Source organism: Salmo trutta, chromosome 12 (genome assembly GCF_901001165.1).
Source record: "Salmo trutta chromosome 12, fSalTru1.1, whole genome shotgun sequence".
NCBI classification, from domain to species: Eukaryota; Metazoa; Chordata; class Actinopteri; order Salmoniformes; family Salmonidae; genus Salmo; species Salmo trutta.
The window spans coordinates 9181195-9324939 of record NC_042968.1 but is presented as its reverse complement, the minus strand read 5'-3'; the positions used below and the strand labels follow the sequence as shown (position 1 = coordinate 9324939).

General features: G+C 41.5%; 9 protein-coding genes across 24 annotated transcripts; 5 read left to right on the top strand and 4 right to left on the bottom strand.

Moving 5' to 3' along the window:
- Window positions 1–5342: 5342 nt before the first annotated feature.
- LOC115202887 (CD59 glycoprotein) lies at window positions 5343–8917 on the bottom strand. The gene is made up of 4 exons (XM_029767044.1): window positions 8832–8917; window positions 6968–7045; window positions 6371–6472; window positions 5343–6282 (listed from the first exon to the last, which is right to left on the bottom strand). Exons 2-4 carry the CDS (start codon window positions 7020–7022, stop codon window positions 6083–6085), a joined length of 357 nt encoding a protein of 118 aa, XP_029622904.1. The 5' UTR covers window positions 7023–7045; window positions 8832–8917; the 3' UTR covers window positions 5343–6082.
- Window positions 8918–25225: 16308 nt separating this feature from the next.
- Window positions 25226–44025, top strand: LOC115202886 (synaptotagmin-13). Of its 2 annotated transcripts, XM_029767043.1 has the most exons (7): window positions 25226–25371; window positions 25568–25988; window positions 28333–28555; window positions 31121–31258; window positions 34501–34802; window positions 41779–41899; window positions 42082–44025. In XM_029767043.1, the coding sequence occupies exons 2-7, from the start codon at window positions 25815–25817 to the stop codon at window positions 42387–42389; spliced, it is 1266 nt and encodes a 421-aa protein (XP_029622903.1). In that variant the 5' UTR covers window positions 25226–25371; window positions 25568–25814; the 3' UTR covers window positions 42390–44025. The 2 variants fall into 2 exon arrangements, with proteins under 2 accessions (XP_029622903.1, XP_029622902.1); XM_029767042.1 differs by lacking the exon at window positions 25226–25371 and having other exon boundaries at window positions 25412–25988.
- Window positions 44026–47976: 3951 nt separating this feature from the next.
- LOC115204715 (uncharacterized) lies at window positions 47977–53133 on the bottom strand (the record flags this gene model as incomplete). Its single annotated transcript, XM_029770442.1, has 7 exons — window positions 47977–48741; window positions 48873–49532; window positions 49972–50227; window positions 50381–50640; window positions 50942–51048; window positions 52241–52250; window positions 53109–53133. Coding segments are annotated over 7 exons (2073 nt in total), but the record flags the coding sequence as incomplete, so codon positions are not given.
- LOC115202881 (zinc finger protein 408) lies at window positions 52595–56977 on the top strand. The gene is made up of 4 exons (XM_029767028.1): window positions 52595–53797; window positions 53895–53962; window positions 54098–54366; window positions 54501–56977. The coding sequence occupies exons 1-4, from the start codon at window positions 53585–53587 to the stop codon at window positions 56426–56428; spliced, it is 2478 nt and encodes an 825-aa protein (XP_029622888.1). The 5' UTR covers window positions 52595–53584; the 3' UTR covers window positions 56429–56977.
- A 547-nt stretch (window positions 56978–57524) lies between these two features.
- On the top strand, window positions 57525–64159 carry LOC115202882 (prothrombin). Its single transcript, XM_029767029.1, has 14 exons — window positions 57525–57693; window positions 57870–58030; window positions 58214–58238; window positions 58558–58629; window positions 60360–60465; window positions 60557–60690; window positions 60869–61177; window positions 61311–61421; window positions 61745–61871; window positions 62774–62941; window positions 63111–63284; window positions 63399–63577; window positions 63756–63826; window positions 63928–64159. The coding sequence occupies exons 1-14, from the start codon at window positions 57618–57620 to the stop codon at window positions 64081–64083; spliced, it is 1869 nt and encodes a 622-aa protein (XP_029622889.1). The 5' UTR covers window positions 57525–57617; the 3' UTR covers window positions 64084–64159.
- A 118-nt stretch (window positions 64160–64277) lies between these two features.
- LOC115202884 (rho GTPase-activating protein 1) lies at window positions 64278–71519 on the top strand. The gene is made up of 13 exons (XM_029767040.1): window positions 64278–64595; window positions 65752–65949; window positions 66759–66854; window positions 66955–67042; window positions 67213–67344; window positions 67608–67694; window positions 67782–67880; window positions 68022–68129; window positions 68271–68347; window positions 68571–68648; window positions 68794–68922; window positions 69113–69216; window positions 69616–71519. The coding sequence occupies exons 2-13, from the start codon at window positions 65811–65813 to the stop codon at window positions 69784–69786; spliced, it is 1308 nt and encodes a 435-aa protein (XP_029622900.1). The 5' UTR covers window positions 64278–64595; window positions 65752–65810; the 3' UTR covers window positions 69787–71519.
- On the bottom strand, window positions 71508–81724 carry LOC115202883 (autophagy-related protein 13). 9 transcript variants are annotated; one of them, XM_029767031.1, is made up of 18 exons: window positions 81594–81724; window positions 81097–81176; window positions 80897–80977; window positions 80668–80787; window positions 80486–80532; window positions 80225–80365; window positions 80072–80112; window positions 78294–78390; window positions 78033–78131; window positions 77798–77888; window positions 77276–77374; window positions 75739–75819; window positions 74938–75071; window positions 74689–74809; window positions 74465–74542; window positions 74236–74349; window positions 72912–73040; window positions 71508–72650 (listed from the first exon to the last, which is right to left on the bottom strand). In XM_029767031.1, the coding sequence occupies exons 2-18, from the start codon at window positions 81166–81168 to the stop codon at window positions 72573–72575; spliced, it is 1623 nt and encodes a 540-aa protein (XP_029622891.1). In that variant the 5' UTR covers window positions 81169–81176; window positions 81594–81724; the 3' UTR covers window positions 71508–72572. The 9 variants fall into 9 exon arrangements, with proteins under 9 accessions (XP_029622891.1, XP_029622899.1, XP_029622890.1 ...); XM_029767039.1 differs by having other exon boundaries at window positions 75751–75846; window positions 81514–81720; XM_029767030.1 differs by having other exon boundaries at window positions 81514–81720.
- Window positions 81725–81863: 139 nt separating this feature from the next.
- On the top strand, window positions 81864–84204 carry LOC115202885 (putative nuclease HARBI1). Its single transcript, XM_029767041.1, has 3 exons — window positions 81864–81981; window positions 82350–83034; window positions 83154–84204. The coding sequence occupies exons 2-3, from the start codon at window positions 82365–82367 to the stop codon at window positions 83528–83530; spliced, it is 1047 nt and encodes a 348-aa protein (XP_029622901.1). The 5' UTR covers window positions 81864–81981; window positions 82350–82364; the 3' UTR covers window positions 83531–84204.
- Window positions 84205–89470: 5266 nt separating this feature from the next.
- Window positions 89471–135886, bottom strand: LOC115202879 (PHD finger protein 21A). 7 transcript variants are annotated; one of them, XM_029767020.1, is made up of 18 exons: window positions 135597–135886; window positions 129215–129270; window positions 124556–124654; window positions 123326–123358; window positions 122818–122883; window positions 101872–102045; window positions 101521–101775; window positions 101083–101166; window positions 100114–100434; window positions 99463–99585; window positions 99002–99053; window positions 98758–98837; window positions 98434–98494; window positions 97099–97265; window positions 96390–96545; window positions 94330–94405; window positions 94128–94231; window positions 89471–94014 (listed from the first exon to the last, which is right to left on the bottom strand). In XM_029767020.1, exons 2-18 carry the CDS (start codon window positions 129254–129256, stop codon window positions 93616–93618), a joined length of 2292 nt encoding a protein of 763 aa, XP_029622880.1. In that variant the 5' UTR covers window positions 129257–129270; window positions 135597–135886; the 3' UTR covers window positions 89471–93615. The 7 variants fall into 7 exon arrangements, with proteins under 7 accessions (XP_029622880.1, XP_029622881.1, XP_029622882.1 ...); XM_029767021.1 differs by having other exon boundaries at window positions 135614–135886; XM_029767022.1 differs by lacking the exon at window positions 135597–135886 and adding an exon at window positions 133610–135578.
- Between the last annotated feature and the right edge of the window lie 7859 nt (window positions 135887–143745).

Here is a 143745-nt window from a genome sequence, read left to right as displayed (position 1 = left end):
AATATCAGGCTCTATCAGTGGTGTGCCCACCTATGTTATATTTCAGACTGGATCACAAATGATGACTCCTCTATTTGGTTAGACATTGAGACTTCTCTTTCAAAATACCCCTTACAGGATCTTTTATTTTTCACAAGTTTCAAGTCTGTAAAAGATCACTGCAATAATCCCATTACGCTTAACACACTCAAAGTATGGAGGTCAGTTCAACGTTTTTTGGGAAGGTCCAAAGTAACCTCTGCTCTTACTCCAATTCTTAACAACCCAGATTTTGGTCCAGGGTTGCTGGATGCTCGCTTTAACTTTTGGCTTAATAAGGGCATACGCAGACTAAATTATTTGTTTGCTGACAAGATTTTATTGTCATTTGAGCAGATGGTTGAGAATTACCGACTCACAAAGCAGGACTTTTTCCGCTTCCTACAAGTAAGACATTATATTTTGAAGAGCACCACCTTAATTGGCAACCCTGATGTGTCTGTCATTGAAATAATGCTTTTTTTCCCACAAAGGAAAATGTCTGTAAGTCTGTTTTATGATGCTGTAAAGTCATTTTCTGCTGTCGACACACAGAGGGTGAAACAAGTGTGGGGGAGAGAATTATCTGTTACTATTGACGAAGAGATGTGGGAGGACATTTGGAGATATGCAAAAACAATATCTATATGTAATCATACTAGAGCAATCCAGTTTGCATATAACCCCGAATCGCAGACATGCTTTTAGCCCCTCTTCCTCTTCTCCTCAGTCTCAAATGTAAAACTGATACAGGCACCCTAACACATTGTTTATGGTCATGTACCAAAATACAAAGATACTGGTCTGGTGTTCTGCAAGAAATTGAAAAGATCCTAGGGGTTGATCTAGAATTGGACCCAGTTTCTTTACTGTAAGGTCTCCCTAGTAGGCATGTTACTTCTGTGGGTAAGGGGAGGCTTTACAAAATCCTTACCTTCGCAGTGAGAAAAAACATCCTCTTACAGTGGATTAGTGATAAGGTTCCTTCTATTAAAGATTGGCATAAGATACTATTTGAATGGGTGCCGCTGGAATATCTGACATGTACATTGCATTCTAAAATAGATCAGTTCTACAAAATATGGGAACCTTATCTAAATGATCTAGAACCTGAGGTATCAGCTATTATATGCTGCAAGGATTCTCTTAGAATGGTGGTGATCTATGTATTTCAGAATTACACTACGTTCCATGGTTTAAACTGGTTCAAACTGAGCTTTTTTGTTTAATTTCTGTTTGTATGTTTGTTTAAAATGTATGTATTGAGAGACGCAATGATGGGGATGGGATGAAAAAAGCGCCTGTTGTCTATTCCATTTGCAAAACAGCATGTGAAATGTATTGTCAATCAGTGTTGCTTCCTAAGTGGACAGTTTGATTTCACAGAAGTGTGATTGACTTGGAGTTACATTGTGTTGTTTAAGTGTTCCCTTTATTTTTTTCTAGGACTATTTCTCTCTATACGATTTGTATTTCATATACCTTTGACTATTGGATGTTCTTATAGGCACTTTAGTATTACCAGTGTAGCAGTATAGCTTCCGTCCCTCTCCTCGCTCCTACCTGGCCTCGAACCAGGAACACATCGACAACAGCCACCCTGGAAGCAGCGTTACCCATGTAGAGCAAGGGGAACAACTACTCCAAGTCTCAGAGCGAGTGACGTTCGAAACGCTATTAGCGTGCACCCGGCTAACTAGCTAGCCATTTCACATCGGTTACACCAGCCGAATCTTGGGAGTTGATAGGCTTGAAGTCATAAACAGCGCAATGCATTGCGAAGGGCTGCTAGCAAACGCACAAAAGTGCTGTTTGAATGAACGCTTACGAGCCTGCTCTGCCTACCACCGCTCAGTCAGACTGCTATATCAAATCATAGACTTAATTATAACATAATAACACATAGAAATACGAGCCTTGGGTCATTAATATGGTAGAATCCGGAAACTATCATCTCGAAAACAAAACTTTTTTCCTGTCAGTGCAATACGGAACCGTTCCGTATTTTATCTAACTGGTGGCATCCCTAAGTCTAAATATTCCTGTTTACATTGAACAACCTTCAATGTTATGTCATAATTACGTAAAATTCTGGCAAATTAGTTCACAACGAGCCAGGCGGCCCAAACTGTTGCATATACCCTGACTGCGTGCAATGAACGCAAAATGACACAATTACCACCTGGTTAATATTGCCTGCTAACCTGGATTTCTTTTAGCTAAATATGCAGGTTTAAAAATATATACTTATGTGTATTGATTTTAAGAAAGGCATTGATGTTTATGGTTGGAGCAACGTGTACCTAAGCGATTATATGCAACGCAGGACAGGCTAGATAAACTAGTAATATCATCAATCATGTGTAGTTAACTAGTGATTATGATTGATTGTTTTTTATAAGATAAGTTTAATGCTAGCTAGCAACTCACCTTGGCTTCTTACTGCATTCGCATAACAGGCAGGCTCCTCGTGGAGTGCAATGTAAAGCAGGTGGTTAGAGCGTTGGACTAGTTAACCGTAAGGTTGCAAGATTGAATCCCCGAGCTGACAAGGTAAAAATCTGTCATTTTGACCCTGAACAAGGTAGTTAACCCACCGTTCCTAGGTCGTCATTGAAAGTAAGAATGTGTTCTTAACTAACTTGCCTAGTTAAATAAAGGTCTAAAAAAAAAAAAGAATCGTCCAAATCGGCATCCAAAAATACCGATTTACGATTGTTATGAAACCTTGAAATCGGCCCTAATTAATTGGCCGTTCCGATTAATCGGTCAACCTCTAGTGTGGCTCAGTTGGTAGAGCATGGTGTTTGCAACGCCAGGGTTGTGGGTTCGATTCCCACGGGGAAGCAGTACGGAGAAAAAAAAATGAATGAAATGTATGCGTTCACTACTGTAAGTCGCTCTGAATAAGAGCGTCTGCTAAATGACTAAAATGTCAAATGTAAATGTATGTATGTGTGTATATATATAGTGAGGGGGGGAAAAGTATTTGATCCCCTGCTGATTTTGTACGTTTGCTAACTGACAAAGAAATGATCAGTCTATAATTTTAATGGTAGGTTTATTTGTACAGTGAGAGACAGAATAACAACAAAAGATGTTATAAATTGATTTGTATTTTAATGAGGGAAATAAGTATTTGACCCCCTCTCAATCAGAAAGATTTCTAGCTCCCAGGTGTTTTTTATACAGGTAACGAGCTGAGATTAGGAGCACACTCTTAAAGGGAGTGCTCCTAATCTCAGCTTGTTACCTGTATAAAAGACAGCTGTCCACAGAAGCAATCAATCAATCAGATTCCAAACTCTCCACCATGGCCAAGACCAAAGAGCTTTCCAAGGATGTCAGGGACAAGATTGTAGACCTACACAAGGCTGGAATGGGCTATAAGACCATCACCAAGCAGCTTGGTGAGAAGGTGACAACAGTTGGTGCGATTATTCGCAAATGGAAGAAACACAAAAGAACTGACAATCTCCCTCGGCCTGGGGCTCCATGCAAGATCTCACCTCGTGGAGTTGCAATGATCATGAGAACGGTGAGGAATCAGCCCAGAACTACACGGGAGGATCTTGTCAATGATCTCAAGGCAGCTGGGACCATAGTCACCCAGAAAACAATTGGTAACACACTATGCCGTGAAGGACTGAAATCCTGCAGCGCCCGCAAGGTCTCCCTGCTCAAGAAAGCACATATACATGCCCGTCTGAAGTTTGCGTATGAACATCTGAATGATTCAGAGGACAACTGGGTGAAAGTGTTGCGGTCAGATGAGACCAAAATGAAGCTCTTTGGCATCAACTCAACTCGCCGTGTTTGGAGGAGGAATGCTGCCTATGACCCCAAGAGCACCATCCCCACCGTCAAACATGGAGGTGGAAACATTATGCTTTGGGGGTGGTTTTTTTGCTAAGGGGACAGGACAACTTCACCGCATCAAAGGGACGATGGACAGGGCCATGTACCGTCAAATCTTGGGTGAGAACCTCCCTCCCTCAGCCAGGGCATTGAAAATGGGTCGTGGATGGGTATTCCAGCATGACAATGACCCAAAACACACGGCCAAGGCAACAAAGGAGTGGCTCAAGAAGAAGCACATGAAGGTCCTGGAGTGGCCTAGCCAGTCTCCAGACCTTAATCCCATAGAAAATCTGTGGAGGGAGCTGAAGGTTCAAGTTGCCAAACGTCAGCATCGAAATCCTAATGACTTGGAGAAGATCTGCAAAGAGGAGTGGGACAAAATCCCTCCTGGTGGCCAACTACAAGAAACATCTGACCTCTGTGATTGCCAACAAGGGTTTTGCCACCAAGTCATGTTTTGCAGAGGGGTCAAATACTTATTTCCCTCATTAAAATGCAAATCATTTTATAACATTTTTGACATTAGTTTTTCTGGATTTTTTTGTTATTCTGTCTCTCACTGTTCAAATAAACCTACCATTAAAGTTATAGACCGATCATTTCTTTGTCAGTGGGCAAACGTACAAAATGAGCAGGGGATCAAATACTTTTTTCCCTCAGTGTGTGTGTGTGTGTGTGTGTATATATATATATAAAATGCAGGTATGAGTAAGTGAGTGTTTTTTTGCTTTGTCTTTGTCTCTCTTAATATGGCAGACATTTTAGGAGATCAGATAACAAATCACTCTGCAAATGTTCTGTATGATGCTTTTCTCAATGTTTGCTCAGAGTTTAACTCTTAACATACTAAAAGTAATGGAGAGTATTCAAAACATGTTGATCCTGCCTTGTTCATAAAATTCTATAATCAACAATTTTACTGACATATTGGCATACATTTGGAAACACATTTCCAATCACAATCAAGAACAGCTGGGGTGGCAGGTAGCCTAGTGGTTAGAGCGTTGTACTAGTAACCGGACGGTTGTAAGATTGAATCCCCGAGCTGACAAGTCTGTAAAAGATCACTGCAATAAAAAAATCTGTCGTTCTGTCCCTGAACAAGGCAGTTAACCCACTGTTCCTAGGCCGTCATTGAAAATATGAATTTGTTCTTAACTGACTTGCCTAGTTAATTAAAGGAAAAATAACATGCCATTGTCACTTATAAAATACACTTAGTTCACCACTAGAGGGATTCCTTCGGTCACACCCTAGACTGGAGGTAAATGAATAATGGTAATTATGCCAGTCTGCACTACTCTTCTTGCTCCTCTTTCTAACCAAAGATGCTGAGGACTTTTATAAAACAAACTCCATTCATCAATATTAAAGTTAGTGTAGTCCACGGTCAAACAATGCTATGAATTCCTGGATCAAAACATGTAGGTAAACAGAAAACACAAACAGCCTTCTGACAAATATGGCTTTTTGGTAATATTTTATTTATTGTCCAGAGAATAAAAACTGAAATATTGAATCCTAATAGGTCTATACTGTGCCCTTTAAAAAGGACAGCTTGGTTTAACATACCTATAAAACAGGGAAAGCAATGTTATGTGCCAGGGTAAGCCACTAAGCAGTATAGGCATTGTTTGTGAACAAATGTCTCCCAAAATGATCAACATTTAGTTCCAAATTCCACATGAATTCTACAGTGTTTGCATTTTTAATGATACAATACTTTGTCCACTCAATCAGAAAAAAACATTTCTCAAATTATCCCTTACATTTAAACACATTATAGTAACTTTGGTCAGCAAACTATAGACAACCCATTGGAGCAATACTTGGTCATAATTCTGAGCAAACCCCCTTAGATGGAAATTGTTAGTCTATTTTACAAGCCTCAAAATAGGATTGTTTGAATGATATACCTTTTCCAAACTCATCATCTGTGAGCACGTTTCCTATTTTCAGCCCTTGGGCTGAAGCACAAAGCATTGGTAATCAACAAATAGGTTATCATAGAAAGCTTTAAAAATCCAATTAAGTGCAAAGAGTCAAATTCAATATTGCAAATGTGCAGCAGTAAGTCAGGCAAATACAGCAGAATTTCAGCATGAGCCATTAGCCCATATCTTCCTGCTTGCCATTCCATCAGTGGCTTCTGTTGAGTCGAATGGCAGCATTAGAGCTTCTAAGACTTAAGTGTGAGGAGAGGTTACTGCATACACCACCACATCACTGCCAATGAGGCAAGAAGGCCCAGCAAGGGCTTGCCAGTGCCAATGGATGTGGCTCCGTTGCATAGGTCCCTGGTGCAACAATCGAAGGTGAACTTTGGTACAGATGGGAACATCTGAGCCAATCGATTAAAGTCGCAGTCAGAGTACTTGATGCACTGCCGAGTCGTCTGTCCCCCTGTGCCAAATAACATACGAGTTACAGGGTAATGCAGAGAAATGGGAGGATTTTCATAATTTGATTCAGATTACACATTTTACGGCACCTGTCTCAGTCAGCTTCAGGCAGGCATCATCATTACTGCAGTCCTGTGTATTTGTGCAGCTCCCTGTGTAATCATTGCATTTGAAACAGCGGATGGCAGAACCTGAGAAAACAAGGTGAGACACTTAGCCCTTCACATGACTCAAGTCATTCTACTTCCCTTTTGATTAGCTACTGTGATTTGGTTAAATGTGAAATGCTCCATCCTTGATTGCGATACAGTTTCGGAAAACTTGAACTCAACTTGAATATCATCCAAAAATAACTTCATACACTTACTGCTTTACCACAAATGTCCACTTATGTTTTGGAAGCTTTTGTTTCCTCCTGAGTTTGCATTGCACTTCCTGAGCTAAACACTTCTGAGGGAATATGTTAAAACGGCGCACAGTAAATGCATCTTTTGTCAAATAATTTTTGGGTGCTATGAACGTAGAGTGAGGTTTCCAAAACCGTATTATATGCAGTGATTATTAACAGTTAGACAGAGCATTGTAAATGTGAACCCTATGGCTATAGGACCTTCAATTCTCGAGAGCTAGACCAGACTCAACAGTATCAAAGAACCAACTTAAATGGCAGAAAAATTATTACTTACCCAATCCAAATATTGCAAAGCAGAACACTAAGCACATCCCAGGATAATTAGTCATGATATTGATTTCTGCTGTCACGTCTGGATAAAAAAAAAAAAAGACAATCATTTAAAGCTATAATCTTTAGTTGCTAAATCCATTTTTGGACTTGTAAATTAATGATATATACCCATTAATTTTTGAAGAATAACTTAAATGCCTCATAAGCTTATTTCAAATGTTGTATCCCATCAAAGCCCAAAATGTAAACTTGTTTTAATCTAATGTATAGCCTCAAAACATGGTTAAAACTATCATTTTGATAGCAGTTTATGAATTAGTTACATTTCTCCAGGCCCATCCCTCAGCGTTTTACCAAAACAGGGACATGGTGACTTTGTTTCAATTAAGGACTGGCTTTAACTAGTGATGGGGGTAAAAACCTATACAGTTACATATCGGGATATTCAGATCGTCTGAATGTGCCAGAGCGCAGAATAACTGATGAATTTACAAATGCTCAACAACCGTTGAATATGACCAGTGTCGGTAAACGTCGGCAAAAATAAGCGTCATTAAATTGTTGCCGGCAGTAAAGTTGCAGTCACCAACGCTCTCGATAACATGAAAACAGCCTAACCACCTCTGCAAGGGCGAGTAAAATGGTCATAGTGAGGTGTTCTCTCATTTGTGTCTGGAAGTAGCTAGCCAACGTTAGCCAATTAGCTCGGGTGCTTGACTGCCGTTGTGAGGTCAGAACGGTCGTAGAACCCTACTCCTCGGCCAGAGCGTCCAGTGTGCGTTCTGAGCGCTCCTAGGGCGAAACTCTAAATCGACGAATGGACAATGTGACAACGCTCTGAATTTACGAACGCCCAGCTCTGGCACTTCAGATTGAATTTACGAACACACCCAAGCGTGAGAGCACTTGCAAGTCACATGACTAGGTCAATTCCAATGACACACTTTCCAGATTACGTCCAAACGCATTCCCTAATGAAAGACATGACACATTTTTAACAATGGTTTTTTTTCCCTGATAAAAATGAGTTCATTGCATCCGCCGTGGAGCCCAGTTTCATAATATTACCATATGTCCAAGCTACTTGCCATAGTTTTGAAATAATCACGGAAAAAAAACATACCTTATTTTAAGGCCTTTTTCACGCTGCCATCTCGTATTAGTTCTATTGAACACCGTGGCCCACGTTGTTTGTAGTTAAAATGTAAAACAAATTATTTATGTAACTCAGATCATCCGATTGTTTCATATAGGGAAATCTACGTCTGTCTTTTTTTAAATTTGACATTTTAATCATGAGAATCTCCTCTAATTAAGGCTGGGCAGTGTATTCCGCTGTCAAACGCTAGACCAGGAATAGTCAGAAGTCGCCATTTGTTAACTACTTACCGTTATGCAGACATAAGCACACTTGGCACCATTGAGGTGCGGATGTTTACTTTCTACACAAGTTTGGTATTGTTTAGTTTCGTCCTAAGAACAGATTGTAGTGGTAAAATAAAAAGGGATACATGTTTTGGTGCCATTTAGGTGAAATGAAATTCTAAGTATCACTCCAGTCAAAACAGGCTCTGCGAACGTTCCATTCGTTTGCTATGGGCTCGCACTAGTGTTCCACCTTAGCCAACGTTATTTTGCCATTTTTCAGCTTTCTCCCTCCATATGCATATGCCATGGCTTTGGTTTACAGTAACCTGACCAAGACAGTAGCTAGTGATGGCCCAGACTTGATCAACTGGCAGGACTAAGGTTACGTTAGCTACAGTAGCTAAAGCTATGCTAGATAGCCAACCACACCACATTAACTGAAATAGTTACGTTAGTTCATACATTTAACATTTTTAACGAAATAGGTCTTTACTTACCCTGCTTGCTCGAACAACGAAAGCAAAATGGCAAACAAGTGCTTCAGGACTCGAAATATCAACCATGGCCCCTCCCCTTCAGAGCGTGGTTTGGTGGTGACACCAACCTATTAGTACATTCAGTATTATAAGGTGTGATGTTATTATTATTCAGGGTACAACAATTTACATTTCATAATATTGTATGACGAAGCATTAGTAATTTTAATGACTGATTAATTCCCGATACAGCCTGGTTCGAATCCAGGCTATATCACAACTGGCCGTGATTAGGAGTCCCATAATGCGGCGCACAATTGGCCCAGCGTCTTCCGGGTTTGGCTGGTGTAGGTCATCATTGTAAATAAGAATATGTTCTTAACGAACTTGCTAGTTAAATAAAGGTTCGATTAAAAAAAATACAAATAATAATAATTAATTGACACATGACATACCAAGTTGGAGGTTGAAGTGCATTTCAAAATGGCCAACTATTTGAACCTATACTCTTATCTTCAGGTAGACTGATTGCCCCACAACTGCCTACACCGGTTTGTCTCAGAAAATGAATGTCAGGGACAAATTTAACAGCTGGGTTTTACAATGCATCCTTGGAATGGGCTATATTCATTGACATTGAGAACTGTAATACAGTTTTCATAGACTGAATGCTAGTCATAAGAAAGACCAACTTACTGCACTCTACTTTAATTAGTTATCATGACATGAATGGGTGAAATGAGACTATTGGTTTACACCAGTAGGCCAACAACTCAACAACTGAACAAAGGAACATTGGTCAGGCTACAACAGAGGCCACTTGAGGAATATCTGGCAACATCAAGACAAATTCCAAAACAAACAATAGACAATTGTGAGCTCGTCTCAGTATGCCATTTGTGTGTGATCAGCATTGTTTTAATCAAACAATTTGATTAATTTCTTTGTCAATTGTGCTTTTAACCTGACAATCTCTGCAGAAGTGAAAGTTGAACTAAGATCGGCCTATTAATTAACATTTTGTACAATGTTCTTCAATAGGCATCTTGGTTTTCAACGTTGACTTCTAGAGATTGTGTAATGTACTATGCACACTTTCTCTTTCAAAAATAGTCTTTAAAACATTGATCGCATCCAATTTCTAACTGATCTTTTTATTCTTATGAATCTATTTCTCAGTTACCGCAGGTAATTGAACTTAAAAAATAAATGATATCAATGAAATAAATCCATCACAACAATTCATGAACAAAAAAATCAATGTGCTTACAAATTCAGCATTTAGTGTTTATTTACCCCAAACATAGAAAAACAAAAACACAGATGAAGTAAAAAAAACTGTTATACTGAACAAATACCTACATGCAAATCAAATGAGGTTTGAAATTATAATAGAAAACAGCCAGACATTATTGCAGTTTAGTTTAGTACAAGATTAAAACAATCAGTTATTACCCACAAAATGTCTTGCCATTCATAGGCAAGAAGAACAGAAAGCAAACGCCTTCATTCCATATTTAGAGAAAATTATTTTAAAATCATACATAACAGCACACATTTTCCTGGCAACATTGTCAAAGATAAAACATCTCCCTGAAAAAACTGTATTTGCTCTGCTAAGCCAGGGTATTTTCATGTCCAGTAACGTACAGTTGAAGTCGGAAGTTTACATACACCTTAGCCAAATACATTTAAACTCAGTTTTTCACAATTCCTGACATTTAATCATAGTAAAAATTCTCTGTCTTAGGTCAGTTAGGATCACCACTTTATTTTAAGAACGTGAAATGTCAGAATAATAGTAAAGAGTGATACATTTCAGCTTTTATTACTTTCATCACATTCCCAGTGGGTCAGAAGTTTACATACACTGAATACGTATTTGGTAGCATTGCCTTGAAATTGTTTAACTTAGGTCAAACGTTTCAGGTAGCCTTCCACAAGCTTCCCACAATAAGTTGGGTGAATTTTGGCCCATTCCTCCTGACAGAGCTGGTGTAACTGAGTCAGGTTTGTAGGACTCCTTGCTCGCACACACTTTTTCAGTTCTGCCCATAAACTTTCAATAGGATTGAGGTCAGGGCTTTGTGATGGCCACTCAAATACATTGACTTTGTTGTCCTTAAGCCATTTTGCCACAACTTTGGAAGTATGTTTGGGGTCATTGTCCATTTGGAAGATCCATTTGCGGCCAAGCATTAACTTCCTGACTGTCTTGAGACGTTGCTTCAATACATCCACATAATTTGCCCTCCTCATGATGCTATCTATTTTGTGAAGTGCACCAGTCCCTCCTGCAGCAAAGCACCCCAATGCTTGACGGTTGGGATGTTCTTTGGCTTGCCAGCCTCTCCCTTTTTCCTCCAAACATAACGATGTTCATTATGGCCAAACAGTTCTATTTTTGTTTCATCAGACCAGAGGACATTTCTCCAAAAAGTAAGATCTTTGTCCCCATGTGCAGTTGCAAACCGTTGGACTGACTTTTTTTATGGTGGTTGTGGAGCAGTGGCTTCTTCCTTGCTGAGCGGCCTTTCAGGTTATGTCAATATAGGACTCGTTTTACTGTGGATATAGACACTTTTGTACCTGTTTTCTCCAGCATCTTCACAAGGTCCTTTGCTGCTGTTCTGGGATTGATTTGCACTTTTCGCACCAAAGTACGTTTATCTCTAGGAGACAGAACACGTCTCCTTCCTGAGCGGTATGACAGCTGCGTGGTCCCATGGTGTTTAAACTTGCGTACTATTGTTTGTACAGATGAACGTGATACCTTCAGGAAATTGCTCCCAAGGATGAACCAGACTTGTGGAGGTCTACAATTTTTTTTTCCTGAGTTCTTGGCTGATTTCTTTTGATTTTCCCATGATGTCAAGCAAAGAGTGTAGGGGGTGAACTTAGTCAACTTAGTGTATGTAAACTTCTGACCCACTGGAATTGTGATACAGTGAATTATAAGTGAAATAATCTGTCTGTAAACAATTGTTGGAAAAATTACTTGTGTCATGCACAAAGTAGATGTCCTAACCGACTTGCCAAAACTATAGTTTGTTAACAAGAAATGTGTGGAGTGGTTGAAAAATTTGTTTTAATGACTCCAACCTAAGTGTATGTAAACTTCTGACTTCAACTGTATGATGAAAATTACATTAGTAATCTGTTAGCTGTAAATCATTCTTAGATCGTAACAGGTTTTTGTCCACTGCTACCAAATGGAGACAACGGAGAATGAAGCATTACGCTAAGTCCCCAGAATCCTCTCTAGTCTAGTCACCTACCGACAACGCCTGACCACACGGACCTCCTCCAAATTTCCATTAGCATTGGTGATCTTCCAATAACGACAAGCATTCTCAGGGATGGCATCATTTGCCATTTCAATCCTGAGGGTGGAATTTAATCTATAAGGTTAGGGAAGTTATGACAGCTGTATTATGATCCATTTACCCATATCTTTTTAATCATTATCAGGAGCTGAAATCAGAAGAGGAAATAGTGGTACCTGATCCGGTAGGTGAAGAAGAAATGTGGCGGATGCACTAAGCTGAGCTCCGGTAAGAATGAGGTAGACACTGAAAAAGTAATATCCCCGTGGCGGAAACGCACTGCTTATCATGGACGTACCTGTGAATAGGGACAAAGCTTCAAAATCCTTTGGAAGCCTTGATTTGAATGCATGTTGTTAACTACATATTAGGGGTGTCCCCACCAAAAACTCTAAATAAAATCTTGGTCGACCAAGAGTTGTCTGTTCTTTAAAAAAAAATGTAAACATGTATTTTTCCATACATCCTATGTGTTTTAATCAAATCAACTACAGTGCATTCGGAAAGTATTCAGACCCCTTGACTTTTTCTACATTTTGTTACGTTACAGACTTCTAAAAATGATCAAATAAGAATTTTTCCTCAATCTACACACAATACCCCATGACAAAGCAAAAAAAACAGGTTAAGACATTTTAGTAACTGTATTAAAAATAAAACAGAAATACCTTATTTACATAAGTATTCAGACCTTTTGATATGAGACTCGAAATTGAGCTCAAGAGCATCCTGTTTCCATTGATCATTCTTGAGATGTTTCTACAACTTGATTGGAGTCCACCTGTGGTAAATTAAATTGATTGGACATGATTTGGAAAAGGCACACATCTGTCTATATAAAGGTCCCACAGTTGACAGTGCATGTCAGAGCAAAAACCAAGCCATGAGGTCGAAGGAATTGCCCGTAGAGCTCCGACAGGATTGTGTCGAGGCACAGATCTGGGGAAGTGTACCAAAAACTTTCTGCAGCATTGAAGGTCCCCAAGAACACAGTGGCTTCCATCATTCTTAAACGGAATAAGTTTGGAACAACCAAGACTCTTCCTACAGCTGGCTGCCTGGCCAAAATGAGCAATTGGGGGAGAAGGGAGGTGACTCCAGCAGGTATATCTCACTGGTCACCGCCAAAGCCAATTTATCCTTTAGCCGCCTTTCCTTCCAGTTCTCTGCTGCCAATGACTGGAATGAACTGCAAAAAATAAAATCACTGAAGCTGGAGACTCATAACTAGCTTTAAGCACCAGCTGTCAGAGCAACTCACAGATCACGGCACATAGCCAATCTGTAAACAGCCCATCCAACTACCTTATCTCCATACTGTATTTATTTATTTATCTTGCTCCTTTGCACCCCAGTATCTCTACTTGCACATTCATCTTCTGCACATCTACCATTCCAGTGTTTAATTGCTATATTGTAATTACTTCGCCACCATGACCTATTTATTGCCTTAACTCCCTTATCTTACCTCTCACTGTTTATATACTTTTTGTTCTACTGTATTATTGACTATGTTTTGTTTATTCCATGTGTAACTCTGTGTTGTATGTGTCGAACTGCTATGCTTAATTTTGGTCAGGTCACAGTTGCAAATGAGAACTTGTTATCAACTAGCCTACCTGGTTAAATAAAGGTGAAATAAAAAATAACAATCATAATAACAACAATAAGAAGGACATCAAGAAAATGTAATGTTATTTGGAGCACTGTAGACACTAAATCGATTATAAATAATACAGGAGAGGATGTTCTAACAAAAAGCAAAGGTTTAAAAAAGCTGAATTTGTGAAATTGTTTACTTGACATGTCGTTGCATGACGCTTGGTGCTCATGGAATCAGTAGGCTATTAAACAAACACTCAAACAGGCAACAGAAGCAAGATCTGTCTTATTTCTGTAGATATAGAGTACCAGCCAAAGGTTTGGACACACCTACTCATTCATTTTATTATGTTCTACTTTGTAGAATAATTGTTTACACATCAAAACTATGAAATAACACATTTGGAATCATGTAGTAATGAAAAAAAAAGTTAAACAAATCAAAAAATATTTTATATTTGAGAATCTTTAAAGTAGCCAGCATTTGCCTTGAAAGCTTTGTACACTAGGCATTCTCTCAACCAGCTTCGAGGTAGTCACCTGGAATGCATTTCAATTAACAGGTGTATCTTAATTTGTGTAATTTATTTCCTTCTTAATGCATTTGAGCCAATCAGTTGTGTTGTGACAAGGAAGGGTTGGTATACAGAAGACCAAGTCCATATTATGGCAAGAACAGCTCAAATTAGCAAATAGAAATGACAGTCCATCATTACTTTAACACATGAAAGTCAGTCAATGCGGAAAATTAAGAACTTTGAAAGTTTCTTCAAGTGCAGTCGCAAAAACCATCAAGCGGTATAATGAAACTGGCTCTCATGAGGACCGCCACAGGAAAGGAAGACACAGTTACCTCTGCTGCAGAAGAAAAGTTGAATTACTGCAAAGAAACCACTACTAAAGGAAACCAATAATAAGAAGAGACTTACTTGGGACAAGAAACACGAGCAATTGACAGACCGGTGGAAATCTGTCCTTTTGTCTGATGAGTCCAAAATTTAAATTTTTGGTTCCAACCGCTGTCTTTGTGAGACGCAGAGTAGGTGAACAGATGTCTGCATGTGTGGTTCCCACCGTGAAGCATGGTGGAGGTGGTGTAATGGTGTGGGGGTGCTTTGCTGGGGACACTGATTTATTTAGAATTCAAGGCACACTTAACCAGCATGGCTACCACAGCATTCTGCAGTGATATGCCATCCCATCTGGTTTGGGCTTACTGTGACTATCATTTGTTTTTCAACAGGATAATGACCCAACACACCTCCAGACTGTGTAAGGGCTATTTGACCAAGAAGGAGAGTGAGTGATGCATCAGATGACCTGGCCTCTACAATCACCCAACCTCAACCCAATTGAGATGGTTAGGGATGAGTTGGACCACAGAGTGAGGGAAAAGCAGCCAACAAGTGCTCAGCATATGTGGGAACGCCTTCAAGACTGTTGGAAAAGCATTCCAAGTGAAGCTTGTTGCGAGAAAGCCAAGAGTGTGCAAAGCTGTCATCAAGGCAAATGATGGCTACTTTAAGATTCTCAAATATAAAATATATATTTTGATTTAATACTATTTTGGTTACTACAAGATTACATATGTGTTATTTCATAGTTTTGATGCCTTCACTATTATTCTACAATGTAGAGAAAAAAAATAAACACTTTTTTTTTTTTTTTACTTGAAAGAGTAGGTGTGTCCTAATTTTGGACTGGTACTGTGTTTTTTAGATAGATGGATAGATGGATAGATGGATAGATAGATAGATAGATAGATACTGTGCTCGACTAAAGAAATCTCGGTCAACCAACAGCCTATCAACCAGTCGACTAAATGGGGTCAGCCCTACTACATATTGTTGAGTATTGCCATCATGACACAGAAACTACGACCTCCCTGCATGTGTCAGTTAGGTATTTCAGAAAGGGAAAGTTAATGGAGGTTACCTGAAGATCTGATCCCGGATGATGGGGTATTCTCCTGTTACCCCATTATGGACGTACGAGGTAAACCACTCAGTAAAGCTGGACCCTAAGGTGAGAAATTAGAGTGAGAGGAAGCAAAATAATGAGTAAGTGTGAGACACTGCATAAGTTCAAACCCATTTATGTTGAGGAACTAACACATTGAATATCAAAAAATATTATTTTAGCAAATGAACCACAGACTTCCATTTTTTTTATTACATTAATGGAGTGCTATGTTGCAATACAGCAGTTTATATTTCACATCTCCCATCATGCAGTTAGTCCACAATCTCAAGAATGGGAGCAATGCCAGCATCCTCTGTAGCTTGAAGATTTCCTGGACTTACATAATAACCTAGTTGTTAAGCATCCAAATAAAAGTTTGCAATTGCTTAACTTGCAGTGAGATGTCGCCATGAAACATTTTCACACAACCTAACTGAAATATTGTTATAATATATGTAAAACTAATAGCTCATCATACCTGTGATGAACATGTAAATTGCAGATGGATCTTGTGCCATTTGATCCTATAATAGAAACATTTAGAACAATCCTATTAGTCATCCATTAGTGTAAAGTACTTAAGTAAAATAATTTAAAGTTATTTTATGGGTCATTTGTACCATCTATTTTTTTATAACTTTTACTCAAGTACATTCCTAAAGAAAATGTACTTTTTACTCCATACATTTTCCCTGACACCCAAAAGTTACATTTCGAATGCTTAACAGGATAGGAAAATTGTCAAATTCACCCACTTATCAAGAGAACATCCCTGGTCATGTCTACTGCCTCTGATCTGGCGGACTCACTAAACAAAAATGCTTTGTTTGTAAATTAATGTTGGAGTGTGACCCTGACTATCCGTAAATTAAAAAATAAAAATTGAAAATTGTGCAGTCTGGTTTGCTTAATATAAGGAATCTGAAATTATTTAAACTTTTATTTTTGATATTTAAGTATATTTTAAATCAAAGACTTGTATACTTTTACTCAAGTAGTATTTTACTGGGTGACTTAAGCTAGAAAATGGCTCCCCCCAGTTGCAATGAGTTTTATCTGTCACAAATAACTTATGAAACCTAAATACTGAAAGTTATATAAAGCTCAAATTAAGGAGTTGTTTATCATTACTAAGCGATGCTACAGACTTATTATTTTCATCCTTAACCTGTGTGTGAGAATAAAAGGCTGTCTCCCTGTTGTAATGGGGGTGGGGGCTGGGGTCTCATATGGAAACTGACCGGGCAGTGGTAGAAGATCTCGCTGCGGCCCTCAGTGCCATGTATTGGCTGAGGCCTGTGTGGAAGAGAAGGTGAGGGGCAAACACTGCCTCATGCCCTTGCGCTGCTTAAAGCCAACTGCTGCCGTTTCAATATCCAGCAGGTCCTCTGAGCGGTAGTGGTTAGACAGGGCCATGCTTCCCATTAAACTGGAAGAAAATAGGGGTAGATCATTTTTACCACAAGTATACTTTTCATGTCAATTTGTTCACGTAAATTCATCTTATTCAGCTCAGCAGCACAAAAACAAATATAGACAAACAATGGATTCTCATACCCAGGAACGACCAGCTTCTGCCCATTGTGTATCCGGTACGAGCACCGACAGTCATTTGAAAGCTTGCAACCCACCTGCGCCTCAATGCCATCCAGCTCTTCTTCCTTTGCTCCCTCTGCTCAGGGGAAACCATAAAATTTACTTTGGCAAACAAACGACAAATAAAAAAATAAGTATGGATTTTCTATCCATCATCATATTGGTTGAGGGTTTTATGATAATAAGGCCTAATGGTTCCATCGAACCATCTCACAGCTATCAAATCACCTAAAGTGGTGATGTGTATTCCTTGTGGAGGCTACGTCCCTTCCGTCTTCAAGAGAGCGAGTTGCACCCCTTCTGAAAAAACCTACACTCGATCCCTCCGATGTCAACAACTACAGACCAGTATCCCTTCTTTCTTTTCTCTCCAAAACTCTTGAACGTGCCGTCCTTGGCCAGCTCTCCTGCTATCTCTCTCAGAATGACCTTCTTGATCCAAATCAGTCAGGCTTCAAGACTGGTCATTCAACTGAGACTGCTCTTCTCTGTGTCACGAAGGCTCTCCGCACTGCTAAAGCTAACTCTCTCTCCTCTGCTCTCATCCTTCTAGACCTATCTGCTGCCTTTGATACTGTGAACCATCAGATCCTCCTCTCCACCCTCTCCGAGTTGGGCATCTCCGGCGCGGCCCACGCTTGGATTGCGTCCTACCTGACAGGTCGCTCCTACCAGGTGGCGTGGCGAGAATCTGTCTCCGCACCACGTGCTCTCACCACTGGTGTCCCCCAGGGCTCTGTTCTAGGCCCTCTCCTATTCTCGCTATACACCAAGTCACTTGGCTCTGTCATGTCCTCACATGGTCTCTCCTATCATTGCTATGCAGACGACACACAATTAATCTTCTCCTTTCCCCCTTCTGATAACCAGGTGGCGAATCGCATCTCTGCATGTCTGGCAGACATATCAGTGTGGATGACGGATCACCACCTCAAGCTGAACCTCAGCAAGACGGAGCTGCTCTTCCTCCCGGGGAAGGACTGCCCGTTCCATGATCTCGCCATCACGGTTGACAACTCCATTGTGTCCTCCTCCCAGAGTGCTATGAACCTTGGCGTGACCCTGGACAACACCCTGTCGTTCTCCACTAACATCAAGGCGGTGACCCGATCCTGTAAGTTCATGCTCTACAACATTCGCAGAGTACGACCCTGCCTCACACAGGAAGCGGCGCAGGTCCTAATCCAGGCACTTGTCATCTCCCGTCTGGATTACTACAACTCGCTGTTGGCTGGGCTCCCTGCCTGTGCCATTAAACCCCTACAACTCATCCAGAACGCCGCAGCCCGTCTGGTGTTCAACCTTCCCAAGTTCTCTCACGTCACCCCGCTCCTCTGCTCTCTCCACTGGCTTCCAGTTGAAGCTCGCATCCGCTACAAGACCATGGTGCTTGCCTACGGAGCTGTGAGGGGAACGGCACCTCCGTACCTTCAGGCTCTGATCAGGCCCTACACCCAAACAAGGGCACTGCGTTCATCCACCTCTGGCCTGCTCGCCTCCCTACCTCTGAGGAAGCACAGTTCCCGCTCAGCCCAGTCAAAACTGTTCGCTGCTCTGGCACCCCAATGGTGGAACAAGCTCCCTCACGACGCCAGGACAGCGGAGTCAATCACCACCTTCCGGAGACACCTGAAACCCCACCTCTTCAAGGAATACCTAGGATAGCATAAAGTAATCCTTCTAACCCCCCCCCCCTTAAAGGATTTAGATGCACTATTGTAAGTGGTTGTTCCACTGGATATCATAAGGTGAATGTACCAATTTGTAAGTCGCTCTGGATAAGAGCGTCTGTTAAATGACTTAAATGTAAATGTAAATGTTACCTTTGAGAGAGGCGATCATCCTGGGGCGCCGCTGGTCAAGGTATCTCTTCAGGTCATCCCAGGCTTTATTCAGTGTGCCATAGTGATCAATGTAGTGACCCAATGTAGTGACCCAAGTCAGTATAGAACTCACGGAAGAGTTCCTTCCAGGGTTGAACCTTTTGGATTTTGTCGGACCTGCTCAACAACAAAATATTTGCTAAATAAAACTTATCAATACTATTCAGTTTGCCAAATAAACACTGAGTAATCAGTACAAACCTTCCTGATTAATACATCAAATAAGAGATCATAAGAATGTTGGTACAAGCCATTTTGAATCTTTTATCATTTGAAATGTTTTTATGTGAATGTTTTGCTGTTACTCTTCACCACGAACCAGAGGAAGTGAACTACAACTCTACTCTTTGCTTCAGACAAGATTCTCATACACAGGCTTTGAACTGTCCATAGGCTAAAGAAATCCATGTTTTTTGATGTTGTTTATCAACACACTTACTCAGTTAAGAACCAAAGATGATCGATATACTGTCAAGATACATGTCTCTCCGCCCTAACAATGTCCACAAAGCGGCACGGCGGGCTGTGTTGCAGGGATGTAACGTTAAATGTCTTACTTACATCAGTACACTCCGTAACATAAGCATTACCAAACTTCTATCCGATCAAATACATCTCACGTAGCAAATAAGCCATTCATTTTATTGTTGACCAAATTCGACACTCTCACTGACAAAAACTCCTTGCTTGGTGGGCTAAACGAAAGAGAGAAAAAAAAACACCTGCTGGAGGGGAAAAGATTTACACTAGCGATAAGGCTTTGGAAAGTTTTGGAACTTTATTTTTCGCTAGTATGAAAGTTATCTTTCAAATACAAAATATACACTTAATGTGCGCAGGTTTTTTTCATGTAAACTCATCTTATTCAGCTCAGCAGGCCAAAAACATTTAGACAAACAATTATTTGGATTCAAGTAATCTCATACCCAGGAACGCCCGGCTTCTGCCCAGTGTGGCTGTTTTTCACCTGTTGCCTCCCTACAACTCACACTCTTCTTCGATTTAGGTTTAACGGTGGTTGGCATCCAATATGTTGCATTACCGCCACCTACTAGACTGGAGTACAACTTCCTTATACTTTGCTTGAAAAATAAATAAAAACAAATACCCTACCATCTAACTGTAAAAAAAAATAACACCACCCTGCTCCACTATTTAAATCTATTTAGTCCTACCTCATGCCAACAATCTGAGAGGATGGGACATCACCACTTAACACACGGGCTCCAAAGTGGCGCAGCGGTCTAAGTCACTGCATCTCATTGCTTGAAGCGTCACTACAGACACCCTGAATCGAATCCAGGCTGTATCACAACCGGCCGTGATTGGGAGTCCCATAGGGCGGCGCACAATTGGCCCAGCGTTGTCCGGGTAGGCCGTCATTGTAGAAGTCTTTGCTAGGTAAAGCCCTGACTTATCTCAGCTCACTGGCCACCATAGCAACACCCACCCATAGCACGCGCTCCAGCAGGTATATTGCACTTGTCATCCCCAAAGCCAACACTTTCTTTGGCCGCCTTTCCTTCCAGTTCTCTGCTGCCAATGACTGGAACGAATTGCAAAAATCTCTGAAGCTGGAGTCTTTATCTCCCTCTCTAACTTTAAGCATCAGCTGTCAGAGCAGTTTACCGATCACTGTACCTGTACACAGCCAACCTGTAAATAACACACCCAACTACCTCATCCCCATATTATTACTTAGCCTCTTGCACCCCAGTATCTCCACTTGCACATCATCATCTGCACATCTATCACTACTGTATTAATGCTAAATGGTAATTATTTTGCCTCTATGGCCTATTTATTGCCTACCTCCCTACTCTTCTACATTTGCACACAGTGTACATAGATTTTTCTATTTTTCTTTTCTATTGTGTTATTAACTGTATGCTTGTTTATGTGTAACTCTGTGGTGTTGTTTTTGTCGCACTGCTTTGCTTTATCTTGACCAGGTCGCAGTTGTAAATGATAACTTGTTCTCAACTGAACTACCTGATTAAATAATGATGAAATAAAATGTACAATGAAAAAAAAAAATGTTCTTAACTGACTTGCCTAGTTAAATAAAAGGTCAAATAATACAAATTAAAAACACACCCTCTAACTCTTCTGATGTCAAGTCTCGCACACCCAGATACCTCTCTGCAGCTGCCACCACAACCTCAATTTTCTGCGACTTCCGTTCCATCCCTGCAGTACAGTTGATAACCATTGCAATAAATGCTAAAAATCCAATCTTACTGAAACATATATTACATGTTGGCCTATCCCTCTGTACTGGTACAGATCTACTACTCATACCACTCCTCCCCCTTGATCCATCTTCCTCTACTTTCTTCACTGCCTCAGCATATGACAACTTTAAAACAAAGCATCGCGAAGGCCCGCGGTGGGTGTTGACGCGATGTGATTTCTGCCCAGTGCTCTGAATGTCAAAGTGAAGAAATTCAATGAAGTGCGGGTAAACGGCGGGAGTAACTTCTGCACTACTCTAACCCTGGAAAACTCAACCTACCTCTCTCACACAGTACATTTCTGATCCCCAGCCCCATGGGCACCCCTACAATTAACACATTCCGCTACTTTTCCCAATGCTACACGTTCCTTTGTCTCATGCCCTTCTGCACATTTCTGACACCTAGGAACCTCCCTCCTACACGCTGCTGCAACATGCCCATAAGCTTGACATCTGTAACAACGTAATGTATTTGGTACAAAAGCTCGTACAGGATAACTTATATATCTTAACATCACTTTGTCGGGCAAAGACTCAACATCAAAACTCAAAAGAACAGACAATGACTGTCCTCACCTTGCACGCACATTTCCATTGGACCATTCCATTCCACCTTTCCTGTTTCTCAAAATACAGCCAGGTGCAACTTTCCTAAACGGCATACATTAAGTGTATCGTTTGTATAAATATAAACAATATCTTTTATTGTTTATATTAAAGTTAAAGCTGCAATATGTGGCTTTTTGGGCTATGACCAAACTCCATAGAAAAGTGAGTTGTAGATCTGTCAAGCTGTTTTTTAAGCAAGTACAAGAAGAGGTAGATATGTTCTATGCGTGCTATTTCTATGCTTCCCCTTCCTAAATTTAGTTTTTGAGTCTTTTACTTTTGGTTTTGTACACCAGGTTCAAACAGCTGAAAACACAATATTGTTGGTTATTGAAAAGATATTTCACAGCGGTTTAGATTGTACAATGATTCTCAACACTATGCATTGCTTGGTTTGTCACATAAACAAAAAAAATTGCAACCAGGAAATGGCGGAGAGACAACTGCACCTTTAAGTTCCGAATGTTTCAAAAATTGTATCTCGTGCTGGGCTCTTTTTGTTTAGACAGCGTAGGAGTGTCTGCAAAATCTCCTCAGGCAGCATTGTGAATAGACACGGTATAATGTTTATTAACATTTTCCGTCTAATCCGAATGGGACAGCGGATTAGTAACGTTAGTTAGCTACAACAACAAGGCATCTGAAACCAAAACATTATGCTGCATTCATATCCAAGTGGGAAGGTGGTTATTACCGATGGCGGCATTCAAGTGCTTTGAACTCGCTGAAAAACACTGTACATTTTACTGCCGAAAATGCTGTTATCGAGGTCATTTCTTAGTAGGTGACGTCAGAGGTCAGCATGTGGGAGATGTCGGAGAACATGAATAATAGACACGTTTCTTTATGTAACCACCAAATACCACCTTCCCACTTGGTTATGAACGCAGCATTAGCCTGGCGATACTAAATTAGCCAACGGCTAATTGATAGTTACATTTTATGCAATAAATATTCCTGAAACTGTCATATTGAATAAGACCCATGACCAAACAACCAGGAAAGACAACATGTCATGTAATAGCATACTAGCTAGTAAACAAAAGTTAATTATTTGCTTAGCTAGCTAGCCAACAAATAAAATTTGATTTGAACATATTGAGAACGTTAGCTATAGCTAGCATCTGTGGCTGAGCATAGTTCTATTACACAACATAAACTCGTATGGTATTTTGTGCACAGGCATTTATCCATCTGAAGCGAGTTATACATACCTGATCAAATCTCTATAGTCAAGAAAGAATAACATTAACAGCAAAGGATCGGAGGGTAAATTGTTCAAGCTTAAGCTCCATGGACGTTGCCATTTTGGAACCTGGAGTTTTGCTTGTAGTAACATACTGTGTAGTAGCTTCCCTGTATTTGAGAGCGGTCTTGCCAAGCTTGGTTGATAGGCCTATTTGGCACATAAAATTATATGGACATTATATCCTTGTGTATAGTACCAAAGATTATTATAGCTGGTAGTGCAGTGTTCATGCTATGTATGCTTGCTTGTTCAAGCCACCTGTTAAAGCAGGAGTCAGCAGTTGCATCCATAGACAGAACTATGGATGCAGGGACTGACAATCCATGATATCAATTATCATTTTCAAATCAAATTGTATTTGTCACATGCGCCGAATACAACAGGTGTAGACTTTACAGTGAAATGCTTACTTACAAGCCCTTAACCAACAATGCATTTTTAAGAAAATACCTAAAAATAAAAGTAACAAATAATTAAAGAGCAGCAGTAAAATAACAATAGGGAGACTATATACAGGGGGTACCGGTACAGAGTCAATGTGGCTTGGGGGTAGAAGCTGTTTAGAAGCCTCTTGGACCTAGACTTGCAATGTGTTAGCAGAAAGAACAGTCTATGACTTGGGTGGCTGGAGTCTGACCATTTTTAAGATGTTTTGAAGCTAGATAGTGTCTGTTTACATTTACTTTGTTTATTTACAAACATTGGAGTAAAACAATCTTATATTTTGGGTTCTGATGGGATACTACAGTTGAACTAAGCTCATGAGGCATTTATAAATTGTATTCTTCAAGAATCAATGGGTACATATCATTAAGTTATACGTCCAAAAATGAGTGTGGCAACTGCATATGGCCCCTTTAAAATGCTTACATTTTAGGCCATCCTCAAGATGGCATCAAAGATTAGGCCTATATTCTACATTGGGTTATCCTTCAATTCACATATTGTACTCTTGCATGTTCAATTCGCATCCATGAATGAGTATTGTCTTAAAAGGGACTTCCCTCACTGTCTGAAATAATAATACTGTATTTATTTAACCTTTATTTAAATAGGCAAGTCAGTTAAAAACAAATTCTTATTTACAATGACGGCCTACCAAAAGGCAAAGGCCTCATGTGGGTTTAACACTGGATGTAGATTGCTGGATACATGTAAACCTATAGAATGCTATCTTTTTGTTTCAATTGTATAGATGAGCTGTGTTAAAAAATGAGAATTATGAACCAGTATTGCCTTCTGAATGAAAGCGGTCAGGAAAACCAAACTGAGGCAGCATACGTCATACCTCATCACACAGTTTGGAGAGATGGCCACTGCCCTGGGGGGAAATTTCAAGATGTGATTCATCTAGACATGGGGATGGAATGTAAAAGAAGACTGAAGTGTCATTAAGTTATCCAGACAGCCATGGTGATGGCTTTCAGTATACAGCATGTTTCCAGAAGAGCTTGCAAAGTGAAACTACTTGCAGTCAGCTACTGTTGTTAGTAAATTAGCCTTTGAGCCTTTTTATTTGTCATGTTCAAGTGCTGTACTTTTGGTTACAGCAGTGCTAAGAACAGTGCTTGGCCCCAAGATGTTCACAGGTTTTGAGGGTCTGTTTGTACTGTGGGTTATGTTGTTTCCATGGAAACTGCATATTAAGGCAGGGTAGGGGGACCAAATATAGAATTTGATGAGCGAGAATATATTTTTTTACTGTTCATGTGGCTAAATGAAATGTCTTCATACTCTAGCTATTTCAGATTCAGAGAGATGTTCAATTCAGAGAGATATCATTTGCCTAACCATGAGGAATAAACAGCAATATTGTGGTGGTGCACATTCTCCTGGCTGAACAGCATAATGGGGATAGTGCATTGAGAGAAGGGGAATGAGATCAGCCTTTTATTTTTTTTAACTTTCTGTTGGTGTGTAAAAAAAAAAAAAAAAAAAAAAAAAGGTTATTCTGGGGAGCAGGATTTTTACCTCTGACGTCATTCAGATGTCAGACATGGGTGTGTCTGAGGGCAACAGGAAAGTGGTAGTGGGGAAGAGAAGGAAGGAAGAGAGAGAGAGAAACTTAGAGATAAAGAACAAAAGAGAGGCAGGGAAGGTAAGTATAAATGAAACAGACTTAATACATGAAACAGACATATTCTGTCCTAACCAGCTAACCAGCTAACCAGACAACCAGCCTGTACCCTCCCACTCCTTTCTCTCCCTTTGTCCTTAACCCATCCCTCCTCTCATTGAATATATGCAAGTAGACAATGCGGACTGCCTCTCTCTCACACTATTCTCTTCTGCAGACAGGAGCATTCTCCCTCTGTCTCTGGATGAGGGAACTGCATATTGAAAGTGCTTGCAACCAACTGCTGGTACCCGAATGAAGTGTAGCCTGTCTCCTGAAAAAGCATCCTATTTTTGTGGGACATTTTCTGCAGACTAACCAATCAGCATCTTTATTTGTAATGCTGCCTGAAGAGTAACTTGGACATTTTTAGCTTCCTTTCTTCTTCCTTTTTATTTTTTATTGTGTTGCCCTTGTTGACCGACATGGTTTTCACCACAGCTGCTGTCCTTGGTGCTACGCTGGGCACTGCATCAGGCATCCTCACTCTCTGTGGGCTCTCACTGATCTGCAGGTCCTGTAAGAAAGGCAAGCCGGAAAGTGGTGAAGATGCAGACCCAGAGAAGGCTAAACCCAGTGTTCTGCACTCCTCAGAGCAGGTGAGCTGCCCTAATACAGTACTTGCACATAGACTCAGATCTTAGAGAGCTTACTTTCCTGGGAGGGTAACTATCAGCACCGTAGGGGACTTGGTGAATCTGTGTCACTAGGTTTATGTGGCGTGGGACTGGAGTGAATGCCATGGTTATTGAGTGATAACATTGACTAAATGTCATATCACGTGTAGAGCTGTTTCTTTTAATCTCATACGTGATCTATAATTGCAGTGCAAAAAGCTTTGTCCTGTATGTTTGATTTGAGCAACTACAGTTTCACTGAGTGGTAACTACTCTGAGTGGTAACTAACTTACTTTGAGTAACTACAGTTTATCTTGCTAAATAATATAGCTAACTACAGTTGTTTAATACACTGACACAACAACTACTCTTTTGATTTTTGAACAGAGAAGTTGCTGGGCTAAGACAATTCCAAATATCTGCTTATGACAGTCTTTGATATCTCCCTTAACTGAGATTAAGATTGTAACACAGGAAATGCAGAAGTAAAAAAAAAACATCAGATAGGGGTTAAGATAGAGCCCTCCAATTGGCTCCTCTGATGACCATTTCCTGTAGTCTTTTTACTGTCATGGGCACTGGAGTACAGTTAGTATAGCACTGTATTCTTGTTCCTATGGGCTGCAGGAGGCTTAACCTGTGACTTGGCTCATGGCATTGTATCACAGTTCTGCTCACAAACAGTGTCCTTTCTGTGAGAAAGGTTGATTGTCTGTTGCAGTCCCCTTTACAGTGAACCCACCCATCCTCTCTCTGAGCCAAGCAAAAGGTGTTGCACGTATGTCCACATTTGACCTTGACTGATTAGTCATAGCGTGAGATCCCACAGCTTTGAAGCGGACTTAACACCTCAGCAACCACTTTGAAGAACTACAGTGTGTTTCATTGAAAGTCCTATGGCCTTATGGGCTGTGTAGTGCTCCTGCATATGGGTCTCATTTGAAGATGGCTAAATAATGGTGTTAGAAGCAGATAATAATAAAAAAAGACATGCACATGTTTGCACCGACCAATCCGATGAGTTTCTGACGAGGTGATGAGTGATTCAGAATCTTTCAGAGCGGGAAAAAATTGCTAGAACTAGCCTAAAATGAATGCATAGGTTCCCTGCACATCTGTGTCAGTGTAATTTGGGGAGGAGCAGGATACCACTGCAGCTCACGCTACAACCTGGACTCAGGCGTAGACGTAACATAGTAAATGTAAATCTGTGACACTCCAATTAGTATGATATGTTAAGTTTCGTTTGGTATGTATTCATTTCTGGATGTCGATCATCCATTTCGTATGATATGTTAAGAATTACAATTTGTTGTGGCCAACATTAGCTAGGTAGCTAATGCTAATGTTAGCTAGGTGGCTAACGATAGCTAGGCTAGGGGTTAGGGTTAGGGTTAGGAGTTAGGTTAAAGGATTGTTAGGGTTAAGGTTCAGAGTTAGGTTAAAGGGTTAAAGTTAAGCTAACATGCTAAGTAGTCGCTAATTAGCTAAAATGCTAAAGTTGTCCGTGATGAGATTCAAACACGCAACCGTTGGGTTACTAGACGTTTGTGTTAACCCTTTAACATAACTCCTAACCTTTGTCTTATGTAACCATACCAAACGTAACATATCATACTCATTTGATCGTCCCAGATGTACATTTACTATGTTACTGTCTAGTCTATGCACACAGCCTTCCTTTCCTCAGCTTACACAAGCCCTCACACATGATGCATGCACCAGGGGGACACCACATTCCAGTCAGCTTGCTTTTTTGCAGTACTTCAAATGTGCTGCTAAGAAGGTGAAAGAACACTTGCTGGTTGGAGAGATAACAACCTTATTCTTTAGTCCTCCTCTGAATTGTTTATATCCCATTATGGAATGTAACTTAACAATGTGCAATTTATTCCACAAGCATAAATAAAGTTCTATACTTTAATATAATAGCTTCCAGTTACCAGTCAATGTTATCATTTAGAGTTTGATTTGGGAGAGTAATGATGCACGCCCAGGAGAATGGATGGAAATTCTTAGCAGCATAACCATAACTCTCCCATCTGAGTGGCCCACATTTAGCTGACTGTCAGAGAGTTGCATTCACTGTAAATTGGTGTTCCATGTTTTCCTGTGAATTGCCAGACTGCAGTGATAATGGACTGCTATGGCCATAATGAACCCCTCTGGGATTGGTTGCATACGGCAGGCTTGCTGTCTTTGAACTGCACGACCAACACTAAATCTTCATGAAAGCAGTCTACAAACTAGCTGTGATTTCTCACCACACCTTGTATCATAGTACAGTATTATTAGCCTGTGTTTAACCATCTCTTCCTCCTCTAGTTCAGTGTGGAAAAATCCACAGAGCCCATCCAACCAAGGACATTGTTGAAATTTCCTAAAATATACAAGCCCAAACCATCTGTGACCTCATCTGAGGTCATCAGATACCCTGATCATGCCTCAGAGAAGGGGGGCGAGCCCTCTCCCGAGGGACCCTCGACTGAGCCTGATGCTGGTAACCAAGCAACTGACAGCTCTGACACGTTCACGATCCTCAGACAAGGTAAACCCCAACCAAAAACATACTCCCTGAACAAGATAAATCCCTTTATCATTTCCTATTCTTTTCATAGCTTTTATGCCTTCATCATGTTATACAATGTGTTATACTCTTCAGTTATTTAGATTCAACATTTTTCAGGTGAAATTTTACATGTGAATTTTTGAACCTAGATTGAAACCACTTTTTCTCTGTAAATCCGGAAAAAATCTTGACAGTTTCTTGGCAGAAACAAATTTTGTTGTTGATTACTGTAGTCAATCACTTCCTACTATTGTGTTAGAGTTACCACTCACTCAGTGTAGATAATTGTGTTTGAGTTACTTAACTCTATTGCGCTCCCAAGTGGTTCAGCAGTCTAAGGCACTGCATCTCAGTGCTAGAGACGTCACTACAGACGCTGGTTAGATTCCAGGCTGTATCACAACCCGCCGTGATTGGGAGCCCCATAGGGCGGCACACAGTTGGCCCAGCGTCGTCCGGGTTAGGGTTTGGTCGGGGTAGGCCGTCACTGTAAATAAGAATTTGTTCTTAACTGACTTGCCTAGTTAAATAAAGGTTCAATAAAAATAAATAAATACAAATAAACTCACCTCTCCTCCTGCCAGAGCATTGTGATTAAAGGCTTTGCCCCACTTTCCCTTCTTCCCTCCCTAGTCCCTACACTCATCCACTTAGTGTTATTGATGTGTCCAGTCAATGGAACCTAATGCATGATGGATAGGACTAGTCCCAGAAGACTAAGAGCTTCCTACTGCTATTCTTGGTGCTTTCTTACACCTGAATGCAGTTGCCTTACAGTAATAGCCAGTTTGGCTATACATAGTTTCTCAAATAATTGTTTAAAAAAAAAATTTAAAAAATGTAAGATGCACTAATTTTCATGGTTTAGTTGATGCACACATTTACCATTCCATGTCCCCAGGAAGAAAAACAGCCGGTAATTTCCATATAAAAGGACCCATGAGCACCAACCTGTTAAGTTCATAGGAGCATATCAAATTGGGTGTCAAATGAAAGCTAAGAGTCTATATTTTAGAGAAATTAAAATGTATATTCACAATTTGGAATAAGCAAAGCCTTCAATTTCTGGTCAAACAGATGGAAAAGGGGTCTTAGAAAACATCTAACAGAAAAAGTCTGAAAAGGAAGTAGAAATCAATCAAAACACAATAATGTTGAAGTAAAGATCCCTGCCGACTAATATCAACACTTATATTTAGTTTTGCTAAATGTTTCTGCTATCTGTAAGTTTAAGAAAAATTGCCTTGTGCCTTGAAATTCCGTTACCAAAAACCCATACATCTTTAAGATATTTTTTTATTTAATTACAAGTAAAGGTAACAAGTAAAGGTAGACCTATCAATTAGTTATAGTGTTTTTACTGATACCAGTTTTGTTTCTGAATTATTAAGCGATTAAAACTTGAAATTTTGTTACCAAATCAATAATGTAATTTCCGAAACATCGGTAATGGAATTTCTGCAATTGAATTGGCTACAGTGGGAAATCATAGTAGTCACAAAACACAGTTGGGTTCACAAGTTTGGAAAGTACAGTACATTACAGTAGAGTACAGTACAGCAAGGAAAAGTAGAGTATAGTTCAGTACAGTACTGGGGTAGAGTTCAGTACAGTACATAGTAGAGCACACTATAATGTAATGTATTGCACTGTACTGAAGTCTACTGCACTGTACTGTACTGTACTGTACTGTACTGTACTGTACTGTACTGAACTATACTGTACTGTACTGTACTGTACTGTACTGTACTGTACTGTACTGTATTGTACTGTACTGTACTGTACTGAACTGTACTGTATTGTACTGTACTGAACTCTACTCTACTGTGCTGCACTTCAATGTCCAAACTTGTGGAACATAGACGTCTACGATTTGGTTCAGATTTGGTCTGGTCAGGACCAAACAAATTTGGTCTTGTTTGGGGGCAGAGCTCATTAAAATAATATCCATTGTGTAGAATAATACCCAAATATGCAAAGGAGGATATTGCATATTTATACCTTTGTGTACCTATTTAAGATGCATCACCATGAAGAGAATGACATTCATATCCATAATTATGAATTTCTGTGTAGTTCAGATCACGGACCCATGAATAAATTCCGTTAACTCAATTCCATTACCGGGTATAAATCCAGTTTACTTACTGTAGTTCAATAACCAAAATAAATATATTTTTTCAAAGTCAATGTGTCATGTCATAGCTGACACCCCATTCTTTCTGCAGACATTGCTAAGTCTTAATTCGGAGCACATATTTAACAGAGGTTTTGGAAAACGTGGACACATAAAACAACTGAGGGAAATTTGACCAAAATTCTGTTACTAAACTTTGCATCTGCATATTTCTTCCAGTAAATGCGTTTTTGTAAAATGTTTAGTGTAAATTGTTAAAAGTAGTACTTGTGCATGGAGTTGTATGGTTTGTTGAACTTTGAAATCAATGGTTTTTGTTTGGCATACATTTTAAGTGAAAAATCTGAGTCTCAGCACAATTCCGTTACCAAGGAATTGACCAGCCCTAACACTGTCTCCTTTCCCAGACTCAAAGGACGAAACCCCCTGGGCAAGGGATCTAACCAATGGGATGACAAGAAGCAGCTCCATCCTCCACCCGAAGCTGCATTTCTCTCTCACCTATTATACCGAGCAGAAAGAGCTACACATCACAGTGATAGAAGGTAAGGCAACAATCTCAACAGTATGATCTGCCAGTATGTCCACTTCATGGAAATTATGAAGGGTGAGGTATCACTAAACATGATGTTGACACTAGTTTACCTATTAAACATACAGTTGAAGTCGGAAGTTTACATACACTTAGGTTGGAGTCATTAAAACCTGTTTTTCAACCACTCCACACATTTCTTGTTAATAACAACTAAAGTTTTGGCAAGTCGGTTAGGACATCTTTGTGCATGACACAAGACATTTTTCCAACAATTGTTTATAGACAGATTATTTCACTTATAGTTCACTGTATCACAATTCCAGTTGGTCAGAAGTTTACATACACTAAGTTGACTGTGCCTACCTTCAAGGCCTACCTTCAAACTCAGTGCCTCTTTGCTTGACATTATGGGAAAATCAAAAGAATCAGCCAAAACCTCAGAAAATAATTGTAGACCTCCACAAGTCTGGTTCATCCTTGGGAGCAATTTCCAAACACCTGAAGATACCACGTTCATCTGTACAAACAATAGTACGCAAGTATAAACACCATGGGACCACGCAGCCGTCACAGGAAGGAGCCACGTTCTGTCTCCTAGAGATGAAAATACTTTGGTGCGGAAAGTGCAAATCAATCCCAGAACAACAGCAAAGGCCCTTGTGAAGATGCTGGAGGAAACAGGTACAAAAGTATCTATATCCAAAGTAAAACCAGTCCTATATCTACATAACCTGAAAGGCCACTCAGCAAGGAAGAAGCCACTGCTCCAAAACCGCCATAAAAAAGGCAGACTATGGTTTGCAACTGCACATAGGGACAAATGTCCTCTGGTCTGATGAAACAAAAATAGAACTGTTTGGCCATAATGACCATCGTTATGTTTGGAGGAAAAAGGGGGAGGCTTGTAAGCCGAAGAACACCATCCCAACCGTGAAGCACGGGGGTGGCAGCATCATGTTGTGGGTGTGCTTTGCTGCAGGAGGGACTGGTGCACTTCACAAAATAGATGGCATCATGAGGGAGGACAATTATGTGGATATATTGAAGCAACATCTCAAGACATCAGTCAGGAAGTTAAAACTTGGTCGCAAATGGGTCTTCCAAATGGACAATGACCCCAAGCATACTTGCAAAGTTGTGGCAAAATGGCTTAAGGACAACAAAGTCAAGATATTGGAGTGACCATCACAAAGCTCTAACCTCAATCCCATAGCAAATTTGTGGGCAGAACTGAAAAAGCATGTGCGAGCAAGGAGGCCAACAAACCTGACTCAGTTACACCAGCTCTGTCAGGAGGAATGGGCCAAAATTCACCTAACTTATTGTGGTAAGCTTGGGGAAGGCTACCTGAAACGTTTGACCCAAGTTAAACAATTTAAAGGCAATGTTACCAAGTACTAATTGTGTGTATGTAAACTTCTGACCCACTGGGAATGTGATGAAAGAAATAACATCTGAAATAAATAATTCTCTCTACAATTATTCTGACATTTCACATTCTTAAAATAAAGCGGTGATACTAACTGACCTAAGACAGGGAATTTTTACTATGATTAATTGTCAGGAATTGTGAAAAACTGATTTGAAATGTATTTGGCTAAGGTGTATGTAAACTTCCGACTTCAACTGTATTTAAGTACTTCCATGACAGTGCATTTCTTTCCGTCAAACCTCATTTATTAACATTATCAAAAGAGGTAAACAAGCAGATGTCTTCTGCAAATGAAAACAAGAATAAAGGAAAAAACTAAGAGGCAGTTGTCTGCAATAGAATAAATAAATGTGAGGCAACAGTCAATCAAGAGTGACAAATAGATTGAAATTGTAAACGGAGACCTCACAACCCAATCCCCTCAGTGCATCGTGTCTTGTGGAGCAATATTCCAAAGCCATTAGAGTGGCAATGTGATGACGCACCAACACTGTCACACTGGCTTAATCTATTTCAATATTCTTGCTTCTTTTATGTCCTCCATCTACAAAATAATTGATTTCATTCGTGGCGAGACAAAGCAATCCACCGGTCTCCCCCCTTCATAAGACTGTGGGTGATTTGATAAGGGGTTGAGTAGCTCGGACGCCTTTGCGTTGGCACTCTGTTGGCTGGTCCCCGTATGTGGACGCTTAGCGACTGTAGATGCTGAAGCGTCGCCCAATGAAAAGATCAGCAATGCATCTACTTTGCCTTGCGGGCGGATGGGTGGGTGTTAGTTGGCTGTGGGGTCGGGGTGCAAGCTGTCACACAGTTCATACCAGCATCATACGCCTGTTGAGATATACTAACGGAGGTGCACAGGTTCTCTGCAGGCCAGCTATCTGCGAGTCCTGCCTCTTTGGTTTGTTTATCACCTGCTGTGTGCTCAATTATATCTCATTATATCCAAGCCCTTAGCTTCACTAATTACTATTTTTATTCAAGGCGTACCATCTGCTTTGCTGTTAGAGGAACTGTTGGGAGAGACCTTTGCCGGGTCTGCAAAGTGCTTCTGCATTGTTTATCATAAACACATCTACTAGACATACGCATACTCTCCTTATAAATACAATTATAAAATAAAATATTAGTAATACACAGCCTATAGAGTTCTAAGTGCATTCTACATAATAAGATATTTGGCAGACCTTTGTCATATATGCTTATTTCAGCAAGAGGAACTGCCCCTCTCTACCTTCAGGCTATGCTCAAACCCTACACCCCCAACGCGAGCACTTCGTTCTGCCACCTCTGGTCTCTTGGCCCTCCCACCCCTACGGGAGAGCAGCTTCCAGTCAGCCCAGGTCTTCTCTGTCCTGTCACCCCAATGGTGGAACCAGCTTCCCCCTGAAGCTAGGACAGCAGAGTTCTTGCCCATCTTCCGAAAACATTTTAAACCCGATCCTCTTCCAAGAGTATCTTAAATAATCCCACAGCACCCCCCCCCGCACCCCCTTATCACCCTGCCCCCCCTTAAAGAATGCCTTTTGTGAACAAACACTCACACTTTACTCCCCCCCTTACTAGCTCTGACTTTGCTAATAGCTACTTTATTGAGGAAAAATGTACTTACTGTCATATGTGATTATCCCATCTAGCTATCTTAAGATGAATGCACTAACTGTAAATTGCTCTGGATTTTAGTAATTTAGCATCTGCTAAATTACTAAAATGTAAAATGTAAAAATGTAATTAAAACTACATCAGTAGACTGCTATTCTCAGGTTTCGCTCCTCCTCTCTCTGTTTCCTCCCTTCCCTCTCTGTCTTCCTCTGTAGCGGAGCATTTGAGTGTGGGGTCGGGCTGTGAGGGCTATGTGGCCGGAGCCCTGACCTTAGCAGCAGGACAGAGGGAGGCCCAGACTTCGTCGCGACGCCTGACCAGCCACACCCGCTGGGAAGAAGGCCTGGTGTTCTCCCTGCCAGGGGGGTATGAGGTGGAGGGCGAAGTGGCTCTCTCCCTGCACAGTTGTGACCACTTCTCCCAGAACACCAACCTGGGCGTCATGAGGTTCAAGCTAGTTGATGTGGGCATGATGTCCAACGCAGACTGCTGGGTAGAACTTCAACCACCAAAACAGGTAGGCTACCTTGTTCTTACCATTGATATATAGTAGACAGCATTGGCCACAAAGTTAAAGAGCAACTGCTCCTAAAAATGAACTAATCCTTTTGAAAATGGCCTATTGGCAGAACATTTATTATATTGTCAAAATTGACTACAAAGTCTAAATAGGGTCATTTTGGTCATGAAGTCAGTTTGGAACTGAAGGTTGAAGGTTGGGTTTGAATTATAATTATGTCAACAAATCATTCCCCGTTTTGCCAAGCTCCACATGCAAATCGCCACTCCTCCTACTTTGCTTCCCTTCTTTAAATGGGGCTCCGTTGTTTCATCGCCCCCAGCCAACATGTTCAAAGGATCACGGCCGTTTGAGACTGAAAATATCTATATGGATTGACCATGCAATGCATGCTTCCAGCAAGAAGCATAGCCAACAACTATGGTTTGCATGCCCTGCCGAAGGTGGCTAGAGTTTGTTGGTCCCCAGTGGTGGTGAGTATACCGGTAGCTTGACCATAGACTGCTGGTTATGTATCTGGTTATGTATATTGATAATCACTATCATCGCTAACATAGCTGATGTTAGCTAGCTAGCTGGCTAGCGTTAGCCTACCTAAATACAACTCAGATTTGGCATGGAGAGACGATAACATTTCAAAAGAAGGAAAATAATTAGTAGGAAAACCTTTTGTCATGACTGTGATGTTTCCAGATTAACTTTAGATGCAGTATAAAATTAGCCAGCTAACTAAGATTGAGGGTACCACCGTATTTTAGTTAGCTAACATTAGCAGTGCTAGCTATTTTTTACAAACTTTGCTAGTAACAGTAATGGCAACATTGCCATCTCTCTAAAGTAAATGTGACGACATCATACTATGGCAGAGTTGTATCATACTAATTATTTGGTTACTTTAGCGATGTAATCATATTGCCATGCCACTCTAAGTTAGTGTCTAGGTAGGGCACAAATAAATATTGTTGTTCGAGAGATGTCTAGTTTGCAGCCAAACATGCAGCATATAGGGACCAGCAAGAGGGCACTCATCAGCATCATGCAGACTTGCCCTTGCTGTGAGGATTCCTATGGCAAGTATCCGGCCAGCAACCTTCACCTGTCTGCGGCAACAGCTTTCACAGGCTCATTATTTGTACAAATACAGAAGGTAACCCACTTTGTTACTTTGATACATTCTGATAACCCAATTGTGAAACATAATTGATGTAAACTGACAATACTTATTTTCTACTTTTTAGATGCATATAATGTCCAGGGCATAACCTAGCTTGGTGGAACAAGCTTGATCTGAAGTAAAATAGAAAGATGAACGCAGCGCTCAGGTTGGTTCCACCAGGCTAATCATAATCAGTGCTCTGTATGTGATTGTGACCGACCAGTATCTTTGATGAGGTGCCAGGAGGTGATCTACGCTGCTATGCTCATCAAAGGGGCTCTGGCAAAGACCTCACCTCCAGCCTCACCTCTTGCCTGCTCACCAACGGTCGTTGATAGGGAGAACAGAATTAGATATGTCTAGTCTGACTTGTTCAAACTTCAACATAACACCGGTTTGTGTGTCAGATATTACCTATCCTAACTGCCATTGGTAATAGAACAGTGACTATGTGCATATGTGTTCACAGAAACATGAATGGAGCCAGCACATGAAGACTTGCAAGATGATGGGATGAAGTCCAGACTGACAGATGGGCTTGATACGGATGTCTCCGAATGGAGAGAGATCTTGCACTCTGCATAAACATTTTACTAGAAACAACTTTTACTTGTATTGTCTTTTTTTAAATTATTGAATGGTATCAGTCAATATGGGGAAGGAGAAACCCTGTGTATTCTGCATCTGATCAGGAAACTGCTGTTGTATACGGGACCCCACACAGGAAGGTATGACCACTCTGACATGTTTGCCAAGGTAGCAGAAAGATGAAAGGTACTCATTGTTATGTTAGCAGAACACTGCTTCTACGGTATTATGTAAAGGGTTGTTTATTCTACATGGACCTGCTACTACATTTAAACGTTATCAAAACACTTAGTTTAAAATGTATACATACATTCAGCAATTGCATTCTTCTCATTATTACTCTGTAGGCTACTGACCTATTCAAAGTTTTCTCCGGCATCTCATCATGCATCTGTAGTTATTAAACTCAACCTCCAGGAGGTTTCTTGCGATTGAGTGGGAGGAAACAGCTGAGGGCAAGGTTCTGACAGATGGTTCTGTCTTGGTGGTGGCAAGGACACACGTAAGAAACACCCACATCAAACCACACCCCCAAGCCAACTCAAGTTTGTTTTCTGTCATAGCCGCAGGCATTTCTTGAGGAGTGTCATGAATACGCCGCGAGTCAGGAAGCAGGTGCAGAAAGTGAGTTTAATAATGATAAATGCAGATAAATAAAACAGGAGAAGTGTACAGAACGTGATTCAAATCAAACTAATACTGCCTGATGACTGAGACTACCGAGGGCTAAATAAAGGGAAGGTAATCAAGGTGATGATGAAGTCCAGGTGTGCATAATGATGGAGAGCAGGTGTGCGTAATGATGGGGAGCAGGTGTGCGTAATAATGGTTGCCAGGGTCTGTGGTTAGTAGACTGGTGATGTCAATCACTGGAAAGGGTGATTGGGAGTAGGCATGAAAGTACCCCTCCGCCGCCATCATAGACAGGGGTCCCATAGACGGAGGGGTGTCGAGGGGGACGGCATCAGCCAGGGGACCAGGAGCCACCGGCCTGAGGAGGGAAACGTGAAAAGAGGGTGAGATCCGGTAGTTGGTGGGGTAAGTTGCCTCATTGATCCTCCGGAGAACCTTGAAGGGACCCACAAACCGGGGGCTCAACTTCCTACAGGGCAGGTGGAGTAGGAGGTTCCTGGCGAACAGCCAGACGCGATCACCAGGATGGCGGTCTGCCTAATCCTTCTGACAGTGGATGGCACACTGGAACCACTCGACCACTGCAGGGGCCTTGGTCTGGCTCGGAGTCCACGGAGGCAGGGCGTGGTGATAACCCAGGATGCACTGGAAGGGAGTCAGCCCGGTGGAGGAGTGACAGACTGAGTTCTGGGAGTACTCTGCCCAGGGAAGGAACCGGGCCCACTCCCCCTGTCGGTCCTGGCAGTGACTCCTTAAGAATCTCCCCAGCTCCTGGTTGGTACTCTCCACCTGCCCGTTGGACTGAGGCCGGTATCCGAATGTGAGGCTGGCCATGGCCTCCAGCTTCTCCATGAAGGCTCTCCATACCCGCGATATGAATTGGGGGCCATAGTGCCGGAAGACCTGCTGGAACAGTGCCTCTGCCACCTGGAGAGCGGTAAGGAGTCCAGAGAGAGGGATAAAACGGCAGGATTTGGAAAATCTGTCCACAATAACCATAACAGTGGTGAAACCATCAGATGGGGGGAGATCAGTAACAAAGTCTATGGACAGATGGGACCAAGGCTGCTGAGGCACAGGAAGGGGAAGTAGTTTCCCTGCTGGAGCGTGCTGGGGAGATTGGTTTGTGCGCATACAGGGCCGCCCCTCTGCCATAGTGGACCCCGGGTTGGGACGCACCGGACACCACTGAAGCTGGTGCCCCTCCTGGCCGCAATAGGGACTGAGCCCCAGCTGTCTCCGGCGACACCGCTCTTCGGTGGAAAGGTGTGTGGCCCCTACCTGCATGGGTTCAGGCTCTGCCTCAGGACAGCCAAAGCAGGAGGGCGAGGCGAGAGGTAGGTGCCGGTGCTCCAGAAGAAGGTTATCCAGACGGATGGCCATCGCGATGAGTGCGTCCAAGGATAGGTTGTCATCTCGACATGCCAACTCCGTCTGGACCTCTTTGCGCAATCCTCACCGGAAAAGAGGGCGGTGCTCCGGCTCACAGTGCCACAGTCCGAAAGGTGAGGGCGTACTCCGCAAAGGTCTGGGCACCCTGTTGGAGAAGTATCTCCCCTCCCTCTCTGCCCTCTGGGAGGATGGTCGAAGACTGCCTTGAACAGAGCCATGAACCTCTCAAAGGATCCCAGCTCCTCCTTTCCTCTCTCCCAGAAGGCCGTAGCGAGCCATAAAAGGAGCCAAATCAGCGGGTGCAGTTCCCCTTTTAATATTATTATATTTTTGTAAATTGAATTGTATAGGACTGTGCTCCTCTTTGAGACCATCATAGATATAATTTGAGTAATGAGGAGTACTGTAACTGTTTATCTTCTTTTGAAGTTTGTGTGGTATTATGAGGGATTCTGAATTGGGGTGAGATGTATTGGCTGATTCACTGTGATATTTAGTGTGTTTCCACTGACTATCTCTAACCTGTGCTTCTCTGGGCTGTCAGAAGTGTGTCAGAGGTGTTCATTATAAAAAAAAAAGTAGGCGTTGCCATGGCATCCTTCGAGAGCCCTTACCCGTCGGTGATCTGATAGTGACTTGAGCCATCCCAGCTCTCAAACTGGACAAATGTTCTGTGGATCTGGTGAAACTGAATACTAGGCACTGTGATCAAAATAATTTTTACTCAAGGCCAAACTCATTTATCTCAATAGCTAGACCTGTCTGTATGGCTACCCTGTAACAAGCACTGTCAAGCCTCCCCAAGATACAGCGATAACCATCCGGCTTTATGTTAACCTAAAGAGGATTTAGGTTAAAAGGACAGCTACTCAAGCTGCTATAGAAAAAAGGAAATCCATTTCACGCCTCATTCTCAGTGACACAGGGAGTATTTGTATATAGTGTTGAAAGGGAGATTGTTGTTGGACATTTTGATTGAAATCTCTGAAAGGGTTGAGTACATACAGAGAGACAAAATGTATACTGCAAGTTTATTCAGCCTCTGATCCATTTGCAAGGCTGGGATTTATAAGAAACGCAATATGATCTTGTTTCTCTTTTCTTTCGGAACAGCTCATTCTGTCCACCCACAAGCTGTTCTTCAAAACTTCAGCTACAAGGACACCTGAATGCAAATAGGGATTTAAAAAAAAAACAGCCAGCTCTCCAGTCTTTCCTGGCTGCTCCATCGTAAGCCTCCAAGCTAGGCAGGAGATCAGAATCTACGTCATCACAAACCCTTGGGATTATCTTTCTTCTGGGATGCGCAAGAGAGCATGAAGTCCTGCCAGGAATCACAAACAGGGATGATGCATGAGAGGGAGGTGACGGAGAGAGATACGAGGACGACATGAGAGAAATAAGTCTTGCCAAAGATAAAGAGCAGATAGAGGAGATAGAGAGAACAGGAGGAGGCTGAGAAATGTAGGGAGGGGAAGGCGGGAGTTTGTATGATGTAGGCTGTGACGCAAGTGATACACCGCTGCGGAAGAATAGCTATAAATGATTTCTAATTGAACACAGTGAGAAGTTTTTCAGCTCTTCATTTAATGGTCATAGCTGCATAAAGAGAACACAGGGGCAGATGGGGCTGGCAGAAGCCAGGGATGACACACACAGCAGTAGACTGTGCTATAGCTCCTCAGGAAATCACACACTATGATACTCCACTGAAGAGAGAAGATATTTGATTTATTAGACGTCCACTGATAGAGAGAAAAACTTTTTCATGAAACTGTTGATTTGGATGTAGATGTACAGAGTTATGACTCAGAGAAGAACCCTATTCAAAAAACAAGACTACCCCATTCCCTTTGCATCGATGACTTACCACTCATTTGATCTATTGCTCACAACAAATCAAAGAGTGAGTCAGGCTGCTACTTTGAAGGGTTTACTTGCTATGGATCGCAGACTATAAAGGGATGCTCAAGCTGTAAAATTGTACTGTGCTCTTTGGTGCTGTTAAAATGATGCAGTTAACATGTCATTTTCAAGCATCCAAAAAGCCAATAATGCCTCGTCTATGCTGCATAATTGGCTAATGCATAATCCTTGACTTTTTGTCCATTAGTGGGCTCCCTATTTTTTTGTGTGGCCTGTTTGAACATAATACGAACCTCTTCCTCATATGTGCACTACTGGATGACCAAAGACCCTAGATATCAATTACTTTCACTAATCAACCCTCCGCACAGTTTGGCTGTGCATGATAACAGTTTGACAAAAGGTGGCGTGTTGACTGTAAAGCCTCTCCTACACACATATTACGTTTATATGATATTACTTTTACGACAGACTCTTTCCTGGCTGTAAGAGTCTCTGATATTCCACTTGGTAAAGTGACATATTGCAGTATGTGTATGTAACCGATGTGAAATGGCTAGCTAGTTAGCGGTGGTGCGCGCTAGTAGCGTTTCAATCGGTGACGTCACTCACTCTGCGACCTTAACTAGTTGTTCCCCTTGCGCTGCAAGGGCCGCGGCTTTTGTGGCGCGATGGGTGACGATGCTTCGTGGGTGTCAGTTGTTGATGTGCGCAGAGGGTCCCTGGTTCAAGCCCAGGAGACGGACGGAAGCTATACTGTTACATGTAGGAGTTGCAATTACATTTTAGTCATTTAGCAGACGCTCTTATCCAGAGCGACTTACAGTAGTGAATGCATACATTTCATTTTCATTTCATACTTTTTTTTTTTTTTCGTACTTGGCCCCCCGTGGGAATCGAACCCACAACCCTGGCGTTGCAAACACCATGCTCTACCAACTGAGCTACAGGGAAGGCTGGCAATGCCTCTAACCCACGCAGGAAGACCATTTACCAAAGTGGCACGATTTCAGATCAATATGAGATTCATCAGAAGCATAATAGCAGGGATTAGAAGGATTTGTGCCTAATGAATCCTAATCTTCCTGAGGCACAGAGGTGACTCACACAGCCATTCATCCTGTCCATTTGATTACTAGTGAATCAGACCTTTGTGTCCGTTAATGATGGTGTCAAGGTAACAGGCAGGCATTGCTTGTTGATATTTGTTCTAACCTATGTATATTAAAGTCTGCTGAAGTTTTCCGCTGTGTGTTTTTGACATTATTTCCAGAGGAAACGTTTTCATGTGACCTGTTCTAATCACAGTGAATTGGTGTAATTGACTATAATCGGCAGGACATCCAGTCAGCTGGAGAGCTCCTGCTGTCTATAAGTTACCTGCCTGCAGCCAACCGGCTGGGAGTTGTGGTGATGAAGGCTAGAGGACTACAGTCAGACAAGCTGAAGGACTCCATAGGTACACCCTGTTTATTAATATAACCCATTGCAGCTCATACTGTATGACGCCTACAACTGCTCATTAAACCATACAACCATGAATGGATAGTCCATCCACAGGTTGACGATAGAGTATGCTAAGATAGAAAAATATTTATTGGTGGATTTCATTGTAGTGAAAGCCACGTTCCTTGTTCCTAGACCTGTCTGTGAAACTGGCCCTGAAGCACCAGACCACCAAGCTGAAAAAGAAGAAGCAGACGCGACGGGTCAAGCACAAGATGAACCCAGTGTGGAATGAGATGATGATGCTGGAGGTTCCCCGCGAGCTGCTGTCTAAATCCAGTCTGGACTTGGAGGTGTTGAACCAGGCAGGTCCTGTTGAGCAGGAGTCCCTGGGCTGCTGCCAGCTGGGTTTACAGGCCTCTAATACTGGCCTCCAACACTGGCAGCAGATGCTAGACAACCCCCGTAAGCAGATCGCCATGTGGCACCCACTGTATGACTAAGATAACCACCTGTCTGTCCGCTTTGCCATTCCAAATACCCAAATGGGGGGGCAAGTCAACTGCCCTCCTGGATCAGGATTTAGGAGCCTAAATCTATTTATCCACCTATATGGAAAGTATCCCATTACCTGCAATTAATTATCCCACAGCATCCCATGACATATCAACAATAGCATACACCAAACTGAAATGTCACTGAATATCACAGAATTTCCAAAGAATACCAATTATGAACACATTTTATATATTCAATGAAACTCATCAATGCAATGTAATACTTTGCCTACAGTACCTATACTTAACCACCTCCATGATCTGTTTTTATAGCTGAACAGAATAAATATGATAATGCCTGTGTTTTTGTGTTATAGGGGATTGTGTATATGGTATGTAATGGTATGATAAATATCAGTGAATTATTCTACAGTAGAGCTGTCATTTTATTTGTAAAGTGATGTATTCACATGCTTGGAAAGCAATCGAGAAAATGCACCTAGCAGAAACTTACAGGCCAGCCAATATTGAACGGATAGGAGATTCAAAAGCCCTGTGTACTACTGAAAGGACAAGTATTAGTATTCATAGATATACTGTAACAGTGATGGAATTACAGTGGACTACATATTTAAAGTTTATCTTATTACACAGGGTCTAAAAACAGCAGCTAAAGTTATACACACGATGTATAAAAAATCATGCAGTGTTTAATCAAGTAATATACTGTATTTGTCATTTTTATGAATATGTGCAGCTGTATTTTATCTTAGGAGAATACGAGAGTTGTTATACATGTTATATTTAAAGTAGTTACAATACAACTATCAATTCAATTTCACACCTGTTTCCATTCAACCCACTTTGCTTCAGTTATGTACAAAAGGTATTTTTCTCCATTGTGGTTTTACTTTTACATAGCTTTTGTCAAGTGAACTGCTATAGACTGCGCCAGTGAGGAACATACCGTGTAATTTGAAAATGTACACACTGACACACAAAATGTGTGAAAATAAAAAATATCTTCAAAATATGGCATGCCAAAAACTGATTCTAGGCGACTTGTACTGAGGATGTGCAAATACCCAGGCATCCAGAGAGCACTATGTACAGTATCAGCCCCTAACACCACATCCGGGCAGACATTGATGTAATATATCTATTTATTGATACTTCCTATCCTCAGAGCTCATTTTGCGTAACTGATATAACCTTGGACCTGACCTAGTATACAGTAGCTCGCTTTTCATAGCTGAATGAGCACTACCATTATCATGTTGAGATGAAGTTCCATATTAATATCACTCATCCAAGCCATTTACTGTAACAGACCAGAATATAATCAACCTATTAAATAACTTATTGACTACTAAAGTATGGCTGTTTCACATGAAAGGTGTTGAATGTACAAGAACACTGGTAATACTGTATGCTGAGTTTTTTTGTTGTTGTAGAGCATATCACCCTTAAAGTGGAACAAGGGGTTAATCGCAGTCAATACACCTACGTAAATCCTACTCACAGTACGGAGCCTACTCCTTGACTCACAATCACAGGCTTATATTTTCTGCTGTAATAAAAGTGTTGCAATTTCCATGTTAAAATAAATGTAGATTTTTTTCTATTAAATAATTTCAACAAATTTCTTATGTTGTGTGTTATTGTACTTAGGCCTTAAGTCATCGTTTGTAGATATTGAAAGTTAGGTCTTAAAAAAATGTACATCTTCATGAGATTCTGAATGATCATTTGCCAGATTGTTTTAGTATGCCATGGCCATTATATTCCTGCCAATTTCTTAAGATATGAGCTTGTGTGCAAGTAGTGCAATCATTGTGCAATGCGCATACACTTTATAGCCCTAAACAACAGCACTTCCAACTAATGATGTAGCTACATTGTTATGTAAATGAACTGGTGCAGAGGCAGTGGTTGGATATAAAGCAACAATAAATCATCCAACGTTTCCAGGCAGTTGTCTTTTTTAATATATACTGCTCAAAAAAATAAAGGGAACACTTAAACAACACATCCTAGATCTGAATGAAAGAAATAATCTTATTAAATACTTTTAATAACCTCCACCTTTAATAAGATTATTTATTTCATTCAGATCTAGGATGTGTTGTTTAAGTGTTCCCTTTATTTTTTTGAGCAGTATATATATACACACATTTGAAGTCGGAAGTTTACATACACTTAGGTTGGAGTCATTAAAACTCATTTTACAACCACTCCACAAATTTCTTGTTAACAAACTAGTTTTGGCAAGTCGGTTAGGACATCTACTTTGTGCATGACACCAGTAATTTTTCCAACAATTGTTTACATACAGATTATTTCACTGATAATTCACCGTATCACAATTCCAGTGGGTCAGAAGTTTACGTACACTAAGTTGACTGTGCATTTAAACAGCTTGGAAAATTCCAGAAAATGATGTCATGGCTTTAGAAGCTTCTGATGGACTAATTGACATCATTTGAGTCAACTGGAGGTGTACCTGTGAATGTATTTCAGGGCCTATCTTCAAACCCAGTGCATCTTTGCTTGACATTTTTTTTTTTACCTCCACAAGTCTGGTTCATCCTTGGGAGCAATTTCCAAACGCCTGAAGGTACCACGTTCATCTGTACAAACAATAGTACACAAGTATAAACACCATGGGACCACGCAGCCGTCAGGAAGGAGACGTGTTCTGTCTCCTAGAGATGAACGTACTTTGGTGCGAAAAGTGCAAATCAATCCAAGAACAACAGCAAAGGACAGGACTTTGTTGTCCTTAAGCCATTTTGCCACAACTTTGGAAGTATGCTTGGGGTCATTGTCCATTTGGAAGACCCATTTGCGACCAAGCTTTAAATTCCTGACTAATGTCTTGAGATGTTGCTTCAATATATCCACATCATTTTCCTTCCTCATGATGCCAATCCCTCCTGCAGCAAAGCACCCCCACAACATGATGCTGCCACCCCCGTGCTTCACGGTTGGGATGGTGTTCTTCGGCTTGCAAGCATCCCTCTTTTTCCTCCAAACATGACGATGGTCATTATGGCCAAACAGTTCTATTTTTGTTTCATCAGACCAGAAGGCATTTCTCAAAAAGTATGATCTTTGTCCCCATGTGCAGTTGCAAATCGTAGTCTGGCTTTTTTATGGCGATTTTGGAGCAATGGCTTCTTCCTTGCTGAGCGGCCTTTCAGGCTATGTCGACATGGGACTCGTTTTACTGTGGATATTGATACTTTTGTACCGGTTTGCTCCAGCATCTTCACAAGGGCCTTTGCTGTTGTTCTGGGATTGATTTGCACTTTTCGCACCAAAGTACGTTCTTCTCTAGGAGACAGAACGCGTCTCCTTCCTGAGCGGTATGACAGCTGCGTGGTCCCATGGTGTTTATACTTGCATAATATTGTTTGTTCAGATGAACGTGGTTCTTTCAGGCGTTTGGAAATTTCTCCCAAGGATGAACCAGACTTGTAAAGGTCTAAAAAGAAAATTCGGAGGTCTTGGCTAATTTCTTTTGATTTTCCCGTGATGTCAAGCAAAGAGGCACTGAGTTGAAAGGTAAGCCTTGAAATACATGCACAGGTACACCTCCAATTGACTCAAATGATGTCAATTAGCCTATCAGAAGCTTCTAAAGCCATGACATCATTTTCTGGAATTTTCCAAGCTGTTTAAAGGCACAGTCAACTAAGTGTATGTAAACTTCTGACCTACTGGAACTGTGATACAGTGAATTATAAGTGAAATAATCTGTATGTAAACAATTGTTGGAAAAATGACTTGTCTCATGCACAAAGTAGATGTCCTAACCGATTTGCCAAAACTATAGTTTGTTAACAAGAAATTTGTGGAGTGGTTGAAAAACGGGTTTTAATGACTCCAACCTAAGTGTATGTAAACTTCTGACTTCATCTGTACATACACACATATGTATGTATATACAGCTCTGGAAAAAATTAAGAGACCACCTCAAAATGATCAGTTTCTCTGGTTTTACTATTTATAGGTATGTATTTGGGTAAAATGAACATTGTTGTTTTATTCTATAAACTACTGACCACATTTCTCCCAAATTCCAAATAAAAATATTGACATTTAGAGCATTTATTTGCAGGAAATAATACATATGGAATCATGTAGTAGCCAAAAAAGTGTTAAACAAATCAGAAAATATTTTATATTTGAGATTCTTCAAATAGCCACCCTTTGCCTTGATGATAGTTTTGCACACTCTCTCAACCAGCTTCATGAGGTAGTCACCTGGAATACATTTTAATTAACAGGTGTGCCTTGTTAAAAGTTAATTTGTGGAATTTCTTTCCTTCTTAATGCATTTGAGCCAATCAATTGTGTTGTGACAAGGTAGGGTGGGTATACAGAAAATAGACCTATTTGGTAAAAGACCAAGTCCATATTATGAACAGCTCAAATAAGCAAAGAGAAACGACAGTCCATCATTACTTTAAGACATGAAGTTCAGTCAATACGGAAAATGTCAAGAAATTTGAAAGTTTCTTCAAGTGCAGTCACAAAAACCATCAAGCACTATGATGAAACTGGCTCTCATGAGGACTGCCACAGGAAAGGAAGACCCAGAGTTACCTCTACTTCAGAGGATAAGTACATTAGAGTTACCAGCCTCAGAAATTGCAGCCCAAATAAATTCTTCACAGAGTTCAAGTAACAGACACATCTCAACATCAACTGTTCAGGGGAGACTGTGAGTCAGACCTTCATGGTCGAATTGCTGCAAAGAAACCACTACTAAAGGACATAAATAGGAAGAAGAGACTTGCTTGGGCCAAGAAACACGAGCAATTGACCAGTGGAAATTTGTCCTTATGTTTGGAGTCCAAATTCAAGATTTTTGGTTGCAACCGCCGTGTCTTTGTGAGACGCGGTGTGGGTGAACGGATGATCTCTGCATTTGTGGTTCCCACCGTAAAGCATGGAGGAGCAGATGTTATGGTGTGGGGGTAATTTGCTGGTGACACTGTCTGTGATTTATTTAGAATTCAAGGCGCACTTAACCAGCATGGCTACAACAGCATTCTGCAGCGATACGCCATCCCATCTGGTTTGGGCTTAGTGGGACTATCATTTGTTTTTCAATTGGACAATGACACAACACACCTCCAGGCTGTGTAAGGGCTATTTCCCCAAAAAGGAGAGTGATAAGTGCTGCATCAGATGACCTGGTCTCCACAATCCCCCGACCTCAACCAAATTGAGACGGTTTGGGGTGAGTCGGACCGCAGAGTGAAGAAAAAGCAGCCAACAAGTGCTGAGCATATGTGGGAACGCCTTCAAGACCGTTGGAAAAGCATTCCTCATGAAGCTGGTTGAGAGAATGCCAAGAGTGTGCAAAGCTGTCATCAAGGCAAAGGGTGGCTATTTGAGGTATCTCAAATATAAAATATATTTTGATTTGTTTAACACTTTTTTGGTTACTACATGATTCCATATGTGTTATTTCATAGTTGTTATGTCTTCACTATTATTCTACAATGTAGAAAATAGTAAAAATAAAGAAAAACCCTTGAATGAGTAGGTGTGTCCAAACTTATATATATATATATCATAGTTTTTTTTTTTCAATTTGTCTTCATGGAATTGATCAGTTCTCTCATCACCGCCTTAGTCTCGGTGTGCTGTTGCTGCAGAAGGCTTCGCAGCTGATTAAAGCGCTCCTCTGCCCTCCTTTCCTTCTCTTCTTGCAATCGTTTGTCCTCCTCCCTATAACCCTGAAAGACATCCAATATATCTGCCATCCTCCTTCTCTTCCGCCCACTAGGTCTAACATTGAGGTGGTTTCCTCTATGTGAAGAGGAGAAGGAGGCAGAAGTGGAGGGGGGACTGACAATGTCAATGGGGCTCGCCGGCACCTCCACAATGTGTAACAGATTCTGGCTTATGTCCTCAATCCCTGCATCTGCCTCAGCATCTCCCATGCTGCCATCAGGCTCGGGGGAGTCTTCAAATAGTTGAAGGCTGAGCCGGTGGCCTATGAGGTCCTGGAGCCTGTTGAAGTAGGCTGGAAGCTTCCTCTTGGCCATGTCAGCCTTCTCTGGGTGGAGGGCGTACTCCTTGTACGCCCTCGACAGGTTCTGCCACTTCTGGAAGCATCGCTCCCCCGCCTGCTCAGGCACATCACTGATGGGGAAGCCTTGCTCCTTCAGCCTGCTAGCTAGGATCTCAAAGATCCTCTTGGTTCGGGTCTTGTTCTCCCTGATCAGTCCCTGGATCTCTGGAGAGCTGTACAGCTCTACTAAAGCCTCCGTTGCCTCAATGTCCTGACTGATCACTTTCCGCTCCGACCACACAGGCAGGGACCCACCGTTCTCAGCAGCTAGAGACGTGGATAGGAAGACAGAGAAAAATGAAGAGTTATTACACAAAGACTGTCAATGATGTTGAAAATGGCTGCGTCCTTTTCAGTTATAGGCCATCTGCTAAGATTCAACATCATAACACGTGTACCTCTGTCATCCCCAAGCCATGACCTCCTCCTCCCCTTTTGGAGTTGATTCTCTGTCCTCTCCTCCTCCGCATTTGACTGGAGTATCTTGGGATGTGGGAACCGTTCGCTCCTGGACTTCCTGGCTAGCGGTTCAGGCTCAGTGGTGCCTTCATAGACTCCAATCTCTGACTCTGGGCTGGAGGTGATACCGAGGTTGACTGGATGGCCTACAATAGCATAGAGGGGCAGGCTTGGAGTTGGTGCTACAGCTTTAGGCTTCAGCTTGGTCAACGCCCTGGCTGGGGTGTCAGCAGCAGCCAGCTTGGAGCTCAGCCTCTGGCCCATGAGTGCATGGAACTGGTCAAAGAACTCGGGCTGTTTCTTGCGTCCAGCGTCAGTCCTCCTGGACGCCAGCACATAGTCTTTGTACGTGCGCTCCATGTTGCGCCACTTTTGGAAGCATCGCTTGCCAGCCTGCCACGAGTTCTCACTGATCAGGAAGCCCTGTGCCTCCATCCGACTGGCAATGATCTCAAAGATCTGCTTGGTTCTGGTTGTCCGGTCGTTCAGTAGGCCCTGGATCTCTGGGGACCCGTAGTGCTCGATGAGGGCCTGGTTGGCCTCGCGGTCCCGGGCTGTAACATTCCAGGGGCTTGACCACACTCGTGAGTCCTTTTCAACTGTTGTGGAGGGAGACAAGATGATCTTTCAAAACCCCAAGTTTAACTTGATCAGCCTGACGGGTAAGCACCTTAAAACTGCCTATAATATTATAAACAAACATGTAATCATTCTTACATAATAAAATGACAAAATCCTCTTTATTAACTATATTTGTGCATAAAACGACATGCTGATACATGAAGTATTAATTTCAAAAAGGTGACTACTGGTTTGATATTGCCATTCATTGTTTGAGCTTCTCCATGTATTTTGCAACATGGCTCCCCCTGGTGGTCAAAATGTCATACTATTGAATTTCTTAGAATAACAATTTAGGAGATCTTAGATCAGTGATATGGGTAGAAAAGTACACACATTGTAGCACTCTGGAAAGCAATAAAAATAAGTTTGGTAGTTAACTAGAGGGCTGGCAAAGGGATGAGGTAGGAGTGTTACCTGTGGCCAAGTTGCTGTCAATGGTGTCCTGGGACATGCGGTGTAATCGGTCCATGTAGTCATCACTGTACCATACCCGAAGCCTCTCTCCCACTGACAGGTCCCGGCACACCCGGAAGTAGATGTGCTCACCATGCTGGAAGGCTGTCAGGTTTCGCTCAATGTCCTCTGAAGAGTTTCGGACATACCTCATCCAGTTGGCTTTGGTTTCGTCGCTACCATCAATGGATTTGTATGAGTTGTTTTTGTCCACCAACTAGGGATAAAAATCAGTGACATAAATACATAGATGCGAGAGCCTTAAAGTTACACATGGTGCATGAAGTTAGGAAGACAATTTCATGAGTCATACCATATACTAGTGAAAAGTGAATTGCAAAACATAGTAAGGTTTGTGGATTCAACTTACCATCCAGGGTAAGAAACCAGAGGACTTGTCCTGTGACACCACTTCACCCTGGTAAGGACCGAATAGTGCCCCCTTAGGAATGTCTTTGTCTACGCAGTACACGTCCACCTCACTGCCTCCCTGAATGACCTCAATGCCACTAGGGGTAGTAAGGGCGGCACGGTTTGGGACACCCACTGGCACAGGGGTGTCAGGTACAAAAACTGGAGGGCCATGTGTGGGGCATTCATCAATAAAATTGTCTTTGCACTCTTCACAAACTGTAAGGCATGACAAAGGTACATTTTAAGCAATATAATTTGAAGGTAAAATTATTTTAAAAATTACAGCAATGATGCATGGATGAAAAAACAATACCACACCAACAATAGAAGTTGTAGAGTACATTTCATTAGCAATATTCACATACAGAAATGATAGGCCTAGTGGCACTGGGAAATGTATCAAAGTATCAGAACAAATGAAACAGTCAAACACAGTTCAGCTGCTCTTAGTCATAGTCTAAGGCTCTTAGTGCGAGTCTGTGTGTGAAGGCACTGGACAGAAATATGTAATACTCACACCAGAAGTAACATTTTTGGTGTCTTTCAGTGGTGAAAAGCAAGTGGTCGACTTTCAATCTCTGGTTGGCTCCTTCTGTCTCAAAGGACTCAATGTCTTTTATTTCACTATAAGATTATAGCATATCACAATCAAATCAAATTTTATTTGTCACATGCGCTGAATACAACAGGTGTAGACCTTACAGTGAAATGCTTAGTTACAAGCCCTTAACCAACATGCAGCTTTAATAAAAAATGTTTTATTTGTTTTTACTAAACACTTATTTTTCTTAAAGAGCAACCGTAAAATAACAGTAGTGAGGCTATATACAGAGGGTACCAGTACAGAGTCAATGTGCGGGGACACAGGTTAGTTGAGGTAATATGTATGTAGGTAGAAGTAATCTCTGGATGAGCGTCAAATGTTTTATTTTTATAACTGCACCTGATTAGCATCCATTTATTCAACAAACCTGCCAAGATGGGCTATCAAGGCAGCAGATATTAAAACAGACTAGGCTATATGAAAACCAGTGGAGGCTGCTGAGGGGAGGATGACTCATAATAATGGCTGGAATGGAATGGTTTTCATGTGTTTGATTCCTTTCACTCCATTTCATCCATTATACTCTATTTCAGGCACATTTTATGAGCCGTCCTTCCCTCAGCAGCCTCCACTGATCAAAACAGCAAATCATTGATTAGTAGAGGATAGAACACATAGCTACTACTAGGCTATCCAGCAGATCCACCCCGCTTGCTTACAGCTGCACTAGGGTTGGTGCGAGATATGGCTCGCAAAACGTACCTCAATCCGGGGATGAGAAATGCATTGAACTTCTGAATTGTCCCATTATCCCAACTGTTACACTGAGACGATTGAACAACTGCTATTTGATCTTCTCTGTGTAACAGTTGGGATAATGGGACAATTCAGAAGTTCAATGCATTTCTCATCCCTGGATTGAGGTACGTTTTGCGAGCTATAACTCGCGCCGGCTCCACTGTTATTTTAGCAGTCGTTCAATCATCTCGGTGTAACAGTTGGGATAATGGGACAATTCGGAGTACAACACATTTCTCATCCCTGGATTGAGGTACATTTTCGGAGCCGGCGCTGTGTCTTAATTTACACAAGAAGCCTGTCCGACCCTAGCCTGTCTGCAGCTGTAAGCAATCTGCTGTCAATCTGCTGGCTACTAGGCCAAATTGATTCATATTACTACTTGGTGCATAGTTCTGCTTCTGTTGAATGGTCCTGGATGGCAAGTGACTCTGCCATAGTGCATAGGTCCCCAGACTCCCCACCTCAGCATACCATGTCAAGTCTGTTGGTAGAAAATGCATAATATAATGGCAGTTCATGAATACAGGTGGATCAGGTAATACAACTAGTCCTAGTATTTAAAATAAACTCGACATTCAATTTCAGTCTGGCAATGGCAAAACCATAAATGGGACCACGGCACTTGCTCTATGAGACAACGTACATGAGTTCCTATTGCCGCTGATAAATATATGTTGTAAATTAGCTTGTTGGAAAAAACCAACAAGGTACGATAGCTAAAGATCCATGACTATATCATATAGTCATCTGACTTTTTAACCATTCGAATTTGAATAAATATAGAATTTACGCTGTGAGTCAAATGACATGTTTCCTGTCGGAATGTTTCGATAGAAAGGAACTTGAGGACTTCCGGATTCTGTCCTCGGCTGGAGAACGATGATTTTCCCGGAGTTTTCAAATGGAAAAAACGAATGATACAAATTGGCCAAGACCCTGTGGAAATCCTGAGTTAGTTGAAATATTTTCGTGTTATTGCCGCGAATCGAACGTCTACTTGAAATTTGTTTGATATCCTAATCGTAGTATCATGTTCACACTGTCGTCGACTGGTTAGCCAGACAACAACAATGTAGCATGCATGGTAGCAAAACAGTAGCTTGAGTTTGTTAGTTAGCATCATCAGTGCCACCAAGAACAAATAAAAAAGCGTTAACGTTCGTTATTAACTACCTATCAAACTAAACAACTGTTTCTAGAGTTCTGATAAATACTCGCCTGTTCGCGCTAACGTTAGCTACTGAAATCATAGCTTGCTAGCGCGCCAGTTAATAGCTGGCTTGTACTTCTTCATAATAATTTACTGTCTGTGTCACAATTCATTGACAAACTTACTCACGGCCCCTTGTCGACGTGTACTGTTTTCAGTTAAGCAGGCCAACTTTTGTTAGTGAGCAAATTCTGTTAACGTTGGCTAATGGTTTTGACAGGGGCTTACATTAGCGCTGAAATGTGTTGCCTTGTCCGCGCATGCGCATGTATACATAAGTTGTCACGACAAAGCTTGCCACCCGCCAGGTCCACGCAATCACGTATGCATGTCACACACAATTATTGATAAACGATGGCCATAAAGCTCAGCTAGCTATATTCCTATGGTGTATACATTGTATATGTGGCTGCTGTACTCTATCAATGACAACTTGAAACACAAATCAAGGAGATAGGTTTCAACTTCCAATGTAGCTAGTCATTGTAGATGACATCCAAAACGTGCATTCTTTTTGTGTGTCATTGTAAGCTAGTCATTGTAAACGACGTTCAAAACATTAGCATTTTTAAGAGTCTCTACATTTTGTGGCTACAGAGAGTAGGATGGACTCTCTGGGTATGAGGGGCCCATCCCTAAACCAGGACTTCCTACACAGTGTGCTGAATGCTGTTCCTCGTGGACTGACAGTGGGCCCCTCTCTAGCAAATGATGGCCAGTTGGGGCTCTGGTGTGTAGGACATGCTCTGCAGAAAGGGATGCTTCTGGGTGTAGAAAACCAAAGCAACACCTTTGACCAAAGTGAAGACTTTACAGAGGTATGTATCAGAGTGGTTGCGATGGCGGAGGCACACACTTGCTCAAGTTTCTATAACATTGCAAATGTATTGAATGTAACACATTTGTTGTCGTCAGAGCTTGATGGAAGAAGCATATCAGACGATAATCAAGGGGCATCTTTGGGACAGGTGCTATTGGATTAGGTAGGTGTCTCTAGGTAAAGAAGAATAACCCAATGGTCTTTTTTTTTGTAGTGCTCAGCTGAATCAAACACATTAACATTACTGTCACATTTAATTTGGTCATTGGGAGAGAGAAACCCTCTTTGTTTTATGCAGATTTGCCTGTAATGCAAGGAGAAAAGATGAACAGAATGTTACTGTTCATGAGGTGGATGGAAGTCTCTGTCTAAGGGCCTGCAAAGACATCAACCCAGGGACAGAACTTCTGCTTTGGAGTTTCCTAGCTGATCCTCTGGAACACGATGGAAGCCAAGGAGGGTCACTAACAACACCAGGCAAACCTCGCAAACAAGTTACACCTCGCAAGTCCAGGGAGGAGAGATCCCCAGGTGTAAACTCCATGGAGCAAGAGCTCAAGCTTACAGGTAGCCTGACACCCGCATTCTTAATACACAGTAACATTCTTTACAAATAAGGAGGATGTTATGAAATGATGACATTTTATATTTGGATAGTTGTTTCTGAAATGTTACGTGGAAGATATTTGTATGTCTTACAGAGCCCGAGGAGCACACTGAAGATTCAGACATGTCAACTTCTCCACTGGGGTCTACAGAGTCTATGGTGGTGGAGGAGGAGAAAAGCCAGGCTGGAATCAAAAGGACCAAACCTCTTATCTACAAAATGAAAAAGAGATGTGTGAGAGACTCTCATTCCAGGGGTGAGAAAACAATGGAACAGAATGGAGAAGTTGACTCAGGCAAAATAATAAAAACAGAACGTTTCACTCCAGAAATAACCAATGTGCCATGCTCTAATGAGGACAAACTTGTGAGTCCTGCAGACGAGCCTCCAAAGAGCAGTGAAGAACCAGGTAATGTGGTAAGAAAACCCCAGGAGGAACAGGGGCCACAGGTTGTCAGGGCCAGTTGCAGACTGGCTGCTAAACCCAGGAAGGTGCATTCATTAGTCAGCTGCATCCACAAGCGTCTTCAAGGGCGCAAAACATTGGAAAGTTGGTCCAGAGTTGGTGATGAAAATGGACAAGCTTGCCAAGAAACAGACATAAAAGATAGAGAAAATATAAGCTCAGATGAAATCCCAAAGGATAGTGACAAAGGGGGGAAGAAAGACCCGGAGGAGCTTATGACAGCTCCAGACATCTTTAACATCAGGGAAAGGAGGTATACATGTGACCAGTGTGACAAGGGTTTCTTTCAGCTCTGTCACCTGAAGAAGCACAAATTCACTCACTCGGACCTAAAGCCTTACTTATGCACAGAGTGTGGTAAGAATTACAGCTCCCAAGAGAACTTCAGGGCCCACCTTCTGATGCATAAGGGAGAGAGGCCATTCAAGTGCCAGCAGTGTGACAAGAGCTATGGCCTGAAACGGGATCTGAAGGAGCATGAAGTTCTCCATACAGGAGAGAGGCCTTTTGTCTGCGATATCTGTGGGAAGGCTTTTGCCCGCCGGCCTTCATTACGTATTCATAGGGAGGCCCACCGCGCCAAGGAAGAAAATTACCATGCTCCTAAGCTCAAGTGCCCTGTCTGCGATAAAGAACTGGCCAATTCGGGCTCCCTTAGGAATCACATGCGCTTGCACACAGGAGAACGGCCTTATGCCTGTCCCCACTGCAGTAAGACATTCCGACAGCGGGGAAACCTTTTGGGGCATCTACGCATCCACACAGGGGAAAAGCCTTACAAGTGTAACCATTGTAATCAGTACTTCTCACAGGTGCCTGAACTCCGCAGACACCTCATATCACACACAGGGGAAGTCTACCTCTGCCCTATATGTGGCAAAGCCTTGCGGGACCCCCACACCTTGCGGGCCCACGAACGTTTACACACAGGGGAGAGACCTCACAAGTGTGAGGTGTGTGGGAAGGCCTACACCATGGCCACCAAGCTACGCCGTCACATGAAGTCCCACCTTGAGGAGAAGCCCTACAAATGTCAGGCATGTGGTGCTGGCTACACGCTGATGCAGAGCCTGGTTCGCCACCAGCTCTCCCATAAAAACAGAGAAGATCGGACATCTGGGGAGCTAGCTGACGCTCTGGCAGCTCTGGAGTCTAGCCACTCTGCCCCTGCTAGAGGCAGACCTAGAAAGACCCCTCGCAAGACAGAGGTCAAGCCATGGGTTGATGTCACTGAAGAGAACACAGAGAGTCAGACAGTAGTTTATGTTCAGGCCATCGAAGACTTAGCCATGCCTAACTCAGGGGAGGTTATTGTCAGCACCTATGACTCGTATCATGATAATGCCATATCTTCTGTGGTAATAGAGGAAGGGTTGGAACAGGATGTGGGGCAGATCCAGCTAAATGAGAATGTCATTGAGATAGTTGTCTCAGATTCTAATGATAAGTGCATTGTGGTAAGGGAGCACAAAACACACAGCAACCTGGTGATTCTACAGGGAGAGGACGGACTGAGCTCTGTGGCAGAGACAATAGAGATAGAAACAGGAGTTTAAAACTGCAAGTCACACCATTTTGCTTTCTGTTGCTGTTTTTATTTTTTTTAAATCTTCAAATAAAACCAAGAATGTGAAGAAAAAATGTTGTTTTGCCTGCTAGATGTACTTTACCTAAAAGAAGACAATAAGCAGTACTTATATGGAAAATACATTTTGTTATGAATATAAAATATGTTATCACCATCAGGATACTCCATTTAGATTACTGGAGAAAGGAGCCATAATTGTCAACGAGTTAAAGATATCAGCAAATATCTGTGGTGGATGTTGTCTAGCCACTATCTGCAGCAAATGTTATTTTCAAGGACTGACTGTACTAAAACTACCTGCCCCTGTATTTTAGGAAATATCTTAATGGTTACAAAGAGAAATCCTCATGAATAGTTAGCTTTTTTTATCTGACTAAAATATATTTGATGTCTAGAGAATGTTTATGAAGGCTTTTTAATTAGCTTTACTGTATCTTAATACACTGTTGTAAATATGGGCCATCAACAAGATGATCATTATTGTTGAAGACTCCAATTAAAATAGAGAAATGAAGTACCTCTTTGGTGGCTTTACAACAGTTGTATGTGTTTTTGAACAAGACTTTGACCTTTCACTCTTTATCCAATGCGTCATTCAATAATAGGGTGCAAATATTTAGATGGTTGGGACAGTCCGAGACGGAATCAGCAAATATTCTGGTTTGGAGCAACTTTAGTGTGTGTTTGCTATGCTTGTCTATGCAGCACACACTATCATCGTCTAAATGAGCAAATAGCAGTATTTAAAAGGTTGATTTATTGTGTGTTTTTGACATTGCTTTTGTCTTTATCATTTGATATTCCACTTGTAATTACTTAATAGCAAACATTTGTATATAAAGTAATCCATGAGTAGGCCCTGACAGAAAATAAACAATGGCGAAAGCTATTCTTGACATAGTGTGGAAAGTGTATCCATGGCTATAGGTAATAGTTGAAACTTTAATGGAAATACTGAGTGCAATTTTATGTTGTTGACATGACCCAGGTGGGAGGTGCAGCCCCGAGTCAGTCTTAGTACAGTGGTTCAATATTAACCAGGTGTTTCAATGTAACAGAAAGTGGGGGGTTTCAATGAGTACTGGATTTTGAGTGGGTAAGAAGGTTTGGTGATGTCCTAGGTTTTACAAGGAGTTCTGTCTTAACCATCCGCAACAATGGGTCGAATACCCGCAACTCTCATTTTCATTCTACTATTTTCTTCTACTCTTCAGATCACCCTTTGTGAAAATGGTAAGATATCAGTTTTTATTTACCAGTCCTGAAAGCTCAAAAGCAAGCAAGTTTCAAAATATCGATATTCTGAAAATGTATACCCCTTAAACTGTTACTCCTTGATGTGAATTGGGTTATTTGTCAGTTATAATATCACTAAACAATAGGTTGAGTTATCAAATATTTGTTTATAGTATTTCTTAACAGCAAGGAGGCCTCACAGGTTTTTATCCGTGCTAAACGGGCAAATTCCTTCCTTGAGGAGTTGAAACCTGGGAACTTGGAACGGGAGTGCATCGAGGAGATCTGTGACCATGAAGAAGCCCGTGAAGTCTTTGAAAAGCCTGACAAGACGGTGAGAATGTCTGGCTTGTTAGATTGAAGAACCATGCAAAGCACATTAATATTCACCTTGATATACTGGTAACTAAATTGTGAGCTTTCTGTTTACCTGGGTAACACTATGTTTATTTGCATAATAAAGTATGATTAAAGTATTTCTCCCCAAATAACTCTAAATTGATCTTTCTTAATTTAGAAGGCCTTTTGGGGCAGCTATTTGGGTAAGTATTTGTTTTTATTCGTTATTACTTGTGTTTTCTATCAAAACCTTATCCATGGAATATGCAGTCATCAGTCAGAACACCCAATGTAAATAGATGGTATTGAACCAGAACAAAGTGCAACTGAGATGTGAGTCGACTTGTTTGAGGAACAGGCTTTAGCCCCAGTGTCGGTGACCCCACACGTTTTGCTCTTCCCACACATGCTATGCTCTTTTTATACTTAAAAAACAAACATTAATATCGGCTTTGGCAATTATAAGCAAGTAGAGTCAAGTATATCCTCATGTTTTCTAATTCTTGCTTGTCTTCTTCACAGCTTGCAAAGGCACTTCACTGCTGAGAGTCAAGGACAATATAAAAACCTTGAGAGGGTGTATTGATGCCAGTGGTAATAATTATGTCCTGATTACACTGCACATTTCAAATACAGTGGCTTGCGAAAGTATTCACCCCCTTTTGGTATTTTTCCTATTTTGTTGCCTTACAATCTGGAATTAAAATAGATTTTTGGGGGGTTTGTATCATTTGATTTATACAACATGCCTACCACTTTGAAGACACGAAATAAGACAAAAAAAACAACTTGAGCGTGCATAACTATTCACCCCCCCCCCCAAAGTCAATACTTTGTAGAGCCACCTTTTGCAGCAATTACAGCTGCAAGTCTCTTGGGGTATGTCTCTATAAGCTTGGCACATCTAGCCACTGGGATTTTTGCCCATTCTTCAAGGCAAAACTGCTGCAGCTCCTTCAAGTTGGATGGGTTCTGCTGGTGTACAGCAATCTTTAAGTCATACCACAGATTTTCAATTGGATTGAGGTCTGGACTTTGACTAGGCCATTCCAAGACATTTAAATGTTTCCCCTTAAACCACTCGAGTGTTGCTTTAGCAAAATGCTTAGGGTCATTGTCCTACTGGAAGGTGAACCTCCATCCCAGTCTCAAATCTCTGGAAGACTGAAACAGGTTTCCCTCAATAATTACCCTGTATTTATCGCCATCCTAAAATTCTGACCAGTTTCCCAGTCCCTGCCGATGAAAAACATCCCCACATGGTGTTCTCGGGGTGATGAGGTGTTGGGTTTGCGCCAGACATAGCGTTTTCCTTGATGGCCAAAAAGCTCAATTTGAGTCTTATCTGACCAGAGTACCTTCTTCCATATGTTTGGGGAGTCTCCCACATGCCTTTTGGTGAACACCAAATGTGTTTGCTTATTTTATTCTTTAAGCAATGGCATTTTTTCTGGACACTCTTCCGTAAAGCCCAGCTCTGTGGAGTGTATGGCTTAAAGTGGTCCTATGGACAGATACTCCAATCTCCACTGTGGAGCTTTGCAGCTCCTTCACGGTTATCTTTGGTCTCTTTGTTGCCTCTCTGATAAATGCCCTCCTTGCCTGGTCTGTGAGTTTTGGTGGATGGCCCTCTCTTGGCAGGTTTGTTGTGGTGCCATATTCTTTCATTTTTTTTATAAAGGATTTAATAGTGCTCCGTGGGATGTTCAAAGTTTCTGATATTTTTTTATAACCCAACCCTGATCTGTACTTCTCCACAACTTTGTCCTTGACCTGTTTGGAGAGCTCCTTGGTCTTCATGGTGCTGCTTGCTTAGTGGTGTTGCAGACTCTGGGGCCTTTCAGAACAGGTGTATATATACTGAGATCATGTGACACTTAGATTGGACACAGATGGACTTCTTTTAACTAATTATGTGACTTCTGAAGGTAATTGATTGCACCAGATCTTATTTAGGGGTTTCATAGCAAAGGGGGTGAATACATATGCACGCACCACTTTTCTGTTTTAGATTTTTTTTTTTTTAAACAAGTTATTTTTTTCACTTCACCAATTTGGACTATTTTGTGTATGTCCATTATATGAAATCCAAATAAAAATCTATTTATATTACAGATTGTAATGCAACAAAATAGGTAAAACGCCAAGGGAGATGAATACGTTTGTAAGGCACTGTACATCAAAGATTTATTGACTAAATGTTGTTTGTGTTGAAATCAGCTAAAAAGTGTGAGGAATCTACCAGGAAAATGTTATAATGTAAAGATAATTTTTTGAGCAGGACATCCTGTTTCTCAAATATTATGTGGGCCTGCGTCTTACAGGAGAGTGCTCAGTGGGCAATGGTGTGAACTACAACGGTACCATCTTCACTACTTCCTCAGGAAAAACATGCCAGTACTGGTCCAGTAACTTCCCACACAGAATTACGTATGTACTATTGACCCCATAACTTGAGGAACGTAATTTCAAAGTTGTTCCATTCGTGATGTTGTTGCTGAGGGGTAATATCTCTTCTTAGGGAGTTCAATACTTCACTGGATGACACCCTGTATGAGAACTATTGCAGGAACCCAGACAAAACTCCCGAAGGACCTTGGTGCTTCACCAGGGATCCCACAGTCAGGAGAGAGCAATGCATAGTCCCAAAATGTGGTATGATTTCACTACTGCATAATAACCAACATTTGGTTGCATGTTGTTGTTGAGCTGGGTGTACCTTTACACTGACAATCGGTGGTTTATGTGCCTCCTTGTTCAACAACAAAGTGCAGAGCATGTTGCTTGTTGCAATATGTCTTAGTGGTCTTCTATTGTGATTGTTCCCTTACAGGTGAGCCTTGGGTACCCCCAAAAGTATCTGCTACAGTGGATGGGAAAGCCAAGTACACCAAGAAGGACTGCCTGGCCAACAATGGCTTGGATTATACAGGTGATCTCTCAGTTACCATGAATGGCAAAAAGTGTCTGCCTTGGACCTCCCCAAAGGCATTGGCACTCAGCAAAGGAAAGCATTTCATCCCAGAGATCAAACTTGTGACGAACCACTGTAGAAACCCTGATGGAGATATGGAGGGACCCTGGTGCTATGTGGACCAGCATGGAAATACCACTGTGGACTACTGTGACCTTGAGATGTGTGGTGAGCTGTTTCAACACTTTTTCCAGTTTTAAATGATTCACTTAAAATATTAGGACACTGAAGAAAAAAAAAATATCTGACAGGTATCATAAATGCTCTTTACTGTGAGTGCTGGACTGTTGTTCTCTTTCAGATGACCCAATAGATAACTATGAGGAGGCGGCCGGTGGAAGGGAAAGGACAACACTCTCTGGGCCCAGACAATCCTTCTTCAGCCCTCGGAGCTTTGGCAGTGGAGAGTTGGGTAAGTAGTATAATTTTGGCTAGGATTATTTTTAACATACAGTGAGGGAAAAAATACTTATTTCCATACTTATTTCCCTCATTAAAATGCAAATCAATTTATAATATTTTTGACATGCGTTTTTCTGGATTGTTTTGTTGTTATTCTGTCTCTCACTGTTCAAATAAACCTACCATTAAAATTATAGATTGATAATTTCTTTGTCAGTAGGCAAACGTACAAAATCAGCAGGGGATCAAATACTTTTTCCCTCACTGTAAAGTGTAAGGTATGGCAGACAGAGGAGGAAAGAGTCTATTTTCATGACTTTGAATTGTTTTCAGTGTGCGGAGAGCGACCCATGTTTGAGAAGATAAGTAAGAAGGACGGTAGAGAGCAAGAACTGATTGACTCCTACCAAGGAAGCCGTATTGTTAAAGGGATTGACGCAGAAGTGGCCAGTGCACCATGGTATTCAAAACACCACATTTATTCTATTGCATTACGTAGGACTACTACTTAGGATCATGGTCATCATGTTTGACCATATACACGGTGGGAGCGGGAAAGGACGTTATCTGTGTGTCTGTCGTTTAGAGGATGTTTTTTGGGGTTGTCGATGCATTGCCCAATTTTAAAAGAAGGGAGTGGCTTCAGATCTGACTTTTCTGCACCTTTCTTCCAGACAGCCAAGGGCCCCTGAAGATTTTGCACATGCGAGATTCTCTACTATGCACACAGTCTCTGTTCTACTCATAGACAACAGGGCTACTCTGGCGAATGGTTCCCGTTTTAATAAAGTTAGATCAAAGCTGAATCAATGTCTTCAAGATCACATAATGATAGTAGCCTATTCTACATAGCATAACCAAATATAATAGCACAGTAAAGTTACTGTAAGACAGAAAACACCACCTTATTTCTTATATTTTAGGATGATTGCGATCACATTGTCTTTTTTTTTTCTCATGTGGCCAAAACTCAAAAGCACGTCACTAGGCAAAATATGTGCTTTGACTGAAACAAAACACAGGTTGGCTATACTACAGTTTGTTAACACCATCTGCTCTAAAATACACTCACTGTACATTCATTCAAAACAACACTGTAGGCTTCTTTGAAACGGTAGCCTATAACTCAAGATCTAAATGCTTATCCCCATGAAACTGATGGAGATCAAATGGTTGGTATGCAGATGCCGCATGGACGTTTCACCAGTAAAACCTGAATAATTATAATTTCACGATTGACCGTGAGAAATGCACAAGGCCGGAAAAGTCAGATCCGCAGCCTCGGCCTAAAAAGAAAGGCACAGATGTCATTTGGCAGAAGAAAATTATGATACCTGTTTTTCATGGATGCTTTGATGTTAGGCAGGTGATGTTGTACAAGAAAAGCCCACAGGAGCTGCTGTGTGGGGCCAGTCTAATCAGTGATGAGTGGATCCTCACTGCAGCCCACTGCATCCTCTACCCGCCATGGAACAAAAACTTCACCATCAATGACATCCTGGTCCGCCTTGGCAAACATAACAGAGCTAAGTGAGTGGTTATCTCCTATTTTCTCCTTTTATCTTCATTAAACAAACGATACACATTGACTTTTGCACAGTTCAACAGTGAACTATGACATGCCATAAGACTTGACAAAACAATAATATAGCCATACCAAAACATTCTTGGCTCATACCGTATTTCAACCTAATCCCAGGTTTGAGAAGGGCACAGAGAAGATTGTGGCCATTGATGAGATAATTGTCCACCCCAAGTACAACTGGAAGGAGAACCTGAACCGGGACATTGCTCTGCTGCACATGAGGAGGCCCATTGCTTTCACCGATGAGATTCATCCCGTCTGTCTACCAACCAAGCAGGTTGCTAAGACGTAAGAGAGTTTAACGTAGCTAGCAGTAATTATTAAATAGGAATTATTAACATTCCTGAGCTTTTTCCCATGCTAGCAATGGTAGCATCCTTTTTTTTCTATTTCTCCTTCAAGACTGATGTTTGCTGGCTATAAAGGCCGTGTGACAGGCTGGGGGAACCTTTATGAGACATGGAGTTCCTCCCCCAAGTCTCTACCCACAGTTCTCCAGCAGATCCATCTACCCATCGTTGAACAGGATATCTGCAGGGACTCTACCTCTATCCGCATCACTGACAACATGTTCTGTGCTGGTGAGTAGCAGTTCTCAGCTCTCATCTCAGTGTGGTAATTGCTGTATACTGCAGCTCAAGTCCATCCAATATGTTAACCAAAAGTGAATTGGTGCAGTGTGACTTGATAAAAAATGTGGTGAATCACAGGTGTTACCATTAGTATGATGCTTTCTCACAATGCCCATGTACTTTTCAGGCTTCAAACCAGAGGAACAGAAAACTGGTGACGCTTGTGAAGGGGACAGCGGTGGTCCCTTTGTCATGAAGGTATACAACTAGAGAAACACAAACTTCACTCAGTAGATGTCTTGCATATCCCCCGCTTTATTTGATATACTCATGAGAATGACTTCTATCCTCATTCACAGAGCCCAGATGACAACCGTTGGTACCAGATCGGCATTGTGTCCTGGGGAGAAGGATGTGACAGGGATGGGAAATATGGATTCTACACCCATCTTTTCCGTATGAGAAGGTGGATGAAGAAAGTTATTGACAAAACAGGCGGTGATGACGACGATTGATTATTTCTTCTCATTTTCTCTACATGCAAAGGAAACTGATGCAACATTGGAAATAAACATGCGTCCCTGATCATGATCTGCTTGTTATTACTCGTAGACTCAGCAATAATAATTATTACAGAAATGAATCAAAACTAAATTCAGATCTGAGACTGCTACTAGAATTCTGCATGTTGTTACACAAGGTTGTCCATACATTTTTTATACAGATCGAATGATGAAGTAAAAGCAAGCACCGCTGAAGAGCTATCAGACAGGAAGGTTTGAAACCTGCTATCATAATCAAAGCTTAGCCTAGTTCACACAGCACTTCCCCACCTTTGCCTCTGTCTCGTTTTGGAGTCAGAGGAGTGTTGTTGCCAATGCAAGGAGAGCTCTCCACCCACGGAACGAAATCCGGATGTTGTGACTTGTGAAGCAAGCAGCTGTCACTGACAAAGCTAACGTTAGTAGCCTAGCGAGATAACAACTTAGCAAGCCTTTCAGCGGGGATCAACTTCACAGATTTTACGGTAAATCCACCAATTTAATGATTTATGTTGGAATGAATCAATGTATTTTGCGTGTTATATAGCTAGCTAGGACACAAACGTCAGACGAGCTCATTTGGATTAGCCCCATAATCAGGTAGTTAGCTAGATAGTTAACGTTAGCCTAACCAGCCGAGGCTAATGGTAACATACCGTTCCTTGCTAGCTGACAAGGTAGCTAGCTGTAGCTACTTAACAATATTTTAGCTAACTACAGTCAGACAGGTTAGCTGCTGCTGGTAGTTGACGCGTTAGCTAGCTAACGTTTGTTTTAATCTATCGATATTTGTAAAACATTGAGTAGCTAGGTTACCTACTGCTGTATCGTCTGGCGTTAGCTAACGTTTTTTATTTGTTTTTATTTATATATCGACATCGCAGCGTAATGGGGCATACGTTAAATAGCTAACTAGTTAACTGGAGAAGTCGGGACAAATTGTAGCCTTGTTTTGGGTAACGTTAGATAGCTAACGTTCGCTGTTTCTCTAAGACACGAATCACCTTATTTTGGTAGCTAAAATATATGGCAGTTGCAGTGTTTAGCAATATACAGTATTTTAGCTAGTTTATCTACTATAGATGTATACAATTATTGCACTTTGCCTGAATGCAGTTCTCCTCACGTGGACTGGGCATACATGAATGTGTTTCTGACTCCAGTCGTGATATTTAAAGAAACAATATGTTCTGACATTTTGGATCTCATAGATGGGAGGACTGTATTTGAGCCTTCCGGGTGACACAACAAGGCTGCTTCTTCAAACACAGCCCCTGTGGTGTTGTAAGATAGATTGGGTCATTTTCATACGAAAGTGTGTGTGTGTGTGTGTGTGAAATGTGTAGACCTTCCACAAACAAACCAGCCAATCAATTGTTGCTTCATTGCACAGACATCTCCTCAAATTATACCAAACGCTAACCTGATTGCAGATGTGAAATAGGCATTGTCTATTTTTATTTTAGGCTGGACTGTGAAAAGAGTGAAGGACAAGAGTTTATAGACCTATTTGTTTCTTCAGTCCATGTTTCACGCTTTCATGCATTGTCCTTTCTGGCCCCATTGGAGTGGCTCTTCTGCAGTCATTGCATTAGATAAGTTATGGATGGATGTTGATGAACACACTTGTTTCTGTGACAGGAGGCTGGCTGAGCACCTGACCAGATTTTGTTCCGTGTGGAGTCTCATAGTTCACCACCATGTCTTCAGACCTTCTGGTTGACCTCAATGATGACCTTGGAGTAGATGCTCCCTCCAGCAATGCCCTGGACCAGCTCAAACTGTCTCCAATGGGGGACAAGCTGTGGCCCCCAGATGACTCCAGTATGAGCAAGTCTGGTAAGAACCTAAAGGCTATTAGAAGGACAGCTGGACCTCTCTGTGCTGTCAGATGTGGACAGTTGGGTGACAATGTAAAAAATGAACTAGCTGATATTTGAGAATTGCGTAAAGAATTTATATTGTTCTATAAGCCACCTAATCCCTTGAGTAAAACAAAATCATGAGATCACTGTTTTAAAACGCCACATTCCTGGCAAAATGTTGGCCATTGTAATATGATAATGATCAGCTGAGTTTTTAGAAATGGAACGTTGTTGTGAGGCAATTACTGTTATTTCCCTAAAAATCGTATAGTTTTACGTAAATCTGTCATTGGTCCAAGGGAAGAGTAAAAAGAGAGCCTTAATCACATTACAACTTGATTGCATATTGCCCTCTGATGCAGTGTGCATACATTAGTTATGCGTTCTATTTGTAGGCACAGTCAAATTTCTGGTTCATTTCTGTTTTCACAGCAGATCTCCAGCCCCTGTCTGATTTGGAGGATGAGGACTGTGCCATTATTTGTGACTAATAGATGCATCTAAGAGCACCATGATTTAGAGTTTGAATTATTCTCAGAATCGTTATTTAATGAGCAGACGATTAAAGAGAAGGGTACAAGGGTTCATCTTATGAGATACCAAACGAAGCGCACAGTGTCTGACCACGCCTCGGGCAACTGCATGTTAGTGACTTACTCTGTGAGAAGGACAGTGGTTTACTAAGTACACAATGTTGTGAAATTCTGAGCTCTCTGCCCTGGAAGATATGAGCTAGTGAGATACGCGTGAGGTGGTTGAATGTGTCCCCTTTCCTGTCAACAGAGACGGACATATCCAAGCGGTTGGGGGAGGGGTCACACCTATCCTGGGACCACCCATACTATGATATTGCCAGGCATCAGATTGTCGAAGTAGCAGGTAAGAACTTTGTCTCTACATGTGTAGCTTATCTGACCTGGATTTCCTGTTCAGTCTTGAACCCAGTTGACACTGTTTCCTCTCTCACTCTGCTGTCAAGGTGATGATAACTTTGGCAGGAAGGTGATTGTCTTCAACGCCTGTCGGATGCCCCCCCACCACGAACTGGACCACCACAAGCTACTGATGTTGTTGTTTTGAGATTACTGAGACATTTTCATCCTGCCAAATGTCTAATAAATAGCTTCTTGTTGTGCTTTGATTTCCCCCGCTGCTAGTCAAGTCGGTAGTCGTTGTTGTGTTTTGTGTTTTCATAAGTGATGACGATTGACTTCTCAACTATCATACTGTCATCCAGGTATCTGAAGGCTACCCTAGACCAGTATGTTGAGAGTGACTACACCCTCATCTACTTCCATAATGGCCTCACCAGTGAGAACAAGCCATCTCTCAGCTGGCTGAGAGACGCCTACAGAGAATTTGACCGGAAGTGAGTCCCACCCTACCTCCAGCCAGACACCGGAGACCATAGTCGCAAAGCACATTTTGATAATTTTTCACCTATGAATGAGGAGATGCACTCCATTTCACTAGAGATCTGATAACGAAAACCAAAGAGGAAGTGGACTTTGCCCTCACCCATATTTATGTCTATGAAAAATACCATGTGCTTTATTTGCACTTATGGCTTGACTTCTCAAACAAGTGAACCGATTCAAGTTTACTTTTGCCGACTGCTCCGTTTTTCTTCAGGTACAAGAAGAACATCAAGGCACTGTACATTGTCCACCCCACCATGTTCATCAAGACTCTTCTCATCCTCTTCAAGCCTCTCATCAGGTTAGCATTCTAGCACTGGAGATGCTCTTTATTCCTTTTAACTGTAGAGTGTTTGCCATGTGTGATGAATCTCCTTTCTTTCTCGAGCTTCAAGTTTGGACGAAAGATCAACTACATCAACTACCTGAGTGAACTGGAGGAGGTTGTTAAGTGTGAGCAGCTAGTGATACCCACCCGGGTGCGAGAGTAAGAACATTTTACACGCGTTATGCGTAACTACTGTATCTCAACATTGCCAATGAATTGGTCACGCTTGCGTAATTTTATTTGTGATATCTGACTATTATTAAGTGCCATTACTCTGCTTTCTCACACCCAAACCGTTAGCTATGATGAAAAAATCAGAGCCTCACTGAAACCATCAGTTCAGGCCCAGATGTCCCCCCCTCGCAGTCCACCACTACCCAATCAACAGTTTGGAGTCTCCTTGGCAATGTAGGTAGTTGGATGAGGGCTGTTTTTATTTGACTCTACTTCCTCAATATCCGACCTTGACGTTACATACGTACGATATTATCCTGTGTATGTTTCAAAGATTTTCAGTTTTTTTGTTGTTGTTCTTCTTGATTTGTCAAGGCTAAGAGCGAAAAGTTCAGACAACGAAGCAGTACCATTAGTGATGCGAGAGACCGTGGCCTTCTTAATGGAACAAGGTAAGCACCATTCTTGAGTATTTTACCAGTGGTCATTTTTCTTGATGATGGGTTAAACTTTTGAGTCTTTGCTCTGATCAGTTTTTGGACAATTCCAATTTCATGGATACTGGACATGGATTTGTATATGACTTGCAAAACAAGGCTAATTCTGCTATTTGATTCTGTTTGACAAAAAAGGTTTTGTTTTCATGGTTTCTCCCTTTTTCTGTCCTGTCTTAAGGTCTTGAAATTGAGGGGATATTCCGGCGGTCAGCCAACGTGACGCTCGTTAGGGATGTTCAGCACAGATATAACTCAGGTGAATGATTTGCAGTCCTTGTTACTCTTAAATGAATGTGTAAAAATAATATCCGTTCATGAAATCCCTGGGTAGACCTAGTTTATCTCTTTGGCTGTAGCTGTGGAATTTGTATGGCTCTGTGATTGTGTGTCTGTGGCTCCAGGTGAGGAGGTGAGTTTTTCCCAGATGGAGGACGTTCACCTGGCAGCTGTCATCCTCAAGACATTCCTCAGAGAACTACCAGAGCCCCTCCTCACGTACCATCTCTACAATGACATTGTCAACTTCCACAGTAAGTCTGGGGAACTCTCTCTTACCCTCCACACAGTAGATGGGGATATATTTTTATGTTTGTTACTATAGCTATTCAAAATATCGCTACAGCTGTCAATTAGTTTTTTTTTAGGTTGTAATTCTGAGAGGATAGTTCTAAGTCATAGCCACTTAACGTTAAGGGTCTATTTGTTATGCTCATTCCTCAGATGTTGACAGCAGTGCCAAAGTGACTGCGATCCAGAACATGCTGGCAATGCTCCCTGAGGAGAACTATGCCTCCCTGAAGTTCCTCATTGACTTCCTGGTGCAGGTATGTTTTCTGGCGGCAGGGTAGCCTAGTGGTTAGAGCGTTGGACTATTAACCGAAAGGTTGCAAGTTCAAATCCCCGAGCTGACATGGTAAAAATCTGTCGTTCTGCCCCTGAACAAGGCAGTTAACCCATTGTTCCTAGGCCATCATTGTAAATAAGAATTTGTTCTTAACTGACTTGCCTAGTTAAATAAAGGTAAAAAAATAAAACTTATCGGAAGCTCGGCAAACATTCCTGTTTGTCTTTGGAGGCCTGTTGTTCTATGGTTCTGTCTAAATAAGCGTCATTCTGGGCATTTAGTACTGCCTGGTGACACTGGCCCTTACCAGTTTGTGTAAATTAACCAGTGAGTCGTTTTCTTATTGATATTCTACAAACATGCATGCTTGCCCATGTAGGTGTCCGCACAGAGTGAGATCAACAAGATGAACAACACCAACCTGGCAGTGGTGTTCGGACCCAACCTGCTATGGGGACAAGACGCTGCCATGACACTCAGTGCCATCGGCCCCATCAATAACTTCACCAGAACTCTGTTGGACCAACACTACATGGTCTTTTCCCCCTAAGACGTCTCCTGACAGCTATCTCTAACCACGCCCCATTAATTCGGTGTTTAAATCCCCATGTATTGGTCTAGTACAGTGTAACTGTGTCTCTCCCAGTGCCCCTAGTAGTGTTGTCAAATGCATGAGTGTATTGTGACTGAGGACACAGAGAGAGAAAAAGACAGGGGAGACGAACCATTGAAGATGCCAAAAGTCAGGTTAGAAGTCAGGTATGAAGAAGGCTTTAATGCCTCCGCCAGATATCTATCACTCAGGAGAAGTTCAACACAGTGTACATGATTTGGTACTTTAAAACAATTGGAATAACCTATACCAGTTCACATCTGTTCTGGTTTGAATCATATCAAATATTTATTTTGATGGTACAGATTTCAGAGAACATTTATGCAATGTTTTGTATCTGGGGAGCAAGATATATTTCATATTAAATTACTTTGTCAAGTCCTATTTGCATTGGAACAAATCATTTTAGAATTTCATAAATGATCGGTCGCTACAACAGTGAGCCAGTGTACTCCAATATTCAATGTACTCTAAATTCTATCGGGAGTTTATTTTTTGCCTCAACTTGTTTGAGAATCATGGTTATGTGTAAAGCTACAGAGTCTATAGCTAAATAAAACCATGAGTATGTGTATTTCCGTTTTTTGGGGGGGGTCACATATCGCCTTACTTTTTAAATGTTTACTCATCTGACAAAACATACTGGTATACCCTTTAAACATTTCCAGCAAGCCTTTGTTTGTTTCTTTCTGCTGCATTACTTTTGATCATTTGTACAGGTCAACTATAAAAGAAACTATTCTTAATCATGTAACTTCTACATTTCATGTTATGCCTGATTAGCTTTCTCAATGCAGGACAGGCTTTTCATGATGCATATTCTACTTTCATTTGTGTATTATTACTCTGCTTACGGCAGTTATTCCTTGAAAATCACTATCCCTCTGTAAAGACTGATGGCTAGTGTCATCGCTGGCAAAAAGATCTTTACGTAGCCTTAAAGTCAGTAAGGGGCATAGAAGGGCTCCTAATCATGGATAGACTGAAATGCTGTGTACTTACAGACCCAGGGGCTCTCAGGCTCTACTCTTTCATTTTTTACTGTATGTTAACTGTTAGGTGAGTTGTTTCTCAGCCTTATTTTGTGCTCATTGTATTGACGTCCGTTGCTTTTGTTCAATACTAAATTCAACTCAACCAAAGAATTATGGTTGCATTGGAGAACACTAAGATGGGTCCGTTAGAGGTTTTTTTTTTTTCTATTTGCAATGGCCAAACTTTTGGGGGTACAGCTCCTGTGCTTTGTAATGAACATATCCTGAACAAGAACAGCGCTAATGCTAAGACTGAATAAGTAAGAGTTCTGTTGTGCTTCTATGTTTTTGTCTATTATTAAAATTAATTTGTTTACTGTGTATGAAAACTTCCTAGTCATGTCAATGAAACAATTGCATTGACATGCGGATCAGTGGCTTAGTAGAGCCTTTACAACCCCATTTGCGTCTGTGCCTTAAGGAAACAAACAGGCGAGTAACCAACTCCTCCACTTGTCATATCTCGTAAAAATTGTGCCCGTTTGTCCAACTTTATTGTACTGTTTATCTGTATTGTCAAATAATAGTATTTCCTGGTTGTTACAGTGAAAATGACATTTCTCGTTAAGAGTATTTTACTGCAATCTTTTTTATATGTTGTGAATATAAAGTATCAATAAAAGGTGATGGTTAAAAGTGCCTTTGATTTATTCAGATGTGTGGAGGGGCGTACTCGTGTGACAAGATTATTGATGCTCTATTGTATTTTAAAAGCTTCAAGAAGGACGACGAATACGATCACTCGTGTTGTGCTGCTATAAATCACAAACGACCACAATCAGAAATATATAGGGCCTCAGGCTTATTCCTTTCCCATAATACAAAATAGGCCATTTGAAATAAAATGTATTACACATGACCATGCTACTGTATATTAACAAAGCGTTTGGGGTAAATCAAGAGGACTTAAGATTGATACATTGAAAGTGCAAATAATGTTTACCCTCTTTACAGATAGGGAAAAAGGAAACTTGCTTTATATGGTGATTCAGAGGTAAGCAGTGACTGTACATCATTTGTAGTGACACACAGTGATTTGTGGCCTAAAGTTGGTAATCTAGAGAAGAAAGCAGAAGACAACACTTCTCCCCATTTACAAAAAAACAACTACAGGAACTTCTCTTTCAACATACAGATTCAGCTACACAGCATGGTTGCTGTTTCTTGGATATAGATTCACTACTACTGAGCAATTTCCATACGTAGCTTGGCTTCTTCGCATCGACTAAAACATGGCCATGTCTGACTCCATAGTTGCTATGAACGTTCTCAGTGTCACGCGGGACAGCAATAATACAACGCCTCCCGACAACAGCTTTGATGAACTGAACCTCTTCGTTATTATGTGTTAAGTTCTATAACAGCAAGGTGAGAGGGGATCTGGTATTTACATTACGACACAGTCTGCTCAACACCAGAGCAAACGTTGCAGTTACATCAGAAAATAAACCGCACAACTTTTTTTTTCTTAAGATGTCTTCGGTTGTTGGGTACAGGCTCTTTTACTCTACAATACATCAACCAGTGAGGTTTGAAGAGAAACATTCTGATTACAAATCAATGTGGAATTTCAACTACGAGAAGAAAGAACAGGCATACACAGGCTGAATGCAAACAAGCTTGAAAGACAACAGGACCTTGCAGATGGACTACATGGGATCATTGCAGACAGTGGATGCATTTCTATCCCTACTGCAATGTGTCCACAAATGCATCAAATTCATCAATGTTCTTCTCGTATACTGCCAGTTTTTCAGGAAGAGAGTCCTGTAGGGAAAATGAACAACATCATTACAAAACACACAATGACTAAGATATTGATTTATTAGACTTAAAAGCACCACAGAAGAGACATTCAAACACACAGTAAATCATATAACGGTAACTACTATGTTCCCCTTTCACTACTATCTGTCAGTTGTTTAAATTCCAACAGGACTACTTCATAGACTAGGAGACCCCAACACCCCCCACCGGGCAACAAAACAGAAACCATCTCTCTTTGGAAGTCAGAGAAGTGTGTCTCACCAGGTCTTCTGCCATGGACTGAGAACTGACATCAATAGTGAGGCTGGCGAGCTGTGGGGGGTTCTGGAACTCTCTGTAGAATGTGCCAAGGTCCATGGGAAGGAGGTCATCATTGGAGAACGCAGGCTTCTGAAGAACAAAGCACACAGAACACAATCAGATGTGCAGGGCAACAACTGTAACAGCCCCTTCCTTAATAACAGACTTCTTCCTACGATTTTTTTGTCAGCAGCACATATTATTCTCAAAGAGGTTCCGTTTTTTAACATTTTCTTGCCAGCAACATAGTCCTAATTCATTCTCAACTGTTAACCACAAGATAGAGGTCCGAGGTCAGAGATTTGAATTAAGAACGCTCATTCCCATAAGCTTCATTTTCTCTACATCAGAAGAGTTTATCTAAAATGTTCAAAGCTGACATCTCTCCCTCTGTTGCATTAAAAAGCCAGCTCCTTTGATCGATTTTGGTTTTCATTAGGTCTTTGCTATGTGTTTCGTCGCATTCGCCTTTGGATCTTCATTTCTCATGGTCACTCTACAGCCCAGATACAAGTCAGAAATAAAAACTGTCTGAAGCAGTTTGCATGCTACCCATTCGAAACATTTTGTTAATTTTGGTCTTGGGCAAGGGTTATTTCGGCTGTTCATGCACACAATTTTTTTTCTTCCTGAGGCAAGCCGATGTTTGGTAGCCGAAGTCTCCGCTCCTTCGTCGGTGACAGGTCAAGAGTAGGGATTCTTCAGTGAAGTGTTTGATGTCATTCAACGAGAGAGGACTCGTTTTCATGCAAATTGTTTCAGTTGAGAAATACTGCACCAAACATCTCAGTTAGTTGTAAAATTTCGCGACTACGACTGAAAACTTCTACATTTATTACAGATTTCTTGAGTTATCTTAGATGAATTCAGACTATTTTGAGGAAGTGTATACTTCTACGGCATCTAAAGAGGGACAAATAGTACTATTGCTGCTTTTTTTAATCATTTTTCAAGCCAAGGTCTTTAAAGGGAGTACGCGAGGCACAGACATTCACTTCGTCTAGGAGCAAATCGAACCCAGTATGCAGGCGCATTAAATTACCACTGCTAAGTGATGTAAGTAAATGCTCATTTCTATATGAAGAAAATGTATGTTTTCTTCCTCTGCAGATAACATCCACTATTGACAGACATAAACAGACATTTGTTCGTAGCAGCATTTGATACGACATAGAAATGGGGTTAGATTGACTGAGTTACTATCTATCCTTGACTAAAATGTAGTCACTGTTTTCCTCTGGAAAACAAATAGAGCAATCTGTGTTACCGAAGGCAGGGTACTTACAAAGTCCACCATAACAAAGTCGTCCTGTGCCGGGCCTCCACTCTCACCAGAGCCTTGGGAGTGCAAACTGCCCTGCAGGGGAGAGGACGTGGCTGAGGACTCCGGCGGCTGAACCTTGGATAAAGGAGAAGTAATATCATTACCACATTTGCACTAAAATGACTCCTAACCATAACCCAGAAAATAGTTATTTAAGGCTGACAATTAGTTATGTGAATAATTTATTTACCATAGGGTCATTTTCCTCGAGGTCATAGGCTCTGGGAGCAAACGCTGCAAATGGTAAGTCCAGGCTTGCTGTGGTTACCTGCAATGGACATAGATTAATACTGCAGTTATTACAAGGGTATAACACTCACTGGTACTATGTCCTTTACTCGTAAGAATGGGTACTTCCAGGAATAAATATCAAAGCTTTGTACTTAAACAAGGACATAAAAAGGCTGCCGCTACCTGTGTGCCTGGCTTGTTGACAAAGGCACCCACTTTCCTGGTGAAGGTGGTGTCCAGTACGCCACAGGGAGAGCCACTCTTCACCTCAACGCTCCTCGACGGGGTCTCTGTGTCCTCACCACTTTGAAAGATCACATGGCAAAGCTGTAACAAACAGGTTTCTCCCAAGCAATCGTCACCTCAGGTGATCCTCAGTTCCACAGGGTGTTTTGCTTTGTCACACGGGGGTCATGGCAGACTGGGGCTTACCTGCTGGAGGGCGTGGCGGTAACATGATCAGCAGGGTGGCATGAGGACACTCGTCGATGCTCTGCCTGGGCTCCATGACAAGGCTGCACAGGCACCTGCTGGGGTACGCCCCCCTCCTTCCCTGGAACTCCCATCTACATAGGACGTGTGAAAGGTCATAGTTGGCACTGGCTGAGTCATGTTGAAACACCTATGCAAAGCTTTGTTTCCCTTGTTGGCCCTCAAATCTATTCATTTAGAGCATCTTGACTGGCTGCGTCACCGCCTGGTATGGCAAAGTGCTTGGCATCCGACCGCAAGGTCATCCATGATCTCTATACCAGGCGGTGTCAGAGGAAGGCCCTACAAATGGTCAAAGACTCGAGCCACCCAAGTCATAGACTGTACCGATGCAACAAGTCTGGAACCAACAGGACCCTGAACCGCTTCCACCCCAAGCCATGAGACTGCTAAATAGTTAGTTAAATAGGGACTATCGGCACTGACCCTTTTTGCACTAACTTTGACTCATCACATACACTGCTGCTACTGTTTGCTATTGATCCTGTTGCCTAGTCACTTTATTCCTAGTTATACAGTATGTACATATTTACCTCGTACCCCTGCACTGGTACCTTGTGTATATAACCAAGTCATCGTTACTCATTGTGTATTTATTATTACTTTTCTATAATTTCAGGGGGTTTTTTTTCTCTCAATGCATTGTTGGGAAGGGGCGATAAGTAAGTATTTCACTGTTAATATACAACTATTGTTTACAAAGCATGTGACAAATAAAGTGTGATTTGACTAGCTCAATACCTGGGTGGTTACCTGGTGTGGGTTGGCAGCGTTTAAGGTGGAGGGGTGGCAGAAGTCAGCAGCTCCAACAAGCACAGGAGACTGATAAGAAAGACGAGAGCAGTAGAGCTGAGAGAGAGAACGAGAGAAAGGGCGAGAAAGAAAGAGAGCGACAGAGACAGAGAGAGAGAAAGAGAGACAGAGAGAGAGTGAGTGAGAAAGAGACAGCAAGAAAGAAAGAAAGAAAGAAAGAAAGAAAGAAAGAAAGAAAGAAAGAAAGAAAGAAAGAAAGAAAGAAAGAAAAGAAAGCGAGCTAAAACATGAATTAATCCACAGAGGAGAAACGGGGTGATGGGAGCGGGCAGCAGGAGGTAGAAACTATAGCATTAGAGAGGATAGGGGAAACGTTTCAAGCACAGCTCTTCTAGGCAGATTTGACTTACCCTGACAATGAACGTGATAATCTATTAACATATTTAAGTGATGACTAACTACTTGTTAAGGAATCCTTGTCAGCAAACCAATGGGACCATGTGGAAAGGATTTGAGGTTAGGAATCCTAGGGCAGTCAGTATATAATTACATAAGTACTTCCTTAGGTTATAAAATACCTTTTACCAAGACAAATACGATTATTCATGTTCTGAATCCTTCAGTGGAGTCTCTCTAACATATCGTTAACATTACATGCAAAACGTTGTATTTCTTAACATTATACATACGATAATAAGCACAGAGCTCTGTTGACCTAGCGATGGCAGGTTTCTCGTAACAACTTTTGAGCATTTTACATTTTGTGGTCCTTGTCTTCCAAAGTTGTTTCCGTGGGTCGCAAAAAGCACAATTAGCACGACACGAACTGAATGAAATGTAAAAGGCTTTGGGAAAAGAAAAAGCTTGGTAAACGCTCAGCACCCCGTTGACATTTCACAGAGATACGTTTGTTTTTGTGAGAAATCTTCCAACAACAAAAAATAACAGGAATTTCAAATGAACATGAAAAGCGTTTACTAAAATATGAAAATTCTACAAGTCATGTCTCAAAATCGATATCCATCTTACATCTATATTGTTTGATGTCCTGCGGATTTGAAGAAAGATGAGTTCAATGGGAAAGTGAGCCTGTCAGGTAGCCACAGTAGCCTTGTTTCTTGCACAGAATCCAGCGTAGCTGACTCGATGCAATTGTCCTGATTTTTTACCACTTCTTTTTCTTTTCTGGCCTCCATTGATTTAGTCCATTCTATAAGGGTTAATACCTCCAATACATTTTGAACTGATTATTATAGAGAGATGATGGTCAGGACCGTTGGTTTTATTAGCAGAGTATCTACACAATAAACATATTATTTGACCCATTGGTCAAAAGATGTGTTTTTGATTGGACACTCTAATGTAAGGGATAAAGAGATGTCCCATTTGATTGCTTCATTGATTTGCTTTTAAGCACTCTATACTTCTATTACTTTTAAAGAGGTATCAGAAGACAGGCCAAATAGTCCTGGAACACCTCAGGCGTTGTGAGTGAGTGAGATACATGCCCACACACAAGACTCACTTGGTGTGAGAAGGCCAGGCCCATCACGGGGAATTTCAGTGTGTCCATCACTGCAGGTTTAGGGGTCTTTAAATGTGCCTTACTTACAGTGAACACGCACTACACAGACAGCACAGAAAGAGGGAGAGAAAGGGGCTAAGAAATGAAAGCACTTATACAGAAAAATGGAAAGGACACATTTGGTACGGGGGCCTGGTAATGTCTCCAGCACAAAATGTCTGCTTTCCCACTGACAGAATTGTGACATGAGCTTTGGGTATGAGAATTGCAAACCACCACATACACAAACAAGCCACCAGATACACAACAGCTGGATGTATGGTCATCAATATAGGTCAAATGTTTGAATATGTATATCTATTTGAATGCGGTGCAAGACAAAATAGTTTAAGAAAACACCTGACCCTTTTGGTAGTGAAGTCACACTCACAAATCTCACCGTGGACACCGCATATGAAGTTACGCATTTGCAAAACGTACACAGTTGCAAAGTTTGACATTGCTAAGCAGTGACATACGTACTTGTGAGGGTGGGGAAGTGGAGAAGGACGTGGTGCACACTTCCTGAGAATCCTCCACCCCATTGTATGCTCCTTCATCTTCCCCGGGTGCTCTGGAGTATAGGGAAGGCAAACAAACATGACCAGATCATTACACAATCCTTTATTTTAGAACTTCACACAAGATGATCATAAATAATAGGCATGCACACATCTGTATTGGGTCAGTATAGGTGTTTGGGGTAGGGCTAACCAACCTGTAGTTACATGGATGCATGTGTCCCATGTTGCCAAAGGGGCGCTCAACGAAGTGGTCAATGATTATGCCCATAATCGGAGCCGTCCTCTCAAACTGCCTGTGAGAATATGAATATAGAATTAGGAATAAGTGTATAGATAAAACCAGTGGAGAATAAGTAGGATATGGAAGAAAAGGGGAAAACATAGTGGCAGTGCATTTGAGACCGCTGAGTGAGCACATGCAGTGCTGTGAACAAGAACAGCTTCTGTTTCTGTACCTGGTGGACATGAAGGCCAGGTTTGTCCTGTAAGCACAAGATAAGGTGATGGTTCCAATAGGAGTTCCCACAACTCCTACACGCACTGTCTGGAACCCTGAAAAACGGCATTCAGAAACAACAAATGTCAGAATCTTCACAGCCCTATACAACACTTCCAAAGACCCAGACAACCGACAAAATGTATACAGTGCATTAGGAAAGTATTCAGAGCCCTTGACTTTTTCCACATTTTCTTATGTTACAGCCTTATTCCAAAATGGATTAAATCATTGTTTTCCCCTCATCAATCTACACACAATACCCCATAATGACAAAGCGAAAACAGGTTTTTAGAAATCTTTGCAAATGTATGAAATAATAAATAACAGAAATACCTTATTTAGGTAAGTATTCAGACCCTTTGCTATGAGACTTGAAATTGAACTCAGGTGCATCCTGTTTCCATTGATCATCCTTGAGATGTTTTGACAACTTGATTGGAGTCCACCGGTGGTAAATACAATTGATTGGGACATGATTTGGAAAGGCACACGCCTGTTTATATAAGGTCCTACAGTTGACAGTGCATGTCAGAGCAAAAATCAAGCGATGAGGTCAAAGGAATTGTCCATAGAGCGCAGAGACAGGATTGTGTCGAGGGAAGGGTACAAAAAAATATGGGGAAGGGTACCAAAGAATTTCTGCTGCATTGAAGGTCACCAAGAACACAGTGGCCTCCATCATTCTTAAATGAAAGAAGTTTGGAACCACCTGGCTGCCCGGCCAAATAGAGCAATCGGGGGAGAAGGGCTTTCGTCGGCGAAGTGACCAAGAACCCGATGGTCACTCTGACAGAGCTCCAGAGTTCCTCTGTGAAGATGGGAGAACCTTCCAGAAGGACAACCATCTCTGCAGCACTCGACAAATCAGGCCTTTATGGTAGAGTGGCAAGGCAGAAGTCACTCCTCAGTAAATGGCACATGACAGCCCGCTTGGAGTTACCAAAAGGCACCTAAAGGACTCTCAGACCATGAGAAACAAGATTCTATGGTCTGATGAAACCAAGATTGAACTGTTTGGCCTGAATGCCTATAGTGAAGCATGGTGGTGGCAGCATCATGCTGTGGGATGTTTTTCAGCGGCAGGGACTGGGAGACTAGTCAGGATCGAGGGAATGATAAACAGAGCAAAGTACAGAGAGATCCTTGATGAAAACCTCCTCCAGAGCGTACAGGACCTCAGACTGGGGCGAAGGTTCCCCTTCCAACAGGACAACGACCCTAAGCACACAGGCAAGACAAGGCAGGAGTGGCTTCGGAAGAAGCCTCTGAATTTCCTTGAGTGGCCGTGCCAGAGCCCGAACTTGAACCCGATCGAATATCTCTGAAGATAGCTGTGCAGCGACGCTCCCAATCCAACCTGACAGAGCTTGAGAGGATCTGCAGAGAAGAATGGGAGAAACTCCCCAAATATAGGTGTGCCAAGCTTGTAGCGTCATACCCAAGAAGACTCAAGACGTTAATCGTTGCCAAAGGTGCTTCAACAAAGTACTTAGTAAATGGTCTGAATACTTATGTAAATGTGATATTTCCGTTTTTTTTAATACATTTGCAAAAAATTCGAAAAACCTATTTTTGCTTTGTCATTATGGGGTATTGTGTGTAGATTGATGAGGGGGGTAAAAAAACGATGTAATCAATTTTAGAATAAGGCTGTAACATAACAAAATCTGGAAAAAGTCAAGGGGTCTGAATACTTTCCGAATGCACTGTAAATAATATAACAGGCATGGTTACCTTCTCCCAATCCTGTAAGTTGAACCTCTCCAAAATATATCCTGCAAAAGAATGCATCTATTAGTCAGACTGTTTACTAACATGATATACATCATCATTAGCAATACTGGTCAAAATAATAACACATATCTGTATACCATAAAACAAACAAACCTGTACAGTATGACATAGTCATGCCCTTGCTTTCGTGAGAGTTTGTAGGCTGGGGTTACCCTTGTGATAGCCAGTAGTGACTTGAGCAGTAATGACATGCGGTTATAGACAGTGTAGGACACCTTAATATCTTTGTCACACCTGCAAAAAAAATGAATCATACATTTTACAATGAGTGTTACGGTCCATGAAATGTAAAAAGCAACTACAAAACCTGGGGCACAAAAATAAGAAAATGCTAAACTTATTCTCATTACTTACTTCTCGTTCATTTCGAGACACCATGTCTCCAATTCCATCGAGTCTCCCTGGAAAATATGACAAAAACATGTTGATGTTTTTCTAACCTTTACAGTCCCTTGGACTTATTGATGAACAAATGCCCAATGATCCAGACCACTGGTCTCAATAACTGTCTGTGACACCAGTCAGTGCTATCTTACCTCTGAGGTTTTGAGGGAGATCTCAACACACATGGATCGTCCGATGCCAGGAAGCTGCCCGGCCAGAGCTTTCTTTGACTCATGTGTAACTTCTGGGATATCTTTGATTGCCAGGTTGAACTGGTGAAAATAATTGAGTTTAATGAGACGTGAATCTACAACTCGTTCAGGAAAAAAAATGGCACCGGTAAATTAATGAGTTGAGAGGCAAGAATGAATTGTGACTTACCCAATCAGAGCCAGTAGGTGAAGACAAGGAGCGTGTGCATACTTTTTCCCCAAGTCGAGCTTGGACTATCACCTGCACTGTCTGATGACAGAGAGAAATTAGGAAATTATCAACCTCAGTATATTAATCAACGCAGGAATACTGTAGAAAGTACTTGATAATCTAATTGTGGCAATATTGCGTATAGTTAAAGACAGTACCTTCAAAGCGAAAAACTTTATGAACTTGTCCAAGTCTTTTTTATCCTGAGGACTTAGATCACTGTCCATCATGAAATGCCCTTGTAATGTAAAAACACATTCTGGTGAGCAAGGACAGCCACATTAATCTAATGTTGGCAGGCTATAGCAATGGCGTGTCAGTCAAAACAATGCTAGATTTTGTCTAGCCCCATTCTATAGTCATCTAAGCTAAGAACTCCAGTGTGTCCATATTAAGCTTGTGTGTGTTGACAAAAAACAGCTAGCTAACTTCGACTCTAGCTATGTAATATTTGACTAAAACATATTGGCTGTCAATGACAAGAAAATATTCAAGATTGGTGGTAGCTATCTAGATCATTTGATAGCATGGCTAACTACCGAGATTAGCAACATAGCTAGCTAGCATGCACGTACTTAGCTCATCACATCAGAAATTCACAACATGTATTTGAATGTTGCGCTGATAGCGTACTGAAAAACGTAGTTCTGGTTACCTATATGTCTAAATGTTATATATTCTTATATTGGCTAAATTACACCGTCGCATTATGTTATTTGGACACCAGCCTTGACCACCTGGCCCATTTCTTGTTTATTTTTCTTTTGAGGGTATGACGTGTATCGAAAGATTTGTATTTTGAGAAGCACTTTCATCTCCAACACTGTGGTCTATAACATTTGCAAAAATCCCATCTCTCGTAATTTCATTGTTTTAATATCAATAAAAACACAGTACACGTTGTTTTGGAAACAATAATTACGTTCATTTGTTTGTTTTAAAATCGAAACTGCGTCTCACATATTTTTGTTAGATATCAGAAAAGTGACATGCGCAGTGTACTTTGCGCAGAAGAGTCAGAACGACAATAACAACAAACGCCGGTAGGTTCAAATTCGACGTGTTTTTAAAAATTTTTTTTACTAATGAATGATATTTATAGTTCGTATTCTTATAAGTTAGCACCATCTCGGGTGACTCTGGTTCACTGTTCCCAAATAAATGTCTGATAAGGAAATTGCTAGGCTAGCCGCAAGCCTGAATGCTAGCTAGCTATACAACAAATTGTATAGAACACCGATCATCTTTATATCTAGTAGAGACTATCTCTGACTTATCTAACTGGACATTTGGTTAGAGATTAAGCATATCAGACCAGAACATAATATTGAAAGAAACAGACCATGCTGAATACACAAGGCTCTGTTTTGATGCATTCAATAATGCCTTTCTCTTTTTTTCCCCCCTACAGAATATACATAACGAAATGGCTATACAAATAGCCATTCTGGATTGTGACCTGCTGCTCCATGGTCGTGGACATAAAACTCTCGACAGGTTTGATATAGAGACTGTTTCAGATGAGTTCCTATTAACAACGTTTGGATTCCCTCGAGATTTCATCTACTACCTGGTGGAGCTGCTGCGGGACACTTTATCACGACGTACGCAACGGTCTCGAGCAATCAGCCCAGAAGTTCAGATTCTTGCTGCTTTAGGATTCTATACCTCAGGATCCTTCCAGACGAGGATGGGAGATGCCATTGGCATTAGCCAGGCTTCCATGAGTCGCTGTGTGACAAATGTAACCAAGGCACTGGTTGAGAAAGCTCCAGAGTGCATAGGATTCATGAGAGACGAAGCCACAAAACAGCAGTCCAAAGAGGAGTTTTTCAGGGTAGCGGGAATACCTAACGTCATGGGTGTTGTAGACTGTGCCCATATAGCCATTAAGGCACCTAATGCAGATGATTCTTCATATGTCAATAAGAAAGGCTTCCATTCAATAAACTGTCAACTTGTGTGTGATGCCAGGGGACTTTTGCTCAGTGCAGAGACTAACTGGCCTGGCAGCTTACTGGATAACTGCATATTTAAACAGTCTTCAGTGTACAAGGAATTGGAAGAGCAGGAAAATCACGAAGGCTGGTTATTAGGTAATATAGCTCATAATCTTCCATTTGAAACTTTCATTGTTGAAAAAAAAATTTTATTGTCTTGCTCTTCAAGCCTCCCTCTTTCATAATATCTAACCTAGCCATGCCTTTTCTTGTAGGAGACTGCCACTATCCTTTAAAGAAATGGCTGATGACACCTGTCCAGTACCCAGAAACTTCAGCAGACTTTCGATACAACCTGGCTCACACTGCCACTCATGAGATTGTGGACCGCACGTTCAGGGCCATTCAAACCCGTTTCCGTTGCCTAGATGGGTCCAAAGGCTACCTTCAGTACTCACCTGAGAAGTGCTCTCACATCATTCTGGCCTGCTGCGTCTTGCACAACGTGTCATTGCAATCAGGCTTGGATGCCTGGACGTTTGAGAGGACTGATATACCAGACCAGTCAGACGACGGCAGTCGAAAGCCAGAGGCTGTGGACTTGGAGGCAGTCCGAATCCGCCAGGAGCTCATTCTTAGTCACTTCAGCTAGATCTGCGTGCTCAGAATCAACAGGGAAACACTATGTTTCACAGAGACACTGCCTTCAATAGAGAAGTGGTTAACACCAGATTCTGTATAAGCAGAAAGATCATTTTGTGACTAATATAGGTTTTAGTAGGTGTAGATATACAGTCGCTTCAGAAAGTATTCATACCCCTTGTATAATTCCACATTTTGTTGTTGGATTAAATTGATAATTTTTCTCACCCATCTACACACTAATACCCCCTAATGGCAAAGTGAAAACATGTTTTTAGAAATGTTTGCAAATGTATTAAAAATTAAATGTGTATTCTGATGACAAGAATACCCATAACATGATGCAGCCACCACCATGCTTGAAAATATGGTGGTACTCAGTGATGTGTTGGATTTGTATGTATATGTAAAATGTATGTATATGTAGCAGAAAAGCTGTAAAAAAAACAAAGATATTTCTCCTCCTCAAATACTGTATTTGGCGGGTTGTGAGCATGTTGAGAGATGTGTCCATTCTTAGGGTTTGATTCAATCAGATAAACAAAAAAAGTGTGCATGTTTTGGAATATTTGTATTCTGTACAGGCTTCCTTCTTTTCATTCTGTCATTTAGCTTAGAAACTACAATGTGTTCGATCCATCCTCAGTTTTCTCCTATCACAGCCATTAAACTCTCTTAAAGTCACCATTGGCCTCATAGTGAAATCCCTGAGCGGTTTCCTTCCGATCCAGCAACAGAGTTAGGAAGTATGCCTGTATCTTCTTTTTATTTAACCTTTATTTAAATTGGCAAGTCAGTTAAGAACACTGAGCTCAGCACACACTGAGCCCCAATTGTGCGCTGCCACAGTGGGACTCCCAATAATGGCCGGTTGTGATACAGTCTGGAATCAAACCAGGGTCTGTAGTGACGCCTCTAGCACTGAGATGCAGTGCCTTAGACCGCTGCACCACTCGGGAGTGACTGGGTGTATTGATACACCATCCGAAGTATAATTAAAAACTTCCCCATGCTCAAAGAGATATTCAATGTCTGTTTTATTTTTACCCATCTACCAACAGGTGCCCTTTGCGAGGCATTGAAAAACTTCCCTGGTCTTTGTAGTTGAATCTGTGTTTGAAATTAACTGCTTAACTGAGGGACCTTACAGATAATTGTATGTGTGGGGAAAAGAGATTAAGTAGTCATTCAAAGATCATGTTAACCACTATTATTGTACACAGAGTGAATCCAGCTTGTGGCTTGTTAAGGAAATGTTTACTCCTGAACTTATTTAGGCTTGCCATAACAAATGGGTTGAATACTTATTGACTCAAGACATTTCAGCTTTTCATTTTTTATTAATTAGTAAAAAAAATTCTAAAAGCAGAATTCAACTTTGACATTATGGGGTAGGCCAGTGACACAAAATCTCAATTCAATCAATTTTAAATTCAAGCTTTAACACAGCAAAATGTGGAAAAAGTCAAGGTGTGTGAATACTTTCTGAAGGCACTATGTATTTGCAAACACTGGAATTGTCTACAAGAGTGCAGGGTGTGGTGTACAAGATTTATACGCTCCAATAAATACATGTGTAAATGCCTGGTTCATTTATTTTACTCATTATACGCATAACTATGCACAACTATTTTTAAAAAACAATACAGCTTAAAGTTCATTCCAAAAACTGTTTGATAGAAAGTTCATTCGCCATATCAAAGGTTTGTTTGAGTTAACGGTGAAAGACCAAGCTGTCTCCATCGCACAGCATGCTTGGCTATCAACAGCAATAAATCAAAACAATTTAATGAGACTTGGAAGGGGCGCGCCCTTCCAGATTGTTTCATTTTGAAAAGGGAAACTAAAGGCAATGGATGGACTGGACTGTGAACTGAAAACCTGAGCAAATGATGGAGAACAAACAAACCTGTAACCTCCCAGCATCTTATTGAGTAATTGGAGGACCAGACATAGCGAAGTGATGGAAGAGAGTGAGTAAGGATAGACAGTATCTCATATACTCGCACATTTCATATACTTTCATATATTACATCCAGTGTGTGTGTTGCACCGATTTTTTTTTTTTTAAGAAAATATGCATGAACAGATGTAGTAGGAGTTCTCAGAACTCTGCTTAATCCTGGTTTTGAACTAAATGTTGTAGACGAAATAAAAAAGTGTTCAACTAATTTAGACGAGCTGTGATTATTTGTAAAGTAAGTTTATGCATGCTTTAGTGTTTCTAAAGAATTCATCAACATATCTCATTGGTTGAAATTGTTCATGGGATATGCAATTGATTTTGGTGATACTTGGACGACTGTCAGAAGGTGGGTTTAGCTGGTGCATGAAGTCAGGCGCAGGAGAGCAGAATGAGTGAGCAACGTACTTTAGTCAAAATAAAGGCACAAGGTAACAATACACTTGACCAACAATAAACGGTAATCAATTATGCACGGGTGAAAACAGCACCCGTCGAAAACCAGCCATAACGTACCGAATGAACATAGAAACAATCACGCACAAAAACATGGGGGAAACAGAGTGTTAAATACATGAACATGTAATTGGGGAATGAAACCAGGTGTGTAGAAAACAAAGACAAAACAAATGGAAAATGAAAGGTGGATCGGCGATGGCTAGAAGACCGGTGACGTCGACCGCCGAACGCCGCCCGAACAAGGAGAGGGACCGACTTCGGCGGAAGTCGTGACAACAAGACATCTGTGGAAAGACAGATATTGAAAAGTATTTTTAAATGGAGACTGATGGCTTAATAAATTGAGTGGGATATTATATTGCTCATCCAGGACTGACTCTTTTAAAAAGTCTAAAGGTGAGACAAATCTGCAATAGAAAAAATGAATGTAAAATAATAATACTCTGAATTGTTGATACTATGTTAATTTAGTATGATGTTTACTATGCTATTTACTATCAGTTGCCTGGGCATAGCTAGTGTGGGGAGGTCTATGCAAGGTGACATATTTAAAATACCTAGAGTGCTCATGGTCTGCTTTGTTTTAACTGCAGCCCTGTGTGTTAGATACATCACCAAGCGGTTCATTGGAGAGTATGTGTCACAGCTGTTTAAAGGATCGGACCAAAGCGCAGAATGGTTGTAGTTCCACATATTCATTATTACCGTGAAACGTTGCAATACACCAAATACTTAAAACAACAAAACCGTGACGCAGAGAGAAATACACACTACTCAAAAATTAACAACCCACAAACACAAGTGGAAAAACCCCCTACTTAAATATGATCTCCAATTAGAGACAACGAGGACCGGCTGCCTCTAATTGGAGATCATCCAAACCCCAACATAGAAATAGAAACCTAGAAAAACCACATAGAAACAGATAACAAGAAAACCAACCAAAAACACCCCCTGTCACGCCCTGACCTACTCTACTATAGAAAATTACATCTTACAAGGGTCAGGACGTGACAGTATGACCATCAAAAGGGTAAAGACTGCATCTAATTTTACTGTGCCTTATGCAAGTTGTCACTTGACTATATTAGGCTGACAGCATTCTGTCTGTGGGGTTCTCATACAGGAGTAACTTACAGGTGTTGGAAAACTGTGGACAAGGAGACCATAGATTTTGAAATATTGGACACAGCCAACAAGGTACTATCCAGAGACTGAGGTCATCATTCTCTCGGCTTTAATCGACCTCAGAATTAAGTCTATATTTGGCTGTTTTTGGATTTGTTTCTCTCTGCCCTTGTGTCAGACCTCTATAAACCCAAAGAGGAAGATTACTCTCAGGCTTAGACAACAACCAGACCCCCATACCATTCCTTCCACGTCTGTTTTCTTGAATCATGGTGCCTTAAAGTGTCTTGGATAGAATATCAACAAAGTTGACGTTGATCAAATATAATGGTTCTGAGGACCAGAAACATCTGATGCGACAATGAAAAGAACACTCGAGGCCATTTGAGTAGATTAACTATCCCATCTACTGTTAGTAGGTTTGAACGAAGATTAAACAAAAAAGTAAACAGCCGTCTCATCACTTAACCTGTCAAATGGAAACTCGCAAGGTCAAGGACATGGTATGTGCACATCCTGCAAAAAAAACATGTTCCAGGTGCTTGATTTAAACAACAATTGTGGAGAACAAAACAAACTGGCGTATGCTCCCAAAAGTGCTATGCCCCGGCTAGAGTCGAAATGTTGCCATGAACAGACCACTTTTGAGAGCATAAAACCAGTGTACAAGATGTATCTTGTTCTTTATTAAATGACAACTCAACCTTTCTGGTCCCTCCCCATATCTCTTGTTATCTCTCTCTCTCTCTGCAGGAGTCTGTGGGTTCTGCAGCAACTTCTCTTGAGAGTTCAATTAAATGGGGCGATGGTTTCCTTATTATGTATTCCATCACAGACCGGAGCAGCTTTGAGTCTGTCTCACACTTAAAGAGGATTATTGATATTGTCAAGCAGACCCTGGGTGAGTTGACCATTTTTTAACTTGTGGAAACACCAGGAAAGGGCAATCAAATGTTGTTTGGAGTGGAGGGCATCTCATTATTGCAGAGGTTACATCTTCTAAGAGGCTATAGGACAGCCTAGAACCCAACCCACCCATGACTCTTGCAGAACCTACTTTACATAGGCTAGTCCAGCTATCTTTTCATTGAAGGATATTACGCTTTTCTATAATATTTGTCTAATTTATCATAATGATTGCATTAAATCACTCATGACTAGGGGAACTGGTTTTATCAAGGCTGTATTAAGCTGAGTTTGACTGCTGTAATAAAAAACGTAAGCCACTGTTACACACCAGAACAGTGAATCCACCAGGCAAGATTTATAAAACAGTAGGTCTGCTTATTGTAACTGCAAACGTTATGGGGTCGTTGTCTTTTCTGCATAGCCTCAAATTCCTTGCAAGATAGACCATCTTAAACAAGATCATCTCTGTGTATTTTGTTTGTGTGTGTGTTTTGTGTCCCTTTAATACGTTTCTAAACTCCGTTTCATGCTCTTTCATCAGGCATACCTACTGTAATAGTTGTGAATAAATGTGACATGGAGAATGGAAGGGTGGTGCGGACAGGAGAAGGAAAGGCCCTTGCCAGTGATCTGAGGTGACATGTTTCAATTGATTCACTTGTCTGGTGCCATCAGCAACAACTTTCATTCGGCTATATTCTTATTAGCCTCGGAACACTGAATCATACTACATTTTGAAGATGTGTGAACTAAAATGTAGTAAATGTTTTTGCCGACACAATTAAAATATAATCAGCCAGTGGTGAATGATCCATGTTGGAAAACTATTTCTTTGTCCCTCAACCATATCCATACATTAAATTGACCAGTTGACAATGTCCAATTGTTTCCAGTGGGCGATGAGGAATGGAGAACTGATCTTTAGCCTCTTGTGTATGTTCTGGTGCAGCTTCTTTGAGTTGTCTGTGGCAGAATGTTCTGTGGCTGTGGAGGTAGCGGTTGAGAAGCTGGTACGAGAGGTGCGTCTGGAATACCAGCGCCACCTACTGGCCATGGACAAACAGTCACGCATGCTCCAGATGAAGCACGCACTGAGCCTCAAGCTCCCCTGCAGCAAGATTTTAGGCATTTTACAGAAAGTACATACATACATACATACATACATACATACATACATACATACATACATACATACATACATACATACACACACACACGTGTGTCTATGGCTACGTATTTGGTTAATGCACAATTGCACAGAGGTTCACTCAGCTTTGATATGGCACTTGACAACATCAATGGGAGTTTGACAGAAAGCAGCTGAAAATGGATCGGAAGTTGCACTTTGACCAGGAGGTATTACCTCTTACTACCTGTTTGACAGTGAATTGTTTGCTGTCTACAGTGTTTGTAAGAAGAACTGTCACACACTAAATCTTGAAGGCTGTTTATAATCAGGATATATTTATACAGAGAGAAGAGAAGCCACAATTACAACTCTGTAATTTTATTTAAAAATGGTCAAATAAATAAATACAAATTGATCGAATGCTCCAAAAATCTTGACTTACTCTGACACCGCAATGGAATTTGCCAAACACTGCATACAAATAGCTACATAAAATAACTCAAATACAGGAAGGAGGTCAAATAAATCAGTGGATCACAGGCAACTAAAAGGATTGGTAACAAAACCGTAGTCAAAAATAAACAAATACTTCTTTTAAAAAATTATTGTGAAAAAATACAACTGACAAATATTACAAGAGAGTACGCAGTCTGTGTAATAAACCATTTACACTATATTCGGCACATTAGTGCCTTTGACTTGCTTGATTTGCTACAATGCATCTTAACAAAGAGGAAGAATACTTTACGTTGAGAAAAAGCCTTCTATATTAATGAAATGATATGTGTGCATGAAGTAAGAGGTGGGACAGAGGTTACAAGAAAGAGGGGGTCTCCATATTGATGGCAGTGAAATGCAACTGAAATACTTGGAACTAATCAAGATATGCAGAGATGAAGAATCTAATCAATATTGGTTTCCTAATTGGTTGCTCTCGTTGCGAATATTATTTAGCTGGTGTAGATCATAAATGAAAATAAAAAAGGCTTTAAAATCATTCTTTGGATATGAACTTTGTTTCCATTTTTTTTTAACCACAGCATGACATTTACTTTCTTTCACAGCACAAAGCACTACACAATATTTGAGTTGGCCATACCACATCATCCCCCATAAGTCAGAAAATAAAAACAATTACGCCCATAATATTCAGCACTTTGCCTTCATAGTTATGATCCAATAAAAGTCATTAATTGAGAGGGACATTTCATTTCCTACATGAGTCGTTGGGGTACGTATACAGTACATTAAACATTTAATGGTACAGCCGTAGCTTTTAATATACTGCTGTAACACTTTACATCAAGGTAGCCTATACCCTGGTTCCTTTTTGTTACTTATTCGTTATAATGGGTTCTAAACTAAAATCTGTAAACTACTAAATAACAGTCTATAAACGACTTATGAATATTTTTATGAAAGGCACCTTAAAGTAAAGTGTTACCGAGGTTGGAAAGGTGAAATTCAGTTCTATATATGAAAAGTAGGAATGTTTTTATAAGTATAATCATGTCCATACAATCTATTTGCATATGTAGGCATAGGTTTGTTGAGGTTTTGACAGCTGTAGTTTTGTTGTTGGGCTCATCATGCCGAGCACAGATGGGGGAGTGCATTTGCCGACATCCTTATTATTTCTATTGCATTAGAGGCACCGAGAGCCACATTTTCTAAGCTTCTGCGCCAAAAAGGTCCAATAAAAACACATCAAAAGGATTATAAAGATAAGATGAAGAATATGTCAATTATTTAACAATATTCTGAAAAAAATCCGGCCCCAATTGTACATATTCATGGTAAGTATGTGTCATCACTGCTGCCACTTCTATCATTTGCATCTTGCCCTGTGAAGATGGCAAGTCAGGAGAGAACTAAAGGATTTAACACTGTTGAGTGTTCAACCAAAAGGTGCATTATAATATTTGCTAATTGCTTGTATTTGAGGGACTTGGTGGAGGGACAACTCAAATAGTAGTTCAAATCACAATCCTTATTTTTCATACACTGGCAAGTCAAGTCAAAACTTAGCAGAACCCTCTTATATGATGACTCAGAGCAACTGACCCCTTGTAAATACAATAGATTCCCATTTAGCCTATCATCTCAGTTCTGTGCAAAGAGAAGTAGATTTCCTGAAGTGGCTCATCCCAAATAGACAATATTTCCACAATTCATAGATTTTTTTTTGTTGTGACACACAAACAAGACCAACAATACACCGAACAGTTTGTTCACGAGGCGCAACATTTTCTTAAGGCAATTGCTATACAATGACAAGTACCGCAGGCCAAAAGGAAGAGTGGCCTCAACACAAGACACTGGACTGGGCCATCACTTATTCTTTAACTAATGCTTTCCTTTCGATCTGGCTATAGATTAAAAACCGATTTGCATCTTCTCTTGTGCTTTCCAGTTAATTGCATTATTATTATTATGATTTTTATTTGATTTTGAAACATAAAACATTGCCATGGTTTGGGTGCATTTCATGTCAGAGGAAATATATAGAGCCCTGTAAAAGCCTTCAAACTCTCTAGAAAAGGCACCCCCCCCCCCTCCCCAGGGGAACCCATACCGTATGGTGTAGTACAGCAAGTAGGCCCTGTGATGAAATGATATGTTTACTGGCAACCTATTCCTTCATTTCCATTTAACGTCCCTAATTTCTCAAGTGTTTCACAACTAATATATCTACATTGCATTGCAACTCTAAGGACTTAAACATGTCAAATGGCAGGTTATAAACAAAAGCTACACATACTGTACAAAAGTGTAACATGAAAAGTGACTTGTCAGTGTGGTGGTGTAAAATATAATCATTCAAATGTTCATATTTACTTTAGACATGTTTATGGCAGGATGAGGGTATGTGGTTTGGTTCCAGTTGTTTTTTTGCCAACAAGTTTGTGCTTTTCCTACAGCGTTCCTGACCATTTTTCCAAACAACATTTGGTACAATGTCATTGCCACACTCTCTTTTGTATGTATGTACCTGCCATGCTAAATTTGTGCCTATCTATGGGGACTCCTAATTGAAACCTTAAAAACATTATATAAGAAAATAGGACTGTTTCCCTGCTGTATTTGGATACAATAGCATTTGGCAGTTATGAATTCAGCATTTTGAATAATAATTCAATTGCAAGGATCATCAACAAAAAAAAAAAAGAAAGCTATTTACATATTTTTTTCCAGTTCTAATATATTTTATAAGAAACCAAAGTAATGCGAAACAGAAAAGCACTTTTGAAGAAGCATATCTTGATGTTCGAAAACTAGGAAGACCTGAATAGAAATATATTCCCCCAGAATAAATTGTTAGTTTCCTTTAGCAACAGATCCCAGGGGCATGACAAACAGACACAAAAAACCTCTCAGACAATATCTGAACTGATAGTTGCTAAGTCCCCGTGCATGTCTAGAGCTGCATTCACATGGAATATTGATGCAGCAGCTTTCTGCCTATGTCTCTGAACGTATCACTCAACAAATTGGTCAATCATATTCTCAAAAATGCAAAAAGGAATGCTAGGTTCAGCAACAATGGATAACGCAACACAAGTCATGATAAGGTGACCTCGAAAAGAAAAACATCTTCATTGTCAACGAAGCCTGCAATGAGTCCATGTGATGCTGCTGAATACCACAGACCGTAAGCTGAATGCTGGGCTCCTCCCACTGTAGCCGGTCTGTCTGGCTGTCTGTTGGGCAGCACTGAGGTGACAGTGGATACAACTTGAACGTGAGGCTGACCTATGTTGATCCATCATCTGTCCTGTGATGTTACTTTAAGCTGTATTGTCAGAGTTGTTGGTGGTCGTAAATGGGGCAGGTGGGATAGACGGATGGAGGTGAGCTGGAGCTCCTGTAAGACAAAAAGTGTGATTTGGGACTAATCATATCCCTCAGGCAATACTTCAGTGATTTTCAAAACGGTTGACAAATACTGCAGCAAACAAAAAAACCTCGTCCCCTGGTAGTTTATAAATTCCAAATGGCTGTTATGGTGTTTTGGTTGATCCAATTGTTTCTGGTGTGGTGTAGGTGGTGGATCTTCAGGCGAGCGGGCAGGTCTCGTCTTTGGACATCTCGGATCCATCTCCCCTGAAGCTGCAGACTAAGACACCCTAAGAAACCATCCCCACAAAGAGGCGCTATGGCGACTATTGGAGGCACACATTGGTGTGATGTTTATTACTATTAACAATATCGTTATTATGAGTAAGAGCGTCAATATCGTCAGACTTGAATAATAATCTTTGACCTCGATTGGCATACCACTGGTACATAAGTCACCCTCCTTCGTCCCTTTCCATTTCTCGGACTGATACTCATAATGTCCTCTCGGACAATCCAATAATACACAACTACAATAACAACGACCCCAAAAAATATATATGTCGGTGTGTGTTAATCGATTGGCAACTTTGGGCAACTTCATGGGGTGCTTGATCTTTTTCTTTCCCTCTCTTTGGGGGTTCCTGTCCCTGGGCTGGGTGGGTGGGTGTTATTTGACCCCCTCTGCTATATCCACAAGGGCCGGTGCTATAGTCTGGGGAGGCTCAAAGGTTTTGCCAAGGCTGCTGCTGTTGAGGTTGTCAATCTCTCTAACTTCCTCTTTCTTCTCTTCCTCCTCGGTCGCCCCGTCCACGTTGTTGTTCAGGTCGTCGCCGCTGTTGTTGGTCATGTTCTTGTGCTCCTCAGGACTTGTGTCGTCCGTGTGGTCAGCACTGGCACAGTCTGCTCCTCCATTTGTCATGCTGGTCTGGAGCGCTGGCGGTGAGGCCTCAGGGGAAGGGCAGAAGTTGATGCCCTGAATGAGACGCACCAGGCCCTTGACCTTCTCCAGGGAGTTGTGCATGTCCCTCTGACGGGCCAGGATAGTGTTCTTGTTCTCCATGCATTTCTTTCGAGAGAAATAGGGACAGACTCATTAGTAATTAACCCTCCATGTACTGTTCTGAGATGACTTCACATGCCTTCAGGGTTCGCATCAGTGTCAGGCAGTGTAACGCTTACCGTTATGGATTGGCTCAGCTGTTTGACCCTTTGTTCTAGCTGTTCTCTGTCCTGCTTCAGTTCCAAGCTCCACTTCACCAGTTTCTGCTTCTCCTCCTCTTTAGCTGTCAGATAAACCATTACAGTCAACATTAAGTGCTAATTAGATGAACACAAATTCATTTTGGAGGTAGCTCTTTTTATATCTGTTCTTCTTCTGTACCTGCTTTATACGCAATGTAGGAATGAACTATAGCGAGGGTTCCAGGCCATGGGATTGCCTCATCTTTCATCAAAATCTAAAGAAGAAAAGGGAAAACAATTGAATCCATGTCAACAACAGGCTTAGTTCTGCTTCTTTTAAAAAAATAATGTTTTAAATAGCCATTCAACCGTCCATTACGTTTCAGTAGTTTTTGGTGGAGAAAAGTGAGCGGAGAAATACAATTTAATTCAAATACTGAGCTATATATTGTATGCCCCCCCCAAAAAAAAATTTTGGGAAATTATATTATACGAATACAATTGTTTAGAGAAAGAGATTTCGTTTAACAAGTTATACTTTCTTCACTCAAAAAGGTAGCGTTCAAAATGATTGACACTCCTAAAGATTCTTATAAATGAAGTAGTCAAAAGGTTTAGTATTTGGTCCCATATTACTAGCACAAACGATTCTACAAACGATTCTACAAACTTGTTGGATGCATTCGCAGTTAACGTTAGTTTTGTTGTTTCAGATGATATTGTTCCCAATAGAAATGAATGGTAAATAAATGTATCTAGTCACTTTTATTGTAAATAAGAACAACATATGTTTCTAAACACTTCTACATGAATGTGGATTCTACCATGATTACGGATAATCCTGAATTAATCGTGAATAATGATGAGTGAAAAAAAGTTACAGAGGGTCAAAGATTATATCTCCAACACACGCTTGTACATTTAATGTGGATGGTACTGTGAATAATGATGAGTGAGAAAGTTACAGAGGGTCAGAGGTCATACCCTGAAGACATGCTAACCTCTCACCATTACCAATAACAGGGGAGGTTAGCATGTCTTCAGGGTACGACCTCTGACCCTCTAACTTTCTCACTCATCATCATTCACAGTATCATCCACATTAAATGTACAAGCGTTTAGAAACATATTAGATTGTTATTTGAAATAAAAGTGACTCTAAAATGACGCAATACATTAATTACCATTCATTTGTATTTGGCACAAAATAATCTGAAACAACCAAATGAACTGCAAATGCATCCAACAAGTTTGTAGTCACTTGCCTAGTTAAATAAAGATGAAATAAAATGTTTTAAAAAAAAGAAGAAATAAAACAAGCTTGATGTAGTCATTGAATACGGGACCAAATGCTAACCTTTTGGCTACTTTAATTCTACAAGTATTTACGGGTGTCAATTTTGATGACTACCTTTGAGAAAAAACATGATTATTTTTTAATCAAAGTCTTTCTCGAAACAATTGTATTAGTAGAAAATAATATACTTTCCCCAAAACAATTAGCATCAAATATAGCTCGGTATTTGAATGATTTATTTTATACAGTTATTATTGCTCATCTTTATCAAGGGTGTCAATTTCGGACCGCACTGTAGATACTTTAGTTGAAGTTGCCTGATTTCATCACCAACTTTTAGATGTTTATACAATCATGGCTCTGAACGCTGTTGTCAGGGATTTTAGGACAGAGAGACAAGGCCATGAATCAAATGATTATTGGTTACTGTAGGTTATCATACTGCATGTTATGGAAACATTGCACAGAGGGATATCAACAGAACACGTCTTCCCTTTCAACCAAGCACCAAAAAGCCCAGGGACACATACAGGGCCCCTGTGGAGCACTTTGGAGCACTCCCACATAAAGTGCACAAATCTTTCAGAGACTAGACGGACAAGAAGAAAAAAAAAAAGTCAAAAATGACAAGATGACAGTGCAAGAAGCATTTTGTACAAATAATGAAGTGAAATGCATGGCGCTTTCTCATGCCTGTTCAAAAACTTTGTTTGGAGAACATACAAAGCTAGTCTTACTGCTCAGACCCCCTACAATAAGACAAGCTCTGAGATTCCTGAGAGCACTAGGACAAGGTGGCATGAGTGGTTCTCACTGAGGTTTCACCTTCTAATATCTCCCTCTTACAAACTGGCGTGGCGCAGCTGGAGCTTGTATTAGCTGCATTTAGTTTACAACTGGCCTGGGAACTGCTGGGGGACCTTCTAAGTGGCTGAGACTGCAGGGACAGATGCTGCTGTTACCTGGTCGTGACATTTGGGGCAGATCCACATGCCCCTGGGAATGGTTTTCAAGGGTGGAGCGAGGCAGTCCAGATGGTAAACACGTGCACATGTGTCACACATGAGCAACTGACCACTGCGCCTGCACACAGTGCAGAAGTCCTCATGGATGTCTCCCTGTCAGGAAGAATTGCATCAATCAGTATTGTGGCCACTACGCCCAACCGATCATACCTGGATATGTGGTACTAGAGGAGAGGGAGTCGAACTTCACTGAATGACACCTGCCCAATCTGACTGTGCTTTCAAACTGTCCACATTGTAATTGTGTTTGTGGGCGCTGGGTGTTGTTCACACTAACCAGTTTTCACTGGATGACCGCGAGTAATGTTGCTGGTCACGTTACCCTACCAAACCCCAAACACCACTGTCAACTGCAATGACGTGCGATGCGTTGATCCAAAACATCCTCAGCCAAAGGAGTGAGGGACTTTTCACTTTGTAAGCTTATGGACACCAGGACACACATAGATTGTCACACATGAATGAATGATGGATGTAATGCATGTAGGGTGTAACAGTGAATGGATGTGGAAGGTTTCATGTTGTAAGGAGGGGTGGTCTGTCCTGAAACCATAGGGCCTCAGGGAGATACCACTGAGGGGGGGGATTTGGGGGAAGGTTTCCTCTAGTCCTGGTAGGTGCGGTGGGCTCTCCATCATCTACTTACATCCCCGGAGCTGGGTCTAGGCAGAGGGAGGGTGTGGGGGTGGACGGGGAAGTGAGAGCCCCCCCTCTCTGGCCGGTGGTGGGCCGGGGAGGCGGAATGACTGCTGGTGGGGGATGTTGGGGTGTGAAGACCCAGCTCAGGAACACTGCTGTATTTGGGTGGGCGACCTGGGTGAGATGAGACAGGACAAAACAAAACAAAAACAAAAGAAAGGAAAATGGGAGAACAAAATAAAAAAAACATTCTCATGACATACCTGTGACAATGGGTCCTCATTGGCTAGCGCATAAGGAAGAGGAAGAGGAGGAGCACAGACAGAAGCGTTAGTACACAGCGAGGGGGAACAGCATGAAGTCGGGTCAAGAGGAAGGGTGAGCTGGGCAAAGCTGACAGTTTATTAGGACACTAGTTCCGAGAACAAAGCAGGCCAAAGCAAGACATAAGCCACATCGCATCGACCCGCAGGGCAAGACTTTGTTGAAACAAATGTAAAATCTAATATCTACATTATTTCAATGTACTATATGAAACAATAGGTCAAATACAACATTGTCAGTCAGAACGTGGGAACCAAATGCTTGGTTCATATGAGGATTCATTCTCCTAAATGTTCTACTCACAGAACCGCAGTGTACCACTAAATATGTTACATAACAGGCCTCTTAAGTCTGTTACAAACATATGAGTAGTGAGATCTGACTTGGCTTGACATGCCATATTAGCCTGAAATCCACGAACCTGTTTTGTTAACATTCCACTACATATTCTCCCGTGTAATGCTAAACATGAGAAAGAGTGGCAAGGAGTGGAATACTAACTCAGACTGGTACCCAGGCTAATGCCATACACATAGCATTCAGACAGAGACATGGCTGAAATCCACATGGGGTTTTGCTTGGTGGAGTCCTGGGGTGAGCGCATACAGTACAGAGCTGTGAAGCCATCCTCAACAATACATTCAGAGCAGGGTAGCCTTCCCATCTTACTGAGAGGGCAAAGAGAGCTGGTTAAGTAGCATGAATTACAGACAGGGCAAAAAGCACAGAGTCAAGTGGCAATAAAAGCAGGAAATGCAAGGAAAGAGCCAGCTCTATTGCACAACCAAAAGAGCTCCTACAGTAAGTCTGTGATGGGGCAGTATCACAGTACAACAAAATGATGTATACTGGTCTCCACAGTTTTATGAGATATGACAGCATAGACTTCCTCCTGGTGTCTGGGAGAGCAGGGGTGCGGTCCAATTGACATGGTGTTAACAAGGTTACAAGGTGGGACACTCCACACAACCCTGAGTAGCTAGGTGTTTCCATAACCTGACAGGAGATTCATACTGACCTCTCTTCCTGGTGCCTTGGTGTAGAGGAGTGTTCAGGTATGTGACGCCGTTCTTCTTACGCTGTAAATATAGGTTGTGTTTACTACTTAGGTTTGGTTCTCTCACAGCAGATCTAGAACAGGTACAGTATTCAGAGTTGGGGTCGGTTCCATTTAAATTCCAGTCAATTCAGAAAGTAAACCAAATTCCAATTCCAAATTTTCCCCATTGACGAGAATTGGAATTTCAAATGTACTTCCTGAATGGACTGGAATTGAGACCAACCCTGACAGTATCATCATAATGCCATAATAATAACAACGTTCGTGGCCTATATACTGTACCTCAGGCTCAAACACTGCTCCACTGTATACTGGGTTTGCTGTTGTTCTCCTCTTGCGCTCCTGCCTCCGACTCTGGATCTCTGCTCAGGTATAGAATAGACCAGGTCAGTATAACACATTGGACATATCTGATGTTAAATTGTCTTCATGCAAGCGCAGACATTATTGTAAAAACGTATACAGAACAGGGTGTGGGGGGGGTTGCTATAAAAGAAAAGCAAAAGCTCCATTTGGGTCTTCCAACCTTCCAGATGGTCATATGTCACAAGTCCCAAGGACACCATGAAGGCAAGTTTCTGTGGGAGAGAACAAGAAATCAAATGTTCAGTAAACGTGTCAGAAAACAAGATTGACCCACAAAGCTGACCATCTACAGTACCAGTCAAAAGTTTGGACACACCTACTCATTCCAGGGTTTTTCTTTATTTTTACATTGTAGAATACGCTGGTTGAGAGAATGCCAAGAGTGCGCACAAAGCTGTCATCAAGGCAAAGGGTGGCTACTTTGTTTAACACTTTTTTTTGTTGGTTACTACATGATTCCATATGTGTTATTTCATAGTTTTGGCGTCGACACTATTATTCCACAACGTAGAAAATAGTAAAAATAAAGAAAAACCCTTGAATGAGTAGGTGTGTCCAAACGTTTGACTGTACTTTTATTTTCTTGTTTTCATTGTATCTGTGTATAGAGTACAGGCCCACCTGGGGGTTGTCCTCTCTCTTGTTCCTCAGCAGGGGTGGAGGGGTGCCTCTAGCGGTGTGTGAAGGAGAGGAGGGCGCACTGACCGAGGTCTTCGGCTCTGTAACACCCCGAGCTTTAACAGTCTGGAGGGCGGAAGTAACCGAGTTAGCCGCGCACAACATGAGTCGGACTGTGACGGTGGATGTGACGCCCCTGCATGAGAGACCGCTCTCAACGAGGAAAAACACACATTTTCACACACAGCAAACCAGGACAGAGGGTGGTGATGACCTGGCTTATGTAGGCGGAGGACTCTCCATTCGTGAATGTTATTGGGAGGTTTTCTAATATTCAGTGTACCTACGAATTCACTCTCTGGAATAGAGTTGTGGCAGCCGCTCAAGTACCTAGCTATGCACATCAACAAAGCAGGATGTCTATGCCGACTAAATTGAGTTAAGTAAGAAGCCTGTGATGAACACAAAATATCAAGGCTAACAGCTGGGTGCTTCTTGGTTTAACAGCAATGAAAATGGTAATTCTACTACCGACGGCCCTACTGAAGATATTATCTGGAAGCTAATAGATTTCATTTCATTGGGTCCACGGAGAAGACTGTAATTTAAACAAATCAAGTTTGCCTGCCCCCTCTTTGTTCCCCCTCCTCTCACCTTGGTGTCAGGGCTGAGGCTTCTGATCTGAAGGGTCTGATGAGTTGCCAGGGTGGCCGTAATGGTGGCTGGCGAGGTGATGACGATGCCAGTCAGCTGGGCAGATGGCAGGGTCTTGGTGATGCTGGCGCAGGGCTGGCCGTTTACAATGTGTACCTGGTGGATGGGCCCGGTGGTGGAGCCCAGTGAGGTGGAGGTCAGCTTGGTGGTCAACATGACAGGCCGCTGGAGGAGCTGAGGGGCAGCCAGCATGGGAGGAGGGGGCGCAGGGGCGATGGGTACCGTGGAAGTGGGCGTAGGCGTGGCTGGTTTAGGTCGGACCTGGTCCACAATATAGACAGGAGGATAGTGAGCATACAGTATGTAAGGGCCAGTAAACAGTAAGAAAAAGTGCATACCAAATACACAGCATTGTCATTAGCCCTCTGTGATCAACACACAAAGCAGCAACAACAGAGGGCATGCCACATTCACAACAAAGGTTAGCAGGACGTGGGTTGGCACTGGGCAGGTAGATTGAAGGAACAGCCAAAGCACGTGGTAAGGAACAACACTGCTGACATAGATAGTGAAGCCAAGTAGTTAGCAAGGGGTTACGAAAATGCCACTGAAACAGGTCTTGGGTCAAGCCTTCGGTCCTGAACAAAAAGCATATGAATGCAGGAACACACACACGTCACAAAAGGACACAAGACAAACAACAAATTAGGAAGAACTTGCTCCACCAGTCCCCTCCAGTAGAATCCCTATTCAGACCTCTGAATAGAAAACCATTGTACTCTGGTAGGCTATCCAATCAAACTGCCTCAAATGGAGTACATTTGATGTTGTAGGACGTCAGATGATAGCTAACGAATTAAAAGCTTAGAAGCTGGTCATTCTAGGACTGATGTCCAGTCTAAACGCCCCCTGTTAGTGTTACTGGAGAGGCTGTGGGGGTGAGGGGAGGGGAGATCCACGTGGACGAACCTGCGTTAGAAAGGTAGGTCGAGGCGTCAGTCTAGGCGGAGGGATAAACTGAGGAACTTTGATAGGCTGGGCGGTGGCCTGCACCTGCGACGAAACCATCCGTTTACACACGTTAGAGAATGCGAAAAAAAACACACACAGTCTCAACGAGGTAGGCCGTGAGAACACGCAAGTTCACACAGTAAAGAAAAGTTGGTCCCAGATCCGATTCATCCCTTGTGAAATCTTTCATTTTGCACACACTCATGCGGCGACACGTCCTCATTATCTAAAGAACACATGTCAACCCCATCTGTGCCCTGTCATTTCAAACGTTTGTTTACAAAATATATACCATTAACACAAAATCGGGACTTCAGGGACACTTCAGTGTAAATGAATTGTATGTGCAGACAATGAAGCTGAGTGAGTGACATGCGGTACACGCAGTATACTTACAACAATAGTGTTCTTGGAGACAATCCGAACCGGCTCCATTCCTTGATGGGTCAACTTGCTGGATGTCTGAAGGTTGATAGGTGCACTCAGTGAGTCAGGGTGACCTATGCTGGCCTTGGGCGTGTTGCTGATGGCTGTGACCTTGGCGACGGAAGGTCGCGGCGTCACGGCGAAAGCAGGCATGGTAGCGGTGGCAGCTTTCAGTACCAGAGGTAGAGTCTTAGTGGCGATGACCGGGGTGATCGGCATCGTGTTCTGTCCAGGAGAGAAGCTAAGTTGAATATGGGGCTACCTTCAACAACACATACGAACAGATTGCTATTACAGCAGTGTGTGTGTGTGAACAAGTACCTGTGGCGTGCTAAGTTTGTCAGGCGAGGGCAGGGAGGGTGGGGTGTGGAGGTTAGGCAGGGCAGAGGCCTTCCCATCAGGCTGCACTGGGTGCTGGGGATGCTGATGGGCCTGGACCTCCGGATGATCCTGTTTAACCAGCAGCTCTTTCCTCAGCTGCTCCACCACCTTCTTCTGCAAGACAGCGGAGGACAGACAGATTTAAGTCGACAGAAGGAATTCTGGAGTTTTCATATGGATCGTGCTGTCCTAGAGAGGGACATACATAATGATGACTCAAACAAAACTGTCCACTACCAGGATATGAAAAGCACGAAACAAAAGTAAAAAGAGACAAGCAACTGTCCTTGTCAAATGTTATTCTTTACCTCATACAAACCCAATTCCCTTCGTTGCTGACTCAGTCATAAAAATTAAAAAAAATCTTCATAGGCAATAAAGGCATTTTTTGCTTAAACGTAATAGAAATGCTTTCTGCTTAAGGCAGAGGGAAGTGGTGAGGTAAATGGGAACAGAAAGAGTGAGAAGAGAGAGGAACAGCATCTGCCTCAGGTTAAATTCACACTGAAGAGAACAGCATCTGCCTCAGGTTAAATTCACACTGAAAATAAACGATATCAGCTGACCAAAAAAATAAAAATGGCCACATCGCACACTGAACTAAAGCAACGGTGGAATCCAAACTGTGTACATTACCCAGTTGGTAGTTGAACAAAAAACAATGTTCCATGTATCCACATTTTTATTCTGACTAGACCTTAATAAAATGACATGAGGATTCTTTTCAAATGCATGTAGGCCTAAATCCTGTTAGATATACATGTAGCCCTCAACGGGTACCAGGAACCAGGAAGTGTCCTGGAGACTTCTAGTTATCCCTTTGTTGTGACAAAAAGGCACAGATTCAGTATTATATGTGTATATATTAACCACAGCCAACTACTACAGCTAGAAATGAATACAAAGTAAATGAGGATGAACAATCCTTCTAGCCTCCTTCAGAATCAGTTCTTGAAATTCAGTTTGGAATTTGGTCCAATAAAATACCGCCTGGAACTGTTTTACACACACTGTGACAAAGACACACAAGGCTTGACAGCACAGCGAAGTGGCAGGTGTCCCAGATTCCCCCTGGCTACGGCACATAGGACACCTACCCCAGTCATGAGCAGCCTGCTTCTAGGCAAATCATCTGTGCCATCCCCCAACAACAGGTTTATACTGGTTCTGACACAGCAAGTCGCAAACAGTCTCAATTATCTGCAACCTTACCCACACAGTGAGCATCAATCCCTTATCTGGTAGGCTCATAGAATGCTTTGCGGTTTATAATACTTCCTGCTTTCCTTTATGCCCAGAGAGCTAATTGCTGAACCTTGCACACACACACACACACACACACACCGTTTCCAATTGGCTTGGCTTCAGACTAGTTTGCATTGACTGTGGCACTGCCACTGCCCCTCGCGGGCCAGCCAGGAGATAGGAGAGGACACATATGATGAAGTCAGCACAATGAGACGCAGTTCATTCTTCCCTCACATTCACTCTATTGATGTATGCATTGAAAGCGCCCAGACCCCGTCCCCCCGTCCGTCCGTCCCTCCCCCCGTCTGATAAGACAGAACAGAGTCAGACCGCTCTAGTTCACCTCTGTCCATTCACTCACACTCACTGCGGTGAAAAGTGAGCCAATGTCCTCTCAGAAGCAATGGTTCGGGCTGAGCCAAACTTTTTGGAGGGCGTTGCATCTGAACCAAGGGTAACAGACTGTCTACGTCCATTCTGTCAGAGCAAGTAAAAACACTCAACTGTAGCTTTACAAGGAAAATATAACCGTTAATGAATAAATATAAATCCCAATAATGTATATTCTTTCTTACCTTTCATCTGACTTAGTACAGTAATGATCATGCTGTTTTTTTGAGATATATATATACATCACTGACATTGACAATTGTTAGATTCATACTACACTGTTGAGGAAAGAGCTCGCACGTCAGCATTTCACTGTAATACCATTTAAAACTTCATTTGATCCCCAATAGGAAAACAACCTTTATGTTCCGTTCTATTCATCGTAAAAATACAATATTTTTGTTGATCAAATCAAGCAGGAGTACAATACGGAACAGCCCGTTTGGAAATAGATCCGACATGCATGAACAAACACTCTGAGACCGCATGGCAACTGCAACATTAATTAATAACCAGACACAGGCGTGTCTGAACAAAAAGGCCAACCTGTGCACATGAAATACAACAGCTCCGGGGAAGAGCGATAATCGTGAGGTTTTTAGAAGTGCTGTTGTGAATGACATGTGTTTGTGTGTTAGTTTAACAAGAGGGGATGTATCAGAATTAGGCGTCCCCCTTCCATTCATGTACTACATCCACCCTCTGGTCTACAATCCCACCACTGCCCACCTCTAATGTAATCTTTCATTGGTTTTGAGGCGAGGGTCCTGTCAGCTCTACATGGTGATGCTGCTCACGTTCCCTTATCTCCTCTTAAAAATCAGGCCTATTTAACTGCTACAGGCGCTGCAGCTTTCCACCACTCAGTGCAGCTTTCCACCACTCAGTGCAGCTTTCCACCACTCAGTGCAGCTTTCCACCCCCCAATTTTATTTACATACATTTTTTCCCCCAGAGACTTCCATGTACGCATGAATTAATCAATTATAAAGTCAATTTGATTTTACCAATCTAATTACATAATGGTAATCATGTATTTGGATGGTAAATCTCTGTTGATAAACTGCATAAATCAAGATGTAGCCTAGGCCTATCCACAATACAGGTGAATGCATATTCAATAGCAGAGTGTGCATGCATTGAGTTATTGAGCTTGTTTTGACTGATTTCATGGGGCTACAGATGACAAAATCAGTGTCCCTTCCATTTGAGATAATAGCAGTCAGTTAGCATGACCTTTATGAATTATGAAGCCTTTATATGGTTTATTACATGAATTTTGAAGAATTCACAACAAGTGACGTTATATAAGATAATCTTCATCAGCTAACAAAACGTTTAAGATCTCCTAAGCCTGCTTTTACCACGGACCTTATTTTCTGCTTTTATCCAAAATCGCTAAAAAAAAAAACTGCATTCATTTTCCCCGTAGGCTTTGTCCAACGAACCATGGCAGAGTTAGCGCCTATAAAAAAACGCCATTACTTTTGCTCTCTATAGATCATCTTTGGGAGAGACGTGAGTGAGACCAAATAAGTGAACGGACCACTCGAGGACCACTTTGGAAATAAGCGTTTTAATTAATACTTTCAAGTGATATCCTCTGGGTTCACATTGTGCATTTTGTTGTATGTCTGTTGCCCAAAATAAATTCAATTCAATGAATAACGTTTTTGGTGGCAATCAGCTTGGAAAATGTGCATATTTTGCCTTATGGTTGCATATTATCACAAACAAGGTAGTAGGATAGCGAATTGATGTTATGTTAGCTTTAGCTGTCAGCTAACAAGGACATTTTGCTTACAAAGCTGGAAGCTACCAGCATCTTCTTCCATTGTAAAGTGTTCTAGCCTGTAATGTACTAGCCCGTTTTGCAAACAGTAATTAACAGTTGCAACATTTCTACATGCCGTGTCGCATTATTCAAAGTGGGTTAACTTCTGTGCAGCATGAGTTGGAAGCGAACATGAAGCAGCCCAGACTCCAAGTGCAGGTTAGCAATGACTAAAGTGGGGTCGGCAACGCTGATAGACAGGCTTGATTCGTGAGACACATTTGGCAGAAGTACTGAAAATAACACATTCTAGTACCGGACCGTTTTTTTTATGTTATAGTATCGAAAAAGTACAGACGTTTTAGGTATACCGTGCAACACTACTAATAAGCACTAAAGGCTCAACATTGGAATTTCCTAATCTGCTCAATGCAGTCCTGTTAAGCCTTGAGGACCGATGCAGTGATTGCTATTATACTTCCTGTTTAACTAATGATTTTGTTTTAAACCAGGCTTTTTACAGTCTGCTTATTATGGGAATTCTAATTAGACGATCGTGTAAAAGGACTCTACATGAATCGCATTCTTTTTTTTAAAGTCAGTGTAACGCTTTCGATTTTATTTGGCAAGGTCATTGATGCATATGCACGAGCTGCCCTTTAGTGCTCCGCAAAGAAGAATTGGGCACATTCAAGCTTTCTCTGCCGTCATTGCCATCAGCTACATTGAGTCAATGGACAAATAACTTTCTATGCCACCCACGCACACAAGCTTGCAAACAAACACAAGCACGCAAAGCAGGACAGCTGCCACGGTGAGACAGGTTTCATCAAAGACCACCCTCATGATTCTGACAGTTGTCCTTATCAGACAACAGCTATCAGCCGCTAAGGTCTTGGGACATCTTGGGCTAATGCAAGACATCTTGTATCATCCTCAAACATTCCACATCTGTTACTCCACATACAGCTACAGTACGTGAACTACTGTCCGTAGGTCCTTTTAATGTACCTCATCTTTTAGCATAACCACTCAGTATTATCTGATGCTCAGTGATAGCTAGACCAGAGGCCATTTTCACAGCAGGATACGTTTCATTGTGCAGAAGTCCTTGGGCAGACGGTAGTTCAGCCAGTTACGTTTCCTTTTTTGGGGGTCTCCCTATTGAGGGAACAAGGCACAGCCCAGTAGGATACGGTAAGAAACCTGCACAGGCAGAGATGACCTCCAGAGGGCACAATATGGTCACAGAGCCTCTAATGACAGAAATCAAAGCGTTTACTTCTTTGATGGGGGGGACACGGTTTATCAGTTGTATGTACAGACAATGTGGTCAAGGCTTAAATGAGAAATGATGAAGAAATAAGAAGTCAAAAGCCCTGAATCCCTCAAAAAACCAAAACAGGAATGGACAATGACTAAATATTACACACAAATCAGTCTGACGTGCTTTCTTAAAATCATTTGTTGAGAGACCATAGCAGCAATTCCTTTCCAGTTATAGATGTGAACCACAAGTGAGTCATCTCCAGATGCTAGTTGGCGTGTTTTGGAGGCCTTGCAGAAAGCCCTGTGTGCCTGCTGAAGTGCTGAGTTGGCTGCTGAACATACGGCGCAAAGCAGTGGTTGGCTAATCAAAGGCCCAGTGCTCACTCAGCACGCACAGCAGGGCGCCCTATAACTGTCCCACCTCCCACTTTCTCTGGGAGGGTCTGTCGTTCACAAATTATACATAGTGGAAAGTCCAAAGGCTGCCTGCCGGGGAAAAATCTGAACCAATGCTCTGCTAAATGGTCTTTAGTCTCTGGCTTCAAAGCATCAGCTGTTTCCTCTGCGAGCTTTCCTCAGGGTGTGTCAAAACCCATAGCGCATGTTTTAAAAAGCCCTTTCTTCATCTGCATTGCCGCTATTCAGGCATTCACTACGTGACATTGTCAGACCTCTTTGTCATGAGTCCCCGACTACACGTCGATCACTCACTGGGATCTCTACCGTGTGAGTGACGGGCGAGGGTAAATTGCACTTCATCACTCAGCCTCCGATGGCCACACCCCTGTCAACGAGGACAGAATGCTGTCATTTCAAATGAAATACAAATGGGAGGGGAAGCAGTGACTCACAGATGAGGTTGACTTTATAAAAGCACAAGCTCCTTTATTTCCCCATCTCATCTCAAGGGAGGGATATAACAGATGGAATGAAGGGGTACACTCTGTTCAGAACCAATCCTCCTCATCATGTCATGCTGTACCATGGAAACCGTGTACAGCAGACCTGGGTCAAATACTGTACATATGGCATATATACTGAACAAAAATATAAACGAGCCATGCCCAGCCCATTAGAATGAGTTTTTCCCCACAAAAGGGCTTTATTACAGACAGAAATACTCCACAGTTTCATCAGCTGTCCAGGTGGCTGGTCTCAGACGATCCCGCAAGTGAAGAAGCCGAATGTGGAGGTCCTGGGCTGGAGTGATTTACACGTGGTCTGCGGTTAGGAGACCGGTTGGACATACTGCCATATTCTCTAAAATGACGTTGGAAATTAACATTAAATTCTGGTAGAGAAATTAACATTAAATTATCTGGCAACAGCTCTGCTGGACGTTCCTGCAGTCAGCATGCCAATTGCATGCTCCCTCAAAACTTGAGACATCTGCGGCATTGTGTTGTGTGACAAAACTGCACATTTTAGAGTGGCCTTTTATTGTCCCCAGCACAAGGTGCACCTGTGTAATGATCATGCTATTTAATCAGCATCTTGATATGCCACACCTTTCAGGTGAATGGAGTATATTGGCAAAGGAGAAATGCTCACTAGGGATGTAAACAGATTTGTGCAAAATAATTGCGAGAAATAAGCTTTTTGTGTGTATAGCAAATTTCTGGGATATTTTATGTCAGCCCAGGAAACATGGGACCAACACTTTACATGTTGCGTTTATATTTTTGTTCAGTATACTTTTAAATGGCTAACATGCGCTTAATTTAATTTTCCCGGTACAAAGGAAAAAAACGAAATAGTCCAAACATTTGATTTAGCTTGGAGTTATAAATATTATATATTGGCACTGACCCTGGAACTGACCCAGTATATAGCTTACTTATGTTCTTCTTATTTCTATTTTCCTTGTGTGTTTTTGTTCTACTTTCTTTTTTATAGTACTACTGATATAGATTACTGCATGGGAAAGAGAAAGCAAGAAAGGCATTTCACTGTACTTGTGCATGTGACAATAAAACCTAGAAACGTCAAGATAAACAGACTTATAAATGATGGCATCCAGTATTACTCATCAACATTCCCTAAGATGTATCTTTTCCCATAAAAGCCCGATCCTGTGTATTGGTACTCAGCTATCGTCATTGGCTTACGACCTGCTGACTCTGGCTTTCCTCTCCCTCTCATTTTTATATTTTCATTTTTTATCTTCCTTCTGAAACAGGATGAAATGTGAGCGGCACATCTGGCGCTTCCCAGCCATGTGGAGGGAGGTCTGGTGGGGTTGGGGCTGCCTGCCTCCTCTCAGCCTCTCAGGTGTGAGGATTTATCCCCCCGACAGTCTCCCCTCCCCTTTTGTGCTGATGGTATTTAAACAGCATGTTGAGCCCTTGATTGAAATTCCTCTCACACTACCGCTTGCCTCACAGTCCTCCCTCTCTCACTCTCCCTCCCTTCTCGCTATCTCTCGGAGCTAGAACTAAACCCATCACAGACACACATTAAACACTCGCCTCTCGCTCCATCTGGGCAGATCCATGACACATACAAAGCCTCCCTACTGCGGCCAGTGTGTGTAATTGTAACACATACCGGCATGCTTGCACGCACACACACACACACACTACAGATTACATTGGGCTATCTGTACGCACAGTAGCAAGGGGTAGGCTACCCTGTTCCTGGAGTGTTGCAGGTACTGCAGGATGTTGTTCCAACTAGGCATCATTGATCAGCTAATCTAGTTTAGTGATTGCCTAAACTCAACACACCTGGTCTTCCTCGGCCCCCCCAGACCTGGTCTTCCTCGGCCCCCCAATTTTTTTGTTTTAACCCTACTGGCACACCTGATTCAACTAGTCAACTAATCATCAAGCCTTTAACTAATTGAATCAGGTGTGCCAGTTTAGGATTAAAACAAACATTTTAAACATTTGGGGGGGAGGGCCGAGGAGAGGGTTGGGAAACCATGAGTAAGAGGGCTACATCTTCCACGTCCTTTTGTTTCGCAGCAAAGATTCGTGAGGGAGTAATAAACACCAGAGGAACCAATGCGTCAGCTACAATTATTCACTGCTCAAAATATCCTATCACCACACATAAATACACAGACACACACACACATATATACGCAGTTACGCACACGCAGCCAATTCAAAAGTACCAAGTGTCAGGTAGAGCTGTATTGTTCTGAGATTATTTTCACGCCCCAGCTGTCTAATGAAGGCAAAGTCATATTTTCACACCCCTTCACTAAAACGAGAACACATTTCAACAAACAGACCGAGGTTGTGGGGCAAAACACTGAGAACACGAAAGAGTGAAAGATGACACTTGATGTTGAGGATGAGATGTTGAGTGTGACAGGAAAGTCAGAGCAGGGGTCCTGTCCTAGCCTGACATCACGTCGCTCCTCCAGACAACCCCTTTCCACCGTTTGCCCTTTCTCAATGCCTTTCACGATCACCTGTTACAGTTAAAGTGATAGTCAATTTCCCTAACAGTCAAACCCTCCGCTGCCAAGACAACGCTCTTCACGGAGGCAGAGTGACCAATGCATATTACAGTAAGTACGAGTGTGATTTAAATAAATAAAAAAACGCAGCCAGGCTGCCTCATTTGCACTACATTGTGGCGATTTCATACCGCGTCCCTCTCTATCTACCCTGTTACGTTGTTACTTGCCATTAATCGCATGAAATTATTAGTTACATTATGAAATTATTACTTGACAATTAGTAAACGGTAGACATTTCTTACAGAGGGTAAAATAAAAGGAATAAGGCGGTGGTCATCCCGTCAGTTTCATCTTCCTCTCACGAGAGCCTGAAGCTGAGGTTAAAGTCAGAACTACCTCGGAATGGCGTCATTGTAAGGGATTCTGGGATATTCACTATGCTGCTGTACTTTAATGGTAGTCGTTAATATCAATTAGCTGGGGAGCGTTAAACACAATGCCGCTTCCTTTTTTTGTATTTTAGAGATAGGAGTGGAGACAAAGAGAGGTTGAACAAGAGGGTGCTTAGGTAATTATCATAAGTCCTCTAAAAGCATACACAAGCATATAAGTACAAAAAAAACATTTTTTAAAAAGAAGAAAGAAATTGATCAATTACATCCGATAAACGTGCACGGTAGATACGTGCCACTACTATTAATGCAATCACGGCTGGCCACCGTAGAGGTTGACCTCGGGAGGCACTTTCACATGTTGTCAGCCTTTAAGCTAAACATAACCCAGCAGACTTAGCTCTAACCCTCCTCCCATCAAGCCCACCACACCTAGAGCTAAAACCCAGGGAGGAAACAACAGTAAAAGCTTTACAGTTTCCTCAAACACACACACACACACACACACACACACACACACACACACACACACACACACACCCCACTGCCAGAATGAAGTATTTACTCAGCAACTACATGCATCATGGGGTATGCGCTGCTCTCTTCTACTCAGTCAGTCTTTCAGTCAGCCACAGAGCGCTGTGAAAGTGGGTTAAGCAGGTATAAAACCTCTTCTCTATCCAGACAGCCCTGCTCCCTGCAGATACGCTCTAGTGGGGTGGGAGGAAGTGCAGGGCACTGAATACAAATCTACTTTCAAAGTACAAAGTGCTGAACAATGTAAACTGCACCCCGAGCAGGAAAAGGATTAGCATTTCCATGAATGTGTGTTTAATCTTCAAACTTAATTTCTAAAATCAATTTACTGAGTCCACCAGGAGCAGAGGTTTACCTGCTTTGAAATAGATAAAGCAACAAATAGTATTAACATATTGGGTGATTTGTTTATTTTTCTTTTTAATATTTACCAAATAAATTATTTATAATCTCTCGTAATTACCTACAGCATTTCTTGTATGACGCATATTGTAAATCCTTCTCGGTACAGAATAGAAAACAAGAGAGAGAAAACAGAATCCATCTACCCACATACTTAACAAGCTCATTGTCTGTAGTCACCTTCAAAGCTTCCTATAAAGCACATAGCGCTCAAATATGTTTTTGTAGGAACTTTAAAATTGAGTCAAAGACCTTGGCCTGGTGGCTTTTTCAGCCTGAGCAAACGTTAATCTACCGAGAGAATGGCGATGGTGATGTAAGTATCAGGGAACTAGCAGGTGGGGTCATTCGTTTTAAGAACAGGCCAAGGAAAGCACACCCCAGGAGGTAGTATATGAGGCTCATTTCTGATTTTCACCGTATTAGTCAGGCATCAAGGAGATTATCCCGGATTGTAGTTTAAGGTTTCCGGAGGCGGACAGGACAGGCCTGCAGTGGAACGGCGCGGGGGAATGTCTTAGTGAAACTCCGCCCCACACGGCTCCCAGAGAGCATGGCAGTTGGCCCCACTCTCCCAGTGACAGCCAGCCAAGGCTGCTTCCTTTCTCCTGCTCTCCTCTGGCCTGCCACAGTCTCCTCTCCAGACCACAGTGCAGGGAGCCAGGGGGCATCTGTGTGGAAGAGTGGAGCTGACATTCTAACACAGAGAGGCACCGTGCTGCTGGATTAAAGCACATCCTTCTGGCACACACACACACACACACACACACTCCCTCCCTCTCCTTTCAAAACAGTGACTTAGCAACGTGCTGCCACAGCACTTCTCAGGAATAGGGATTTTCTGATTCTTTTCAGTTTAAAAGAGAAAAGACATTGCTTTGATAGAGATGCATTCTTCCCACGTTAGCTTTTAAAGTGTTGAGGGTGTTCTTAAAAAAAGGGTCTGTAGGGTAGAATGGAGGTGTAGCTTCTCCACTAACCTTTGAACTGTACGCGGGAAAAGTCAGGGAGGGGGCTGGCTCTTTACTCTCCTCTCTTGAGACGGAGCTAGATGTCTACGGAAGATGTGACGGCGCACTCTGGGAGGTGACCGGGAGATCACTGACATACAGTACACCTGTACCAGCCACAAGTGCAACCCTAATCTCCCTACAAGCACCAGCAGAACAAAAAACTCAAAGTTCTAGCCAGCTGCTCACGAAAAGACTGACTGTGCCAGAAACGACCATATGGCTCACCTGTTGCTAAGGAACAGTGATCACTGAACCCTGTGCAGACTGACTCCAACGCAGGTACCTAACACAGAAGAAATAGGAGTCTTCCTGGTGGGCTGAATGCCTCTACTGTGTGCGTTTTCAAAGTGTGAGGAGGGGAAAGTACAACTTCATGTGTGGTACAGCCTCAGAGTGTGGTAATAATTAAAAAGTACATTAGAGTCAGAATACTTAAGTTGATGTATATTCAATTGGAAATTGCGTGAAACAATGCTTGTCTGCATATAGAAGAGTGCAGCCGAGGACAACCATATATTGTATGCAGGAAATGTTTGGTTCATTTCAGGGCAATACTGTGAGTCATCCCTCAACAACACTAAAGCACTTCTAGTTTTCAGCTCTTTTTATGCCCACCCATCTCTCCTCTCTACCTCCCTCTTCTCTTTCCTGGGCACACAGCAGAGACACACACCCAGACTCACTCAATTGTTCCACGCATGGAGGAGCAGCAGTGATAATAACTGGGCCTCGCAGCAGGGACTCTCGTTAGAGCCTGCAAATACAGCTCCGACGGAGTGCCAGATTAACCAAGCCCAAACCAAACTTGCACCAGCCTTGAAACCAGCCCTGAACCATTCCTGAAGTAGCCATAAAACAGCCCTGCCCACAAATGCCCCATTAGCAAACCTGTGTCCCTAGAGCAATATAAGGGTGATAATAGTATCATGAATACAGAATGCTGAAACTTTACTCCACTGCTTGAAAGTCTGTGTTAATCCATTTGCAACATCTTGATAACGTGTGAGATTTAAGAATATAAGCATTGACAAAAGATGGGGAACAGGTTTTTTCCTTGGCGTCAATGGTTTAGTCCTTCCATTATACTAGCATATTTTCATACAGTCTTTCTATTCCTCACGTTTTCACAAATGGCACAAGTGAAAGAAAACGTCCTCTCACTGTCAACTGCGTTTATTTCAGCAAACTTAACGTGTAAATAATTGAATAAACATAACAAGATTCAACAACTGAGACAAACTGAACAAGTTCCACAGACATGTGACTAACAGAAATGGAATAATGTGTCCCTGAACAAACGAGGGGTCAAAATCAAAATCAAAAGTAACAGTCAGTATCTGGTGTGGCCACCAGCTGCATTAAGTACTGCAGTGCATCTCCTCCTCATGGACTGCACCAGATTTGCCAGTTCTTGCTGTGAGATGTTTACCCCACTCTTCCACCAAGGCACCTGCAAGTTCCCGGACATTTCTGGGGGGAATGGCCCTGGCCCTCACCCTCCGATCCAACAGGTCCCAGATGTGCTCAATTGGATTGAGATCCGGGCTCTTCGCTGGCCATGGCAGAACACTGACATTTCTGTCTTGCAGGAAATCACGCACAGAACGAGCAGTAGGGCATTGTCATGCTGGAGGGTCATGTCAGGATGAGCCTGCAGGAAGGGTACCACATGAGGGAGGAGGATGTCTCCCTGTAACGCACAGCGTTGAGATTGCCTGCAATGACAACAAGCTCAGTCCGGTGATGTTGTGACACACCGCCCCAGACCATGACGGACCCTCCACCTCCCAATCGATCCCGCTCCAGAGTACAGGCCTCGGTGTAACGCTCATTCCTTCGACGATAAACGCGAATCCGATCATCACCCCTGGTGAGACAAAATCACGACTCGTCAGTGAAGAGCACTTTTTGCCAGTCCTGTCTGGTCCAGCGATGGTGGGTTTGTGCCCATAGGCCACATTGTTGCCAGTGATGTCTGATGAGAACCTGCCTTACAACAGGCCTACAAGCTCTCAGTCCAGCCTCTCTGAGCCTATTGCAGACAGTCTGAGCACTGATGGAGGGATTGTGCGTTCCTAGTATGACTCGGACAGTTGTTGTTTTCATTCTGTACCTGTCGCGCAGATGTGATGGTCGGATGTACCGATCCTGTGCAAGTGTTGTTACACGTGGTCTGCCACTGTGAGGACGATCAGCTGTCCATCCTGTCTCCCTGTAGCGCTGTCTTAGGTGTCTTGCAGTACAGCCATAGCAATTTATTGCCCTGGCCACATCTGCAGTCCTCATGCATCCTTGCAGCATGCCCAAGGCACGTTCACGCAGATGAGCAGGGACCCTGGGCAACTTTCTTTTGGTGTTTTTCAGAGTCAATAGAAAGGCCTCTTTAGTGTCCTAAGTTCTCATAAATGTGACCTTAATTGCCTACCGTCTGTAAGCTGTTAGTGTCTTAACAACCGTTCTACAGGTGCGTGTGGTTCATTGAACAAGCAATGGGAAACAGTGTTTAAACCCTTTACAATGAAGATCTGTGAAGTTATTTGGATTTTTACAAATTATCTTTCAAAGACAGGGTCCTGAAAAAGGGATGTTTCTTTTTTTGCTGAGTTTAGCTTATCAACAGCTGCAAGACTTTTACAGTGAGCCATAATGTCACGTCACAGCCAGTCTGTCTGATTCCCCTCTATTCAGTACTGGGCAGGCCAGTTGAGATGAGCCCAACCATCCAGCGCAGTGCCATTTCTCTGGACCCACAGGGCTCCTCTCCTCATAAAATGGCCCGTAGTATTCAGACCATTGAGGCAGTCAAAGAAAGGACAGACTGCAGATAAATCGATTCAATTGTGCCTAGTTTCAGTGCCATGGGTCATTATTTCTACAGTGGAGGAGCTCAAGGTGTTTTATTATCCCTGGGTGGGAGCCACACAGGCAGACAGGTATTCCGAGACAATAGAGCTTCCTCATTTAAAGGAGGGCCAGCAGCCTTTTCTTTGGAATTCTGCAGACCAAATTGAATAGCACACTTCTTAAAAGAGGAAGGGATCTCCACACAGTATCCTAAATACAGAATGCTGGAATTTTACTCTACTGCTTGAAACCTGCTTGAAAATATGGATAAATCCTGCGCCAACCCACAAAGACATAAAGACACCAGCTCACTGACGCACAGTCTCCCTGGAGTACGTTATCAGAGGTAGGTTCAGCCCTTTCTGCTCCCATGTGTCCCAAGTTTATCAGGTTCAGGTCTGACCAGAGGTTGAACCCCTTCTATTCTCACGGCCATCCTCAGCGGTATACCTCTCAAAAGCCAATAAAATGTAAACTCGCCAACAGAGCTACCATAACGCTCAGAAAGGCAAGCTACTGAGTCTCTACAAATAACAACGAAATGCGACTTTCCTCTTCCATAGGAACAAGGATTTTCTGAGAAATATTCAGATTATTTACCTTTTCAACAGGGAAGTCATATTGAGACTAGAGTCTCTTTCGCAAACGAGCCCTGCACAATACAAAAACAAGCACATAAAACAAGCACATATAGATAAACATAAATATAGACAATATACACATTAAGATACAAAAACACATTAATTTAAAACGAACACATTCTTCATTATAAAAGAAATCAGCTGTCTGAATTGTCCTAGGGACTTCAAAGCATCCAATCAAAACATATTTTGGAGATTATTTGGAGGGCTTCCTGCACAGCTGCAAAATCAGACTGTAGCGTTGACACAGCCAGGGCAGCAGTCGGGGAAATTGCATACATAATAGTATCACCAGCATATCCATGAAATGTAACATTTTTAACAGATTGACCAACAGCATTCATATAAAATCGTAGAAAGACAGGTCCTCGTATCGACCCCTGCAAAATGCATGGCAGTTTATTTTAAATCCAAGAAGTGAGCTTTATGTCTGTTTTTTTTTGTAAATGAAAAAAAAAAGAAGACATTTTGAAGGGTTTTCAACTGTGCTAAAGACAAGCCCAGTCTGAAATCGATGGCTGGATCATTGCAGCATGATTTATAGAAACACAGCCTGGCTGCTTCCTTAGCCCCGGTGGGGTGACATCTCCGGAGTTGAGCCTTTTCATTAAATTGTGAGAGAGAGTTTACATCTTTTCAGTCCACACAATGAAAACTGCTGATGTGTGGAACGCTAATAGCCTCTTCCAGGACATTTTAACTAAACGGTTTCTGAAAAAGTTTCTCCACTCATAAAATAAGTCATCCGTGCATTATGGGGGCTAAGCGAAGGTCCTAACAAGAATGAATTGCTTATAATGACCTTTTTCAAAAGCTTATTAACAAACAATTCAATTATGATGTATACGTTTATAAGCAGAACGTCAAAATGCTGTGTTACACAACTTATGTCAAAATTATATTCCTCAAGAACATTGCGGTATCTAACTCCCAATCAAGCCAGTCCAGCAAATAAGTCAGCCAGAATCCTCTCGAAGAGTGTGAAACACTAGATGAAAACAGCTCAGGTCCATGAAATGGCCTGCAGGTTTCTCCACACACACACACACACACACACACACACACACACACACACACACACACAACCAACCTGACCTTCAGTCAGCGCTTTAATATTTCATTCTTTCTGGTTACAATACAGTGGAGGTCGTGCGGCCAAAAGCACACCGGTGTGAATCATTTCAGCGGGAAAATCCTCAGATTGAGTATTTGTCTTTCACACATAGTAATGGAATGAAGTAATCCTCTCAATTTACCTCTGTTCATACAGACAACGAATAGTTCAGTATGATAAAAAAAAAAATGTAAATGCTCTATGGAATGATAATCTAATCGTTCCTGTGATAAGCTACGCTCCTCCGACATCGACTTAGTGGAGGCCCCACACTTCACAGAATATAAATCATCTGCTAGTGTGAATTTACAGAAAACACTTTTAAAAATTCATAGCTGAGCTGTTGAAATACTTGGCCAGAGCAGCCTGCCACCCTCGTTAAATGAACCTGGTATTATTCACACTCTGTCAGCAGGTGTCCTGCCTTTCAGCACTGGGAAGAGAGACAGTACTGAGGATTGCTACGCCTGAACTGTGCGATGTAGTAGGGAGTTGTATTTTCCAAAAGGGCCAATATTCCACATAGTTTAGCGCAGGAAACGTGGTAATTAACTAGTGACCATAATACATTGTGCGCCTACTTCTTTCACGCTTGCTACGTTAGTGTGGGGAAGACACGGAGAGAGAGAGAAGAGACAGAAGAATGTGCAATCGAGAGGGATAGAGAGCAGTTGTTTAACGAGGCATCTCTACCTGAAAATACATGTGCTAAGTCAGGGATGGGCAACTCTGATGGTGGTGGGGGCAACAGCAAAATAACGGAACTCCTCATGAGGGGGTCGCAGTTGCTCGCAGGTCTGCGTACCTGTAGCACACGAACACGTGTGAAACTTACTCCTCGGCCTTATGTGTCCCACTTGTGTTGCCTCATTCGCTAGCTTTTGAGGTGGCGCGATCGGCTAAGACGCTTGAGGGAGGACTAGGTGTGCTAGCAAGGCAGAGGTCCCGAGTTTGTGCCGAATCGGGAGGAAGTGGTACTCACTAAGCATGCAGCGTGACGTCTACTACATACCCACATGTGCATACCCCCCCCCCCCCCCACCACCACATTGCAAGCTAAATATTATAGCAGTCTCCTGCTTGACAGAGAGAAAACGTTTACGTTTTAGAGTTCATTTTGTACAATTCTACACATTTTGCCATGGGACGTAGAGAAAATGTAGTAGTTTTAAAGCAAGTTTTCTGCAACACTACACATTTTGCCATAGGGTGGAGAGAAATGTTTGCAGTTATTTATATGACATTTGAGTGAGGCTGACTAACAAAATCAAATGGGGGTCCCCAGGCTTGTAATTCGACCATGACTACATTAGTTTAGATAGCTGGCCACTTGACTTACCAATCAACATTGTTTTCCTGACATGGGCTAATTAAGTGACTATCAGTGATTGACATAACAAGAGAAAAACTTCTAACGGACAGCCAAATTTAGAAATTGCACCTTGTCTATGCTACTACTCTAACTTGTAATTTGAAACTAGAGGCCTTCACTGGTCCAAAAACGTTGGACCTGGGGCTTTCCCAACCGGACCCAATGTGAATAAGTACATTTTTACAATATAGAGACCCATTCCAAACGGACCTGAGGACAACTAGACTCATTCCATATTGGCCTGGTTGGATCCAGACCCAGTCCGATCTGAGTGAGGGAAGCAGCAGAAAAGTAAAATGTTATGCTACTTCATTAACCGGAGCTGATAAAGTGCGAGGGAGAGGAGGTAGAGAGAAGTGACGCTCTAGCAGGGGCCGTGCCGTGTGTGTAGGCTAATACACAGGGAGGAGGGAGAGATGAGACTGCAACCAACCAAGCCGGCTCACGCTATAGTAGACTAATGGCTGCCATAGCTAGGTTATTCATCATCTAATATGATTACATAGCACCTGTCTTCAAACCGGGAGAAGCTAGTTAAGCTAGCTAGGTAGGCTAATTAAGGCTGCATGCGCTTTTTTTGTCCTACACAGTTAAACAACAACAACAACTCTATTCAGAATAAAGTAGTAGCAGCCTACATGTTGGCTCTTGGTCGTTGTAGCCGTTCCTTCTCCTTAAACTTCTAATTCCATCATTTTAATTCCATCTTCCATTGAATAGATATCTCCTAACTTTTGCCCCACACAGAGGCTCTATGACTGGCCTATTGCCTTTTTTGATGGCTTACAATTGGCCAACAACAACAAGCTACACGTGCCACCTACGTGAAAAGCAAAGAGCAGCAACATAAATTCTACAATTTCTCTCTCGCTCTCTCTACTGCAGCAGTCGCGTTTTTAACTATATGGGTCCTTCTGGAAAAGTCAGTTAAAATTACACGTACCTCGAGGCAATCATATCTGATTCGACCCGTGACATTATTTAGAATTCTGTATCGGGACCCGCTTGTGTAGTCGGGAGCTGGCCCATCCCTGATCAGTTACCCATCCCTGATCTAAGTGGTTGATAATTGGTATTCAGCAGTCATAAAAGTATGACTTATTTACTTTAAAGAACTACTAAAAATAGTGATTTTGTCATAGTATAGACAGTTCTACAGAGATGATGACTTGGAATGAAATAATAAAGCAATCAAATAAAACAAATGTAATATACACAATAACTATTTTATTAAATTAAAGTAAGGTGAATAAACAATGGTTAATAAGTGATAAGCAGTAATGGGCAGTCACTACCATCATGGGACTTTTATTCATTGTTTATTCTGTGTTGTTACAGCATTCAACCCAAATAAATCATTGAATGTTCCAAAAAAATGATCGAAACTGAAAATATATATATATATATTTTTTTTTTTATAATCGAACCGAAACAGAACCAACATCAAAAATCTAAAAGCACTAATCGCTTAGCACTAATGTGCACACACACACACACACACACACACACACACGAGTAACAAATACATTTCAAACATGTTTCCCTCACGGAGCCGCAAGGTGTGGATTAATTCCATGTAAGTTAAATAATGAAGACATTGACTCCATGTAAAGTGAATACAGGAGAGACTGCAACGGCAATCTTGTATTAATAAGCATATCTTGAGGGGTAATAAGAATAGACTGAGAAAGTGCACCGCCACAAGCAGTGTCTGGGTGGGACTATGGGGATGCAGGTTTGATGCTAATTCCAGTAGAATGTTCTCCTTGATTCTCAAAGAACAACTCTCAATAGGTGTTAAACTACTCTTCAGATCAGATACCCATGCATCCACAGTGATTATATGACCGACTACTCGCATAGCACAACCATTAAACAAACATAAAGCTTAAGGGTTCTCAAAACTAATATAGCAACACAAATAGCCTCAATTAAGGTACAACAAAAGTGTCGGCCTCTGCACAAATACCATGCCAATTATTTCTCTTTTGAAAGTGAATACAGGCCCTTTCCCAAACACCATTTAAATTTGACGTTTTAAAAACCTCGTTGGTTGAGCCGACAAAGGGCCTGGAGAGAGGACGATCGATAAGTGACAGGTGGAAAGAAAATGGGACACGTCTACAGAAATCACACCCCTTCCTTTAGTCTGTAAAAAAATTTGACAACAGGGGCATTGTAAACAGAGTTCAATAGAAACCTTCATCATTCCCAAGACTTGCCTCTCAACCTAACCACAATAACAGGGTAAGTATATATGTAGCAAAGTGATTAAGAGGAAAAACAGCATATCTCCAAAAGCCTGTTCAGTTCAAATCACCAAAACAAAGGCTCTTACAAGAATATGTTAATGGTTGGTTGAGGGGCAAATTCACTAACATTAGCCTGCATGCATGCCAGTTGTACTTGTAAGTCAATAACAAATATACTGTACATCAGTGATGGAAAAAGTACTCAATTGCCATACTTGAGCAAAAGTAAAGATACCTTAATAGAAAATGACTCAAGTAAAAGGGAAAGTCACCCAGTAAAATACTACTAGATTGACGGAGAGCCAGGGGCACACTCCAACACTCAGACATCATTTACAAATGAAGCATTTGTGTTTAGTGAGTCTGCCAGATCAGAGGCAGTAGGGATGACCAGGGATGTTCTCTTGATAAGTGTGTGAATTGGACGGTTTTTCTGTCAAAATGTAACGAGTACTTTTGGATGTCAGGGAAAACGTATGGAGTAAAAAGTACATAATTTTCTTTAGGAATGTAATGAATTAAAAGCTGGCAACAAAAACAAATATATACACTACCGTTCAAAAGTTTGGGGTCACTTAGAAATGTCCTTGTTTTTTAAAGAAAAGCTCATTTTTTGTCCATTAAAATAACATAAAATTGATCAGAAATACAGTGTAGACATTGTTAATGTTGTAAATGACTATTGTAGCTTGAAACTCGAGGCTCTACTGGACCGGGTTATGTGTTGTGACTCTAGCCACAATAAGGATTACGCACAATAGTGGATTTTGCGGTTTGCCTTCAAAATAAAAGTATGTCATTGACAGTGATGCAAATTAATACAAATTGTAGAATTATGACATACTTTTATTTTGAAGGGTAACCGCAAAGTCCACTGTTGTGGCTAATCCTTATTGTGGCTATCTTCACATAGATGGGTCTGACCACAATTAATCAATTAAGAACTGTCTTATAAATTTGGGTTATTTTAGATGATGACACCTAGCTATATAGTTAGCTAGCTAAGTATATAGCTACTGAAACAGATGTCATTTTGCTATGTTTTTGGGGAAGAACATTGTTTGCATCCATGAGCAAGCTAGCTTTTTTTATGACCTACACTGACAACTTTACCAGAATCATAGCATACGTATCGATGAATCATTGTGACATATGAAATACGAGTGATAGTGTAATCAATGTGTAGAAATCTGATTGAGAATGTGACGACTGAACAAATGAACAACGAAACAGCACAGCAAGTAAGTGAAAGAAATAGGTTTAGATTATGTTTTACTGGTAACGGGGACATACGTAAATGCCAACAATATAACTTTTTGGTCAGTGTGGTGTGTGTGTAACCTTAATTTAACTAGGCAAGTCAGTTAAGAACAAATTCTTATATACAATGACGGCCTACCCCGGCCAAACCCGGACGACGCTGGGCCAATTGTGCGCCACCCTATGGGACTCCCAATCACGGCCGGATGTGATACAGCCTGTATTCGAACCAGGGACTGTAGTAACACCTCTTGCACTGAGATGCAGTGCCTTAGACTGCTGCGTCCATTTGTGTGTGTTAACTATTTAACTGTACTAGAATGCTTAAAAAGGCTGCTAAAATTTTAAATATCGGTATCGTTTTTTTTGTGCAAGGAAAATATCGGAATCGACCAAAAATGTAATATCGGTGCATCACTAACAGATACCCCCCCCAAAAACAACTTAAGTAGTACTTAAGTACTTTACACCACTGCTGTACATAGGTCCGATAAACTGTTAAAGTCTCAAATGACTCTTATCTCTACCTATCCCATGGTTGTCAATGGATGTGAATATTAACAGCGTCACAGAGAGTGCTGCTTTTTAGTACCATGAAACTGGATCAGTCAGAAACCTACTCTAAGCCCTTAGCCTCAAGCAGGAGACAAAACCCAACTCAAAGTGATCCCAGGCTCACACCCTCAACTCTACAGAAATCATCTATCACGTGCAGTAGCATGCAGCACTCTTAGATCTGCCACATTGACTTGTCTAGAAAAAGACAAGGACAGAGAAAAAAAAAAGAAAAAGAAAGGATAGCTCTGGCAGGAAGTGAAAGTAGGCTCTGTCATGCAGAGAACCTCTAGCATTTTAATACACAGTGCAGTAATGTAAGACTGGGGAAAACCTTGGTGTGTGCCAGTGAGATGGTACATGAAATCCCAGAGCCACCCACAGGTCTCCTCTCCTGTTTCAGTTGCCTACCTGCTTCTCACTCAGCGCTGTGATCTTGGCTTGAAGTTCATGGAGCTGCTTCTTCAAATCAGCATTCTGCAACAACAACAAAAAAGAGAGCAACAAGCTTGTTATAGCTCCCTTATACACAGCTGTGAAGAACTACTCATTTGTGACAGCTGAGTTGGATTTGTGTGCTATGTGGGGACTGTGCCAAACTCCGGGTGCTGTATTTGTGTACTGTATTTGTGTGCGTGTGTGTCGGTGTGGCGCAAAGAGCCGAGACAGCAGCTTTAACTAGCATGATGTCCAAGCTAAAATGACTGTGCACACCGTTTTTCCACGGGACGAGCGAAGTGAGGTGGAAAGAGTAATCCCCTCACATCACTGGGCTACCACAGCCACAGCTGTCAGCCACATGAGGGGGAACTCAGAGCTGGGATGTTGGGACACCACTGAATTGTGGGATGGGCTGCTGCTACAGCAGAAAGCGTATACTGTATTTGGGCCTTGCAATCTGGTGACAGGCGGGGCTTACCTGTGGATCCTGCTTCATCTGGGACACTAGTTTCTGTGAGAGAGAAATCATAGAAAGTTATCAACAACCACAAAACAAATTCATATACACATAATATATTGCAATGAGAGAGGCTGTCCTAACATGTCAAATGTTTCTTAATGGTTTGAGAAAAGGTTTTGCAATAGGTTTTTACACGTTTCCTGAGAGAACGTTCCTGTCGCTCACCCCCCCTTTAAAACGCAGCAGTACCTAATGCATTCTTGTTGTCACAGCCATACAAACTGTAGACACAGTGGCCCCCAGAGGCACCTTCCAATACTGCAACCTTAGAGCACATTCATGGCTCCCCACTGTACAATCCATTCCAGACAAACAAGGAGGTTCATGCTCAACTGGATGGGCCACACCGGGAAGTACATTCAGTGGTTGCGAATAGGAACACCATACTGACTACACTGAACATGTGGGTCTCTCTAATGTGATCAGTCTCATAGTAATGAACACATGCCCAGTTTGCATTTTTCTATAAAGGAGCACATCTGGCAAGTGATAGATGTGTGGGGATAAGTTTTCCTCATGTTTCTGCTTTCTGTATTTGGGTTGAACCAGATGGAGGCTATCACGCACCAAACCTCAAAACAGAAACATTATGGATGGCAGGAAAATACAACTCATACGACATACATACACTCCTACAAAAAAGGGTTCCAAAAGGGTTATTCAGCTGTCCCCATAGGAGAACCCTTTTTGGTTCCATGTAGAACCCTCTTTGGAAAGGGTTCTGCATTGAACCAAAAAAATAGTTATACTTGGAACCAAAAAGGGTTCTTCAAAGGGTTCTCCTATGGGGACAGCCGAAGAACCCATTTAGGTTCTAGATAGCACCTTTTTTTCTAAGAGTGTAGAGTATACATTTAACAGGATGAAGTACATTTTTCTGACCCAAACCCGACACTAAACCATCCTTAAAGGACAATCGCTGAAGGAAGAGGCAGGGGGAAGCAGAGCAGAGGACGGTGGATAAGCTGACAGATAGGATGAGTCTAAGGAGAAAGTATTCATGGAGCAGTCTTGAGGGCAAGAATCTGATGGAGTGAACTAACAAAAACCCAACCATATTCTGTTTCACAGTTGGGTGTGTTACCAACTTCCCTCCCGAAACACCTCTGATGATAATTTCCAGGTTAATCAAGTAAACAAATGGTGGTAAAAATGGCAGAAAAACATAGAAACGCATAGTCCCATTACCTGATGAACCTGTATTTCCGCTTTCAGGGCCTCTTGGAGGGTCTGTAATTCCATCATTGATCCTTTCTGTCGGAAGCTCAGTCCGGGACAGCTTTCAGCCTGTTAAGCCAGAAAGAAGGATATTTTATCCCTTCATTCAACAAGAATACTAATATGTCAACATAAAGACTTGTGACAGTGAAATCAAGTTGTGCTGATAACAAAGCAATGACATGGCATCAGGCCACAGAACACTGTAAAAATGGAGATGTTATCTATCACCTTGAGTAAAGGTGGACGTTAAAGTAGACATTTCCAAAAACACTTCACATTGAATTATTAGTTTATAAACCTGTATAATATATATATATATATACACACATATATACACACACACATACAGTTGAAGTCGGAAGTTTACATACACTTAGGTTGGAGTCATTAAAACTTGTTTTTCAACCACTCAACAAATGTCTTGTTAACAAACTATAGTTTTGGCAAGTCGGTTAGGACATCTACTTTGTGCATGACACAAGTGATTTTTCCAACAATTGTTTACAGACAGATTATTTCACTTATAATTCACTGTATCACAATTCCAGTGGGTCAGAAGTTTACATACACTAAGTTGACTGTGTCTTTAAACAGCTTGGGAAATTCCAGAAAATGATGTCATGGCTTTAGAAGCTTCTGATAGGCTAATTGACATCATTTGAGTCAATTGGAGGTGTACCTGTGGATGTATTTCAAGGCCTACCTTCAAACTCTGTGCCTCTTTGCTTGACATCATGGGAAAATCAAAAGAAATCAGCCAAGACATCAGAAAAAAAATTGTAGACCTCCACAAGTCTGGTTCATCCTCGGGAGCAATTTCCTTACGCCTGAAGGTACCACGTTCATCTGTACAAACAATAGTACGAAAGTATAAACACCATGGGACCACGCAGCCGTCATACCGCTCAGGAAGGAGCCGCGTTCCGTCTCCTAGAGATGAACGTACTTTGGTGCGAAAAGTGCAAATCAATCCCAGAACAACAGCAAAGGACCTTGTGAAGATGCTGGAGGAAACAGATACAAAAGTATCTATATCCACAGTAAAACAAGTCCTATATCGACATAACCTGAAAGGCCGCTCAGCAAGGAAGAAGCCACTGCTCCAAAACCGCCATAAAAAAGCCAGACTACGGTTTGCAACTGCAAAGTACAAAGATCGTACTTTTTGGAGAAATGTCCTCTGGTCTGATGAAACAAAAATAGAACTGTTTGGCCATAATGACCATCGTTATGTTTGGAGGAAAAAGGGGGATGCTTGTAAGCCGAAGAACACCATCCCAACCGTGAAGCACGGGGTGGCAGCATCATGTTGTGGGGGTGCTTTGCTGCAGGAGGGACTGGTGCACTTCACAAAATAGATGGCTTCATGAGGAAGGAAAATGATGTGGATATATTCAAGCAACATCTCAAGACATCAGTCAGGAAGTTAAAGCTTGGTCGCAAATGGGTCTTCCAAATGGACAATGACCCCAAGCATACTTCCGAAGTTGTGGCAAAATGGCTTAAGGACAACAAAGCCAAGGTATTGGAGTGGCCATCACAAAGTCCTGACCTCAATCCTATAGAAAATTTGTGGGCAGAACTGAAAAAGCGTGTGCGGGCAAGCAGGCCTACAAACCTGACTCGGTTATACCAGCTCTGTCAGGAGGAATGGGCCAAAATTCACCCAACTTATTGTGGGAAGCTTGTGGAAGGCTACCCGAAGCGTTTGACCTGAGTAAATCAATTTAAAAGGCAATGCTACCAAATACTAATTGAGTGTATGTAAACTTCTGACCCACTGGGAATGTGATGAAAGAAATAAAAGCTGAAATAATAAATCATTCTCTCTACTATTATTGTGACGTTTCACAGTCATACAATAAAGTGGTGATCCTAACTGACCTAAGACTTGGAATTTTTACTAGGATTACATTTCAGGAATAGTGAAAAACTGAGTTTAAATGTATTTGGCTAAGGTGCATGTAAACCGCTGACTTCAACTGTACACACACACACACACACACACACACGTGACAAAAATGTTTTTTCTTAAAGTTTAAAACAACCAATCTTTTTGCGGGTTCCCATTAAAACGACAAGAAAATGTCATTAAAATTCCATGTGAATTCACAATGCAGCTGTGCTGCTGCCAGCAAAGGTTTCTGATGGTTAAGCATTGCTGATGGTTAAGCATTGCACCTGTACTACAATTACTGTACCTCAGTTCCACCACCTTCTCATTTAACTTCTCAAAGTATTGCCATACAGGACTTCGCTGTTGTCGCTTGCCTTTCTCATTTTTCCAACTGTTAACAGCGATGATGTAGTGGTGGAGAGTTGACTCCAAAATAATTGATTCCTCTTCTCCTTGCATGTCGACTCCCGGTGTTGACTCCCATTTCTGGGTGTCAAGATTGTGACAGCTAAGTTGGGGTGTGTGTGTTATGTGGGGAGTGTGCCAAGCTCGGAGTGCTGTGTGTGTGTGTGTGTGTGTGTGTGTGTGTGTGTGTGTGTGTGTGTGTGTGTGTGTGTGTGTGGTGTAAAGATCAGAGAAAGCAGCTTTAACTAGCATGAAGTTCAAGCTAAATTGACTGTGCACACCGTTTTCCAAGAGACGAGTGAACACAAAACGCTCGCATCTTTCAAAACGAACTAGCGAGAGACAATGAGAGAGGGGAGGGGCACAGTATAGGCAGGCCGGATACCAAGTAGACGAAGTCAGAACTAGTGCACTAGGCAATCAAAAGCTGCATCTCGCATCATTAGCAAAGAGAAAGAGCAGGCGAGCCAGCGCGTGGGAGAGGTGTGAATACAGTGCCTTCTAAAAGTATTCAGACCCCTTGAACTTTTCCACATTTTGCTACATTAGCCTTATTCTAAAATTGATTAAATTGTCGTTTTTTTTACTCATCAATTTACACACAATTCCCCATTATGACAAAGCAAAAACAGGTTTTTAGAAATTTGTGCAAATTTATAAAAATTACATAAGTATTCAGACCCTTTACTAAGTACTTAGTTGAAGCACCTTTGGAAGTGATTACAGCCTTGAGTCTTCTTGGGTATGACACTACAAGCATGGCTCACCTGTATTTGGGGAGTTTCTCCCATTTCTCTTTGCAGATCCTCTCAAGCTCTGTCAGGTTAGATGGGGAGCATCTCTGCACAGCTATTTTCAGGTCTCTCCAGAGATGTTCGATTGGGTTCAAGTCCGGGCTCTGGCTGGGCCACTCAAGGACATTCAAAGACTTGCCCAAAGCCACTCCTGTATTGTCTTGGCTGTGTGCTTAGGGTTGTTGTCCTGTTGGAAGGTAAACCTTCACCCAGTCTGAGGTCCTGAGCACTCTGGAGCAGCTTTTCATCAAGGATCTCTGTACTTTTCTCTGTTCATCTTTCCCTCGATCCCGACTAGTCTCCCTGTCGTTGCCGCTGAAAAACATCCCCACAGCATGATGCTGCCACCACCATGCTTCATTGTAGGGATGGTGGCAGGTTTCCTCCAGACGTGACGCTTGGCATTCAGGCCAAAGAGTTCAATCTTGGTTTCATCAGACCAGAGAATCTAGTTTCTCACAGTCTAAGAGTCTTCAGGTGCCTTTTGGCAAACTCCAGGCGGTCCGTCATGTGCCTTTTACTGAGGAGTGGCTTCCCTCTGGTCACTCTACAATAATGGTCTGATTGGTGGAGTGCTGCAGAGATAGTTGTCCTTCTGGAAGGTTCTCACATCTCCACAGAGGAACTCTATAGCTTTGTCAGAGTGACCATCGGGTTTTTGGTCACTTCCCTGACCAAGGCCCTTCTCCCCGATTGCTCAGTTTGGTCGGGCGGCCAGCTCTAGGAAGAGTCTTGGTTGTTCCAAATTTCTTCCATTTAAGAATGATGGAGGCCACTGTATTTTACAGAACCTTCAATGCTGCTGAAATATTTTCTTATCCTTCCCCAGATCTGTGCCTCAACACAATCCTGTCTCGGAGCTCTACGGACAATTCCTTCGACCTCATGGCTTGGTTTTCGCTCTGACATGCACTGTCAACTGTGTGACCTTATATAGACAGGTGTGTGCCTTTCCAAATCATGTCCAATCAATTGAATTTACCACAGGTGGACTCCACTCGTTGTAGAAACATCTCAAGGATGATCAATGGAAACAGGATGTAACTGAGCTCAAATAAGGTATCTGTTTTTTATTTTTAATACATTTGCAAAAAATCTAAAAACCTGTTTTCGCTTTGTCGTTATAGGGTATTGTGTGTTGATTGCTGAAAAAATAATAATATTTAATCCATTTTAGAATAAGGCTGTAACGTAACAAAATGTGGAAAAAGTCAAGGGGCCTGAATACGCACTGTATGTCTTGGTTATCTGGATCTTTCAATGTCTTATCGAACATGCCTCGCAAATTCACCAAAGTAGCCTTAAGTTTACATCTTCCTCTCTGGTTTTAATTAAATTACACAACTTTCCCGAGGCCTTTATAGCCTATCGTCTAGTTAGACTATAACATGTAAAATCATATGTTTTGTGATAACTGCACTGTGATTAAAATGTTCAGTTATGTGTTAAGGATCCCAATTGCATTTAAACGTTCACACCCTTAATACACACACACACACATCCACACACCATACATGTTCATAGCTTTACCTTCACACAGTCTTCAGTTTTGAACACCATCCAATTTTGCATTGAGGGGGTGGCAGCTGTGACACAAAAAAGAGGGAATCAGATAAGCCACTCCACTTAAATAATGTCGCAGTACAACGTCCAGCAGCATGTCATAGTATGGGCTTTCCTCACCCACAGCAGGGGCACAAAACACTTGCTGTCCACTCTCTATTCTCTCACACTGTAGAGGCCATTCAGAGACGTCAGGGCCCAAGGCTACTCCACTAAGTCGTTAGATTGTGATATGCCAGAGAAGATTCAGCATAATGTTTTGCAATAGTTTTTTTTTCTGACTACCCTCTGCTCTCTAGGCCTGGTTGGGCCTTTAAAGTATTAATAGTACATTAGACAATTTTCTGTTCTACAGTAATGGGATAAAACAAATGCAGTATATTTTTTGGAAGACAGTTTGATAATCGTTGACATTTAAATACAGATTCTGATATTCTGTACAACTTATTTAAAAGTAACCTACTGATTTCTGATAGTGAACTATAATGCTAATGTTACCGGTGTGAAATGGCTAACTAGTTAGCGGGGTGCGCGCTAATAGCGTTTCAATCGGTGACGTCACTTGCTCTGAGACCTTGAAGTAGTTGTTTCCCTTGCTCTGCGTGGGCCCCGGCTTTTGTGGAGCGATAGGTAACGATGCTTCGTGGGAGGCAGTTGTTGATGTGTGCAGAGGGTCCTTGGTTCGAGCCCAGTTAGGGGCGAGGAGAGGGACGCTAGCAAGTGTTACACTAAGAAAATAAAAAGAGACGAATGTGCAAACTCCCCAAAACATCCTACTAGTTTTGTACACTGTGTGTGAGCAATTCATAGAGAGTGAAAACGGGGAAAGAGAGCGAGTCAAATCGCAGCAGTGTTACAGCCTCCCAGCCGGCGGATTGATTTTTGGCCAGGGCCTTGTGCCAAGAGAACAATAATAACATTGGAGCCATTACATGGGCTCACCACCTGGCTGAGTGGACTGGCTTCCTCCCTCTCCCATTTTTTCACTCTCTCTCTCTGTCTCCTGCCATCCTCATATCCTTCCCTCACTATCCTTGAGAACATGCCAACTTCTGGGGAAGGGTGTATATAGGTAAAACACAGTCCAGGTGTGCATTAGTGATGGGGGAATAAATCGATAGTTACCTATCCCTAGGCCACATTTATTTGGGGGAAATAACTGTATACTGAAGCCTGCAAATGAGTTTTATTTTGTTCAGTAGGTAAACATGATATATTCTTTTGGGCTACTATACAGTGTCTTCGGAAACTATTCAGACACCTTGACTTTTTCCACATTTTGTTACGTTACAGACCTTATTCTGAAATGGAATAAATCGTTTTTCCCCCCTCATCAATCTACACAAAACCCCCCATAATGATAAAGCAAAAACAGGTTTTTAGAAATGTATGCTAATTTATCACAAATAAAATAAGTATTCAGACCCTTTACTCAGTACTTAGTTGAAGCACCTTTGGCACTGATTACAGCCTTGAGTCTTCTTGGGTATGATGATACAAGCTTGGCACACCTATAGTTGGGGAGTTTATCCCATTCTTCTTTGCAGATCCTCTCAAGCTCTGCCAGGTTAGATGGGGAGTGTCGCTGCACAGCTATTTTCAGGTCTCTTCAGAGATGCTTGATCGGGTCTGGGCTCTGGCTGGGCCACTCAAGAACACTCAGAGACTTGTCCCAAAGCCACTCCTATGTTGTCTTGGCTGTGTGCTTAGGGTCTTTGTCCTGTTGGAAGGTGAACCTTCGCCCCAGTCTGAGGTCCTGAGCACTCTGGAGCACGTTTTCATCAAGGATCTCTCTGTACTTTGCTCAGTTCATCTTTCCCTCGATCCCGACTAGTCTCCCTGTCGCTGAAAAACATCCCCACAGCATGCTGCCACCACCATGCTTCATTGTAGGGATTGTGCCAGGTTTCCTCCAGACGTGACGCTTGGCATTCAGGCCAAAGAGTTCAATCTTGGTTTCAGCAGACCAGAGAATCTAGTTTCTCATGGTCTAAGTCTTTATGTGCCTTTTGGCAAACTCCAAACGGGCTGTCATGTGCCTTTTACTGAGGAGTGGATTCTGTCTGGCCATAAAGGCCTGATTGGTGGAGTGCTGCAGAAATGGTTCTCCTATCTCCACAGAGGAGCTCTGTCAGAGTGACCATTGGGTTCTTGGTCACCTCCCTGACCAAGGCCCTTCTCCCCCAATTGCTCTGTTTGGCCTGGTGGCCAACTTTAGGAAGAGTCTTGGTGGTTCCAAACTTCTTCCATTTAAGAATGATGGAGGCCACTGTGTCCTCGGGGACCTTCAAAGCTGCAGAAATGTTTTGGTACCTTTCCCCAGATCTGTGCCTCGACAAAATCCTGTCTCGAAGCTCTACTGACAATTCCATGGCTTGGTTTTTGCTCTGACATGCACTGTCAACTGTTGGGACCTTATATAGACAGGGGGGTGCATTTCCAAATCATGTCCAATCAATGGAATTTACCACAGGTGGACTCCAATCATGTTGTCGAAACATCTGAAGGATGATCAATGGAAACAGCACGTACCCGAGCTCAGTTTCGAGTCTCAGCAAACGGTCTGAATACTTACGTAAATAAGGTATTTCAGTTTTTAGAGATATATATATTTATATATACACACACACACACGTGTACAAATATCTAAAAACCTGTTTTCACTGTAATAATGAGGTATTGTGTATCGATTACTGAGGAAAAAGAACAAGGCTGTAACGTAACGTAACAAAATGTGGAAAAAGTGATGCAATCTGAATACTTTCCAAATGCACTGTAGGTAGCGTTAGCTAGCGCTAGTCGGCTGTACCTGCGGAAAAACTACGGTATTTTTCATCCTATAGCTTGTTCTCCATTGTTCTCCATCATCTTTTTAAATAGAGAGCCAACATATTTTCAGCACTTTTACTTCCATGACTGATCAAAACTTGTTTTCTCATGCTCTCTCTTGTTTCTCAGCAGCAGACAAATAGTGAGCAGTATGTTTGGAACATCAAAACGCCAATAAAATCGCAGTGACGAATCGCAATACTTATAGAATTGCGAGAATCGCAATACATATCGTATCGGGACCTAAATATTAAGATAATATCTGGAGGTCCCTGGCAATTCCCAGACTTAGTGTACATATCAGGAAGCTGATCTACTATTCAAATGATCGAGCAGAAGTACACTGCTTTTTCATACTGTAGGTTACTAAAAGTCTGTAAGAGTTCCAGTAATTTCAATTCAGGAAATAGTCTATATCCCTTGATTTTGAAGAATATGACATGTTAATACATTATCAAAACCAAAAAAACGAAAGACCACTTAGTCCATTGTTTTTGATATCACAGAAAACTTTCTAAACAATTCTGTATAGCTTCAAATTATGTTGAAAAAAACGTTACAGTATGTCGCTCTCATGGAATGTCATTGCTTGAACACCATAGCCTACAGGCATATATTAAAAACGAATGCTGTTTGCACATAAAAGTGTCATGCATTAAATGCATTTGCACCATTGTTTTTGTTTTGTTCATGGTCCACTCTTTGATGGTATGCACAACTTATAGTGCGAGAGTTAGGACATTGCAATGAAAAATCTAATCATCTACAGATAGTGGCTTTATTTTCTAAAGCCTGTACTTTCTGCAGAAATCCTTGAAATTGTTCATGATGTACATACTAAATGTTAATACTACAGGTATAACAGTTGTAGGCCTACCAACCTGGACTCAGGGGTATACGTAACATAGTAAATGTAAATCCAGAACACTCCAATTCGTATGGTATGTATTAATTTGTGGATGTCCATCATCCATTTCATATGATGTTACGAATTGCAATTCGTTCAATCAAATATAATTGTATTAGTCACATGAGCCGAATACAACAGGTGTAGACCTTACAGTGAAATGTTTACTTTACGAGCCCCTAACCAACAGTGCAGTTTCAAAAAAATATATGGATAAGAACATAAGATAAAAGTAAGAAGTAATTAAAGAGCAGCAGTAAAAAATAACAATATATACAGGGGGGTGCTGGTACAGAGTCAATGTGCAGGAGCACCGGATAGTTGAGGTGGTAAGTACATGTAGGTAGAGTTATTAAAGTGACTATGCATAGATGGCAACAGAGAGTGCCAGTGGTGTGGAGAGGAGGTTGGAACCTAAAAAAAAATCTAATCGTTTCGTTCTGAACAGAACCATTATTTAATCTGTATCGGAAAGTCGTTATGAGCAAATTGTATTTTGCTTAACAGCATGGTTAAATCATAATGAAAGACAAACACTGTGCTGCCGGTCACTAAGGACAGACCATTGTAGCTAGCTGACAAGCTTGTGTGTGCAGAACAGCACTAGAATGAAAAACACGTCTTACCTTTTTGAAGTTAGTTCAATCCAATGTGAAACCTGATAACTATAGTATCCTTAACTAGCATTGAAAACGTTAATCCATTCTTCTCTAATTAAACATATCTCCATAATATCGAAATCACATTTGTAACGTCGTCAGTAGGCTAGTAACCTATGCTTCAGAGGGGGAGGGGCAGGTAGCCCACACACACACACACACACACGTTTCTGAGTGACAGAGTAAAGGCTGGGGGGGACTGGAAAGGAAATGTCAGGAACGTAAAATAATGTTATTAACTGGGTCCCATACTTTTAAAATAACAGTTCTGTTCCGGAACAGTATAGATCACGTTCATTTCCGTTTCTGTTCATCAAATAACATTTGAACACCACAGCATCTCTGAGGATAGAATCAGTGCCCTGAAGAATTTAGGTTGTTGTGGAGGGAAAAGGGGTCAGACCCAGTACTGGATGGGTGCTAATTAGCTAAAATGCTATTGTTGTCCGTGATGAGATTCGAACATGCAACCGCTGGGTTACTAGACGTTCGCGTTATACACACACCCTACTTTTGTTTTTGCCTTAAGTAACATTATGTCTTTAGTAACAATACCAAACGTAACATATACTAATTTGGTTTTCTCGGTTTACGTTTACTATGTTACGTCTAGTCTATGTGACCAGGCTTTGCCTACATATGGTCTAATCAAATCAAATTGTATCGGTTGCATACAAATATTTAGCGGATGTTATTGCGAGTGTAGCGAAATGCTTGTGCTCCTAGCTCCAACAGTGCAGTAAGTGAGTACAACAATGAGTAGCCTTCCTACATTGTAATTCCGCTGCACCTGTTAAAATACTTGATGTAAAGTGGGGCCAAACATGAACGTGATGCAAAACTAGAAATGTACAATACAGATGGGTCGACTTATACGTCCTACTCCTAAAGTGGCCTACTTGACACGTCACTGCACCCGTCTGTCACTCAAAGAAACTAATAATTAGGGCATCGTTTAAGAAAAATGTATACAATATCAAGCGTTCCAATCTCAGCCGTTCGACTGGAATAGGGCCTACCAACTACCCCCACTATTTCACCAGCTAGGCCAAATTTATATGGGGGGGAATAACTGTATAGCGAATCCTGAGAATTAGTTATATCTTGTTCAGTAGGTAAATATTATTCTTTCTCAGAGTAGGCTAGTATGTGGGGCACCAGGAGAAACTATCGAATTCCCACTTGATTCCGGCATAACTAAATTAGCTAAAGATCATTCACGAGCTGGAGTTGTTCCTCCAAATAGCAAGTTGGTTGTCCAATGAGAATCCGCTCAGTTCTTTTACACTATTAACTTAAATATCACATGGTATAAACTTGAAAAAATAAATGAACTACGCAAGAGCAGGAGATGCACATGTCAAACCTCTTTGGGAATAAAATACAAGAACTTATGCGATACGTTTTTTTTCTTCTTTTTTACGTGAAATGGTAACCTACTCAATAGCATTCACTAACGCTTTTGTGGCGCTATTACGTTGTTACTCGTCGCGACACAAGCGTTCCTGTACGAAAAAAAGAAACAGAGGGCAAGCAACAAAGCATTCGTTCAACTAAAAAGCAGAACAATTGACTTATTCACATCTTATTATCCGTCTGAAATGGATGACTGCCCGGCAGTTCGCTACACAACGAAATACATTTGAATTGTGCTTTGAAATTCTTCGCAAACGGTGTTTTTATTGTATAACAGAGGCGTAAAGCTTAGCGCAAGTTAGAATCAGCCCCTTTACGCACTACGTTCAATACCCTCCAATAGCAAGGCACTTATAAAATATCACCCAACTCCTAGAATATGGATATATGAACAAAACGATTGCTCAGCGACTGCTTTCCTTCGACTAAAATGCGAATACACTTGATCTAAAACGACAATATGAATCAAATAAAAGAGAGTAGCAGGGATGGAAATGAAAGTTCTTATAATAATAGAAAGATCCCGAGATGTTCTTACCCTCCTCTTTTACTCACTTGAGCAGCAGCCAACCCTGCTCTTCTCACACAAATTATTTAAATAAATATTTACAAACACCGTAGTACTTCTTCACCGAAAAACGCCCAGAGCGTGTATTTATCCACTTAATATCCAAATACACTCCATTGCATATGATGTGATTTTCCCGATAATTTTCCCCATTATTTAATTTGAGTATAAAGAGAAAAACTGAGATACAGAACAAGAACTCTTCGTCAATCTCATTCACCCCCCTATCCTGAGCACATTGCACATCAATGCGCGTAGGAAGAGTGAGCGAGAACGGGGCAGGGAAAACTAAGGGGCACTTAACACAAAACAAGTCACCAATGGCTCTGATTGATTCAATAATATCATTAAAGTATTAAATCGATTCAGTATATTGTGATGCTATGTATAAATACAGATGAAATCGCATTTAGTAGAGGATCTACTTTATGTGACGGTGCGGCGAATTTATTTCCCTTTGCCTAAGGAACGGAGGTGATATGCCTCCATTGCCTAGGAAAAAAACCCGGATGTAGACTTGATGAAACGCTTCGTATGTACAGACCACTTTCACGAATTGTCGGACACAAATACCCCAACTCTTTGCAATGATATACCACATTCAGAAGCTTTGATCATAGTCAGACAGACAAACACGTACAAATCCGATATTGTTACTTACTAACGTGAATAAATGCAATTGTAGATAAGAATTTGTTCTTAACTGACTTGCCTAGTTAAATAAAGGTTAATATATATATATAAATAAAACATTTTATATATATTTATTTATTTGTATATATAAAATGTTTTGTTAGAAGAATTGAGGTTGATAATGATGTAAGGCTTGACCAAACTAGCTGACACAAATAGGCACATAATTTTTCCACATTTTGTTGGAAAAATTTAAAATCGATTAATTTGATATTTTGTGCCACTGATCTACACACAATACCCCATATTGTCAAAGTGTAATTGTGTTTTACATTTTTTTTACACAATACATTTTTTTAATCTGAAATGACTTCAGTCAACCCCTTTGTTATGGCAAGCCTAAATACGTTCAGGAGTAAAAATGTGCTTCACAAGTCACATAATAAGTTGCTGGACTCATTCTGTGTGCAATAATAGTGGCTAACATGATTTTTGAGTAATTACCCCATCTCTGTACCCCACACACATACAATTATCTGTAAGGTCCCTCAGTCGAGTAGTGAATTTCAAGCACAGATTCAACCACAATGACCAGGGAGGGTTTCCACTGCCTCACATAAAAGGTCACCTATTGGTAGATCAAAACCTATACTAAATATATTCACGTCACAAAATAATTGATTAAAACACACTGTTTTGTAATTAAGGTCTATAGCAGCCTCAACAGCACTCTGTAGGGTAGCACCATTGTGTAGCCGAAGGACAGCTAGTTTCCGTCCTCCTCTGGATACATTGACTTCAATACAAAACCTAGGAGGCTCATGGTTCTCACCCCCTTCCATATACTTACACAGTAATTATGACAACTTCCGGAGGAAGTTCTCCAACCTATCAGAGCTATTGCATCATGAACTGACACATTGTCCACCTAATCAAAGGATCAGAGAATTAATCAAGTACTGAAAACATAAGCTTCATCTAGCTAGCATTGCAGTGCATAAAATGTGGTGAGTAGTTGACTCAAAGAGAGAGAAAGATGATAGTTGAACAGTTTGGAACAAATGTATTTATTTAAAAATTAAGGAGAAGCAGGAGAGAGAGAGAGAGAGAGATTTCGTTGTATTTTTTCTCCCACTTTCACTTAGCTAGCGAATGCATCTAGCTAGTTTAGCCTACTCAAACACCCATCTCAAACAGAGAGGGATGCTACAGTATGTTAGCTAGCTGGCCATGGCTATCCAACACTGGAACACTACCAAGTCAAGGTAAGCTTTTGGTTTTATTAATTTATTGCCACCAGGGCTCACTGATGTAACTGCTAAACTGCTTGTTGACTGTACACTGCACTGCATGATTGTAGCAGGTTTACTAACGCGCAATTATTTTTGTACATTTAAAAAAAAAACGTTTCGTCATATCCAATTACAATCTTGTCTCATCACTGCAACTCCCCAACGGGCTCGGGAGGGGCAAAGATTGAGTCATGCGTCCTCCGAAATATGACCCTCCAAACTGCGATCCTTAAAACCTGCCTGCTTAACCTGTAAGCCTGCTGCACCAATGTGTCGGGGGAAACACCATTCAACTGACGATCGAAGTCAGCCTGCAGGCACCCAACCTGCCACAAGAGCGCGATGAGCCAAGTAAAGCCCCCCTGCAGCCAAACCCTCCCCTGGGCCAATTGTGTGCCGCCCTATGGGACTCCCAGTCACGGGCAGTTATGACACAGCCTGGGATCGAACCCAGGTCTGTAGTGACACCTCAAGCAAGTCAAGTCAAGTGCCTTAGACTGCTGCACCACTCAGGAGGCTGCTAATGCGTTATTTCTAGTAGCTATGTCGACTTTGACGTTCGTTTTTTTTGCCTGGTCACAGACAGCTGTTGTGTTGTGCACTGAAGTCCTGTGGAATGCTTTCAACACCTTGTCCGTGTCCCGATGAATTGAGGCTGTTCTGAGGGCAAAAGAGGGGGGTGCAATTCAATATTAGGAAGGTGTTCTTAATGTTTTTTGTACACTCAGTGTATTTGAACCGAATTCATATTCTATCAGGAAGATGGAGTTTTGTGACCATGGTGATTCCAACATTGTTTGTTTAAATCTATCAAAAGTAAAGGACCATGTGTGGTCTTGTTGCACTACATGTAACTAAGAAATGAATAAAGGGTCCTTATGATACAGTATAGCTGACCCTGCTCATTCCTGATTAATTTTAGACAAATCTGACGGAGCTGACCAAATCACATTTTTGAGAGAAATATTAAAGAAACTATATACATAAGATCATTTTTTCAGTTAATAATCATTATTGCCAGTTTTTAGAATTTTAAACAGTTTGAAATTGGGATCCTTTGAGCCAGACAAGGGCATTTCCAGGCATAGAGCCAACACGAATAATATTGAAAGTATTTAGTAAATACCAAAATAAAAATGTTCCCTTATCAAATTCTCCTAAATGTACATTTTAAGCTCAAATAATGCTACAAAATCAATAATTTGTGTAAGGTTCTGTTTTTATTTTCTTAGTCAACCTTGTGTTCTGTTTTGTTGTGTTCTTGAACGTAGCCCTGTTTCTTTGTTTTCTGGAACGTAGCCATATCTTTCATTTTTGTTCATTGATTTCACCTGTGTTAGTTACTCACCTGGTCTCATCAGCTCCTTATTTAGTTCAGTTCATTCTGTTTGTGCCTTTGTGATGTGTTGTTTGTTTTGACTCTACTAAGCCTTTTCGTAGTTCGTTTGTGAGAACCAGTTATAGCCTTCAGTCCTAGTTTTGATTCACCTGCCTGCCTGTGACCACGATTCCTGCCTTCTGCAAAGGCATAATAAACACCTGCCGCACTCGGCGTGTGAATCTACACGATTTTCTCCCTGAGAATTCATTACAATTTTCAACTATAACAAAGGTTACTTGCTGGAGAAGGATTGTCCCGACTTTCAAGAATCTCTAAAACTTTCTGCTATTCTGCAAATTTTGACATGAGGCTGAAAGCAAATTTTGCTGATTTAAAGCAAATTCATTTTGGGGGGGTTGGGGGCCCCAAAGCTTGTGGGCACCCCTGTCAAGATTGGGAATTGAATGCCAGAACAGTCCCATATCTAACAGGCCCTGTCCTACAGCCTAGATTAAACTACACTGTAGCCCATATCACACAATTAGACAGAACATGGCTACAAAAGAAAATATTGCAATTTATTTGAAAGCAAATGATTAAGGCATATTAATCATATCCACAAAACATGTGGACATGATCATATCCAACATCTGCAAATTCTAGAGTGAAATACTTTGAATTCCGATTCCTTTGTATTTTGTTGGAACACCATGCAAAGGAACAAACCATTCTTCTCAAAATGTCAATGTTTGTATGCTAAAAGGGTGTGCACATTTGCCCGTAGGCTAACATGCAAGTTGAGTATTCTAGTTTTATAAAAAAAATGTCCCGTTCACACAGTATGGAAATTACTTTTGTGATTAAAGTAATATAGGATGTTTGAACATTACGAATGAGGTGAGTTTGTATTTGAAAGAAGTACCATACTTTTAGAGATATATTAATACTCATTCATATGGACAGTAGGCAAGCAATTACCTGATCAGAACTTTCTATTTTGGCCCTATTTTGTTCTCCACAAATGCAAAATATTTTTACCCTTTTGTCTTGTTTAAGAAGGTTAGCCTCGGACTTCAGTCAACGAGATGGGATTGGAAGGATTGCAGCGCAAGACTTATGTACTCTTATAAGATATTAACCTGTTGGAATGATCAATCATATGCGTTATGTTGGATTGTCCACAGTGAGTGCCTGCTACATGGTCATTATGTACACCCACAGTAGTCCTCTTCCTCCTTGACCTCCTATTTGGCACAGAGTACTCTAAATGCACAACAGCTCATGGCTGTAGACTAAAGTCTGTTTGCTCTTTGGGTTTGAGATTGATCTTGCAGCCACTTCAGTAATGCTCATCAAAAGTGCTACTGTGTCCCTGACATCTCCTTTGTGAGCCACTGTTTCCACCACTGTAACACCCAGATAGTGGTGATGATTAGTGCAGACACAGCATGCCTAAGGATAGAATCTGCACAAGTAGAACCTATAGAGCACAGGTGTCAAACTCATTCCACGGAGAGCCGAGTGTCTACGGGTTTTCACTCCTCCTTTATTGATGAATTAAGGTAACTAATTAGTAAGGAACCACACACCTGGTTGTCTAGGGCTGAATTCAAAGGAAAAACAAAAACCTACAGACACCAGGCCCTCCATGAAATGAGTTTGACACCCCTGCTGTAGGGATCACTGGAGACAGTCTTGTGTAGCCTACTGATGCAAGAGCAGGGTTCTCAGTTGGGATGAAATCACATCAAATCTTGACCCTGGCCTGCGGCATAGTAGGGTTTATGAAGAAAGGTCAAATGTACTCAACGTACTGCACAACTGCAATTTAGGACACTAACATTTATTTTATGTCACGTACGAATGGCTTAAAATACAGTATGATGCAACATAGTGGCACACAATATGACAGGGTTAGGCAACTACATTCAGCCGGGGGCCGATTTATGTCAGAGCCGATGTTCGGAGGGGGAAATATTTTGATATTGAAATAAAAATAGCTGCATTGGGCCTTTAATCATTTATGGATGCAGTGCTATGTGAAATAGCAAGTTTAGTTATCATCACATAATATAAGTAGAGCTATTGCAAAAGTTATTGTGTGGTAAACATGCATAGAGGAAACTCTTTCACAAAAAAGCAGCAGTTTTGGGATCTCAGCAAGGTCACAGCAACAATCAGGTGAGTGAGTCATAAAGTATAGTACAGCCATCAGCTCAGAGTCACTCTTAATGACATAGACTGTTTCAAATAGTGTCTTCAGAAAGTATTCAAACCACTTGACCTTTCCCACATTTTCGTTGTGTTACAGCTGGAATTTACAGTTGATTAAATTGAGATTTTCTGTCACTTATCTATACACAATACCCCATAGTATCAACGTGGAATTTTGTTTGTAGAACATTTTAGAAATTCATTTAAAAAAAATGAAGCTGAAATGTCAATAAGTATCAATAAGTCAATAGGTATTCAACCCATTTGTTATGGCAAGCCTAAATACGTTCAGCAGTAAAAGTGTGCTTAACAAATCGCATAATAAGTTGCATGGACTCATTCCATGTTTAATAACAATGGTTAGCATGATTTTTGAATAACTACCCCATCTCTGTACCCCAGACATACAATTATCTGTGAGGTTCCTCCAATTTGAGTAATGAATTTCAAGCACAGATTCAACCTCAAAGACCAGGGAGGTTTTTCAATGCCTCGCAAAGAAGGGCACCAATTGGTAGATGCGTAAAAAAAAACAGACACTGAATATCCCTTTGAGCAAGTTATTAATTAGGCTTTGGATGGTGTATCATTACACCCAATCACTACAAAGATCCTTTCTAACTCAGTTGCCGGAGAGGGAGGGAACTGCTCGGGGATTTCACCATGACGCCAATGGTGATTTTATAACAGTTACAGAGTTTAATGGTTGTGATAGGAGAAAACTGAGGATGGATCAACAACATTGTAGTTACTCCACAATACTAACCTAAATGACAGAGTGAAAAGAAGGAAGACTGTACAGAATAAAAATATTCCAAAGTGTGCATCCTGTTTGCAACAAGACACTTAAGTAATACTGCAAAGAAATTTGGAAAATAAATGTACTTTTTGTCCTGAATACAAAGCATTATGTTTGGGGCTAATCCAACACAACACATCACTGAGTACCACTCTTCATATTTTAAAGCACGGTGGTGGCTGCATCATGATATGGGTATGCTTGTCATCGGCACAAACTAGGGAGTTTTTTAGGATAAAAAGAAACGGAAAACAGCTATGAGCATAGGCAGTCCTAGAGGAAAAGCAGGGAGGCAAATTCACCTTTCAGCTGAATAACCTAAAACACAGGGCCAAATCTATGCTGGAGTTGCTTACCAAGATGACATTGAATGTTCCTGAGTGGCCTAGTTGGTTCTGACTTAAATTGGCTTGAAAATCTATGGCAAGACTTGAAAATGACTGTCTAACAACGATCAACAATCAGCTTGACAGAGCTTGAAGAATTTTAAAACAAAACTTCCTAGTTCTTGCCGATGACAAGCATACCCATAACATGATGCAGCCACCACCATGCTTAAACATATGAAGAGTGGTACTTTGTCATTATGGGGTATTGTGTGTAGATGGGTAAGAAAAAAATCTGTTTAATCCATTTTGAATTAAGGCTGTAACACAATAAAATGTAGAATAAGTCAAGGGGTATGAATACTTTCTGAAGGCACATATTTCTCACCCATCTACATGGTATTCACACCTATGAGTCAATAGATGTTAGAATCAACTTTGGCAGTGATTACAGCTGTGAGTTTTTCTGGGTAAGTTTCTAAGAGCTTTGCACACCTGGATTGTAGAAAATTTGCACTTTATTCTTAAAAAAATTATTCAAGCTCTGTCAAGTTGGTTGTTGCTAGTCAGCCATTTTCAAGTCTTGCCATAGATTTTCAAGCCGTTTTAAAACAAAACTCAGGAACTTTCAATGTCGTCTTGGTATGCAACTCCAGTGTATATTTGGCCTTGTCTTTTAGGTTATTGTCCTGCTGAAAGGGGAATTTGTCTCCCAGTGTCTGTTGGAAAGCAGATTGAACTAGGTTTTCCTCTAGGATTTTGCTGTGCTTAGCTCTATTCCATTTATTTTGATCCTTCAAAAACTCCCTAGTCCTTGCCAATGACAACTACACCATAACATGATGCAGCCACTACCATGCTTGAAAATATGAAGAGTGGTATTCAGTGATTTCTTTAGCACATTCTTTGCAATTTTCCTTCAGGATGACTGTTTTGGAATATTTGTATCTGTACAGCCTTCCTTCTTTCCATTCTGTCATTTAGTTTAGTATTGAGGAGTCTCTACAATGTTGTGGATCCATTCTCAGTTTTCTCCTATCACAGCCGTTAAACTCTGTAACTATTTTAAAGTTACCATTGGCCTCATGGTGAAATCTCTGTGCAGTTTCGTTCTTCTCCGGCAACTGAGTTGGGAAGGACGCCTGTATCTTTGAAGTGACTGGGTGTATTGATACACCATCCAATGTGTAATTAATAACTTCACCATGCTCAAAGAGATATTCAATACCTGCTTCTTTTTACCCATCTACCAATAGATGCTGTTTTTTGCAAAGCATTGGAAAACCTCCCTGGTCTTTGTGGTTGAATCTGCACTTGAAATTCACCACTCGACTGAGGGACCTTACAGATAATTGTATGCGTGGGGTAAAGAGATGAGGTCGTCATTAAAAAATCACGTTAAAAACTATTATTGCACACAGACTGAGTCCATGCAACTTATTATGTGACTAGTTAAGCACATTTTTACTCCTGATTTTAGGCTTGCCATAACAAATGGGGTGAATACTTATTGACTCTAGACATATCAGCTTTT

Coding starts and splice junctions, on each gene's coding strand:
- LOC115202887 (XM_029767044.1), bottom strand. CDS start 7,022: ATGACTAATTATCCTGGGATGTGCTTAGTGTTCTGCTTTGCAATATTT. Junction 6,473..6,967: donor CTTTGCAATATTTGGATTGG/GTAAGTAATAAT, acceptor TTGTTTTCTCAG/GTTCTGCCATCCGCTGTTTC. Junction 6,283..6,370: donor CCTGAAGCTGACTGAGACAG/GTGCCGTAAAAT, acceptor TATTTGGCACAG/GGGGACAGACGACTCGGCAG.
- LOC115202886 (XM_029767043.1), top strand. CDS start 25,815: ATGGTTTTCACCACAGCTGCTGTCCTTGGTGCTACGCTGGGCACTGCA. Junction 31,259..34,500: donor ACACATCACAGTGATAGAAG/GTAAGGCAACAA, acceptor CTTCCTCTGTAG/CGGAGCATTTGAGTGTGGGG. Junction 41,900..42,081: donor CAAGCTGAAGGACTCCATAG/GTACACCCTGTT, acceptor CCTTGTTCCTAG/ACCTGTCTGTGAAACTGGCC.
- LOC115202881 (XM_029767028.1), top strand. CDS start 53,585: ATGGACTCTCTGGGTATGAGGGGCCCATCCCTAAACCAGGACTTCCTA. Junction 53,963..54,097: donor GACAGGTGCTATTGGATTAG/GTAGGTGTCTCT, acceptor TGTTTTATGCAG/ATTTGCCTGTAATGCAAGGA. Junction 54,367..54,500: donor GCAAGAGCTCAAGCTTACAG/GTAGCCTGACAC, acceptor TATGTCTTACAG/AGCCCGAGGAGCACACTGAA.
- LOC115202882 (XM_029767029.1), top strand. CDS start 57,618: ATGGGTCGAATACCCGCAACTCTCATTTTCATTCTACTATTTTCTTCT. Junction 58,031..58,213: donor TTGAAAAGCCTGACAAGACG/GTGAGAATGTCT, acceptor TTCTTAATTTAG/AAGGCCTTTTGGGGCAGCTA. Junction 60,691..60,868: donor ATGCATAGTCCCAAAATGTG/GTATGATTTCAC, acceptor GTTCCCTTACAG/GTGAGCCTTGGGTACCCCCA.
- LOC115202884 (XM_029767040.1), top strand. CDS start 65,811: ATGTCTTCAGACCTTCTGGTTGACCTCAATGATGACCTTGGAGTAGAT. Junction 67,881..68,021: donor ATACCCACCCGGGTGCGAGA/GTAAGAACATTT, acceptor CCAAACCGTTAG/CTATGATGAAAAAATCAGAG. Junction 68,649..68,793: donor TCAGCACAGATATAACTCAG/GTGAATGATTTG, acceptor CTGTGGCTCCAG/GTGAGGAGGTGAGTTTTTCC.
- LOC115202883 (XM_029767039.1), bottom strand. CDS start 81,168: ATGATGGACAGTGATCTAAGTCCTCAGGATAAAAAAGACTTGGACAAG. Junction 80,788..80,896: donor CACCTACTGGCTCTGATTGG/GTAAGTCACAAT, acceptor TATTTTCACCAG/TTCAACCTGGCAATCAAAGA. Junction 72,651..72,911: donor AGTCCATGGCAGAAGACCTG/GTGAGACACACT, acceptor TTTTCCCTACAG/GACTCTCTTCCTGAAAAACT.
- LOC115202885 (XM_029767041.1), top strand. CDS start 82,365: ATGGCTATACAAATAGCCATTCTGGATTGTGACCTGCTGCTCCATGGT. Junction 83,035..83,153: donor TCACGAAGGCTGGTTATTAG/GTAATATAGCTC, acceptor CTTTTCTTGTAG/GAGACTGCCACTATCCTTTA.
- LOC115202879 (XM_029767020.1), bottom strand. CDS start 129,256: ATGCAAAATTGGATGGTGTTCAAAACTGAAGACTGTGTGAAG. Junction 99,586..100,113: donor GCCTCAGCCCTGACACCAAG/GTGAGAGGAGGG, acceptor TCCGCCCTCCAG/ACTGTTAAAGCTCGGGGTGT. Junction 96,546..97,098: donor CTAGACCCAGCTCCGGGGAT/GTAAGTAGATGA, acceptor TCTTCCTGACAG/GGAGACATCCATGAGGACTT.